Source organism: Protomyctophum bolini (genome assembly GCF_963924005.1).
Source record: "Protomyctophum bolini genome assembly, chromosome: 14".
Classification (NCBI taxonomy): domain Eukaryota; kingdom Metazoa; phylum Chordata; class Actinopteri; order Myctophiformes; family Myctophidae; genus Protomyctophum; species Protomyctophum bolini.
The window spans coordinates 17,306,390-17,418,224 of NC_137875.1; the positions used below are offsets into that span (position 1 = coordinate 17,306,390).

General features: G+C 43.4%; 2 protein-coding genes across 2 annotated transcripts; both read right to left on the minus strand.

Moving 5' to 3' along the window:
* Nucleotides 1–3,028: 3,028 nt before the first annotated feature.
* oit3 (oncoprotein induced transcript 3) lies at nucleotides 3,029–11,673 on the minus strand (the record flags this gene model as incomplete). The annotated part of the gene is made up of 8 exons (XM_080781537.1): nucleotides 11,415–11,673; nucleotides 10,198–10,308; nucleotides 7,907–8,029; nucleotides 7,660–7,782; nucleotides 6,997–7,157; nucleotides 5,950–6,362; nucleotides 3,764–3,863; nucleotides 3,029–3,187 (listed from the first exon to the last, which is right to left on the minus strand). Exons 1-8 carry the CDS (start codon nucleotides 11,656–11,658, stop codon nucleotides 3,029–3,031), a joined length of 1,434 nt encoding a protein of 477 aa, XP_080637663.1. The 5' UTR covers nucleotides 11,659–11,673.
* A 14,841-nt stretch (nucleotides 11,674–26,514) lies between these two features.
* Nucleotides 26,515–110,945, minus strand: mcu (mitochondrial calcium uniporter). Its single transcript, XM_080782510.1, has 9 exons — nucleotides 110,740–110,945; nucleotides 69,133–69,243; nucleotides 41,373–41,436; nucleotides 35,734–35,904; nucleotides 34,698–34,802; nucleotides 33,747–33,907; nucleotides 32,914–33,117; nucleotides 32,459–32,575; nucleotides 26,515–31,212 (listed from the first exon to the last, which is right to left on the minus strand). Exons 1-9 carry the CDS (start codon nucleotides 110,863–110,865, stop codon nucleotides 31,132–31,134), a joined length of 1,140 nt encoding a protein of 379 aa, XP_080638636.1. The 5' UTR covers nucleotides 110,866–110,945; the 3' UTR covers nucleotides 26,515–31,131.
* Nucleotides 110,946–111,835: the final 890 nt, after the last annotated feature.

Below are 111,835 nucleotides of genomic sequence, written 5' to 3' on the forward strand. Positions count from 1 at the left end.
ATGTTTTTGGCGATTAATCTCCCATCACTTTACGTACATTGTCAGAGTTAACAGACTTGGAAGGAGCATTTCAGAACCCCAACCACGAGAATCCCTGCATCCCGCTTTGAGAACCAACCTTAAAGTTACTCATTCAACTCACACACAGAGAGACAAATTACAGAGTCTAAGTCATGTCCATGGAATACATATTTATAGACTGTTTGACAAAGAGAAAACACTGTGCATATTTAGACTGAGAACCAAGAAGCCTCTCTGAGTTCACATGCTTTAGAGCAGGGGTGCCCACACTTTCTTGACTTGAGAGCTATACTTAAAAAATGAGCTCAACAAGATCTACCCGCCAAAAAAAGAATCCATTGCTGAAAATAATTGAAATATGGAATAGCAGAGCTGGCGTTACATATAAGACAAATGCACTTGGAAATACGGTAGAGAGGGAGAAATGGAATAGCTAGGGTTTTTTGTATTTAATCTGTAATGCTACTGACGTTTGTGCACAGCAATGCTCTTGAAAACAAAATAGTGGGTTTGAGCTGACAGGCCCTTTTTTATGTCAATCAATCAAGTCGCCTTAATTCAAGTGGTAGATGCCAAAAATAGTTTTTTTAATACTTTTTAGGGGCATGTCATGTGATCTACCTGCACAGCCCTTGTGATCTATACTGGTAGATCGCAATCTAACTTTTGGGCACCGCCGCTTTAGAGAGTCATGGTTAGTGTGATATTTTCTGGTTAAAACTAAAACCATTAATCATTGCTATAGAGTGTTCATTATTCAGTAACAGATGTCTCCTTGACTCTCTGGTTCTTTAATAAACAGAAAATACATTTTTAGGTTGGTTGCCAATTTCATCCAATCAGGAATGAGTACTCATTTATCATCTTCAATGTGATAGTGTTCCAGTTCCAATTCTGTCTGCTCATTCATTTGTGTCTTCAATATCACTATCCTGTTTGCTATCCCAACCTGAAAATGTATTTTATTTGTTTTACTAAAGAGCTGGCAAGGCCCCCTGTTACCTATAGCATGACTATTACTATATCCATTTTACACATTTCTAACACAAAACTGTCACTTACTGCAGATCTCATATGGTAAATGCAAATGAGGGTGACTTTGGGTTTTGTGAGTTTCATTTCATTTTGAATGTATGCAGTATTAGAATATATTAAGTATTCAGTATCTGAATATGGCTAGGCTACTCCTTTTTCAGAGTATTGGTGCAATGCTCATAGATGCAATATTCTTCAAACATATGTCTGTTCTATGTAATTTTAGCACAAGGCTATATGACCTCATTAGCATATTGTTTTGATAACCCCACTGGCTATGACCTCATTAAAATAAATTATTTTTGATAAAGATGTACGTGATAGTACATGCCTCTGTTTTCTTCTAACAGGTGATATGGATTCATTAGAGTGAGGCTCAGTGTTGCTAGTTTGTATTCAAATTAATCAACTGAGCCAATAGTTTCATGTAAATCGTCAGTGTCAGGTGGAAACCTCGTATATCCAAACCCTTTATTATTTAAAAATATATTTCATTAGCATAATTAACTACCGGTACATCGCTTTTAGGCCCAAGTAATTTTGCCTAACTCCACTCTCCTAACACTGCTGGCTATGTCCTCCTAAGCCAATCAGAATGCTTGTTCACATTCCAAAACTTGGGGCAATAAGCCAGGGTGGATCAGCACAGCAGATATAAGGCAGATAAAATATGACTTAGGACATTACGAAAAAGCACTTCTTGCCTAAGTCATCTCTTTGACATAGGATAGTGTTTTCTTTTGTTCTGTTTTTTTGTCTTTTCCGAGAATCTTTAAATAGATAACATTGGCAATTATGCTAAGAGGATAACAATTAGTCATATTTGTAGATCTTCTATTTTCACCATTTCTAAATTTTAGAAATGGTGAAAACAGAAGATAAGACAACTATGACTTACTCTAGGCAATTATGCTATTAGTCAAACGATAAATAAATAGCGACAAGCTTTTAGATCTGCTGTCTTCACTTCTTATGACACGACGAAGTAGGACATTAACTTACACATATATATGACCTTTGCTGTGTGTCACTCACTCTCATAGAGCTATAATATAATCGTCACTCTTCTCTCTCTCTCCCTATTTACTGTCAGCGAAATATGGAGACAAGAGGTTTCTGCCCGAGAGCAACAAAACGTACAGTATTGTCTATTACTGCTGTTTCCATTTGTAAATGTAAATCTATTAGTAGCCTTGTTATTCTTCTGTGAATAAATGCATTACTAATTGTAATTTGCGTGGAATGATTTAGTGCGCAATGCACATTAGTTGCTTGCGTGCAGAAGTCCAAGCATATTGTTATGCCTGATTAAATACAGATGTTTGAGCTTGTACATCAGGTATTTTAGGTTGCATACCTCTGTCATATAACAAAGTTTGAATCAGGCTTTAGTCACACTGCTATTTCTTTTCCATGTCACATGAACGTTCTCTATAAACAATAGGCTACAATTTGGAAATGAGACGTTCTAGAAGCCGGTAAATTGCTGTAAAATATAAACACATTTCTTGACCATGCCAAATCTGAACGGAGGCCACAGTAATCAAGCTTGAGACATGCATCCGACTGTGACCAACTGTGACCTAGAAAACGATGTTGACCGGTTGTAGTTATAAATGAACTGCAGCACTGCTCTCCTCCAAATGATTTCTAATCGAAATGTCAGTCACTTTATTGCAACCAAATTGTGCAGCCAGGCAAAGTGGCAAAGATAGCCTTAGCTTATAATGTATGATTAACCAGAAATGCCTCAAACCACAGCAATATATAGCTTACATTGGGGATTGGAGTTTGTATACTGTTGCATGTTTATGGGGCAATGCAGTGGAGTGTGTGTGTGTGTGTGTGTGTGTGTGTGCGTGCGTGCGTGCGTGCGTGCGTGCGTGCGTGCGTGCGTGCGTCTAGCGGTGCTTCACTGTGGTTTGCCAATGGCCTGGAAGGGTGGCAGGCTGGCAGCAGGACGTTGTTGTTGTCAGGGCTCAGGCAGGATGAAGATGGGGCCGCCACTGAGCACACGTTGGTCCTGGGGCCCGTTGGCCCTCAGCCCCCGGCGCACGCGCCCCGTGCAGTGTTGAGTACAGCGGGAGTCTCCTTCCACGCACACCAACACATGACAGTGCAAGAACACCTCCTGTGTCACACACACACACACACACACACACACACACACACACACACACACACACACGGATCATCAGAGTGCTTTGTGAGAGATGTAAAACATTGCATCTGGGACCGAAACTCTCAAGTACTTTCTTAGCGATTATTCTATTGATTACTCTTTCGATTAGTCGATTGATCAAGAAGTGCATTATTCATATCTTTGCTGTATATGTTCATGGTGGGTTTTGTGAGGCATACTTGTTTATACGTGTGTTTTCTTTTAGCCCGCCACCAATCTGTATGGTAATTAACCTGTGATGTAATATCCCATAAAAGCCATGTTTTATCTGCAATCTTGTTAGCCACCCTGATGAAGGCATTTGTGCCGCAACACGTAGGTGCATTAGCCACTTTAAATTAAAGTCGTTTTATTTTTCTACAAGAGTGCCTTGGTCCTTTTTGCATATACAACACTGGTTTGAAATATAATTCTGCATAAAAATAGTGAAGCCTCTACATTTCTACACAGATTAGATTATGCATTAATATGCAGCACAAAGAGTGAGACCGGCCAGTTGGCTCTCTGCATGCTTCTCTCACTCACACGGCTGTCCTTGCCGATGAACTTGAACACGGGGACCTGGTAGTGTTTGGAGAGTTGGTCCTTGGAGGTATACTGTCTCACGGTGTCATCTGAGATACAGCTGGGTGGGGAGAGGTTAATCAATACCTTAACACAGAGCTTCTCAAACATTTTAATGTCAACAACCTCCGGCTCCATATTGTATTATGTATTTGGCCGCAGAACCCCATCTGAAAACATGTTATGCATAACATCAGATTAATGTCATTAACTAATTTAGCTGGGGACCCCTGGGGACAACCAGTGTCTTAGCACAATACCTAGAGATCCTAAGTGTGTATTTTTTCCTAACAAGCTGTTATTTCATCACCATTAGCTGCCTTGGGGCTTTTGAGCCGTCGTGCTGCTGTCACAAACCTGGAAGTACATTGTTTGTCCTGTCTATAGAAAAGCAAAAGGAGAGCAGTCCCTGTGGATTCGGGCGGGGGATGACATTCAGCCAGCACTGAGTGTTTCCCATTTGCTTCTGATAAGGCAGCTCCGTGTTTTCGATTTCTCTACCTAAGCCCCATTCTTCTGCATCTATTCTGTTGTTTGCTCCCAACATTAATCAGAGTGAAAGAACAGTGGCATTTTTCACTAGGTTTTCCTCCGAGGGGAATGGAGAATTTCTGTCGTATAAGCATCAAGGTGCTTATTTGAAAGCCTGGTGCAGTAGTAGGACACATACAGCCGTTGCTTCTGGACGTGTTGGACATTATTGAATTGTTGGAGTCTGTACACATAGCAGGCCTGGAAGCTGCTGCTGGGATTAATAACCAATACTACTACTGCCATCGTGCAGCCAGTAGGGAAGCTGGAAGTACCCTCACTAAAAACGCCGGGACAACGCTCCACACATCCCAAACTCTTCTCCCTTCTGGCTCCAAAACTGTGGAATGCACTTCCCATTGCAGTCAGAACTGCAGCATCACTCCCAATCTTCCGCCGTAGTCTGAAAACCCACCTTTTCAGACTCCATCATGGCCCATAGCACTTACCCCCTTAGATAGCATTTCTGTAGACTTAGATAGCATTTGATACAGACATATAGCATGTTATGTAGACAGCACTATAATTGCATTGTATGTAGTCATAGCACGTCATAATACATATGTATAGCATAGTATAGTATATATGTATAGTTTATATGTATAGTTTCATTATACATTATATAGATATTCCACTGTTACTTTCTTAGCTTACGCATGTTTCATGATAAATGCTTTTTATGTGACGTATTCCCATGCTTTTTTGTTCTTGCTTAATGTAAATCGCTCTGGATTAAGAGCGTCTGCTAAATACCTAAATTGTAAATTGTGCCCCATGAGCAAGGCACTTGAGTTGCAGTGGCTCAGGAGGTAGGAGCGGCCGCTTGGGAAACACAAGGTTCCCGGTTCAATCTCCCAGCTCCCCCTGGGTTCGTGTCAAAGTGACCTTGAGCAAGAAACTGAACCCTAGGCTAATTGCTCCCGGTGAGCAGGTTGGTGCCTTGCATGGTTTCCGTCACCATCTGTGTGTGAATGTAATGCACATTGTGAAGTGCTTTGGATAAAGGCACTATATGAATGCACCCTTTACCATTATGCACGCTTTGAGAAACACTTTATTATAATGACCACATTGGGCGATATGGACACAATTAAATATCACGTTTATGACCAAATACCATGCAGCTAAATTCCATCATTTAGCTGCATGGGGACCACCTGGAACCTTCTCAAGGGTCTCAAGGACCACTGGTGGTTCCCAGACCACTGGTTGAAAACCACTGGCTTAAGTGATTAAAACCAGGAAAAGACAATACTTATATCATATACTTATACACTTACAATATCCAAAATCCCAGACGATAATATATAGTGTCATATCAATGTACTGTATGTCTATATCAATATAATATTGATGTATTGCCCAGCCCTCATGACCACACTATACGTATACATTGCCTGTTGTAATGCATCACATTCTGTGTACAGTCAATTGATAATACTCAACGTCGGGTCTAGGGACCAAATGTGTCGATATTACAGTGCAGATTGGGGTCCCAGAAATAAAAAGTGTATCAAATGGTGGCCTGTGGCCTCTAATGCATATAGCCTACAGTAAAACTGGGGGTCCATGAAATATATTAAAAAAGGTTAGAGACTCACTGCTCCATTACTCACCCGTCCTTGATGAGGTAATACTTCAGTGCCTGGTCGGCCTTGGGGCTGGGTGTAGCGAAGCAGCTCTCCACCAGCGCAGACAACCCCTCCACTCTCTCCCGGGGCTCCACTCCGAAGAACAGGGAGTCCTGTAGGCGGAGCTGCGGCGGGGCGCTGTAGGGCTCCGAGAACTCGGCACTCTTGAAGAGCTCCAGTGAGAAGGGGAAGACGCCCTCGCTGTGGCCGGCCAGCTCCAGGGCAGAGCTGCGCAGGGTGGCCTGGTAGCCGTCCGACACCTGGTACTCCCTGGGGAACTCGCAGGTGACGGGGAGCAGCAGCTTGCTGGTGCGGACTATCATGTCGCGGCTGCTGCCGGGGCTGGTCCTGGGGAGGCCCGTTACCAGGTTGGTGCCCACAATCTTGTCATCCGTTACCTGGGGGGGGGGGGGGGGGGGGGGGGAGACATTCAGTTCATATAGTTTTACTGACATTTCCAGGAGTTTGTGACCTTGAGCCACAAAAGGTAAAAGAAAAGCCTGGTGGAAGGTGATGCGGTCATGGGGTCAGCAGACTCTCTCTCTCTCTCTCTCTCTCTAGACAGACAGACTGTCGGCTCACAGTGCTGCGTGCGTCCCCCTCCCCACACAGAGCAGGGGGCTTACATATACCCCCAAGGCCAACATCCTGAGAGATAAATAGCACTTTATCTATATTTGTTCAAATTAGTTCAACGCAAAATGCTGCGTTCAAGTTCAGGTGACTTCGTGAAAAAAGCAATTCTTCTGAATGCTGCCTTCCGGTATTAGCCTCGCGTTGCGATACTAATATCCTCGGGGCATATGCATATGTAATAGGGGCGGGTGAAGTGTGGCTGGGCCAGGCTATTCCGGTATGGAAAGGAGTGGCATTTCTTTCATCATAATTTCATTTCATTCTTTCTCATGAAATAATTTCATTCCATCATCGTAAATGCTGCATTCGTGGTCTGGAAAGGGCAGTTGTTTTACAGACAGGTATAGGGCCTTTGGTGTCTATATGTGTGCACGATGCACGTGCCTGGGCACTGACCTCCACCACGGTGCCGCAGGTCTTGAGGCTGAAGCTGAGGTTGACGTGGGTTCCATTGGAGACCCCACGGCACGAGGAGTTGGACAGGAAGAGGTCCAGCCCTCCGACCAGGTCCTTGGGGACTGACACTCTGATGGAACTGGAATCACACTGCACCGGCACTGCAGCAGCAGAGGGAAGGAGACAGACAGACAGGCAGCAGAGGGAAGGAGACAGACAGGCAGCAGAGGGAAGGAGACAGACAGACAGGCAGCAGAGGGAAGGAGACAGGACAGGCACGCTGAGGCACGCACGGCATGATGGGAAACGGTCCAATTACCTGCTATCTAGTGCATGTCTTTCTTTCTGTCTACCCGCGGCCCGCCTGTCTAACTGTCTGCGAAAGTGCGAAGTCGCTTGTGTGCCGCTGACGTTTCTGTCAGTCTCTCTTTCATTCTGTACATAGTAGTATAAAATACACTCACACAGGTGAACTTTTTTTCTGAGACGCTTTGATAACAGAAAAAGTGGAGTCTAGAAAACAACAGTACAGTGCACACACACACATCGACAAACATGCAAACATTCAGGCATCTATTAACATATCACACACACACACACACACACACACACACACACACACACACACACACACACACACACACACAAAAATCTAAATCTCACCCTGACATTTGAGTTTATCCTCTCCCAGTTCCAGCCCGCGAGGACAATGGCACTGATAGGAGTCCCGCAGTGCTGAGCAGCCATGGCTGCAGCCTCCGTTGTTGGCATGACAGCCAGCTATCTCTGCACGGTGCAAGAAGAAAGAAAAAGACAACCCACAAGGATAATGCACGCCACGTGGTTACATTGCCAAGTCACCTCAGCACCACATGGTGAATAAGAACGCAGGAACATTGCCTTATAATACCTTTGCAGTTGCGTCTATCTTCAGCCAGCGCGCGGCCAGGCCCACACTCACAGCGCCTGGAGCCTTTGGTGTTGACACACACCTCCGCACACCCCCCGTTGTCCTTCTCACATTCATTCACATCTGAACACGCAACGCAACACAACACAACACAACACAACAGCATGAAATGTTAATGCTTGTAGTTTGGTTTCTACAGTATGTATACCTCCTTGGAGGTCCAGTTGAATGGAGTTTACCAGATCATGCTATCGTCAGTATGCTTAGTGTAAATGGCCAAGCTCATATGCCACACAGCAGCGACTAAAATACTTTCCTCTGACTGACGTAACCTTCTTTTACCAATGCCATTCATCTTTATCATCCATCCTTGTAAGATAAATACCATGTGGCTGCAACAGACACACAAGGGGGGCGAATGAATGGTCTGTAGCCAAAGAGCTGGCATTCATGATGAGAGTGAGGAGACATCATCGGCAGACAAAGTAAAAAAGAAGGCATCAGGCGTTTCTCACACTGACACATTTGGTCCATGAGTGAACGATGTGACGGAGGGACTGTCGCGCGGCCGGGGCTTCTCATAGTCTATTTGTCACCCCTCATTAGCTGTGCCGTGTGTCTCCATCTCTGTGAATCCTCCTTAATACACTTCTTTTTCTGACTGCTGGAGTCTTGGTCCCCCAACTGCCATCCTACAGCTATAGCTGCACCCCTACTGCTCAACAGCCTCCCTCCTCCACTGCCATCCTGCTACAGTTCCACCACCACTACAGTAGTGCCACTGTGCCAGTGGTGGAAAAAGTACTTAAAATACAAAATAGTATCAATAGAACAGAAGGTTGTAGATCTACTATTTTCAAATGGCGGCTGAAGTGATTAATGTAACTTGAAACTAGTAACCCTTCTGTTTTCTTCCAAATAATTGTAGTTGAGTAATAATAATATTTGCCTCTTAGATGCAATGGAGTAGAATAAATAAACTTACTGAAACGTACTTATTTCGATGTTATCAGCGTACTTCATCATACATCATCTCATTCCGGCCAATCAGAAGTGTTACGCAATGTTTGTGTTTACACGAACACTCAAAATTGTCTATTCATTGTCACTGGCATTTCATATTTGTGTAGGACAAAGTTTGTGTTAGCACATACACCAAAAGCTGGACATAAGAGGGGCTATCGCCCCAAATACCTAACATTTTTACTTATTATTAAGTACAGTACTTCAGTAAAATGTAATGTACTTAGTTAGTTACTGTACACCAGCGCACTCTGCTGCCACCTCCCGCCACGGCCACCCTGCACCTCTAGACCATGCACACCATGGCCACCCTGCACCTCTAGACCATGACAAAAACAAATACCAGTACCCAAAAGGAGTGGGTACCATAATTAATTTATATGGTTAATTAATGAAACCCCCTCCCCCGCTGGCATCCTGCTGCCACACTCTGCTCAACGTTGAGTCAGCAAATGCACACTCTAGCCTTTGTGTTAATTTAAGGGTACTGGGTACAGAGCATGCCAGCGTTGGCTCAGATACACTATGCCCAATAATATTAGTCTAGAGTACTGTAGAAAATAATCACATTATGCTGTGGACTGTTGGCTTGTCGGATGCTGCAAATGTGTTGTTTCCATGGTGATATTGGGAACATTCCATAGAGATAAGCTATCACCAGGCTTTGAAGCACGGAAATCTGTTCTTGTTGGCAAGCAGCGTACTAAACAGTATAAATAGATTGAAATGAAGATTCATCCTGAACATACATAACGGGATAAGTCACTAAAATCCATAACAAGTAAGCCAAACAAAACATTTAAATCATGTTTGTTTTGCCTTATTTCTCGCAAACTTTTTTTTTTTACTTTCCCACGCTGTTGATTCCCTTATCTCCCTGAGTCATGCTTAATTTATACTCTGTCATACAATGGCGTCTCTCACCCAAAATGTATACAGCAGTGGTTTGCAAACTGTTTAGCTCGAGACCCAAAAGATAAATTAGACGTTTTGCCGTGGACACAAACTATAGTGAAAATATCAGACCTGCTAATTTCACTACTTAATAAACGTAGTTTTTTTTGTTTGTTTTTTGTAAGGAAATTATTCGATTTTTTTATACTTTTGAAAAATGTTGGAATTGTTTTCAATTGATGAAAAGTTGTGACTTTCTTGATTGGTCCGTGACCCAAGCATGTGTCCCACTGTTTGGGAAATAATGGAATACAGTATCTGTTTACCCGTTTACCTGTCATCCATCTCTCTCTCTCTTCTCCTCTCAGACTCACCCAGACAAGTCTGTCCATCAGCTCCCAGCACAGTCCCAGGGGCACAGCGACACTCTGCTTCGGGACACTGTCGACCCCTGCACTCCACCTCATCACAGATGTCATAGAAATCTGCACAACACATACACAGACACTTAGAACCCCCCAAAGATACGGTATGTTCCGTGAAAATAAGAAGCACACATGATCGACCCACTGAGTGACAGCACTGAATGCACACACAGTGATATCACCAGTGTTTGTTGATTGAACCCCCAACACCAATCTTCATAAAATTGTCCTGTAATTGAGCTGTAATTATCCTCACTAAGGCTCATTATTATTATTTTTGTCTTCTCACTCTGTATCTCAGAGGAGGGCTGTGGAGTGTGGACAGTTAAAAAATCTGCCTACCAATGACATCATCGATGGGGATTCCAAGCTAATATGACGTACAGTAGACCTACAGCCTTTCTCTTCCTGGGAAGTTAGAGCATGCTGAAATAGAAGCCATTGTTCTAGCATCAATAGAAAATTAAATTAAAAAGTTTGAAATGACCACCGATGATGATACCAATGGTAACTGTCCATAGCTCACCTCATACCACATAGTTGGCACCATTAATGAGGACCTGGCAATTATATGAAATAAAGGTAGAAAATGCATGATGGGATACGTTACCCATTTCAACCTTCTATCCAGCTACACTAATCCAAGACGATGGCGATGAAGTTCGACTCGCGACAGCTTTGTTCTCATGTCTCACACGCAAGCTCAAATGACTCTGCATTTTACACAAAAATAGCTAAGTACCCTATTGGCCTGAATATAAGACTACGTTTTTTCCCAATAGAAATATCCCAAAAATGGGGCTGTATTAATCGGGGACTAGACTATTTGACATTCAATGTTCTTTTCCCACAAATTAATCTTCAAAAATGAGGGTCATCTTATTGGGCACAATACGGTATTATGCAGAGGACGATAGCTGCTTTCACTTTTTATTTATTTTATTGAAAATTATCACCTCACCATTCATGCACTTGTACCATCTACAGTTAATAAACACCATGACACTATGTTATTGAGCAACATTTTAACCGGAAGTACTGTGATGCACATTACATCACTTCTTTTACACTATACATATATATATTTTTGTAGCGAGTACAGCCAAAAATGACCTAACTGTGTACTCGGTTTCTGTTTTCTTGTTTATAATGTCCTCCTTACTCACGGCCACAGTAGACATGAAAGCAGACGGAGGGCCTAGGCAAACGGTAGACGTAGTAACCTCCGGGGCAGGCCTTCACGTCCACACTGGCGTTCCACTGGCAGCAGTTGTCATTGAAGCTGGCGCAGACGGGACGGGTGACGATGCCGTCGCGAGTGTCAGGGTGACTGCCGTTGAGCCAGATGGGTGCGTGGGTGCCGCAGTGGTTCTCGGAGATGCAGAAGGTCGGCATAGCGTCGCCCGCCATGCCCGTGAAGCGGTACCACTCTCCCGACACATGGCTGTCACACAGGGGCACGCCTTTGGACTGATTGACGTGGAATTCTGTGTTCCTCCAGGGCTCATTGAGGCTGATGTATGCGGAGCATGGGTCCAGGGCTGTGACATACAGATGGAGGAGAGAGAGATAAACATTTAATTAGAAATAAAAGGCTGGGGCAGTGCCGGTTAAAAACAGAGATGCACAATTAATTGGCCAAGTATACTGTATACAGTAGCCTGTATACTGTATACAGTAGCCTATATCTGTTTTAGCCGATATTTGGTTTTATTAGGCTATTTGGGTACAAAGCAGATCCTCCAATTCATGAGCATGCACATTGTGGAGGAGATATTTGTAATGGAGAAACTAACTCACAACTTGAGATTGCAAGAGACTGTATTCTTTGAAAAATGGGAGAAATGGTCTGAATATAGGACCCAACAAGATAACTAACAATAGATATATTTATGAATGGAGTATGATGCTTGATAATGATACATTATAATGTATAATGATACAGTATGAACAACACTGTAACTGAATGAAAATCTGCAAAATAATTATAAATAATAAAAACTAGAACTGCACTCAAGTAGGCACTCTGTCGAGTGCCTACTTGCTTGTTGCACACAAGTATAGGCCATAAATGGCCTACTAGTGCGCAAGCAGAGCGTGCAAGTACTGTCGACCGCTACAAACTGTCAAATCTCAGCTTCTCTGTGAAAGAACGTTTGAACTTTGAAATATTGAATTATTAGGTTTAGCTATTTGCTACGTACCTAGTTTTTGGAGGTAAAAAAGTAGTATTAAGTAAGAGACAGTTTTCGATGGTGACATACCGGTATGTCGATCAGTGTCGGGTGGATTAAAGGAAATGCCTCTATGTAATGTATATGTCATTTGTAAATTGATTAGCGGTATACTGTGGTTACTTTGCGTATGCGTATGTATCGTAGCAGCATATGACGTCAGGTATAACTGGTATAACTAGCTCTCAATGATGACGTAATAAAAATGGGGATTAATCGGCTTTCGATGGTGACGTATATGTCGATCAGTGTCGGGTGGATTAAAGGAAAGGTGAAAGGTGGAAAGGAAATGCCTCTATGTATATGTCATTTGTAAGTTGATTAGCGGTATACTGTGGTTACTTTGCGTATGCCCTGTTTGATGCGTAGGCTATGTATCATAGCAGCATATGACGTCAGGGTATAACTGGTATAACTAGCTCTCAATGATGACGTAATAAAGATGTGGATTAAAGGACCCAATGCCAGGGCCCAGGGTGTAATTGGTTTTCGATGGTGACGTAATGACGATATGTTTTAGTGTTGGGAGGATTAAAGGTAATGCCCCTATGTATACATGTATGTATACATGTATGTATACATGTATGTAATCTGACACCACTGCCATAGTAGTCATTATCATGTCATACGCTGGCACGGCGCATACACATCAAACCGCGACATGGACGAAAACTATTACTTGCACGCTCTGCTTGCGCAAGTAATAATAAGATGAAGTAATAAGTAGTACTGTAAGTGTGTGTGTGTGTGTGTGTGTGTGTGTGTGTGTGTGTGTCACTCAATGTAGGTCTACTGTACACACTTGGTTATTGTCAACCGATTCTTGTGATGACAGCCCATACTGAAGCTGTCAGAAATGTACCCTGTGCTCTTTAGATAGGCCTACCTCATTAAAATGATATATAATGTGCATACAAAGTGTGATATCTTCTTTTATTTTCCTGAAGAGGTTATAAGGCAAAGGTTGCAATCAAAACAATGTTTATTCATAAGATAATGCACCCAGTTCTCGTTTATTTTCTTCTTTACATACCCTTTATTAAGTGGCATTGGTCGTGTCGTGGCCGACATGACACGACCAAATCAAGTGGAGGAGTCTATTTTCTTCAGAAATGTTATATTATACATTCTGTACGGTTTTAGGCATGAGTCAGCATTTGTAGTCTTTCAGTCATGGGCGTGAAGAATGTTAAATGATTTCCTCCTACCGGTATTAAGGTTATTTGTAAGGTCACTCTTTTGTTAGGGTACAGGCAGCAGTCTATCATGTAAATTGAGCTGTCTACAGTTAATTTGCTCCAGGAGAGAGGAGGGAGCATGCTCACACAAACATGTGCCTTTTTTTTTGTATTGTGCCGATTCTGCCGAAGACGACTCTAATTATAAGATGACCCCCATATTTCAAGACACATTTGTGGAAAAAGAACATTGAATGTCAAATAGTCTAGTCCGCGATTATAATACGACCTTGTTTTTAAGGATATTTCCATTGGGAAAATAACTTATATTCAGGTCAATAGGATAAGTTATTTTCCTTGTATCCATCCACAGAACACCATACTACCATTACATATTACAGTTCTATACCCTACTGTATGTTTCTATAGCCTACGGCTACTGTAAATACCATGACAATGTAAAGCAAGCATACACTTGGTCATAGGCCTACATTAGAACCATGGCTGACAATAGAAAAAGTGAAAAAAGTTAAAAACATCACGTCCATTTTTAGCGGTGACTTTGAAGCTACAGTAGTATAAATCATTCTGTACGTCCAAACATTTTTCAAGCACAAACCGAGAGCTGGTTGCAGTTTATCACGGATTGTGTCTGGTTTTGGTGATTATTAAGTAGTTCCAGTCATTTGGCGGGGAGCACTGGGGGCCACGCATTAAAAATAAATTAATCCGAATCTGAATCTGAATCTGAATGTGAATCTGGGTTCGATCGCAACGACCTTTTCTGCGTATCATTCCCAGTCTCTCTCTCCCTGTTTCCTGTCTCTATACACAATATATATTATCAATAAAGGCAGAAAAGCCCCCAAAATATCTTTAAAACTATATATAAAAATAATAAATAACCTTTGCAGCCACTATATATTAATGGCAAGTATTTCCTACATCTTTAAGTCTAAAGATCTGAACTAACCCTTTAAAGTACAAAAATATACTTCCGGTACTCATGCAGAATGGCTCATTTTACATTCATATTGGATTGTAATTAGTAAGGCATTAATCTCTCCAGACAGATGTTCAATTTATAATGAATTTATTTTTAACTAAATGGGTTCCGACATTAGTAATGCATTATGTGTTCATCACTTTAATGTTACAGCTGGTAAACGTGGGGCTGATTTCCATAACTATTTTTGCTGCTGCATGGGTAACAAATGAACAATGAATGTTTTTAGTTTAGTTTGTTTGTATCTGCAAAGTAGCCTAACTAGTAGCCTAACTATAGCTGTCAAGTAATTGCAGTGGACAAAGAATATTATTTGCCTCAAGATGTATTGTAGAGTAATGGTAATAGACAAGTACAATAGGCGCCATTTGAGTAAATGTACTTATGTCCTTATTTTCCTCCACTGCCTGTATAGTGCAGGTAGGCTAAGCCACTGTCCATCATGTTCGTCTGCCCAGACATTTCAAGGGCAAAAACAGAGCTCACCCATTCTCTTGGGAATTGGGACATAATGTCCCAAAACATGTACATTTATATTTTTATTTATTCGTTTTTGTGGCTTTCGCCTTTATTTTATATTTTTGTATGGAAAAAGTATTCATTATTAACACCACTTATTTAAAAACAAATGAACATATATTATTAAAGGATTTATATATCTCTGCTGTCTGGAAGAAACCACCTAACTCCAAAATGTTCATTTTTCAGAAAATGAAAAATATATTTTTTCCGGAAATGAAGAAAACCTTATAATTTGAAAACAAAACAATACTACCTCATCAAAGTTGTAGTTGTGACTTCATGTATTGTCAATTACTTGCATGAGAGGGGGAGAGGTGATGGAGTTGGCTGTTTTAGCAAACAGTTTGAGGGTCCAATGGAGTTAAGAGATTTTGTCCAAATTAAGCACTTTTTAATACTTTCCATTGGTTCAATACTTCCGAAACAACATACAGACTGTGGGTGCGACAATCAATAGCACTGATTTATGGAGAATTCTTTTTCTAAAACCTCAAAAATTGAGTTAGGTGGTTTCCTCCCGAACTACGATATCTGAATCACATATGATTTATACAATGTTTTGGTCTGGTTTCCTTTTTCCTTTTCTGTTAAATGAAATGAAAGGTGCTATAGTCACAGACAGTATATCACAAATTATTTTCAGCGAGTGACACCATCATATACATACAGTATTATGAAAAGCTTATTCCTGGCCAATATGTTTTTCAAGCTTTATGATTTGAAACACTTGTCTCGACCATTCTAATCTAAGCAACAGCTGTCTCCAACAAAGACGGGTCTTTATCTACCCAGAATGCCAATAGAATCTTGGCTATTTGTGGCGCATCTGGAGAACTAAATGAGACAGTTAAAGAAAGTGCTGCAAAGCAATTGATGTCATCCTTTTTCTCCATGCTCTCCATGCCCTCCCAACGATCTAATTAAGATATAATTAAGCCAGAGGAAGGCGGCCTTAGTTGCTAGCCAAGAATTATGGGATTGTGTGTGAGGGCATGAGTGAGTGTTAATCACTGGACATCAGTAGAGGAAGTGGAACAAACAAATAGGAGAGTGATCTCCCAAGCAGTAAAGATCCTCTGACAGGACAGAATCCCAAGAATACAGCCATCATTCACTCCGATAGCCTCTTACCCTTCACTCTCTGGCCCTCCAACCACTATAAGAGACAATCCATCTAGATCACAGTGATCAATCCATGGCCAAAAAATGGCTGGTTTTGGAGACACACCTCTGACCAGTGCTTTGGCAGAGGACGCCGCTGACTCAAGTGGATGCATGCTAATTGAGGCTCTAAATCTTCTATAGGGGAGAAAGAGAGAGCTGCAACATAATATCATCATTAACGGAACACAGAAGCTTTCGGCATGTGAAGGCTAGCAATACTATGGATCACTTCACTTCATTGTCTTCGGAAGGGATCCATTGTTTGTCATGCCGTAGTAATCTATCGTGAACTAGTGTTGTGGTGGAGATAACAGTACTGTGCTAATGATGGGTTTTGTCACTAGGTTCATCTCGGTGTGAACAACACTTAAGGCCAGATTCCATAATTAAAACAACAAAAGACTCTCTCTGCTGTTTCCGTCTCCTTTACTGATCTCTCCTTTGCAGCAACACACAAAGCAACACAGCTCAACGGTAGTGTTACTTTGTGTGTTTACCCTTTCATTTTGATTCACGCACACATCGCACAAAACTGCACATCAATTAAAAAATGATGTAACCGCAATTTTATTGCTCTTCCCCTTTTTAATTGCATTTTTATATTCTTAGACCTACTGAAGTTTTATGTCAACACCTGCACCAAGCGAAACTTGGTGAATAAAGTCTGAAGTAATTTAACTAGAGTAGATCTAATGAATGGATCTTCATGTGATTTGATGCAGAGACGGACAGATTGACATGGTGACTACGTACTACAGACATGTGCGACAGCACATACTATAGCACATAGGTACACAAACAGACCTACTAGTTACAGTATTACAATCTGTAAGGGCCATAGAGGAAACATCCTTAGTGACAACTTAACATTATATTATGCATCATAAGACCACAGGTGAATGAATGGTACGGTACAACGGTAGTATCGTTTGTTTGCGCTGAGCCGATAAACCACTCACCTATATAGCATAGTATAACTCACCTGTTTGTCGAACGGAAATGTTACACTCACCTATAGCTGGAACAGAAGGCGTTTCCTGTACCAGAATGGTCAGCAGCAACATTAGCATGATGGTCCTTCTCAGTTTAGAATTGTAATTGTAATCCAAGCGTCTACTCTGTACAGCATGCATGAAGACCTTGTGATCCTTTCAGTTTGGGAAACAGGTCTTTATTCTGGGCCTCTTATCAGCTGGAAGAACATCCCTGACCTGTTTGTGTGTCACTGAATGTCTGTCCCACCTTGACCTCCTTGAAGTTCAGCGATAGGACCATCCATCCTCCCATTGTTCCCACGTCTCCTCTCTCTCCATCCCAAACCCACACTGTAGTCTCCAGGGCCTGAGGTTTGCCATCCATAGCTGGATTTTCTCAGCTAGTGCAAAGAAGTGACCAATTATGAATGCATTAACTCAGTAATAACATCACATATCTGTGTAAACTTATAGTATTTTATATAATTTTGTATTTCAATATAGATGTACTGTTCTCAGGGTGTCGTCCGTGACACAAATCAACAGCCAGCCAAACTCAGTCCAATAAAAGTCAGGATTCATCTCAGTTTGCCTTTATTGAGATGCCAGTGGTCAACTTTCATAAACAACGAGTGAAACTGTAAAAATAGAAAACATAAAATACACAATCAGCTCAATAACATAAGATAACCTAAGCACATGCTAGGCTAAGCATTCAGTAGTTTGTAATTAAAACATTAACACTCTACCTCACATAATTTAAGGCAAGCAATCAATCATTAAACATATTAAGCATCCCATGTAATAAAACAAAACAACTCTCAGATTAAGCTTACAAAACATGAGTCAAGGCAATTGTACACAAACAAACTTACAAGAGATGTTTTCAAGCCAAAAACAAAGAATGACAGTAGCAGCTTCTGTGTGTGTGTTTGCTCCTAGGCTGCTGGAGAACAACTGACTTCTGCTGTCCTGCACACCTGAAATTACTGAACCTCAATTGGCTGCACAATTGGCTCCTGATTACACATCAAAGCTAGGCTAAATGCACACACATTAGGGGGGTATCAAACCTATCTAATATACTGAATAACTGGGACAGCACAATAGAGTATAGCTTATTTTGTAATCCACCACCTAAACTTTACCACATATCATATTTCTATGAAGGAAAATCAATCGCTTGTAAGTTCAACAGTAGCCTACTCTAGGGGCTTTGGACAATCAGTAAGAACTGTAAAACTAAATATTTAGCCTTTTGTGAGCAGAGCCAATTCATGACACCTGGACAGAAAATGCCAATGGGGCCATTCTGACCATCTTGAACGAGCCATGAGGTAGTTGCATGTGTCTTAACTGGCAGCGCATATCGGAGCCACGGGTGAGTCTTAACCGGCCACGCATGTGTCTTAACCGGCCATGCATGTCAGACCACTGGTATGTCGGACCAATGTATGCAAGATCATGGCTCTGGAACAGTGGATCCCAGTTGGCCACATTTTCTAGAGCCCCCCCCCCCCCCCCTGCCCTGTCCTTTGGGCTCCCGTGATGAACATGATGTATATTTTGATAGATTATGCCTCTCAACATATCCCATAATTGTACACAGAACACTTATAGGAGTTCACATGCAGCAAAGCCTAAGTGAAGAGGTCATTTAGAATAGCAAGTCACTAAGATAGCCTATAGGGACACTTTAAGATAGTCAGTTCGTAACAGCTGTGAGATCCTGCATAGTGGACATTGTGAGGTTTTACCACACTGAAGAATGCTTCGAAAATAAGACCACCTGTGGTAACTTGTTGACAAGAGGCAATAGAGCCTAAGGGTCAACACACACACACACACACACACACACACACACACACACACAGGGACAAGGTGACACCCACAGATTGGGGATGTATAAGATGGAACGGAGAATCAGTTAGAACTGTGAGTGAGGGACAGCAGAGAGAGAGAAGGGGAACCTAGGGGCTCTGCCTGGGACGAAGGCCTCAATATGCTGTAACCATGGAACGAATGCTTGTAACCTGTAACTGATTGCTGATCAATAAATGGAAAGAAGGAAATATGCCTGCTTGGACCTCCTATTCATTTCAACAGCAACTCCAACAAAGGAATTAGATAAATGAATCCACGGAGCCCTGTAAGAAAGACACATCATAAATGGCGCCCCGATGTTGGAGAAATGTTGGTGAAGATTTTCTACGCCACGCAAAACGGACCTGCGTATCTGTGGATTTTTTTTGTTGTTGCCTTTGACGTGAGTTTGGATGGAACCCGAGGACTGAAGTGAAGTTGGAGTGATGGAATAGGCTTATCATTCTTGTGTTAAGCGTACGTGTTAGGACCATAGTGTACATCTGGACGCTGTGTTAGGCAAGTTATTGGTTAGGTTAGTGATTAGGTTATTGGAGTCTGCTTCTGTTGGGAGTGGACAGAGTTTAGGAGTTAAATGGTAGTGTAGCCTATGCATGGTATGGTTGTGTGTGTAGGTGCTACATTCATTTGTTTGTTTGAGTGTAAGTCTGTCTATGAGTCTGTGCTGGTATAGAGCATCTTTGTGAGTTATGGTTGAATGCCAAATAATTATTGATTAAGTGTTTTGTTGCTATTTTGATTGTGCGGTCCAGTGACTTACACGTTTTTGGGAGTGATTTGGCATTTAATTCGTTTATTCGCTCTTGCTATATGGTATAGAGAGACAGGGTGCGTCTGTGTGTTTCTCTTCTGGGAGACTCACACATTCACACGCAGGGGAGACCTTTTTTTTTTGTCTATGCGACAAGGTGTGCTAGAGCGGGGGAGGATTTATGCTTTAGGCTTGGGTATTATTATTTGGGCTGGCCTATTGTATTATTTTTTCTTTTAGGTATAACATGTGGAACATGTTTCAGAGGAGGGAGTAATATTGATATTAAATTGGGGGTTTAATTCAGGTCTAAAATTAAATTGGCTTTAATTTGGGATCCAAGCTAAATTTAGGAGGTAAATGAGAATACATTTCTCATTGTAAAATTCTCCTTTGTAAAATTAGGTATAGGTTAATTTGGATTGTTAAGCCTACAGGTTTTTATTTTAGTCAAAAACAATATAGCCTGCATGGATAATTTGATTCTGGGACAAAACAGTTGCATACTGTAGATAAATGAGGGAGTGATTGAGTGCATTTGACGCCTGTGTGGAGTGCATGCAGGGGGGGGGTCAATCTCTTCCCTCAGTCAGTGACTTGACTTGCTAGTCTAAAAATAAAATAGAGGCATTTCTTTGTTTCTTTTATTTTAAGTTGCAGATTGTCACTGTCAGTGGTTTTCTAATTTCTTTATTTTACACTTTCCTGTGTGGATGGTGTGAGAGAGACAGTATTGAATGTTTTCCTTGAAGTGAGTTTCTACTCATTCTGTGGGGACAGTATGCAAATGAGCATGCATGTCTGTGACTGAGTGAGAGGAGACACAGCATGAGTGTGTCACAGTGTGACTGTGTGAAAGTTTAGTGTCTAGTGTCTAGATTATTTACTATTTAGTAGATATGATGGACACAGGGATAATCCCAGTGGACATTGTCCAAGAGAAAAATTCAGTTTCATGCAAGGATATTTTGAAGATTTCAAAGAAATTTAACGAGCGTTGGCCGGACATTGACAGACCATGGCCTCTGGAGGGTACTTTTGATGCAGAAGTCATCAATGCCATAAGGGTTCTTGTGCATGGATACAGAGCAGATCAGAAAACGAATGAGCGGAAACTCAAACGCAAGACTGAATTATCAGTATTAGATATGTTCTGTAAGGAAGGCCCCAATGTCAGTGAGTCAGTACCGGACAAGAAGCGACAGTGCATTGACATTGTGGACCACAGCAATGTGCTCTCAGCAAAGGCTGAGGTGAAAGTTCATGACAGCGGAGACATGAGGACATCAAAGCAACGGCCAGAGGACAGCGACACTCGATGCTCTGTTAAGAAAGAGCTGGAACGGGTACGTTGCCTGAAAGAGGACTTGACCAGTAAATTGAGGACACAGAGACAGTATATGCGTTCTATAGAAACACGGTTGAGTGAAATTCTGATGAAAGAGGCGCATCTGATCCTCGATTTGGGTGACCTCACTGACCTGCAGGATGAGGCTGGCCACAGCCACAGAGACAGTTTACATGGAGGTGACGACATCTACAGAAGCTACTCTCCGGTGGCTGCGCCAAGGGGCAAAAATACGTTGACTCTTGGGGGATATGACCCGCACAGTCGGGATATTATAGCTCAAGTGGAGGGACGTACAGTACATGCAGGGGATGGGGGAAGCCGTACCTCTGCCCGTGACAGACGGACAGCAGGCCCCGATCTGGCAGTGGGCACCCTTTCTGTTGGTGGCAGTGACAATAGCGACAGCCAGTCGCAGAAGGAAGAGAGGAGGGACGCTGTCGTGGTGCTGAACTCTCTGGGCAATAGTCTCAATGTTCTTTGCAGGCAGATTAATGAGACGATGGAGACTATGCAGGAGAATAGGGCGGATTCAGCCGCTACTACGTACTTTGAGGAGCGTTTGGCTGGATTGAAAGGTCAAGAAAGTGACCTGGTCCAGCTATACAATCACCGTTCTAAGAAGCTGAAAGAGCTGGAGCACAGACAGTGCAGTGACAGAGCTGCTGGACGCACGGAGAGACGTGTAGGATCAACTCAACAGGAGGAAGAGAAGGAGGACAGTGGAGCCCGTACACGGCAGGGCTACCATTCCGACACCTACAGGGGCCCTGCAGACTGGCAGGCGAGCTCTCCACGACACTCCAGGGGGGAGATCGAACGACAGGCGGACAACATGATGCTCCCAGTGTTGGTGAGGAGCAGGAATATGGAGTACTGCAAGAACGAGTTGCCAGAACTTGAGGAAGGAGCATATCAGTGGTGTCGGAAGTTTGATGCCTTGATGGTGGACACTCAGTTGACTATGGCAGAATTTAAGAAATTACTTTCAAGTAAGATTGGCACACTTGGCCTGGAAAACGTTCTGATCCATGCTGGCCTAGCTGCACAGCATGTGGATTCGACCCTGGGGGACTCAGACCTTTTTTCAGTCCACCGAAATGTTTTGTGGAGTACACTGAAATATATTTTTCCTTACAATATGCATCCGGATACTTTTACGATAGATTCGCTGGGAGACTCCGAAAATCCACGTGACTATTATGCCAGGGTTGCTCAAAAATGGATGGATGTCACAGGAAAAGATCCTGAGCGTAATCAGATGGAACGGGCTATTGTCCGCTCGAAGATTGAACTAGGACTTCCTGAAAAGGTCAGAGCTAACTTGGAGACGATTGTGGGCCTGGCGAAGATGCCTCTCAAAATGTACATCGATCACATTGTGCATTGGGTTGGGCTGTTCCGCAAAAGGGCAGAAGAGCAGAAGCAGAAGGACGTGGACGTGATTCGGCTGTTGGCGAAGACCCAGCTGAAAGAGTCACAACAAGCTATACAGGCAACAGTTGTGACCGCTATGATGGAAACTCCGCAAAACCAGTTTGGAGGTCAACAAAAGGGTCGGCGCTTTAATGCTGCACGTGGCTCCAATTACACAGGCTGTTTTCGATGTGGCGGGATGAATCACTCGCAGTGGTACTGCACTGTTGTCTTGACAGGGAACCGACAGCAGAACCAGCAGGGGGTCCCTCAACAACAGCAGAACCAGCAGCAGCCGATGCCACAGACTCAACAGGGGATGGGTCAGCAACAATCTACAGCACCTCAGCAACCACTTCTGCCATGGAGAGTACGAGCGACACCTGATTTCTTGGGGCCACCACAGAGGCCGCTGTGGGAAAACCCACCGTCACAGCAGGGATGGCAGCCACCTGTGCCACCCTGTCAGTGGGCTGCATCGCAGCAAGGATATATTCCACTGACACGTCACAGCCCAGAAAGCTGGAGAATGAGAGGAGTTTGTCATAAATGTGGTCAGTATGGTCATTTTTCTGGACAATGTGACCAGAAACCACAATGGGAAACTTTGAGGGAAGTCAAGTTGACCGGATCTCATGAACAATGAGTTGGACAGCTAAAGGAGACAGTTGACTTGACACGCCCCTCTCTGTGCTATTGAAAGCATGGTTTTAGATCTGTCACCTAGCTGTCATCCGACACTGACCTTTTCTAGATGTTGCTCTATCTAGGGGCACTGAGAAAATGTAGTGTCACCTCGTTTTGTTTTTTGATACTTGTTTAGTTTAGGGAAGGAAAGACTTTCTAATGAAAAGGGGTAGTTCAGTTTAGGAATGATGTCCTAAACGGTTTGATTTGCTTTATAAGTTATATTAATTGTCATACGAAGAAGATAGGTTAATAGTGATCAGATGAATATTTTAGACTTTCCTTAAATATCACAGTGAAATCCAAAAATAAGAATTATATTCTAATTAGTAATACAAATATTGTTTTAGCTCTTGGTTTGTGTGTGCCTTTCCAAATCATGGGTTAGATGACAATTCTCAAATGAGAACTTTTATGTCAAGGACAGTATGTGAGTCTAAAACAGTCGCAGGGCAAGATAAGACTGATAGGGTCATTGTCTAACAGATGTCAAATAACATAGCTTTTGATTTTGTTCGTTTTGTTTTGAGTTTTGTGTCAACCTGACTGTGTTTTACCTTCTCAGTATCCAGGGGGGAAGAGGGTTATTACCTATGAAGGGAGACAGTTGGGGAATTTGAACATTTTGGAGTTTTTTGAGAAAAGTAAAAAAAAAAGTGAACATTGTTTTTTTTTTGAAAAATAATTTTGGTCATTTATGAAATATGAATTATGTCTGGGGAATATGTAATTCCCCAGAAGGGGGGATATGATGTATATTTTGATAGATTATGCCTCTCAACATATCCCATAATTGTACACAGAACACTTATAGGAGTTCACATGCAGCAAAGCCTAAGTGAAGAGGTCATTTAGAATAGCAAGTCACTAAGATAGCCTATAGGGACACTTTAAGATAGTCAGTTCGTAACAGCTGTGAGATCCTGCATAGTGGACATTGTGAGGTTTTACCACACTGAAGAATGCTTCGAAAATAAGACCACCTGTGGTAACTTGTTGACAAGAGGCAATAGAGCCTAAGGGTCAACACACACACACACACACACACACACACACACACACACACACACACACACACACACAGGGACAAGGTGACACCCACAGATTGGGGATGTATAAGATGGAACGGAGAATCAGTTAGAACTGTGAGTGAGGGACAGCAGAGAGAGAGAAGGGGAACCTAGGGGCTCTGCCTGGGACGAAGGCCTCAATATGCTGTAACCATGGAACGAATGCTTGTAACCTGTAACTGATTGCTGATCAATAAATGGAAAGAAGGAAATATGCCTGCTTGGACCTCCTATTCATTTCAACAGCAACTCCAACAAAGGAATTAGATAAATGAATCCACGGAGCCCTGTAAGAAAGACACATCAAACACACGCCCGTTTTAGAGATCGATCTCCTGCAATCTTCATCTGCCATCCTCCATCTATCCACCTTCCCTTGCTACCCTGGATTCTCTCCGTCCCTGTGGTTTTTAAGCTGTCATTAACGCTTCATTTTAGACAAGACAGAAACAAATTACACTTCATTAAAGTAATTTGACTTATCTGCTAACTGTCATGCTGATGCATCTATCACTTCCTCCAAGACAACAGGCTCGACATTGACTGTGCGGTAAACAAAGACCATCAGTGTGGACATTGAGCGAGCAATAAGGGTGAATAAGTTGCCATTGACTTATTACTTGATCACCGGTCAATCCCAAACAAACGCACAATAGATGTGGCCATTAATAGCTACAATATTTTCAAATGGACCATACATTTGCAGTTTCTTCTTCTCCTGCGTCCTTTAAATCAATAGTTCACTCTAATCAACAAGGCCATTAGCAGAAATGAGTTGGAACATGGGTAGCTTCTTCTGTGATTACTTTTCTTTTCAACCCACAGTACTGTAGATCTGCTGGCCTCATGTGTCTTTATGCTCCCTGGCAGGATTCAGTTTATAGTCCCACCCTGAGACCTGAGGCCCATTCTGAAAGAAATGTGTTCTAAATCCCAACAGTTTTCTGAAAAACGTTATGTTGCTACATCAGCGGTGCTCAAGCTTTTTCCCTTTCAAGGAGCCCAACAACGATATGCATTTGGTCGATCTGCGTGGCAGGGGGACCACCAGAAGCAAGTATTTCAGTTAAAAATGTTCAAATTATTCAGACAGTAGGACACATTTACTATGAAAACCTGCATCTTCCGTCCGTTAGTGACCCACACCTCCATATATGGTCACGCCTCGTGGCATCACGCTCCCATATATGGTCACACCTTGTGACATCACGCCTTGTGACACGTCACACCACCATATATGGCCATCTCAATTTATGAAGATTATGACACTGACCTCATCTAACCCTGGATAACCATACATGGAGAAGACTGGATCATCACCTAGATCTGCATATATGGAGCCAGCCAGAAACTCTACATCTGACCTCTCCATATATGGAGCTGACCTGTCATTCCATATGTTGATCTGACCTCATCAAACCCTGTACACTCAAGACACGCTCCATATGACACAAATGCTTTCCCAGTTTTAATGGGTTAATACAACACTGCAATGGATAACAAGGGATCTGTATTTTTTTTTATGAATTGTTCAAATTTAATTTAATTGAAGTTAAAAACATACACTGCAAAGGAGTGGATATATGTGTATTACTTTTAGTTATCTCTAATATGAGGATTATATCATTGTAATGTTTTGATGCTGCAAATGCAGAGGAGCTGAAAGTGATTTGATCTCTATAACGGGATGTTTTGTTTTATGCATCCTAATGCCATTTTAAAGCACATTGCGTTGCCTTGTTGTTGAAATGTTTACAAATTAAAGTGCCTTGCCTCACCTCAGCAGCTATCTTCAGTGTATCTTCATAAAATAGGACATCCGGCTAGAACGGGAAGACCTGCAGGCCAAGGACACCCAACACAGACTGTCTGCGCATCTGATATGTCACATTAATCTCACACACACACACACACACACACACACACACACACACACACACACACACCTCAGAATAACAAATGGATAAATACTGTGAATTTTACTGTGTGCCGACAAAAGAAAAGGAAAAAAAAATAGAAGCTGGACCACCAGTTCCAAAAACTGGATAAGGATTTTATTGATAACTGAATTACATTTCTCTTTTATACATATTTCATAAATGATACAGGATTTTACTTTTTTTTTTGTATTTTTTTGCCAACATTACAGCTTCAGATGTCAACAGAAGAAACCAACAAAAACAAAACAAAAAAGAAAGCGGTCCGAATGAAAACACTAATTTCAACCCAACATTTTTGCTCCACTCTATTAGGCATTTTCAACATACTTGTATTGCAAGTGCACACGAACAAACAAGATGAAACGTCAAAACAAAAAACACGCGTTCCAAATTAAAATTAAAAATACGTTATTAAATGCAATCAGAGCGGAAAAGAGGATCTGGGATGGATACAGATGAAAGGACAAAAGGGATGAAACGGTGAGGTAAAGTGACAGTCCGACACGCCGTCATACGGCGGAGTCCGGCACGCGACACCGTCGCACGACGAAGTAGGCTATAAATGGGTTTTTTTTAAGTGCGCCCTGGCCTATGCTTCCCTTTGGACTAGATTCTGTGACAGGAGTTAATTGGGGGGGGGGGGGGGGGTCCGAGAGATCACAGAGAGTTCCCAAAACAACACCCAGGACCGAAGGTGTCTTTCCATCTACTGGGGACTATTGCAGGTAGATGACACGCTGAGGGGTAGGGGCAACTAACTATAGACATGGGCAGAACTAGGGTGGAGGATGGGTTGCAGACTTGCGGTTGGGTTGGCTGGGATTGTGTCGGATTTGTTTTTGGCAGGACAGGACGTTCTGAGGACATGGCGTAAAGATGTAGTAGCCCTGTTCATTCATTCCCCCTTTACACTCAGAGTTCTCTACAAACCATGTTCTTTAAACAATTTTTCTTTTCTTGATAAATCGTATCGATTTTTTCCCCCCTTTTTTATTTTACATAATTCCCCGTGTAAACATACATTCATGCAACACCCTCTTGATAATAAAGTTTCCTATATTTGATATACTTTGTTGTTTTCTTTTTTTTTTTTTTTCAAGGAAAGAAAAACCAAGGCAATAAAAGGTGGATGTGTGGGCGTGATGTAAAGGAGGAGGTGGCGAAGCGCAGAAGAAGTCCGCGGTGTGGAGGATTGGACTTCAGACAGAGTGATCTCACACCTTTAGGTTTCATTTACACTTGGGTCTGCGGACCCGGCCTTGGCATTTTCAAATGAAGTAAAAAATTAAATTAAAAAAACTGTTGACGCTCAATTTCTGTTGAGCAACAGTGTAAAATTAGCCCAAAAGGAAAGCACATCTCCAAGGAAACAGTATCACATCATGTGTCTGCGTGTGTGTGTGTGTGTAAGTAACTTGGCATAGTGTGTACAAGAAGTAGAATTTAAAGCTATTGATTCCTATGAGGTGGGAGTGCTCAATTGATTTATACGCTTACTGAGCAGCAGCGATTAGGGGGAAGGATTCATGGACGTGGTTATCAGTGCCCAGGACGGCAGTACGCTCACACCGATAAGCACGTGGATACACACAGACAGACACATACACCTGCTAAGATTCACTTATTTTAATCCCCTCTTGCCAGCGCACGCAAGTGCCCTCCCTTCTGCAGTGGAGGCTGGTTTCGGAAGTGCAATAGAGATTGAAGTTTCAACTCGGGCTCAACGATCTTCACATTAGAAATTACTGTATAAACATCCTCTATCTATAGCATTATCGTATTTGTTATACCATCCAAAAAGGCACCATTTTCCTTGGAGATCACACGCATCATGTCAACACACGCAAGGACAAATCCTAACTCAAGATCGACATGGATAACCTTTGATTTGACGTGAAGTCATGCATTTCAGCTTTGGAAAAACCGGCAGTTGCGCACTAGGATCGGAAGCAGGAGATGACAAATGAATGGGAGATAAACACGGACTAGCGTCTCTGCCCCAGGGCCTCAGGATATTTGGGATGTCAGGTCATTGTGCTTCCCACACCATTACAACGGTGACCTTCTGTTCAAATGTGGACCAAACCTATTTAGAGCTTAGCAATAAGTAGACAGTTAAACATATATATATATATATATATATATATATATATATATATATATATATATATATATATAATGGCTTTAACAGTCTGTGAAAAAAAACCTACCATGACTAAAGCATGAGTTATGCTCAGTCGTGTGCAGGTGTTATACATCCAAAACATCCAATCTACAAGCTGCAAGTGAGCTTGTGGTGTGGCTTATTTCCATGCACAACACCAGCGTAAAACCATGTACAAATCAGGCATTGGCCATGAGGTGGCAAAGAAAAATGACCCAATGAAATCTACGCTCCTACACACTCACAAGTTTCTACTGAGGGCATACCATAGCATGCAGTCTAACCCTGCCTTACCAAGGGGCAGGGAGCATTCACAGCAGTGGGAGGAGAACACTCTGAATTTAGCTCACGATGAGAACCACCTGTGAATGAATGCCGTAGTGATGTACCGTATACAATGTGAACCGCCTTTAACGGCCATTTTCTGAGATCGGTTTGCCAAGCTTGGCGAGGCGAGGGAGCATTCTGAACTCGCCACTACGTTACACATTTTGTGCATTCAGTCAAATGTGACCTCACAGGCATTGTGGTTTCATCAGTCACAAGGATGGACCAAATCCCATGTTGAGAAATGGTTTAGGAGCCTGGAAATATGGTGCGGTAATGCTTTCCAATGGGGAGAATCACGATTGATTGCAGATGTCACCCAAGTCATCCATCCAATCTCTCTATTCCTCCATATCTTGGCTTCATATAAAGCCCTCATATACACAAAAACACATCAAAAGTCAATCTACGGCATGCCTCAGTGGATGTCTGGGAAACACTCACAACAAGTAGGTTTAATTCATATATTCATACTTTAGCATATTCCACTATAGTCTCAGTATTCACAAAATGAGATTAATATAAAGATGACTTTATCATATGGCCTTTGATGGCTTTTCTGCTCCAAAGCATGTACATCAAAGCCATATTAACCCTGTTTCCATCCATCACCATCCATTTGCTTTGCTTTGGTGGCCATGCACTGTTGCTGCATGTTAGCGCGTGCTGTTTTGGAGCGGTCTGCAGGCTATCTAGTTGGATGCCTCACAGGCAACTGTGGAATACATTATTGTGTTTATTATTTGACAGATAGTTTAGGTCAAGGTGGTAAATGTATAGAATGGTGAGAGACAGAGAGAGAGAGAGAGAGAGAGAGAGAGAGAGAGTGCACACTGGACAGTTGAGGGGTGTTCTTGATGATGAGAGAGATCTGGAGGAAATGCGAATTTGTTTTACTGAAAAAGATGTCTGTAAGAGAGAGCTCCTCCCCCCACTGGGAAAAAAACTAGCCTCTGTTCACTTTGATTGTATATGTACTGTATATATCTATATATATATATATTTCTATATATTTTCTCATAACAAATATACTATGGCTTTCAAAATAAAAAGTGCCAAAATATTTTTTGGAATAAAAGAACACACAGTGATGTTTTTGTCGGTAGTATACTCTCAACCTCGCGCAGACTGACTGGGCCCCCACCCCCCCACCCCCCCGGTACACAGGACACCTTCCCCCAACATCCTGCCTGAAGACAACAGGCTCCCGATAAAGGTCACACACTGGGCAGGACAACTGTCCGTCACCCAGAGGGGGCGGGGCGTGGTCAAAGGGAAGGAGGCAGGGGCAGCAGATTTTTGGCCACGGGATGTTGTTGAAGGTCAACCCGGTGGTCCGTCTGGCCACCACCCATGAGCTTCCTACCACCCCCCCCCCCCCCCCACAGGGTGGCAGGGTGGGTGCAGCGGGCTGGAGGAGGGCATCCTTGTAAACTTTGATTTGTGGGACAACGCCCCCCTCTGTAGCCCGCCCACCCTGACGGCAGGCAGGGGCGCGCTCATGCATGCAGCATGAGCACATAGTAGTGCGACAGCTGTAAAAAGCACGACGACCCTTCAATGGCACCTCGCTGGCCCCATCGGATGAGTCGGGGGGAACAGTGTCCCAGTGTGTCCCCAGAGTGTCGGAACATACACACACTGCAAGTCCTCTCAGGTGGAGTGCCTCCTGGCCCGATACGTCCTGTCCGTCCCCCCCCCCCCCCCTGCCCTGCCTCCCAGGGTTCTGCGGGCTGTCCCTCTGGAGTCTTGAGGCATAATTCCATATTGCCCGATTTTCATTCCAACATCTTCTTCATCATCATCATCATCATCATCTCCACTCAGGACGTTGATAAAAAGGGGTTCAGTGTTGCTCTTGGGCCTTTTTTTCCACCATCCTCCTCCTCCTCCTCCTCCTTTCGATGGGGGGGGGGGGGGGGGGGGGGGGGTTGCTCGCAATTATATTCACGAGAAGTAAAAATAAAAATAAAATAAAGGAGAAAAAAAGAACAGAAAACAAACTCCCACGGTCAAGAGAGCGACGGAGCCTTGTTGGGACATGTGGGGGAGGGAGGAAAGAGGAATAAAGGTGTGGACAGAGGGAGGGGGGGGGGGGTTGGTATAGTTGGGGGGCTGGAGGGGTTAAGGGGTGAGGTGGGATATAGGAGCTCAGAGAGGGTGGGTCGGGGGGGTGGTGGTGGTGGTTGGTGGTGTCGGGGGGATTTCAGTCCTTCCATCAATCTTTACTGGAGGTGAGCTGCTGAACTGGGAGCTGGAGCTGGAGGGGGTCCCGAAGACGCCTGAGATCCAACTCCACCTGCACAGGAGGAGGGGAGATGTTAATGCTTCATTCATTAAAGATGCAGTGGCATGACCCCCCCCCCCCCCCCCCCCTTTATACTAGGAGGAAGATTTTTGTTAAAATTATGTTTTTATGTGGCTACACCCATCAGTTCATTCATAATTTTACTCCCATGTCCGTATACGTATTGTACCCCCCAGCTAGGGGACGTTATTTGCTAGGTCCGTATATACGGACGCCAACGTATACTCCGTGTACTATATATAAAATAATGGTTGAGTCCCCCATGGCAGCTTTTAACATTGATCCGGTTGCTATGCAAAGCCTCCATCACCAGCAGCTATGGGACGTTAAATCTGATCTCTGTTTTCCTCCATAAGTCGGAATCCAGGAGAGCTGCCCATGTTTTTTTTGCGGCTTCATAGAGGGACAGACAGACAGACAGGAAATTGGGGGAGTGACATGCAGTAAAGGCCGTCGGGATCGGGAGTCGAACCCGCGGCACACTGCCAGACTCGGACTACCGGCCAAGGTGCCTGGACCGCTGAGCCACGGCCCAGTCCGGATCTTCTGCCATCCAAATTTCGGATGTCATTTGTGACTTTTAACTGCGTCGCTCCCGACGTAAACGTTTCTGGCGAGAGGTAAATAGTGTGTGCATATGCAGGGCAAATGATACTAAAGTGTGTGTTGAGTGTGTGTATGGGGCTGGCAAACCCCTTCTCTTAAAGTGAACGCGGCTGGCATAAGTTAACTTAATTTATGCTAACGGCAGAAGAGAAATAATTAAGTATATACCTGGTTTTCACCTTAGCACCATACCCACCTGAACTTAAGCCTCGCCCACAGCTGTTGTTGTATAATAATAAGGGAGGGGTTAGGGTTATGATGTCACTAACGTGGTGTATTTCGATTGGCCTTTTGACTCAAAGGCTTTTAGCTTTCAGGAAGAAAATTATAACCACACCTGGGGGTCTATTAAAGTAACATGAAATCCATAGACGCATACAAATCAGGAAAAGTACAAAAATCACAGCACTACTACAGTATTACAAGTATTCAATCAATCAATCAAAAACACATTAAAAAAACGCAATCAGAGGTATATATAGGGAGGTGAAGGACAGGTACAGTACAGACAGACAAGGAGCAGGGTTCGTTGGGGGGAGTGAATGGTATCAACAGCAGCTACTGGTGGCGTCACCACATGCTCTATTTCAGTGACAGCATACAGCTGCTACCAGCTCCCCAGTGACTGTACCTCTGCGATGTCATCCTTCAGTTTATTGTACTTCTCAATGTCAAAGCGTGTCCTCTTCACCCCCTTGTGGAGGGTCAGCAGATACTGTCTGTCCCGGGCATCAGGATAGAGATATTCCTAGGCGAGGGACGGGGGGAGAGAGACACAGACACAGACACAGACACAGACACAGACACAGACACACACAGTTCAAACTATGTGTGAATGTTCAAACTACACGTGAATGTTCAAACTGTGTTCAAATTACATTTTCATACGCATAACACGTATGCTCCCTGGGCAGTGTGGGCACACGGTGAAATTCAAAATGTACACATCCTACCTGGGTCACGGTCCAAACCGGCACTCTATACAATGGAAACAATCTTATCCTTATCATTTTTAGCATAACCTTTGACTGTGCTACCTGTAGAGTTAACAAACTTGTCAATAAAGTATTCAATCAATCAACTTACCTGGCGTGTGAGCACGTAGTATGCGTACATGGCCATGGCCGTGCCGTAGGTGATAAAGTAGGTGACAGGTTCCATGATGTCCCAGGAGTACTCCCACCAGGTGAGCCGGGCCAGGATGCCAAACTGAGTAGCCATGTAGGCCATACCCCCCCAAATGAACAAGGAGGTACGCCTCTCAGCCTTCTTACTTAAGTCCTCCCTCACCTGTGTACACAGACACACACACACACACACACACAGACACACACAGACACACACACACACACACACACACACACACACACACACACACACACACACACACACATAAATGTATTTCACCCCTCCGTGATGTCACTGCTGTTGTATCCTACTGACTCACCTGCCCACCGGGAGGACATAGGGCCTATCGCAAACAGTAATAAATGATTTGATTTGTACAGTAGACTATTATGATATCATGACTACATGATATGCTACAACTAGAACTAGCCAACAGCACGGATAACAGGTTTGTGAACTTTGTACATTTCCTTTTCTTTTCATTATGGAAATGAATCAATTATTCCAGAATTTGCTCGTCGGGATTTTCTGTGCTTAAAATAATGCAAAAGTTCCAAATGATGTGAATGGAAAATTTAAAGGGCAAAAGGGGTTTAAGAAATATCAGACGTTTCGGTATGCAAATGAACATTATCTATGCAAATGTGAATGTGAATTTAAAATGTTCTGCACATGGCAGCATTCACCAATTATATGAGTCCAGACTAGAATTGCTAATGGGCTTTAATGGCAGACAGAGGCCATGTGGTGGTGTGTTTTGGGTGAGCAGACACAGAGAAAGGATTCGGGACCTTCTCTAGGGGAAGGAGCTGAGAGTTGAGGTCCTCCAGGCGAACCACTAGATCTCGCTCCTTGCAGAGCTGGTGCTCCTCGATGCGCAGCGTCGTGTACAGCTGCTGCACCAACAGCTTCACGTCGTTCAGCCTCTCTGCCTCCTCGTGCGCCAGCAGCTCTGAGGTTTACACACACACACACACGCGCGTGCGCGCACGCACACACACACACACACACACACACACACACGCAGGCGAGCACACACACACGCACGCACACACACACGCACGCACACACACACACACACACACACACACACACACACACACACACTTTATTTGTGTTACTAAAGATGTGCGCTTGTCCTCGTGTAACGCTTAACCTGCGGCCAATTCTTCAAAATGCCTTCTACTACAGCAGTAGTTCTCAAACTTGTTCATGCCAAGGAAGGACAAACATTTCAGACTTTTATAATTTTACTGCATCCTAACATTGCAGGAACAGAAAGGCCGTAGTTTCTAATAGCTTGGATAATGGCGAGCAGGTTGCAGGTTACTACGTGGCTTATTTCTAACCTATAATGTTTTCAGATACATATTTTAGCGTGCTGATTAAGTTTAAAATGAGTAATACACTGTCTGGATGTCACCTTGAATGAGATTAAAAACCGAGTAGTTCTGTTATCAAAATCATCTCTGTTTGGAGGAACGTGCAGCAATGGATTGCACGTGCAGCAATTCATGTGGGCCTTGTTATGTCATCACGCAGCACGTTTTCGTTCAAAGGAGGTAATTAAAATTGGCTTTTTATGGACTTTTGATATACAAATACACAAACATTTACATTTTCCCATTGTTTTGGCATCTATTGTTGGGTGTGCCCATATGCTGACCACGGATATGCTCTAAAAGTGTGAAAAACGTATTTGCCATTTCACTACATGTGTAAGCTGTGCAGTTGGCCCTCACCTCTACGTGGTGGTCGCACCAGATGTGTGGTGTCATTGATGACGAGCTTGAAGTCATCGAGAAGCAGGATGTCTATCCCTGTGGATGAGGCAACCCTCGCTCCATCTGGAGAGAAGACAGGAGCCAGAGAACAGTGACAGGAGGCGAGGTTGGAGAGAGAGAAAGAGAAAGAAAGAAAGAAAGAAAGAAAGAAAGAAAGAAAGAAAGAAAGAAAGAAATGTGGGAGAGAGATAGAGTCAGAGAGAGAGAGAGAGTGAGTGAGAGAGACAGAGAAAGAATGCTAATGGTTAGCTGTATTATGAGGCCGCCGTTATCTCTCTCTTCATCTGACCCATTTCTGTCAGCATTTAAATGAGTCCTGAGGCAAAGCAGATGTACTGGTACCACACTGACCGAGGGGGATTCAAGCAGCACACTTTCCTGGACAGTAACACCTTGGGGTGGAATGAGGATTAGAGTGTAACAACATCCCACACCGACGCACCAGGACGCTTAACGTGAGCCGACACCAAAGCGGTTGAATACCTGCTCCAGTGAAAAGTGTGTGCCAACAACATGCATACTGTACGCACAATTACCCCCCAATTACCTCCATCATAGGGTGTGATGTGTGTGGATGGGGGTGTGGGATGTCATGTCATGATTATTGTGGCCAAACTATTACTAATTATCGTAATAAAAAAAACTCTTAAAATGACAATTACCCTTGTGTTGCATCTCAGCATTCATATTCAGGGGGGATCACTGGCCAAAAATGGCAGATCTACAAGCTCACAATGCGTCGTGTTGCAAGTTGGAACACATTGTGAGCTTATAGGTCTGCGAAAGATCTGCAAAGATCTGCCAAAAAGGAAACTGTTGGAGGACGAAAAACACTAGCGGGGGTTCCTGTGTTGTGTTACACTGAAATCGGTGACCTATGAATACGCTTTTGAGTCTCGACGGAAGCAACAGCTGTACCTATTTGCACAAGGTCCTGCAAGCTGCAGGTCGCCACTAAGTTCCATTGTTAATCCGGGCCTGGCGACGAACATACCTGTGGAGTAGATGGCGACCCGGTCGATGCCTCTGTCTTCTTCTTTGAGCTGTTCCAGAAACACTCCCACGCAGTCGCTGAGCGGCTTGAGGGTGAACTGGCAGCGCTCTCGCCGGGACGGCAAACTGACGGAGATCACCGGCAGCCCGTTCTGATACAGCACCGTCACCTCTGTCACAAGAAAACACAACAACGTTCTGATACAGCACCGTCACCTCTGTCACATGAAAACACAACAACGTTCTGATACAGCACCGTCACCTCTGTCACATGAAAACACAACAACGTTCTGATACAGCACCGTCACCTCTGTCACATGAAAACACAACAACGTTCTGATACAGCACCGTCACCTCTGTCACAAGAAAACACAACAACGTTCTGATACAGCACCGTCACCTCTGTCACATGAAAACACAACAACGTTCTGATACAGCACCGTCACCTCTGTCACATGAAAACACAACAACGTTCTGATACAGCACCGTCACCTCTGTCACATGAAAACACAACAACGTTCTGATACAGCACCGTCACCTCTGTCACAAGAAAACACAACAACGTTCTGATACAGCACCGTCACCTCTGTCACATGAAAACACAACAACGTTCTGATACAGCACCGTCACAAGAAAACACAAGAGGATGTTTCACACGCTGCCCATGAATTTGGACAATAGAGAGATGTCATGTCCCCTGTGCTAGAATGTCTATATCGATTATCATCACTGTTGGGGAGAAACCTCGATATTCAAACTTTGTGTGTGTTTTTGTTTTTTAACGCCCTACTTGAGCAAACAAACTAAATAATCAAAAGTAGCTGAACCACAAGCTTGAAACAGCAGCACGTTTCAAGCTTGTAGATCTGATACTTTTGTTACTTTTGAATTTGCATCCTGAAAAGTAACCGTTTTGGACATATGAGGTTTCAAACCCGACAGAGACGATATATGTCTATGTGCGTGTAGCGAAAACATTTGATAGAAACAAGGATTTAAACTGGAAGAGCAGGTCTCTCTGGATGAGGTTAAAATGACTTAAGGCTGTAAACAAAACCAGTCTGGCCTTTGTTGACCTACTGTAGGCGTGTCTGACTCGCACCTTTTGAGTACGCTTTAACAATATTCTTCTTAGATTTATAATTAACGCCTAGCAGCGCTGTGTACGGAAGGCACTAGACAAAGAACCATGTATCATTATAATCCATTATTTTCTTACTAGAACAGCAGCATTAACAGGTAATAAATATTCCAAATGCACCAGCCTCTATCATCGCATAATTTCTTTTTACTAGTGCCTTGTTCAGATAGGATACTTTAGAGCAGTAGTTCTCACAATGTGTGTGTGTGTGTGTGTGTGTGTGTGTGTGTGTGTGTGTGTGTGTGTGTGTGTGTGTGTGTGTGTGTGTGGCTGTGGTAAGTTAGTGCACCAACTGCCACCACCAGGCAGGCAGTGGCACACCGATAAGAAGCCAGAGAATGTGCTACCATCCCTGGAAGCTAAGTCATGCAGTGTGGCCCAGGCCCAGCAGGGGGCAGCGCAGCAATAGCAGCACCAGGGGTGACTCAGTGGTCAAACTGACGACTTCCATATGAATAAAAACTTTAAAAGCCTTCACTTCACACCAGATTAGAACTGGTAAATTATTCACTGCTGGTTGTTTGAACTATACTCTCCTTGGGGTATCGCCTGGGAGGTGTTTGCTAGGACAACAAGAAAAGTGTTTAGGCAGTTGCTAAGTCATTGGCATTGGCAGTTTCTAAATACTTTCCTGATATCTAAACTGTCTCGCTGCAGTGCAATACACTGGTGTGATTTTGCTAAAAAAATATATATATAAATATAAATCCCTATATTCTGATAGTAATCATTGCTATTAAGAGTTTGTTTCATAGCAGGGGTCTACCTCTCTCCAGCTCCACAATAAACAGAAATTAATTTTCAGGTGGGTCACCAAATTCATTCAATCAGAAGAGTGTACCCATTTATCAGACTTTTTCATATATTCCAATTTTCTCTGCTGAATTTTAAGCTGACAAATTAACTCTGTCCTGATATGAAACTGGTATCCCAATATGCATATTTACTTTCTGTTTACTAAAGAGTTGGAGAGACTGTGAGACTGTGAGTAAGCAACTCAACGCTTGCTTACTATGGGAATATAGAGCTATTTGATACGTACGTTAACAAACCTTTAATCAAAGTATAATACATTACTGCACATACATAGTTATACTATCTAGCTGCAGAGAGTACATGCGCACACACAAAATAAACCAGATGTAGCCAGACTAAACAAGAGAACTGCCCTTTTGCCTAAATGTGCATGCTCTACAGTCTACACTGGGGCATTGGGAAGATCAATATAGTATCATTTTCTTAATGTTTCCCCAAGACACCATGGGGCAAATATATACTAATGCCAGCTGTCAATAATTCTATTCACAATTGGAAAGAAATCACACTCGTGTGAAGTGAGGGGCGCCTGGTAATGTTTAGTTTAAAGTGCTCTAAAACAAACATTAAAAGTCAATAGACTTGGCTGCCACATGATGTCACGTTTAGTGCTCTGAACTGAACAAACATTAAAAGTCCAAAGACTTGGCTTCCACTGTGTTTGTTTAAAGTGATACAAACATTAAAAAAAGTCCATGGCTGCCATGTGACGTAATTCCGAAAGCCAGACTAGCGCCCCTCAAAAAGTACACTTGGAAATGGAACACATGATGAAGTCCTAGGTAATAATGATGTCCTGGAAATCGGCTTAAAATTCGACAAGACCTTGAGGGCACATTATGATGCTATGATACGACTCAGACAATGTGATAAAACAAATGGCACGAGAACAATTTTTACAGCGCTGTTGTCCAAAAGGGCCTATTATTCTTTGTTATTATTCTGCACTGGGCCATTTTGGGGAGTCTAGGCATAGTAATTGCCTTCCGATTAAAGCTGCCCTGTTGGTCTTCAGCCAAGCTTGTGCTGATAATGAGCTGCAAACAGCTTATACCGTTGCCTTGTTGAGTGGTCCCTAATGACAAGAGCAGTGGTCAACAGTAAAGATGGAGAGGCGTGGCGGAAACCCAGGCTGGCCTCTGTTGTACCCAATAACCCCCCCAGTCGCCTCCGCATCCTCAGGACCCCGAGGATGCCAAGATTACAACTTTGAAGTTTACCATTCATTGTCTAAGTAGTGATCACTGCACCGACTGCAGTGAATCAGCAAATCTTTGCAGCCACAGCCCGCCCCGCGTCCATGGATTTTAGGGAACATGGCTGGCACAAGAAACAGGTCTGCAAGCCAGGATCCCTCAACCGCGTTTTACAAGAAGATGTATGGACACGTCTGCCCGGGAAGATGTTCTCGGGCACGTCTGCACGTCCACACACACGCACGTCCACACACACACGGTTCTCCTCTCAGCACCCCTCTCTCTCCCGGGCTCGCTTTCTTCTAAAAAAGCCAGATTTGTACTTGGTTGCGTGCCAGTGTCGTGCACCGAAAATAGCAACGTATGTGAGAACGAGAAGTCCAAATGAAACATTAGAATGTTTGAATATATGTATTTTTAAAGCTAACATTTTTAACTGCTTCTGTGGGTCCCTGGAACAATGGGGCAACGGTGGCCTAAGAAGGGTTAGAGGAGCGCCCTTGTTGCCGGAAGGTTGCCGGTTTGATTCCTCGGACGGGCAGGAAAAATCTGGGTTGGGAAGTGATTGGTCATCACTCACCCAAAACCGCCTTTGAGCAAGGCACTGAACCCCCAACTTCTCCAGTGGAGCTGCTTAGTATAGCCAACAGTATAAGACTGTGGTTGTACTGGTCAGCAGGGTGTTGCTGAAAATGAGCACTTGTGCTCAGCTACTACCCTGGGTAAATAAATAATAAATAATAATAATAATTTGTGGGTTCTTGACATGAAAACCTTTGTACCACTGATAAAGCAACATAACTGCTAGGATTTAGGATACATTTGTAGAATCTGCCTCAGGTCTCAATGTATTAATTTAACTCAGTCGTACGACCGTGTCCCATGGCGAAAATAGCAGATCTACAAGCTCACAATGCGTCATGCTGCGACATGTAGCTCGTAGCTATTCTGCCTGCGTGACACCACGCTCAACTGATACGTCAAGCCCTGTATTCTCTCCCGTCTCCTCCCTGAGAGAGGAACAGATGTGGACGTCAAAATCATCCAAAATTAATGACTGCTATCTGTTAAACACCAAACCTTCCCGTCTGATCAACCAGCTCAGCACATTATTAGTCTCGGTAATTAAAGTACACAGATTGTGATCTGACAAGCGAGGACCCCAGGCTTTTCGCCACGGGGCTGACTCAGCTCATATGGCCATTAAGACATGTTTCCCTCTCGCATCAAAACAACACTTGTTTTGTAGGTTACAAGTTGCACTACTCCTGTCGGGCTGTGGAGTATGCCTGGGATTACGCGGGAGGTGGACGAACCAGGAACCAGGGATTGAAGCAAAATTAAATCTCACAGCTGGAATAATGTCGTTATTGCTATTTGTTGAAACAGCGTGAAAGAAGGTCCGCCCCACATTCTAGAGCTGTGTTTAATAAACAATGAGCTCTATGCACACAGAATAACTCTTCCTACTTCCGGGCCGCATCCCTAGATGATAGGCCTACTAATGAATGCTCTGTTCCATTTAGTGTGCAGTGGTTCTCATTCTCAAACCTTTTCATTTCAAGGACCCCCCATAACTATGAGAGTATGCAAATGGGAAAAATTGACCCGTTCCATTTGTACACGCTCAGCATTACACACCCAGACAAGCGCTGAAATGGAACCCCCAAGGAAAAAGGAAACGAGGTTGCCCCAAGAACAGCTGGAGAAGAAGTATCGAGGCAGAAATGGCAGAGAGTGGGCTCAACTGGAGAGATCTCGAAAGAACGGCTAAAAACGAGTGAAATGGAGGACATTTGTCAACGGCCTATGCACCCTAGAGGAGCAAAGGGCTTAAGTCAAGTAAGTAAGTCAAGAGTTACACACCCACACTGGGCCATTTGGAACCCACTCAAGGTCAAGGACACTTAAAGACCCACAGTGAACCAACACACACAATAGCAGCACCCTGACTTGACCAGAATGGAACAACAGAGCCTTCATTATAGTATCAGCAGTAACACCTGTGAAGGAAGTAGGGAAGGGGCTCATGTTCTTTCCAAAATGGCGTGTGTGCATAGAGCCCATTTGGTACAATTATATAAAGTTAGGATGTTTTTGTAGCCATACAAGCCAACCAGTTGAAGAAATTGGTCAGAATCTATTCAGAGGATAGCCCCTGTGAGACGCAGCATCTCATTTTAGAGTGGGTCCTATACACAGATAAAACATTACATACAACACACAAAGGGGGCTCCCAAATGTAAGCTCCACCACTATGCAACTTATTTCCAGTATGTTATTTTGAACAGTACAGTAGTACTACTAGTAATATAACTAACAACCCCACACACACACACACACACACACACACACACACACACACACACACACACACACACACACACACACACAAATGGAGCTTTGTAGTGGAATGGCCTGCATCCAACTTCAGAAGAAAATTTAACAAAGCAGATTGAGGCCTTTGCTTTTATGACATAGATGTACCTTCTAGAGCAGCGGACGAACACAACAGTCTCTGGCCCTGCCACGAGGGGGCACCCTTCCAAACCTGCAGACAGAGAGAGAGAGAGAGCGGGAGAGGGAGAGGGAGAAAGAGAGAGAGAGAGAGAGAGAAAGGGGGAGTTGATTCATTTTGAAACTCAATCTGGCATTTCAAATATAAATACTCAAGTAAAGTACAAACTCAACTCAAAATTGTTCTGTAAATGTACTAAATTACTTTCCACTATTGTTCATCTTAAAATTCAATCTGACATCTTGTCTGTCAACAATCGTGAAACCGCTCTCCGCCATTTCTAGGCGGAGATCTCTCATGTAATGATATAGCCCCAATGTGTTTTAGGCTTACGCTGCTAAGCAACAACAAATGAAACAGACAGATAAAGGTGTCGAGTTACAACATGGCACGCACACTTCTCATGCCATACGAAGAGCAGAGCCACACCCAAGGAATATACACGTGCACAGATTTATAACTGAAAGCTGGGACACTGACACTCCCTTTTACACACACACACACACACACACACACACACAAGGATGATGACACATTGGGGAAACACGCAACTTATATACTTTGTCCCATTTTTTATCACAACAGCAGTGTAGGTTCAGCACTAGTAGGCATCCTTGTGGGGGGAGGGGGGGGTATCTAACACACTGTGTGCTTTAATATGTCAGACACTGAGAGGAGAGAGACAGAGGGGGGTTGGGAGTTCTGGGGAAAGCCCTTTTCTCTTCTCGTCTACGAGCCCTGCATTCCTTTTGGGCGATGCGATGCGGCCACACATGTTTTGAATCAGAGAGCTCGTCACGTTTTCCTACCGCACTGAGCTCAAGGCCGTTCCTTTCTGTGTGTGGAGAGAGATATAGAGACCTCATGTCTCTGTGTGGAGAGAGAGAGAGAGACCTCCTCTCTGTGTGGAGAGAGAGAGATAGAAAGACCTCCTCTCTCTGTATGTAGAGAGAGACCTCCCCTCTATGTGTAGAGAGAGAGGGACCTCCTCTCTGTGGAGAGAGAGAGAGAGAAAGGAGGGAGAGACCTCCTCTCACTGTATAAAGAGACAGGGTGGCTGATGAACAGGGGGAAGGAAGTAGGACGCCCACGCATACATGCATGCATACACAGCTCTATTGCACCATCAAATGTTTGTTTCCACTGCTGACACCGTTTCACAACGCATGGAGTCATACTGTACACAGAGTGTGTGTGTGTGTGTGTGTGTGTGCGTGCGCGCGCACGCGTGAGTGCGTGTGTGCGTGCGTGCACTCCTGAGCCATGCAGTTTTACAGATACGTATAGATAACCTAGATACTAGCTACTGTACAGTACGTTCTGCAGCTGTGATGCGTACTACAGAAACCCCCGCGCAGGTGTGTGCTTGCACGTGTACGTTTTGTCACCGTCACTTCATGGTTGACAACTGGGTTCAGGATACAGAGCCCTGAGCTTAACACTGTGTCTTCCGGATGAAAGCTTGTACTGTACTTCTGCGTCGACGTTGTACATTTTTGTCATAAATGAATGCCCAGCACTTCAAGTAATGAAAATAGCTGATGTACAAGCTTTTTAAAATAATAATAAAATTAGTTTTGGGATATCGTCTCTATCGGGTGGAAACCTCATAATGTCCAAAATGGTTACTTTTATTGGCCTTCGCCATCGTCAAAGTTGCCCACCCCCGATCTAGGGCAAAAGAAAATTATTTTATTTCTACGGATGCTGCACAAGACCCAGAAGAAAGCATTGTTTCATTTGTGTTTATAAAGTCGTATTTTTCTGGCCGTTACAATGCTAAAAATGTGAATTAGAAAAGGTGTCTTATCTTCCTCCTTGAGGAAATGCAGGTGGCTAAGAAAAGGTGTCTTATCTTCCTCCTTGAGGAAATGCAGGTGGCTAAAACACCATCTCATCTATTTCACTGCGTACCTTGTCTGAGGAACCCACGGCTGATGCCAAAGGATGTTGGCACCGGGCCATGCCAACATCAGAACAGGGTAACACAAACACAGGCTACTGTACTGTATAGGTAAACACTTTCTAGAGGTTAGAGTGAGAGTCCAGAGGTACAAGCTCTATCTTGTAGTCCAAAAGTTTCGGCAGAGTCTGTGTCTGCCAGTCAGTCAGTCAGTCAGTGAGTGCTGATTAGATGTCCAACACAGTCAGTCAGAGAATCGCACTGCTTCAAGCATTCACACACAGTGACATCCTCAGAGTTGATTTAACTCAGAAGAGTGTAAAAATGGAACCAAATGGACTCAGAGTTGAATTACCAAGTGAGGATTTTACTTGTGCTGTGCAGAGAAATCTTTCAGAAGTCTCAACATGGGCTGATGAACAGGGGGAAGGAAGTAGGACGCCCACGCCCACGCATACATGCATGCATACACAGCTCTATTGCACCATCAAATGTTTGTTTCCACCGCTGACACTGTTTCACAACGCATGGAGTCATACTGTACACAGAGAGTGTGTGTGTGTGTGTGTGTGTGTGTGTGTGCGTTCCTGAGCCATGCAGTTTTACAGATACGTATAGATAACCTAGCTACTAGCTACTGTACAGTACGTTCTGCAGCTGCTGTGATATACAGAAACCCCCGCGCAGGTGTGTGCTTGCACGTGTACGTTTTGTCACCGTCAATTCAGCCCCAACACTGTCAGATTGCATTTAAACGTGTCGATGAGATGGATAAAACGTTTGAAAAAACACATATAATATCATAGCAGTGGAGGCTAAAATACCTGAGGTCAAATTGGTGTTGACATTATTTAATGATTTTCTGCATTTAAACGTGTCGATGAAATGGATCTGTGGAGGGTAAAATACTGACAGTATCAAATTGGTGTTGATGACATTAACGATGGCTTTCTGGACCTCTGTATCTCTCTCTGTCTGTACCCCTCTCTGATGGCTACTTAACAGAATAGGGAAAAGTAGCACAGAGACCCGGAGTGCCAGCCACCTGCTGCAATGCAACACTCCCCTCCCATCCACACCCCACTGAGACAGGGAGGGTAGTACACAGTGGTGCAGCCACTGTTGTACGCTCACTCAAACACTGCACTGTTTGTTCCAGAGCAAATTTAGCCCCATTTCCATTCCATTTATAAGAAGACACAATGAATAGTCAGTCATACACAGGTCTGGGGTATCACCATCCAAAAGAGAAATATTCAGCACCTTTCCTCCCATTTTAGTTCTCTCAATTCACCCTTGTCGCTGCTGACGCCTACTTGTTGGTTTGTTATGGAGGGTGTAGGCGAGCACAATTTTGGACCACAATGGAAAACAATGCAAACAATCCCCCGGGACTTTTTTGCGTTATCCTTTATTTAGCATAACCTTTTACTGTACTTTTATTATTGTACTGTTGCATCTTGTTAATATAATATCAGTCAATCAAAACGCCTCCGATACACTTGATGCCACCAGTGACCAGTCTTCTGCATCTTTTTATCTGACAATGAGGAGTTTCACCGAAGTACCTACACAGTAACCCATTTCAGCTCCACACTAAACAGACTTGCACAAGTCGAGGGATTGGCTTTCCCCACCGGGATTCCCAACCTTGAACTCGGCCAATAGGCTCTATGCACAGGCTGCAGCCATATCGGAAAGAAAATTGGGCCTCTTCCTTACTTCTTTCACTGGTGTTACCAATGATGCTATTAATGAAGGCTCTGCTCCATTCTGGTAAGAGTTAGGGGTGCTGATTTCTCAATACTGATATTGGGCTCACTGGAAACACACTGCTATAACAGCAGATCTTAAAGTGGGATCCAGGGACCCTCATAGTTCCTTGAGGGGGGTTACAAATGGCCCCTTATGGGTGTGTAACTGAGAGAGTACAAATGTACACACTCAGAGTTATGGTGGTCCTTTCAATTAAAAAGTTTGAGGACCACTGTTTTCTCTTCGGAGATGAGTAAAAAGGCTGGGAACGAGGCTGGTGGTCATTGGTAAAACCTGTGAAGGAACGAAAGTAGAGGCCCAATTTCTTTCCAATATGGCTGCTGTGCATAGAGCATATTGTGTTTGTTGGGACCTCCAGACAAGCCAAATGCACGGCGGAGGATTCGAAACCCCAGTCACCATAGTAGCTGAGAGAACTTTATCCAGTGGGAGAACTATAAAAGGCTTCAACTGTATGCCACTATTACTGTCTGTTTATAAGTGTGCGTGCATGTGTGTGTGTGTGTGTGTGTGTGTGTGTGTGTGTGTGTGTGTGTGTTGTTGTACTGCGCGTGCATGCGTGCGTGTGTGAGAGAGAGAGTTTATGTCCAGTACAGAAGAACACTTCACAGTGCATTCTTCTCTTTTTGACAAGACCCGGCTGCATATGTAGTGGGACTCCAAGAATGTCGAACTGTTCTCCCGACGGGGGAAGCACATATCCCCGAACCCAAATAAGGACATAATGATTAGCCCCCCCGCTGCTGGTGGAATAAGCACAGCCCCAACAGTGATGAAGCTACAGCTCAGATAGTGCGGACAAGAGGCGTGGAATAACAGCGCAGCACAGCAATTCATAAAAGGAGCACTTCATCCATTTTCAAACTTACCTTCATATAATTGGTCCTCACTCCTCACCAGCGCTCATTATACAATGTAAATATTTTCCATCTTCTCACTCTGCATCTCATTGGACATATATATGGACAGTTCATAAACCTGCCTGCCAATGACACCATCGATGGGGAAGTTAAGTCAAACTTGCCATTGTTCTCGCATTACAAAAGCATTTTTGGTCATTACGAAACCTACCTACCAATGTTGTTACTGGTAGGGCAGGTTTGTGAACTATCCACAGCCGAGACACAGAGTGAGTAGACAGAAATGGTGCCATCTTATGTTGAGCATTAGGTTGAGAGATGGGGCGAACTGCTGCTTTAACGTCAGCATCTTAAAGCCAGGAGGAACCCTTTCACCGATATACACTGTATCCCAGTGACCAACAGCGCCCCTTCATGGAATTAGCCAGGGGAAAGCTCAGCATTTCAAAATGTGTGCATATGCATATCATAGACTCCTTCTTGTGCACGCATGTAAACACGCATGAACATGCACATATACAGTACTGTATCATGTGTGTGTGGCAGTGTCTGTACGCATGCATGTCTTGCATATTATGCATGTGCGAATGAGTGCGTTTGTGTGCTTGACTGCCTGTCACTGGAGATTGCAGGGTTATAGGTCCTGACAGAAGCACCCCCCACCGCACCCACCCCCCCGCCCTCTCCCACGACACACAGCCACTGAAACGCTGCCTGAAATATTTAACAGTGGAGCAGCAGTCAATAGCACAGCAACCTTGGAATCAATGTCATACGACTGGGGGGAAGAGAGAGAGAGAGAGAGAGAGAGAGAGAGAGAGAGAGAGAGAGAGATATTAATTACATAAATGGAGACAAAGGCATGAGAGAACAGGAGAATGGCATGGATGCGGAAATATGAATGGATGGACAATGAACTGAGCAAAGGAGGATGAGAGAGAGAGAGAGAGAGAGAGAGAGAGATAGAAGGGGGTTGGAACGATGGATGGATCGCAACACTGGAAAGAAAATGAAGCCTGGAGTAAAACGGCATGAATCACCGGCGAGCGCAAGTGTGTGTGTGTGTGTGTGTGTCTGTGTGTGCATGTGTGCGCGTGCGTGCAAGTGCAAGTGCAGACATGCGTGGACATGCATCGATCACCATGTGCTGCTGCATATACTGTACTGTACCCTGCAGCAAGCAGGCTGAAACGTGACTATATACGCTGTGTGTGTGACTGGTAGACAGAGAGAGAGAGAAAGGGGGGTGAGGGGGGGAACCCAGAGGAAGGGAGGGCAGTGGAGGGTAGACTCACTGGAGGAACTGATGATTACTGCAGTAAAGGAATCCCTCGTCTAGAAAGGGGGGTTACCCCTCATTCTCTCTCTCTCTCTCTCTCTCCCCTTCAATCGCTCCCATCCTCCTCCCTCTAAATCCAGATGGGCTGCTTTTATCTGCCAAGACCCCCACTCCTCTGCACTGCGCTTAAAAGTTCCCCCTGCATTTCATCCACCCCCCCCCCCCCCCCCCCCCCCCCCTCAAGTGGGCGGGGGTACCCTCCCTCTGGACTGTAGCATAAACGCCTTCCTTTCATCTCGTACACTCGCGGGTCGCCAAAACCTCTCGCTCGATGTTTCCGACACACATGGACCTGGTAATGGTTATACAAGGTAGTGTTGATGACAGTGGGAAGGACACGGCTACATACTACTGTATGCTATAACACGACACACACACCACACACCCCACACACACACACACACACACACACACACCCTTTTCATGAAGGAAAAGAATGAACACCACCCAGGAGGAACTCACAACTCCTGATTTTCACAACTCATCTCCATTCATGTCTAATATTGCACATTAATTTAACTCTGGATAAATTAACACAGATGACAACTCCTACTTTCTAACTGCACAAGATTTAGGGCTAATTTCGGTCCAAATTATGCATATAATTCTGAGATTTATTACATTTTGTCATTCCCCTGGGGATAATATTGCATATACAGACGATCCCTAGAGCTGATCTGAGGGTGCAATATGTCACTGCAATATGTCTATAGCCAGAAGAAATAAACAAAATGCTCTGCGAAAAGAAATATGTGAGGGATAATTCACTACAACACTAAGCAACAGCTGTAGAGAGCCATAAAAAAATTCATTCATTTTTATTTTTAGATGAAAACACCCCCTGTGACAAATCACTGACATCTACTGTAGCTCCGATTACACACACACACACACACACACACACACACACACACACACACACACACAATGTAATATATATTCATTCACGAATGCTCTAATAACTCTCTCCAACACATAGAAAGAGCACGTAAACATCGACATACTTGACGGGCGGTTTGAAATGCAAAGAGACAAGCTCGCACAACAACACACGCCCTCTTGCAGGCAGCTGTGTTTATACAGTATGTATATGTACACACCAAAAAAGGCAGAGGAATTAATTGTCAGGGACTTAATTTCATGCTATCCTGGTGTCCTTCTGGGGGCATGGAACAGCTCAGCCATTTATCTATCCAATAACCACAACAAACATCCCCCTCTGACAGATCCAAGCGGTACCCTCCTCGGCTCTAGCTATTGCATGCGAGCCTGGAAGATAAGTATAGCTACATGCCGGCACACTTTCATCACAGTTAAAGCCTCAAGTGTTGTTGAAATTGCATCAGTGTGGAATATACACATGTCATACAGAAGGAAAGAAACATTGAATGGACCCAGGTTACTTAGGCAGACCATATGGAACGCGTAGGTGGTTAAGAGAAGCGATTTCAGATCTTTCTTGAATTAACTCCAGCAGATGTAATGATGGCAGAGAATTCCAGCATATATTAATTAAAACAGAGTCTGGCACATACAGGGCATTGGCGGTCTGAGGAGACGTGAGTTACGTGTTGAGTAATTATTAGTAGGATCAGGATTTTACAGTGTATATACGTGCCGATACAGTCCACAGCGAGAACCATGGTGACACCTAACATGCGCAGGAGGAGGACCGACACAATATTGGCCATCACTGCCATCATATCTCAAACATTTTTATATTTTACGACGCATCCTAAAAGAGTAATGCTCAAAATATTTTATTTTCCAATTTCACTTTGCTTCGATCGTGACGCCGAGATGGATTTTTTACAACCTGAAGAGCCGTGGGAAATCAATTTCCCAGCGGCCCAATCGTTGTGATGATGGCCAGGGTCAAGGAGAGACTCGGTGCTCCATCACCCTCGCCATGACAGCCCCTCCTCCGAGCCCGGCAGCCAGGGAGCAGCACACGGTCAAGGTAGGGTGAGCTCACACTCACCGTGCAGAGAGGGCCAACAGACAGGCTGCAGCCATCCAGACGCTACCAACAACATTAGCCCAAAACAGTGGTTCCCAAACTTTTTTCCTCTTTTTTTTTTAATGGAAATTATTTGAATTTCTGATTTCATTTATGAAATGCTTTTGAATGTAGGAAATGTAGGAAACAAAAAAAGGGGATCTTTCTTTACTCGCAAACCATAAATATTGGTCCGCGGCCCACACTGCACTGTTTGGGGAAGCGAAACTGTGAAAGCGAAACAGAAGCGAAATACAATCTCGACTCAAATCCTGCATCTGATGATTTAGCTTGTTATCAGTTTATTATTTATTCATCAGCATTCATACACATACGTTGTGGCCCGGATATCCACTGCATGGGTACAATGGAAGGCCAGAAACATTGCAGATGCAACAACGCTGTGAGCTTGCAGATCGTCTAGTTTTTATTTTCACAATATTGCAGGGGGGGGGACCTGCATAGTGCAGGGGGGGGGACTGTGCACTGTGTAACTATCCACTGTGGCGGTTCAGTGGTTCCCAGGTGAGATGCCCTGCCCTCCACACTGCACTGTGTATCCACTCTCCAACCTTGTTGTTTCATACCGTGTGCTCCGGAGGAAAACTCCTGATTATCCAGCTTCTGACAGCCTGCGGTAAGGATTGAATTTGAAAAACAACCACCACGCCGCTCACTCACTCGAATGCACTCAGGGATCCTCCACGCACGCACGCACACACACACACACGCGCACGCGCACACGCGCACGCGCACACGCACAGACACACACACACACACACACACGCGCACACGCACACGCACGCAGTTGAGAGTTGGCTCAGTAACTGTATTTCACTCCCGCCTCGGCGGTGACAAAGGTTACATAATAAAGAAAATGCTGTCTCTTCTCACTGCTGTTGTCCTTAGCCGGGCAAAAAAAGGCTAATACATCTAATACTGACAGCAGCCTACATATACATATTTAGGCTGCTGTCACAATCCTTAACAGCACATCATTAAGCAATCTTAAGGAGATGTTGAGCAGAGGACAGGAAGTGTGACAGACTACAAGAGTACAAATCTGATCCTCTCCGCTGCATTGCAGCGTCGATAATGAAAACCCAACCTCGCTCTGAACGTCACAAACCGTTCGCTTCACAGCGAGCTTCAGCATAAAGAATTACCACCTAATCTTAAATTATTTCACTACATTGCTTTTCAGACCGTGGACAGTCTTCAAACAATTAATGCCGGATTAAGACCTCTACTATGGACAAACCCATTTCTGAGACATAGGTGGCTCTCTGTATTGCCTGTTGAAGAAAATACAGAGAGGACCCCCCCCCCCCCTTTAACAACATCACCCACCCTCTGCCCCAAACCAGGATCGACAGTGTAGGAATCTGCTGCATTATTGATCAGCAGTCAGGGTTTCTAAACCTCACCTTAGGAGTCAGCAAAAGAAAGGCTAAGCTGTTGTTAACCGCATGCATTTCCCTGATTTTCTATAAAATCAGGGGTCTTCAACAGGGAATCCTCAGAGTACTACAAGGGGGCAGACAAAAATTGTTGCGACAGGATTTTTTACATTAACCACTTGAACACTAGCATCCATATTCTGAGAACATTAGCCAAAAAAGCAGATCTACAAGGTCACAACGCCTCACAGTAGATTTATTTATTTTTGGCAAAGAGGTTTGGCATAGAAGGAAAAGTACAGAGTGAACGGTCAAGGTTACTAAGTATTGACAGTTTGTGCTGGCTAAATGTCTGAAAATACACATTTAACAATGAATCCAACATACACTGATGATAAAGCTGTCAAACAAATCCATGATCTATGACATCTATGAAAAAGTTACACCTGCAAGACACTTTTATACAATATGTACATTAGGGGGTTCCCACTTCCCAGCTTCATCTCTCTCTCACAGCTAGGGGGTCCTTGGGCTGAAAAACGTTGGAAGACCCCTGTATTATGACAGCATTGGACCAGCTGGGAACAACAAGGTACTGAAGAGCAACGCACTTCAGGGTGCAATGCAAGCTCACACTTAACAATGTTGCATCCTGACAGCTTCTCCCTGCTTGTCATCGGGAAGAGGCACAGCCGAGTGGAAAAGCTTCAGATGATGATCGCTCAGTGTGTATATATGCATGACATATGTTGTGCACGTGCAGCTGGGTGTGTGTGTGTGGTCGGTCTGCCGTCAGCACAATGTGTCTTTCGGTAGTCATTTGTGTCTATGTGCATTTTAGTGGGAATCAAGCCGAGTGCGAGTAGACACACAGGCCCTCATTTATCAATTGAGTGTAAAATCTGCCCCAAATTTGAGTGTAGGTTTTGTAGTAGACTCACGTCGCCACGGCATTTATAAAGTGATCGCAAACAGCTGATCCTACCTTAATTTCATTCCTAGCAGTGATAAATGTGACGGCTGAAATCAATCTGGCACGCCCTATGAAATCAAGCCTCGCCCTCGTTTTTGCGACATGCACAACTGCAATACGACCAAACAACGCATGAAAACCATAGTTACACGATGCAAAAAGCCAATGAAAAAGTTTCCCCCGCTTGCCTTGCTGTCCGCCTCTGATGTCACGCTCATGCGCTCCCAAATCATCTCACAAGTGTGCTCGCATATAAATATATATATAGGCCAGTAAAGCACGGTTTGATTAAGCACAAACTAGTACATTGTAAACATGTTATATTGTTTTTAATTGCTTGTAAAGTTGGAAATCTCTCCTTTTCTTTTTCTTACATATATATACATACAGTTTTATATTAACATTTTAGGAGTGAATACATTATGCTTAGATGCCTGTGACAGCATGTCAGCAGTTCAGACAATGCTGCTCCGCTTTTCTATGAGAGGAAAAACAGCTGAGGACAAAGCCTACGACAACTCCCGACCTGACATGATTGTTGTCCTGGCTCACGTTCAAGTTCAAGGTTTTGCGGAAATGGTAAATGCTGATGGCGTGCACCCATATTTTGGTGTACGCCGAGTTGATAAATGAGGGCCACACTCTGTTACAAGTCAAATATCTGTAGTAAAAAATGTACTTGGTAAAGTGTTACCATCAAAATATACATGCAGGACCAAACATAAAAGGTAAACCGTAATCGTCATGAAGAATGACGTATTGTAGGATGTTTTATTGGTAAAGCATTAATGTGCAGCATTAATCACTATAATGTTGCAGCTGGTAAGGATGGGGATGTTTTGAACGGTTTAGCATAGACCTACAGTATACATAATAATGTATCTGTTTTGACAAGCAGGCTGAAATCTGTCCTTCTCCCTCCGCCCTTCCTTCTGATTGGTCCTTTCCCCCTGTGCAGTGACGGCAGCAGTTAGCCGTCAGTCGCTAACAAGGTCAGTTATTGTCCTCGTTAGTACGCCACAGCCTCAAATGTTTCACATTGCTCTTGGATACCTTTTTGTCACCGTCGGGTTGAAACCTGAACGCAAACCCGAAAAATCCTTAAAAAATGAATGAATAAATATATATATTTACATTATTTTTTGATGGAACCCGAGGCTCGGCCCAGCCTGACTAATGAGGGTTCGGCAAGAATTAATTTGGCTATAATAATTAGGCTTCACGGACATCTATCCAGCCTCCACGCTCATTAGTATTTCTCGGCAGTCACTACATTTGAAGGACATTTTTTGAAGGAAAGTGAATGTCATTGATGAACCTGGTATGCTATTCATCAATATTTTAAAAATTAAAATAAAGTAGCTGTAAACTAGTAGTTGTAAACTTCATAACAAGGCCACTGAACAAAATACGTTTTTTTCCCCCAGTGGCCTTGTTTTGAAGTTTACAGAGTGGCTAATTAATTCTACGTCAAAACAAGACGGCAGCTTGCTGATGAAAATACTGTACCAGTTTAACGATGTCAGGTACCAACTTGAAGCAGATTGCAATATCTTTTATTTTTTCCTTATTTTTAGTACTGAGAGAGTAGAAGTGGGTGCAGTAGTGGATTAATAGGATGCACCCACGCTGTCACTTAGCAGATTTATAACCCTGCAAGCACACAGCCCATCCATTATAGTCACACTACTCCAGACTGGTTGGAAGTGAAGTATATGAGCAGTCTCACAAAACCAAAGTATACACATGCATGCTGCTCTCAAGTAGGAATAAAACCTTGTAATGGAATAGTCGATGAATCAATCGAGGGCTGAAACCTTTTAGTGGAATAATCGATTAATAAATCGGACGGAAATGAATCTATACACATTCTTATGATCAAAGAATGGGCTTAACAACAGCATGGGAGCATTATTAATCTCTCTGTTTTTGTAAGATTTGTTTTCAGGCTTTTTCGCTTTCTTGATAGGATAATACAGAGACAGATACTGTAGGAAACAAGGAGCGAGTCTGACTCAGCTCAGTGGTCTTGTGCCTAAAGTGTCCGGCCCGAGACTGGGAGGTTTGCAGGCCGGGTTCATACCAAAAGACTAATAAATGGAACCCAATGCCTCCCTGCTTGGCACTCTGCAAGGGTGGGACTGGGAGTAAGTCCGGCTTGGCAAGGCTTACCTACATGCTGTCAGGCATCAAAGGCTATGTACGTATTCAGGGATTTACGTCCTTCACCTATAAATGGCAACATGTATAGGTTGATCGGTCCAGTGGTCTGCGAAATTGGCCGCCGACAGACACGGACGGATACAGAAATACATACTGTGCACATACGTACAGTATGTACGAATGCTCTTCTAGACAGCTTGCCGCCACGCCAAAGCAAGTCTAGTGACAACACATTTAATAACATATGCACACACCTCTGTTCTTACCGAAGAGGATGTCGTAAGGTAACATTCAGAGGAGCGTCGTGGCACGTAGGGCGCTTGTAAGATCTGTACGTTATCTGTAAGTTCCTACAATTACATGCCCCCCAAAAATAGAGACATCAGGTTGAAGGTAGTCAGGATCAGGACACTAATGCAGTGCTTCTCAAACATTTTCATGTCAAGGAGGACCCCTAAAACTGATATGATATATGTCTCCCCAGGGGGGAATATATTATATTCAAAGATATATTCAAAGTGACGTGCTATGGCCTGGGCCGGCCGAGCGGCTGGTAATCCAGACTGACAGCGTGTCGCGGGTTCGAGTCCCAATCCTGACGACCTTTGCTTCCGCCCCATTTCTCTCCCCCTTTCCTGTCTAACTACTGTAAAATCTATCAATAACGGCAAAAACTAAAAGCCCCCAAAAAGTGATGTGCTATGAGCTGTGATATCTGCTATTTTTGAATAGCCAAAGTATATCAAGTGGTTAAAATGATGTTTAATCACCCCCCCTCTCCCTCCTCCTCCTCCTCCCCCTCATGGACGGTGTCCGTGTTTACGCTTGGACTGTGAATGCATGGACATCCATCAAAATACTGTATTATGCAGAGGAAATGCCAAACGCTACAACATAGACACATCTTTTTAACTTGACTTGCAGTACGAATACCCAAAGTCTTGTCCTAGGCCTGGCCCACTCCAAGGACATACTGTAGCTAGCATGTCTGATGAGCCAAATCCACCCAACTGAATGCCTCATGGTCGACCGTGCCAGACTTTTACTTTAAATGGTCTACAACTCTACATGGACATATCGTATCATATAACTAGGCTAACGAACGCGACTCAAAAATACACCATACTACTGCAGATGCTCTATTAGGGTAGCAGCAAGAGTGTAAAAGGAGTCCGCCCTATTGACGCGTAGCTACAGGGAAATTTTTGTTTAGCAATGCATATTCTCTGCTCCCCAGACCTGTAAACCTTCAATAGTCTGACAGTCTGCTTAAACTTTATGTCAGTAAAGAAAGAGACATTCTTGCACGACAAAGCAGGGCATTCGTTTTCAGATGAAACGCAAAGAGTTGAAACGCAGGAATACGACGTGGCAACATTATCTCAACCCGGGCCCATCCTCGCAGAGCATCAAATATTCACAGGCATTTTGGGGCGTGGATGAGGAGCTGCGCCTCTCACCCGTGCAGTCTACGAGCAGTCGCTTGGAAACTGGGCCAGAGTCTGGGAGCTGTCTAACCTACAGTACCTGGCTCCCTCCCTGCGGGCCCGAGGCAACAGCAGTCAGAGCCAGCCAGGCTCTACGCTCCAGTGGTGGAAGAAGTACAAGTAAAAGTAGCAATACCACAGTGCAGAAATACTGTTGCAAGTATAACAGAGTACTATATGGCAGTGAATGCAGGACCCTGAAGCCAACCCTGCAGAAGTCTCTAGACAGGTGCTACACCAGAACTTTACGTGCAGTACTTAACATCAGCCAGAGTGTACAATATTCTGTCTGAGGGAATACAAGGGTGAGCCAGAAAGTAGCAGCCAGGAGAAAGAGACTTGCAGGACACTGCTAAAGACATCAAGAACTGCCAGCCAGCAAATTGGTGCTGTGAGAACCAACACATGGGCATCAACCAAGAGGACGCCCCACATTAACATACGCAGATGTACTCAAGAAAGACGCACAAAGCACCAACGAACTGGCCAGATGTATGGAGAGCCGGGAAGACTGGAAGCGACGATGGAGGGCTCAGAGGACGACCTAGAGAAGGCCTGTGTTCAAAATGTTACTAAAATGTTAACAGTATCAAAAGTAAAAGTACTAAAATGTTTGAAAACAGCAGATCTATCTTTTTGGTCAAAGACACTGACCTCATCTAACCCTGGATAACCATACATGGAGAAGACTGGATCATCACCTAGATCTGCAGATATGGAACCGGCCAACAACTCAGTCTACATTTGACCTCTCCATATATGGAGCAGACCTGTTCTGACACCCATATGTTGATCCATCCCCACCTGTCCTTCCCGTTCTGATATTATATATGTTGATCTGACCTCATCAAACCCTGTACACTCAAGACACACTCCATATATGGCCAGTACATAATTAATTCCATATGTTGATCTGACCCCCATGCCAAAGCACCAGCAGCTTGAGAACCCCTGGCCTAAAGTACTGCCTCTGCGTTCATTCATTCACCTCGCCTTTCAGTCATTTCCTGCTCTGCCCCGTCACCTCCAGCAAATGACATCACGGCCCAGAAATCAAATCCTTCTTTATCAGCTGGCGATGGCGTGTCATTCTCTCTTAATGCATGCCTTTGCCTCCGCTGAACAACCTCCACTCAGCAGCACAGCCATTCACATTGGCCCTGATCTTCATCATTAGTATTCCTCTCATTTCCTTTCGTCATTCAAATCATCTTTTTCATATCACCTCCTCAATCCATTCCAATTTGAATTCTTGGCTTTCCTTAATCAGTCACCATCTGCAACAATCATTCCTCCGTCTCTTTCTCTCTGTGTCTGTCTCACCATATATCTCTTAGTGTGTGTGTGTGTGTGTGTGTGTGTGTGTGTGTGTGTGTAGGGAGGGGGGGGGGTCTACTACTATGGCTATAGCTGAATAAGGCGAAGCCCGGATATGGCACAATGCAATTTCAACGGATTTGTAACCCAACCTAGGCTTCCTTCAATGCATGAGGAGTGAGCAGGCTCCTTCTCATCACCTGACAGGTGGAGTTTCCCTGGTATAGGCCGTAGCACGTGGAAGGAACATGCTATTCCAACCAGTTCCTTACTTCCTTTCCCCTCCATCAGGCGCCCTGGCTTACCAGGGGGAGGCAGTATAGACTAGACCAGGATTACTGCATTTCTTTTGTGAGGGTACCTCCTAGGCGACACGGGGAGAACATGCAAACTCCACACAGAAAGGTCCTTTTGTCAACCCCACCTAAGGCGTGTTCCCTCCTCCGCTGATGACGCAGAGGATGGAACACGCCCCAGCACGGGAATCGAACCCGGGACCTTTTAACTGTGAGGTGACAGCGGTACCGACTGTGCAACATTAGCAGACACTGCTACACAACTGCACCTACAGTAGTTTTGATGAGCCAGGCCTGCTTACAGCACTGAAACTCAGATAATGTATTGAAGTGATCACATTAGAATAGTCAGAAAATAGGCATATCCATAAATCACAACATGATGACATAAAAAATGGCATAATGCATTTTGATTGCATGTCACAGTTATTGAACAATGACACTCATCTTTCGCTTACTGGCTCAAACACTCTTTGATCAGCCCGTCTACACTATAGGGACCCGTTTCTGAGCAGTTGTTATTCTCCTAACCTCATTTAGATGTCCTTGTCAGTTGTGAGCGCAGTTTGAATTTGTTAATATTTAATTACAGAGATGGGTTGTCCTAAACATGCAGGAGTTTTGAGACAGCCTGTCATCTTGGGGTACATCAGTCCAGGTATTAATAGAGCCCAGACCCCCAGTCTCAAATTCATTTTTCAAAGTTACACTTCAAATAGTGCCAATGGGAGATTGCTGTGCACCATGCACATCATATGCACTGATGGCAATCAGCAAGCAGAAGAGAGACAAATTTCCTCCTTGAGACGAGGGACAATAGGAAACAATTCTGAAACTCGCTTTTCAGTGGCGATATTCTGTCTTTTTTTTCTTCTGTTGTAATTATTCCATGTACAGACTGCAATGATTAGAAATGAGCCCTGTTGCGGCACAGACACAGCGGTATGGGAGAGAGAGCGACGAGAGGCTGCTGTGCACAAATAAATGATTGAGCTATTGTCGCTGTCTGCCAGAAACCTCATATCTCCATCATTTAACGTTATCGTAAATAAATTCCTTAATTGATCGTACTTACAGCTGAGCGTCACACAAAAGCATCAAAAGCAGCAGATCAACATGCTTGAAATGTGGCGTGAAGTGACACGCTTTGAGCTTCTGAATTTGAACCCTGAAAAGTTACAGTTGTGGACATTATGAGGTTTACACCCGACAGAGACAATATACTTAATGTCTCTGTCGGGTGTATTGCTGTCTCTGATCGAAAGCCCCCTACAGTGTCACATGATGGCATACCAGCACAGAAAGGTAATGTCATTTAAAACCACTCAAACCCTATACTTTGGTTGACTGGAGTCCCACAGGGCTCTATAATAGGGTTGAAGAAGATATAGTTGCATGCACTTACGAGTCGTGGCGCATTTTGAGTTGTAGAATAGGGACGCGCTAGCGTTCAAGAGGTTAATTGTTGGAATGGTGATATGCTGAAGTAGCAGAGTAGCCTTTCTGCAGCCCAGGGGATTAAGAGTAAAATATGGCCTGGGCCGTGGCTCAGCGATCCAGTCACCTTGACTGCTAGTCCAGCGTTACAGTGTGTCGCGGGTACGAGTCCCGAACCCAACGACCTTTACTGCGTGTCTTCCCCCCATCTCTCTCCCCCTTTCCTGTCTACCTACTATCATCTATCAATAAAGGCAAAAAAGCCAAACAAAAATCTTTAAAAGTTAAATGAAGATCAATAGGACCAGCGATCAACTGGGCAGAAAATGTCATGGGTAATGTCATCCAAAAGGAAAGTTCCATCTATAACTTTAACATTGATTTTCTGTCGGAAAGGAAAATAATATGTCTACAAATCTGTGTCTAGTATACACGTACACGTACAATATCTAAGATCAATGTTATGGCAATCTGGGAAGTGGGAACCCATTCGTTTTTGGGGCACCACCTCTTTTTATGTGTACAGAAATTGGTTTGGCTCCTCCATTTCTTAGTCCACTTCCTCCCAGGTGCTTCTGTGTTTATTACTACTGACAACACCACTACATGTTTAGGGCAGTCAGTGGTGTTTATTACTACTGACATGTTTAGGGCAGTCAGTGGTGTTTATTACTACTGACATGTTTAGGGCAGTCAGTGGTGCCGACAGATTTAGCTGTTAGCAGAAACTGCCTTGAGAGATGAATGTTTTGGTAATGACATTGAAAAACTAATAAAATATGCACATCACTTAGTAGAGGTGCTGGGTTCAGAAAAGGAGAAAAGAACCTGCACACTCATCTGCTCCAAAAGTTACACTTTATTGACAACGTTTCGAGCCAAGGCTCTTCAAGTTTGACCAGATGAAGAGCCTTGGCTCCAAACGTCGTCAATAAAGTATAACTTTTGGAGCAGAGGAGTGTGCGGGTTCTTTTCTCCTTTTTTGGTAATGACATAGAACTTTGGTTTTGGTAAATTTTGAAATAGTATAATTCTCTCTTTCACAGTCACAACTATTGCAACTCAAACTCACATAGAGTGCCTGGATCAAACAAATAAATAAAAAACGATTCTGAAGCAGAAGCACTCAATTCATTCTTCTATGCAATATTCATAGTCAGACCCAGACCCACTACTATTTGGGGCTATTAGTAATTCACAAAGAGTCAAAACCAGCTTCTTTTAAATCCCATCCATCACATGCCACGGCTTCGTCAAGCGTTAATCTCTAGGTGGATAAGGAAGAATTGAATTAGCTTGTGCAACCTTCAACACTTGAACCTTTGCCGCCATCGTTCGGCCCACTAGTAGCCCTCTGCTGGATTGATAGCTTGAACACGTACACATTTCATTGCACGTCCGAGTTTCACGTCCTTATACTTTCTGTGACCCGCCATGTTTTTAGGCTTTGATGTGATTCTGGGGGAGGGGGGGTTCCCCTTCTAGTTTGGGTAGAACAAACTTCCCTTTCAATTTGCGTAGATCAAACTTCAAAGGTTCACATCACATACGTTTTGATATGAAATGTGGCAGAAGCTGTGCAAGAGTGTCCTTGTTTTTCCAAGCGAATGTGGTCCGTGCAACGAGCATGGACCTCAGCAGCACCACGTCCCTCATTAATTACATCTGAAGTGATGACTTTCAAGATGCCGTCCTTACCTTGGGCATGTAGTTTATAGGGAAATAAAATAGCAGAAATTGCCTTTCTCTTTATTCAAAAGTAGCAGATCTACAATGCTCAATGTGACACGTTGTGAGTTTCTGTATTCTATTCCTAATCCCCATGCATTATTACCTGCTCACTCTTTCAGTAGTAGTAGTAGTAGTAGTAGTAGTGGTAGTGGTAGTAGTAGTAATTACTCCTGGGAAATAGGAAACAATTTGTAACAGTTTAGACCCTCTTCTGTCAGTGGCTTAGGGAGAGAATAAAGAGCAGAGGGATCAAGCAGGGACGATGTTCAGCCCATCATCCACCCACCCTGCCCCAGTGGCCCAAACGGGCTGAGCAAGGGCACCTCTCTACGAATAATTAGAAAAGAGACCTTCAGCGCTGCGCGCTCACACCATTCTGCTGTTCAAATAGGAGGCCAGAGGGCACCTTTATCAGCTCGCATTAGCCCCTGCTCCGCCTTTTGATGCACAATCTGAACACACATGCGTGCGTGCAGAGTACACTACCACACACTGTGAAAATGCAGCTAAAGAGATTTTTTTATGTTATTTCCCATTCCCTCTGGGCTTTGTATCAAGCATGAGATAATGGATAGTCTTTTAACTTCAATGCGTGTGACTTAAGGAGTGCGTGTGCGTATACGTGTGTGTGTGTGTGTGTGTGTGTGTGTGTGTGTGTGTGTGTGTGTGTGTGTGTGTGTGTCCTAGAGGTTGATGTGGATTATTCTAATGAGCAGTCTCCTTGAGGAATATTGTGGAGAATGGAGACAACACACAAACAGCAAAAAACAACAACAAACTACCGGTAATGCTTTATATATTCCCAAGAAAAGAAAAGTTACTGTCAGGTTATTTTTCTTCCCACAGTGGATATAAGCAACATGACAAGTTGAATACTCTGCCAAACAATATCGGGCAAACATATTTTTTGATAGTACGCAACTATAAATAAGGCAAGTTTGAAATTGCCTGTAAACAGGCAATAGGGTTTGACAACAGTGAAACAGGACACCGTTTGTTTTGACCCAAAATGAGTTGGACGTAAGAGGTCAGCGAGGAGCCGAGACCAGCTTCTCTCCACAATTTATTTTTGGATGACACGGCACAATACTGGAGCCATAAAAGGCGTTGGAGGAGACAGCGAAATGGAAACGGAGAGAGTGGGAGTGACAGGACAGAGAGAATGTACTCAAGAAGACAGAAAAGATATGTTCCACCAGGAGGAAAATATTATGTGTTGGCTACTCCTGTTTCACCGTTTGACAATGTAATGTGGTGCGGAATGCTTTTGTGAAAATGATTTGTTTTATTTTTTTGGGGGGACTTTGGGAATTCTTCTGCCATGGGGGAATACAATAGAGATTGTTTACAATGAGAGGCCATGTTCATATACCTCCCATTCCCTTCTGGACCAGCCAATCCCTCTTGATGGTTGGAACATTCTTTACATTTTTCTGTTGGCCGTTTTAAGTTTTTGTAGACACAAAAGGGACAAAGAGGGTAGTGACATGGCATTTCATCATATAGGCCATAATGAGCAGGATTGACAATACACTACTGTGGTCTGTGGCTCGACAGTATGTGCCACCTGGTTGAGACACCAGTGTGGAACGTTCCTTACAGTCAGTCAGAAACCTTGTATCTCCACATTTCATTTTCTAATGCCGTTTCTAAGGTTTAATGGCCTATTTTATACTTGCTGTTCTTGTCGGCTAGTGAAAACTACTGCACTAGAAGCTTGGTTTTGGACAATGTTCACCTATAAAATGATATTAAAGTGATTAAGTCTGCCAGGGTTTTTTTTAATAAATATTTCACCAAAGGAAAGTATTAACAAAAGCTTGTGACTACATAATAATTACAACAACAACTTATTTGAAGTGAACAGGTTTGGAAATGGTCTTGGACATACAAGGTTTCTTCTGCCCAACAGAAACGATGTGTGAGGCACACAAATTCACCACACAGACACAACAACAAGGGTATAAACACCTGAACCAAGTAACTAACTCATTTCACTTCCATTTGTGACTTCTCTGGTGCAGTGTGGAGGACCTGCTTTTAAGGGTGACCCCATAGAAAACGGGGCAGCGTTCCAATATATCTCAATGAAATAAGATGTCCTTATAAAGGTCTTTTCACACAGAGAGCGATGGAACTTTACGTGCCTAGAAATTCATTCAGCAAAAGAAGATCATCTTCAAGATGGAAGCACGTTGCTTCGTGCCGTGTTCGAGCAGCTCACGGATCTGCTACTTTTGATGCTTTTTGTGTGACACTGTAGTACGAAGCATAGTGGTGTATAAATGCATTGCGACACTTCAATCTTAAGGTGGCAATTCAACAGCATCAATTTTGAACTAAATTATAATTATTTTCTTTTGTAACCCATTTGTCACCCGGTGCCAATTGGCACTCTCTCCCTCTGCCAACCTGGGGAGAGCCCCGAACTGAGCTCATGCTAACTTCAATGCATGAGGAGTGAGCAGGCCGCTTCTTATCGCCTGACAGGGGGGAGATTCCCCAGTATAGGACATAGTGTGTGGTGGAAGGAACACATTATTTCAACCAGTTCCTTTCCCCTCCATCAGGCGCCCCGGCTGACAAGGGGAGGCAGTATAGAGGCCCTATCACCAACCCCACCTATAGGGTATGGGCGCTGATGACGCAGAGGGAAGAACATGCCCCCAGAGACCACAGTGTCCCCGGCGAGAATCGAACCCGGGACACTTTGATCAAGTACAACATTAAATTACGAAAATACAGACTACAGCGTCACACAGAAGTATCAAAAGTAGCAGATCTGCAAGCTCGAAACGACGTGTTTTGAGCTTGTAGATCTGTTACTTTTGCCATTTTCTAAAAAGTGAGATGTTTGGACAAATTTTTAATATTTAGTTTTTTTTAACTTTAGCCACCCTGTAGTTTATTCCCAAACTCCATCCATGCCTCTGGCGACAACGGCTACCGTTTTGTCAAACGAGCGACACTGGATGCGTCAGCCCACCACACACACGCTGGCTCCCTTCAAAGAACTAACAGCAACTATGACACCATAAAACATCCATATCTCTATTCTCTTTGGTGCCGTTTTATTCCTCAGCCAGGTAACAGTGCTACCAGGAGGTCTGTGTGTGACTCATGATTCAGAATGTGATTGAGGATGGTCTGTGCGAGCGTGTGTGTGTGTGTGTGCGTGAAACAGACAGACTAGAATAGACGGATGGCAACGAAAGGAAGAAAGACCATAACGAGGCTGAGGATTACGAGCTCCTTAACATTTGCACACCACCACCACTAACCCTTTCATTAACACGTCCGCCATCCGCCCTTCAGTCCAACGCGGTCATGCCATTAGTATCTGGAGAAAGCCATTCTCTGCAGGGTCTCTCCTCCTTTCCTCGACTGCCCTCTCAACAGCCCTCTCCCCGGAGAGGCCACGGGGCAGGGAGGGAGGATGGGGGCAGAGGGAGAAGGATGTTTAGGAGGAGCTTCTGGCCAACTCTGCTGGTTCACCCCATGGAGAAAGACAACAACCCTGGGAGGACATGTTGAAGAAAAAATAATACACGCTGTGTGGACAACGCATCGTCGGGACGCCCCGAGACTGATCTGTGTACTTCCCGACAACAGCCGACTCGCTCTCTCTATATTATAGCTCCCCCGCCCCTCCAACAGTAAATAGACATTCTCCTGACGTAGCCAGTCCCGCCCGCTGCAGTATAGAATGTAAACACTCCTAGGGAAGCCTCTATGCTCGTTTTTCACTTCTGTATGCACCGTACTACCAACCTCCCCCCACCCCTTTCCCCCTCATCGCTGTACGATACCCGGCCTGAGCTTCTCCATTTCATTCAGCCTAATGACACACAAGTGCACACACACACACACACACACACACACACACACACAAGACCAGGGGCTAATGCACCACTGTCCACAGCAGTAGTAGGATTGCAGGCACTCAGGGAACAAATATCCTGTTCATAAAATTTTCATTCTGTGTATGCCTGTTGGCCGAGCGCATTTCCCAGTGAAAAATATACACACTTAACCTTGAGACGATCTTTTTAACATAATGTGTCTGCTTTGCCCCAGCTGGCCCGAATAAAGGGATAAAATGGCCCAGGAAATGGGATGCACACTGAGGTTTTTTTCGGGGCCATTCATCTGGAAGTACACGTTCTGTGATGTCCTACGTCTCTATGTGACAAGAACATTCTGGCCCTGTTATGCGCATCAATGCATAAGTCTTCTTGTCTTGCACATCTCACACACACACACACACACACACACACACACACACACACACACACACACACACACACACACACACACTTCTGTAATATTTTAGGTTATGTCCAACCTCGCAACAGAACCAGTTTGTTGGAAAATCAATTTTAATATTGTGGTTTAATATACTGTCCGTGTTCCCCGGTGCTCTTCATTGAACAATCTCAGATGTATCTATTCTACAGTAATTGCCTTTCACAGAATGCTTTGCTTTGAAGAAGCAGCATTTGCTGTGGTCAAAACAACAACAGCTACAGTATGCGTTGTTTCATGTACAGTATACGGCATGTCAGTGTACATTTATTATATCGTCTCTTTGGGGTGGCAACCCCATTATGTTCAAAACTGGTCCAAATACTTTTACAGGATTTAAATTCAAAAGTAGCAGATCAACACACGTGACTTTGCGCCACGTTTCGAGCTTGCAGATCAGCCACTTTGTAAATTTAATTTGATTGTGACTTCCTGTAATTTCACCTGTTCTGTATTCCGAGTGCTTTTCGTCACCATTTTTGCTTCCCTATTCTAACTCTAGCTCTAACTGTAATGTTGAGAACCTGCACTTTCATACCTGAAAAATGTGACGATAAAGTTGTTCAGATTCTGAATTAACGATTGAATTGCGTTTGTCGAACATTGGAACATTATGCATAACAAAAATAACAAACAAACTTTCCACGCTATTAGATTAGAGACCATTTATGCTCGCTGAAGTCAATTAACTATATTTTTCTCTCAACTTATAGTGGTAAACATGCTGTGGGTTTTGTGTCCGTGTTTTAAGTTTATGCATGGTGCATAGCAGTGTTGAGGTTATTGACTCAATTATTTCACAGATTTCCTGTCATTTTAGATTTTATATAGCGACATACATTTTTCAGAAAATCATTTAGAATGGTGATTTACAACATTGGTTCTCCCAAATAGCATGTCTTTTTTGAAAAATCTTTGAAATATCAAAGATCATAATACAAGAATTTGTACATCTGCTATTTTTGAACATTTTTGAAATATCTTGAAAGTGTGAGAAGTGATTTAGAAGACATTTGCAAAGTGGGCCTGGGGTTGTTCTCTGCAGGGTCCACAGTGGATCCTCAGTGTTAATGTGTCCATCTGTAACACAGAGTGTGTACACTCTGAGTTACATTTGTACATTCTCATGCAGAGTTAAATTGACGCTGAGGACTTCACTGGGTACAATTTGATGTGGAACCAGCAGCATAACATAATTATAGCAGGCACTGTCAGCTTCTAATATCATCATTATTGAACCAAGCCAAGTTGGAACAGTGGGGATTTGTTTTTAATGAGGTCAAATAAATTTTTCTGCAGGAAATTGATTCATTTAGCACCCTATCACAGAATTAACCCGTTGAAACCGGGAAAGCATCTGTGTCATTTTAGATGTTAGTGTCAGCTATTCAAAAATAGAAGATATACGAGCTCACAACGTGTCACTTTGTTCCGCACTGCAAGCTTGTATATCTACTATTTCTATTTAATGTTTGTTTAGAGCACTTTTAACTAAAAACATTTAGTCTATGGACTTTTAATGTTTGTTTAGTTTAGGGGACTAAATTACGACGCGAGACTGGTTTTTGAGGGGCGCTAGCCCCTCCCACCTATGTCCAGGTGTCCGGGTGTGATTTAGATTTATACAATAACATACTGCATTCATCTCTCGTAATAGTGGCATTGAATCTGCAATTGTGTGGCAGCGACAGTGGGCTCCCTTCACTTCAGTGTGATGTTTTACATTATGGAATCACCTTGAAAGTGTACTGATTTAGAAGACAATTGTAGAATCGGCCTCAGGTCTTAATGGGTTAAAACAAAATAAAGAATCCCCATTTTTCTCTCAATTTAATCATTATGGCAATCCGTCCCGTCCTGTGTACGTGCAGCCCCCATCACTGCCAACCCCTACCGCCCGGTGTTGGGAGCATGTAGACATTAACCACATGTCTCCTCTGATTCACATGAAATCGCCAGATGCTTGTTTTCACCCGACAGTGAGTTTCAACGTGACAAATGCGTAAGAGCCTGCTTCTCCCAGTTCTGCTCCGCTGAAGAGGCACAGGCCAACCTGTCGCTACCGCAGTGACAAAGATCACCCTCCCCGCCCAGCTTCCCTCAGACAAATTGTGTTTGTTGGAGCCGGAGGCACCGTTTCCCATATACCGTAGAGATGATTACTTTTAACCTGTAAAGCTCAATGCTGGGACAATTAATCTGAACGCCCTCACTTTCTCCCTCCATGTTGAAATCAGAATTTTGCAGCACCCATTTTCAATTATAATTGGTCCTCACTCCTCACTAATGCTCATAACTTAAGATGGTGCTATTTTTGTCTACTCTGTCTGTCTCTGAGAGTTGAGTTATTAATGCGAGAACAATGGCTTCTATTAGAGCATGCTGACTTTCCAAGAATAGAACAGCTTGCAGTTTCTATTATTATCTTGGATTCCCTGTAGTTTCTGAACGGTCCAATGAGACAGAGGCATTGTAATAAAAATTGTGCCATATTATAAAGAGCACGAGTGAGGATCACTTATATGAAGATACAGTAGGTGAGAGAGAGAGAAAGAGAGAGAGATAGAGAGATAGAGAGAGAGAGATGGCTTTGTTAAAACACTTTTAGTGCCGGAAGTGCATCAAAATAGGAGCTCTGGGGTGCCGGAGTTGTCTGATCGCTTTTACTCTGAAATCCATGAACCGGAAACACTTTCCTAAAAAAGTTAACTTGACAAAGTTGACCTAACATCCTGATCATTTTAATTTATACGATATATGATCCAAAAAGCGTTCATATTTTGCGGGAGAGACGGATGAGGAGCAGAAATGAAGCGCCAGCATATCGATCCATTCATCACCATGGAGAGCGCCCTGGATTATACGAGTCATTCTTTCCGCCGCGCTAACATGTGAGTCAACGGCAAGCTAATAATTGCACAGAGCGTTAGCATACGGCAAGCGAAAAGCGAACGGACCAAAAAAAATTATAGGAAAAATTCTGAATATTCTTATCTCGCCCTGTATCTTTGAGGGTGCGCTATGACGTACAGAGACGTTCAAGGCACCTCTCGGTTCGAATCCTTATGACGGCCTGAGGCGTCGTATGTAAAAATTTTGTTAAGATGCAATAGAACTAAGTTCTTCTCAGTATCTCAAAATCGGTTTCTTTCATATTGTTCATTACATTATATCCCTCCTATTGGATAAACCGCACCCCCCATCTTGACTGCGAGGAGCAGTGGGGATGAGAAGATGGATCCTGTTCAAAGGACCGTAGAAATGTTCAGGCTGGCGATGCCATCTCTACGGTAATAGAACCTCATGACCGTTTTGGAAGAAATAATTGGAGAGAGAGAGAACCCAAAGGACAGATCTGGCCATCTGCCCTAACACAAATCCTGAGTGTCAATGCAACTCTGAGAGCGTACAAAATGGCAGTGGTGGAACATTTGGCAGTGGTGTTACATTTACTTAAGTACTGTACTTAACTACAATTTTTAGGTATTTGTACTTTACTCGAGTACGTCAGATTTGCTGTACTTTTACTTCTACTCTACATTTCAGACGAGGCAAATAATGTACTTTTACACTACAATTATTTGACAACTTTAGTTACTGGTTACTTTGTAGATCCTACAGTACATTTCAGCCATCTAGCCGATCTACAAGCTCACAATGCATCGCAACACATTGCACAATGAGTACTTTTACTTTTAGTACTTTAAATACATTTTGAAGCCAATACTTTTGTACTTTTACTCAAGTACATGATACATATTGAATTCCACACTTTTACTTGTAACGGAGTATTTCTACATTGCAGTATTGATATTTTTACTTAAGTAATAATAATAATAATAATAAAACTTTATTTGTATAGCACCTTTCATGACATGAAATGCAGCTCAAAGTGCTTTACAGCAAGACATTTGAGTACTTTTACCACCACTGCTAAATGGTACAAAGTAGCAGACCCGTCTGTGTGTGTGTGTGCTCTCAGAGCCCTGAGGATTATACAGGGTATAGGATTTCTGAGCTGTGCCGTAGTCGATATAATAATAACAATAATAATATATATGAATACGCCCTCTCCATCCACCTCCCGTCACACACAAACACACACACACACACACACACACACACACACACACACACACACACACACACCAGAGCCTAATAAAGCAGCAGTCTGCGCTCGAGGCTTTAAAGGCCTCAAATCAATGATGTCTGGAACAAGGCAGCCTGGTATTCTGAACTCAAAATCCACAGATAAGTGTGTGATACGCAGTGTGCACGACCACGTGCATACACACACACACACACACACACACACACACACACACACACACACACACACACACACACTGAGGCTGAATGATAAATGTACAAAAAAACAAAAGAAATCTAATTGCATACAGAATGCGACCGGCATCATCACAAGTTCAGCAACTACAACATTTCCATACTGTAAGTGTGTGACACACACACACACACACACACACACACACACACACACACACACAGTGTTGAAAGTGCTAGGCGAAAATCACTTTTTACTGATATTGACATCATCACAAGTTAGTCAACAAAAATAAAATATTCTATTTGATGATTCATGGATCAAAGATTACTCTGGATCGCTGGAGTAATTGTCTAGTAGTCAAAAGTGCTGCAATTTGGAAATTGCAGTAATTCAGGCTGTGATTGCGATAAACACACACACACACACACACACACACACACACACACACACACACAAACCTGTGGGGACAGGGCAGTGGGCGGCTGGGTGAACAGTGAGGAGTGGGCTGCTGACCGTAGACCATGTGTTCTCCTCACAGTCTGGTGGGGGAGAGAAGTAGACAGCGCCTCCTGTTGCGGGGGGTAGAGACAAGACAGTCAGATGTGGCCAGCTGGCTACAACTTATGATGTATAGGTTGGATGATTGCAATTATTGAATGGGAAAACAACAGGCCAATTTAGTACATGTATCTGCGAGCTTAAACAAAAGGCTATTTAACAGATATCAAAGTGCTGCATTTTCCACTTTGGAAATTCTTTCAAATCCAATCGAAAGCATGTTGTGGACGAGGCGAATGTCTGTTTACAACACAGGGAATCATATCCCAACATTAACTTCCAGTGTACACTTTGAGGCTCTTTTAGACCAGTAGGTACTTATTTATCTATTCAATAATGTGCGTGTGTAGGTGGATGATAGAGGGCCATTATGCATGGGAATGACTGAAATACATTCACCTCTAAAATGTATTCCACAATCCACGCATGCACGCATGCACGCACGCACGCACGCACGCACAAGAGGACAAAGAAAGAGATAGAGATATGGGCTTGTCTACCCTTCTTGCCACCCCACTCACTGAGAGGCTAACACACACAGCTACTGGAGGTTAGTTCTGTTATGTGGAGTGGTTTATTATTATAACTCTCAACAGTGGCTTGTCAACACAGGCCCTATTTCAACAGGGCCCTTCTCGACACTCTGCCTCTCCTCCTCGCAGCCGTTTGGCTTTGATAACAGCCAGCATGGGCGCAATCTCAATCAAGCAGGAGTGCTCAGAAAGGTCAGACCCTAATGATTAGATTTGTCCTTGCATTGACAACAGCACCCTAAACCCCAGATCCATAGTAAGACAGAGTTACGACATTGAGGGGGCTGAAAACTGAGCGCTGTTCATGCAGCCTGAACTGGGACGAACTGAAGTTGGAAAAGCATTGTTTTCAACAAGGGCGGCGCAAATAAGAGCAATTTTAGGCATGTGTGCAACATGACTGTTTTAAAGTATTGTACAGTAACAACTAAAGTCTCTGTAATGTTTTTGTTGTACTATTACTAAAAAACAATCTAAAATAAAGGGATTTAAGATCATTAAAGCTGGCTGTTGCCTGAGTCTAATGCATTTCTGTCAACTTCCGGTCCAGGACTGCCCCATGAAGTGAACAGAGTTGTCGTAACTCTGTCTTACTCTATGGCTCTGCCACCCCCAATCCCCTGCACCAACCACATTGTTTTTGTTTTTTTACAAACTTGTGAAAATGTCACCAAATAGACATTACTGTAAATGTCGAAAATGTCGCAAAAGTAGCAGACCTGCTACTTTTGACACACTCAGAGTAAGAGTCTCTACTGACTGACGAGCGGTCTTGCTTTGGTTTGGAGGCAAAAGCCAAATAAGGGCCAGCGCAGTTTGTTCATAGTGAGACTGCAGTCAATGGGTGTCACATAAAAAAACACCCACAAACATGCTTGAAAGTCTTTGTCACAGCAAATAAGCAGCCACCAGCCACACATTGATTAACTGATTGATTTACTGATACAAAAGAGTTACTTTTCACTCAGGATTCAGCGTGCAGATCTGCTACTTTTAATATGTGTGTGAGACGCTATAGTACAATGATCAAGTAGGGTGTTAATTCATACAAAAATAAGTTCCAATATGGAGATATTGTACTAGGAGGCAACGCTATAGATAATAAAGTCTTTCCTGCAGATGGCCCTGAGTGCAAATCCCACACGAAGATCTTTGCGGCAGGTCTTCCCTTTTCCCTCCTGAATCTCTGTCTCATGCATTATGCAAAAAGTGAACGTGGAAAAACGTCACTTTGAGTGGGTTTTTGCATTGGTTTTAAATGCAATATCCTCTGCATTCATCACACTACTAGACCTGTATGTGACCGTCGGCCACCGGCCTTCTTGAGACCGATGCAACTTGGGAAACTAATAATACCCATTGTCAACTTGTGATAGCACTGTCTGTCTGTGTCCCATTTGTGCTCGTACTATATATTATGGATTTCTCTGTAGTATTGTCATAGCACCAATTTTAACTGTCTGTTTGTGTCCCACATGGATATCTCTGTATCTGTCTGTCTGCCTGTGTCTAAAGAGTGCAAACTGACTGTGGACTGGTTAAGGCCCAGGACACACGTACTATATATGGATCTTTTGCTAAACGCACATTATTTTGTGTGTTTGGGCCTTTCAGCCAACGCAAACGGCGTTTTCGGCCACTCAAACGGCCACTTGGAAACGGATAAATAAGTGAAGATTTTCGAAAATATCCGGATCAGTGGAGCTGTGTAGTCATGTGAAACGGAGCTTTTGAGAAACGATGATGTCACCGCTTATTAGCGCATATAATTTTTACTATAATTAGGTGAGAAATGCAGCTTGTGCCTGGATGGAAACTACACGGATATCTATCCAATTGTTCATGTTAATCCAATTGTTCATGTTTATATATCACTGTTAAGAACTTTAAAACTTATCGTATGTTGCATCAACTGCAGCGAGCAAAGGCTCTGCTCTGCTGCATGCAATAATAAATATATCAGCCTACTAGTCCAGTGCGGACTGGTTATTAAATTTGTATTGGTGCCGAGTGCGAAGCTTGAACAATATGTTAATTGCGGACCGCTACAGATAAACTGTAGTCTGGAGAGAGAGAGAGAGAGGTATAGTGGGTCACCGTGCACTGCTGCACATATGGATCTCTCCTGTTTAGGTAATAAAGGGCGCACCCTTTACTGCATTTGTCACTGTGCCTGCATGCAGACAATGCACGCGTGTGAACTTTTATTAGCCTACATTATAATGTGACATTTATTATACACCTCGAAAATATAGCCACTCTACTTCTATAGATCTGTCTGACTCTGCTATTATTTTCTGTGCAGGACTTGCCAAGTCGCCAGAGCAATGGTGAAGTGTCTATCATTTTTTAATTATATGGAGAAAATGCGGGATTCGGAGATTTACGCACAGACAATGAAAGAATGTTCCACTTCCACTCACAATTTAGGTGTCTTTTAAAATGCGGTACTTATTCCTTCATTAAAAAATATGATTTGCACCTCATAAGTGTAAATATAAAATCAAATATAATATAGCCCACAATTGAAACCTGCTACTGCAGTGATTTTATCTTGTGTTCAATGCGTTTCTGCGTTTGTGTGTGTACTTAGATATCTCTGTCGTATGGGCAGGGATTTTTTTCTAAAACGGAGGACGGAAATATCCGTTTTGCAAAAGATCCAGAGTAGTGTGGCCTGGGCCTAAGTAATCAATAGGTGTGGGGTTACTTGCCATGGCAATCAATTGGCTGAGGCAGAGGCTGGAAATTGCACAGGTGAGAGCACTTGGGCTAATTAGGCCCACTGGCAGAGCCTGACCAGAGCCTTTTGTGGCGTTTGTGGACAACCGTGGGTCCGACCGACTCGATGCCGGGAACTGCACTCCCTGTGGGGGTGTGGAACGTGTGTGTCGAATTTGAAGTCGGTTCTCGAGTTGCGTGGATTACAACCGTACACACACACACGCACGCACACAGACAGAGACGTGACGCATTTATAGTTTGATGCCCAATCAATTGACCTTAGTTAGAACATGGAGCGGGAATGCAGGATCATTGCTATTCCTTTTTATCAGAGCAGTCAGAGAACACCAAACCTGCCTCGGATATGCACAGGATTCTGCTTAAGTGGGGTTCAAGGTCTGATGAAACAGTGCCTTGCTGCCGTTGCCAACACTTCTCCTAGTACTGCTAAGGCAGAATCCACTTTGATGCATTTCTTAAATGTACCAAAGTACCAAAGCCATCAGGTTTCCAACCAAGGGCATATTGTCGCTGTCGGGCAGAAACCTCCCATCTCTCCATATCCTAATGTTTTGTGTATTTTCGTAAATTAACGACGTACTTGATCATACTACAGTAGTGGTTCACAAAGTGGGGTCCGGGGACCCCCAGGGGGACCTGAGAGAATTCCAGGGGGACCTGAGACCCCCAGGGGGACCTCCAGGGGGTCTCCAGCTAAAAGACAGTTTGGAACCAAATAGACGATTATGGGTCTGTAACTCAGTGTACAAATGGAACCTTTTGTACACTTTCTGAGTTAAATGAACATTGATTTTACAATATAAATTGTGGGTCCCATGCAGAGATAGAAATGCCATTAAATGGGGTTCTATAGCCTAATGCATGTCAAACTGGGGGTCCTTGGAATTAAACGGGTTGAGAGTCACTGCTAGAGCCGTAACAATCTTCTCTTATGGGGTCCCTGGCATATCCTTTTAAATGGGGGTCCACGGACTAATGGCGCTAGGATAATTAGTGTCAATTTGGGGGTCCTTGACATGAAAAAGTTTGGGAACCACTGTACTACAGTACAGTACAGCATCAAAGGAGGAGATCCACACCACAAGCTCCTTTTGAGATTGTTGATCAGCTAGCCTACTTTGAATCCTGAAAAGTAAGAGGTTTGGACATAATGAGGTTTCCAGACTCCACACGACATTCACCTGATTCATTCTGGCATGGGATTCTAATTGACCATAATATTCACAATGGCAGCCAATTCAGAAAACAGAACATTTACCTAATACCTACCTAGCCCCACAACAAAGCTAATCTAAGCCGATATAAGCCATTAAATATCAAAGACAAGCAATTGAGGAAACGTATACCATGAAACAGCAAGGGTCTAAAAGTAGGCAATTAACTTTACACATTTGCATGGGCATCATTAGCATCTTGGTTTGGTGAAAAAGCATGACTGAGAATCCTCAGCGTTCCATTTATCCAAACGGAGTGTGTTTTGAAGAGCAGTTGCTCTGAACTACTCTGTGCCAGTGAGAGACACAAGGCAATCTATTTCTGTTGATTAGTCTCTACAGAGGACATCAACAGATCAACTTGCACAGCAGCTCAAATCATAGTTACATACACAGACACATACGTTGGTATTACTATATTACTATATTACTACATCAGCATGTTTAATCCTAACCCAAAGCCTGAGTTATACTCACTCAGTTGCATTCAGAAAAGTCCAGATTCACAAGCTCACAATAATCAGTGAGTTGTGAGCTTGTAGATCAGACATTTTCAGCCTATCTCTCCAAATCAATTTGAACCATAATCACAATAATTTATCTTGTGAGGACCAGGGATATTGTCCTCAGAATGTCTATTTGTCCAATTCTACTCATGATTCTACTATTTTGACATTTGGCACAATGAGACTGCAGTCAATGGTGTCACATTAAAAAGGCACACCCACAAACATGCTCGAAACTCTTTGTCACAGCAAATAAGCCGCCACCGGCTTGCCACATATTGATTTACTGATCGACATAACACGGCACGTAATTGAGCAATGGCTAACTGCTGCGGCAGGCCAGGGGCAATCTCATTTGATCACACGCGCGTTGCTGCTTAAGCGCGGGTGACGCCTCGGCCAGTGGGCCCTCTCAGGTTTCCCTCAATTGCGCCAACACTTTAGCCCTCGTCTCTTCACATGTTGTCCACCGATTTGCTGCGCTTGACACCTGGGTATAACGTGATCCGCCGCAATGAGGTTCCAGCGTGTTCTTGAGCCGTGGCCAGGTGCTCTAGCATTCTGCCGTCTCTGCACATGTCACCGTCACGTTATGAACTCACACGGCCTTCACCAGCCACTCGTTATTGGAACACCATCATCAGCAAGCAACCAGAGAACGCACATGAGCCCCCCGTGTAAGATCTGTGTCATTCTGTAGCTCGTACTGGCCAGTAGTGGTTGACTACATATTTCATAGGAATTAGGAACCACGTTTAAGGATAAGGCTAGGGTCATATTTTTTCTTATTGTTGACATTAGTATGAAAGGTCCATGACCGAAAAGTTAGTAGAGTTAGAAGAAGTAGATATTTCTTGTCAAAACAAATACAGTTTTTATCAGGAAAGTCAATGATAGGACAGGATAAGTTGTACTGTACTGTGGTTTTGGTTCTATGGTGTCATTCTTTTATTTTGTTTCTCGGACAGCAGTGGTGTTATATAACTTCCAGGATAAAGTTACACCAATTGAATACGTTTATAAGTTGTCCTTATAGCACGTGATAGTCATTCAATAGCCGTTGCTGTGAAAAAGGTGCTGTCAGTCACAGACCATTGAGCCAAAGCCTGAAACAATGTCCAATGGGTTGCTCTTTTTTTCAGAATCGATGTCTGCAAGGGACAGGTTGTGTGATGTCTCCTGTTACTCTGAGAGTGTGCATGTAACCAAATGGACCCTTACAGGTCCATTTAACTCTGAGAGTTTTGAGACGATTGTTGTATCATGGACTGGTGTGCATCCCGGCAGCATTAATTAATCCCTCGATAGTGTATTGCCAAGGTTGTATCGCGCGTAACACTTACTTTGAAGTCAAATATCCGTAACCGCATGTTACTATGACAAAATGCTGTGTGCGTTGACCAGTTGTTGTAGTCTCGGTTCGGTGGTGAAAAATCCAGACCGCGAGTATTACAGCGCCTGCTACAGGCCGTTGAAAAACCTTGTATTCCCCAGAAACGGCGCAATGAATGTCGTTTGAGATACAGGGCTTTGAATGCAGCCCATACAATGCAATGCCCATACAAGTGGATACACGCGCATCTTCAAAATGGCCGCGGCCACTTCGACTGTTGTGCTAACGAACGGTAGCTAACGATTCGATCGGATAAATACATGGATTAAAGAATATAAACCCTGGAAAACGTAGGTTCCGGGTCTGGCAGGCTAGGGTACTAATTTAACCCTACGGTTTCTAGGGTTCTGGTGGGTCTCGGATCTTAAGGGGTTACAAACTAAATGTAACTGCACAGAACTTATACCATTACTACTGGAAGATGCTGACATGTGATTTTATGTTTACAACAAATGCTCTTCTTCGGCACCTTAGGGCTAAGAAACGGAGATCAAACACATGCCTATAAATAACAAGAGACAGCCACAGCAGATTTGTCACTGCTAAGTAAACCCCAGAGGACTTCCTGGATCCATTATCTTCAGAGAAAGTGAGCATCAGATGAGTGCTGGGTCAGCAGCGTGCTACTGGTGACCCGTGACATCAGAATGACTCCATAATAGGTTCATCTTCCCAGGGCGAGTGTGACAATTAACAAGGACTACAACAGTGCACCACACTGTAGCTTCCCCACACAGTCAACTACACCCAACACAGGGGTATAGAGGGTATGCGCATGCACAAATCGAGTAGCAAAGTGAGTTTAACATTGTTTAACGTTGTTTAATGCAATCAGATAGGACTTTTCTGTTTGTATGCATGGGCTGTCAAAGCCAGAAAGTATTATTTTTCCACTCAGTAGCATTTCCTGCATAACTTCCGGGTTTGATGATGATGTCACGCGCATACAGTACCCTCTATTGTTGGCCCTCAACGCAGGCTTATTCCAGTGGCTTTTCAAGTTCACTGGCCCCACCATTGTAACCACAGTCCCAGGGACATTTTGTCAGGAATCGACCCCTATGATGAATAATGTGAATGAATTTGATGCAATAAAACGGTGTTATAATTCAATGGATGAACTCATCCTCCTCGGTTGGTTGGTTTTGACGTCCTCCTGATGCTCAGGCTGTAAATCTTGGAGGCAATGGGGTATAAATTACACTTGACATGTCATTATCCTATACTGCTGTGACTTAACCAGAGCGAGTGTACCTTAAACTTTTCTCCACTTCACTTACTTGTCCGCACTGTTCGCATCAAGGTTATTATAGGTTATTTAATTCATTTTTGATTTTATTTCATTTTGACTTTTTTGTATTCAAATGTAGCGTAGTTTTAATTTGTTGGGTTTGCTAGTTTAGTTTTTTATGTTTTGAAAGGGCATAGATTTAGTTTAGTTTGTATTAGTTTTATTGTTAGTTTTGAGGTTATTTGTCACCCATAGGTTAATTGCACCCCCGTGGGGTTAGTTTTGTAAATAAAATACACTATACAGTTTCGGTAGTTATATCGTCTTAAAGCCTAGTCTTTATTTTTATTTCAGATAAGGAAAATGTTTTTCCAGTTTTAGAGTGAACTATAATAATAACTCTGCATATGTTGGCACTGATCTGAAGATCAAAGACTTCAATTCAAGCAAACTCCAGCTGGTGGCTGAAATTACAACCTGTCACTCTCCCTCTTATCTTAAACCTCCAGTTACTTTATTTTCTTTGTAACCCGTTTTTTTTTCCCAGCGTTTGCATGCAGGTTACTGGTGTTTTAAAAACATCTTCAATGAATATGAAAGGAACACTGCCGCTGCGAGACTGCAGTGAATGCGTAAGTGAACTGCAGGTGCACTCTGCTTTGTAGCAGACAGCAGACGGTCGTACAAAATTATGTTGTGGCAGTAATATTTAACGAGACAATTTCACAAAAATATTCACAAAACACCAGTACCAGAGGAAAATATGATGGAATTAAGTGGTAATATTTTTAGGCATGATTTGACAGGGCGAGTCAGGCAAGTGGAAGGTACAGTATATAATATGCCGCTGGCCAGGAGTGTTTTAGTTAAATAGTAGCCTACTTCCAGGAGAGCGGGCAATTTATAATCCTATACCCTCACACTATCCAACTCCATGACAAATTAGGGCAGTAACACTCACTGGTAAACACTCACTATGAAATACAACCTGACAAAGGGTTGCAGCATATGTCAAAAGAACTGGGCAGTGTTTGGGTGGCGCAGGGTTAGAGTTCCTGCCCACCACAGTGCAAACACTAGGGGTTTGAACCCTCCAATGGTGCATTTATATTGCATAGATTGTGCATTACATTCACCCAGTCACACACACCATGCAAGGCACCAACCAGCACATCAGGAGCAATTAGGTGATCAGTGTCTTGCTCAAGGACACTTTGACACTATCTCTGGCCGGGCCCTGAGCCACCACCGCCCCGTGTTGGTACGGGGAAGCTGGGTGAGAAGGGAGGGTGATCTCTGTCACTGCACTAGCTACTGCTACAGTGTTCCTTCACATGCATTACATCCACCTGGCGAAACTCCTCACCGTTAAAGGAAGCGGCCTTAGTGTCATGTGTATCGGACAAGCACATACAAGTACTTAGTAAATGTACTTAGTTACTGTCCACCAGTGTGTATGACGATGACGCACCACCAACTTGGGAGAGTTGGGGGATGGATGGCGTTACTGCAACCTTTTATTTAGATGAAGCCTACACTGTTTGCCCAGGAACAGTACTATAGTTCTGTGCAGTTACTTAGTTTGAAATAGAACCTGTCAGGTTACCCGACAAAAGGTTCCATCATAGAACGTGTGTGTGTGTGTGTGTGTGTGTGTGTGTGTGTGTGTGTGTGCTTATCTTAGGCTTCATACAGACAGTCTCATATGCTCTGTGCTGTCCGTGTTTCATGGCCGCCTCAATGCTTTTCCAATGGAAGTCACGTGGTTTGACCAAACAGTTGTGTGTGATGGGGGGAGGGGGGCAATCAAACACAAGTGTTTGGTCAAACCACGTGACTTCCATTGGAAAAGCATTGGGGCGGCCATGAAACACAGGCAGAGCACAGCACAGTTCTTCTTTATGTGTGTACGAAGCGAAGTGAATTAAAGGGGCAGTCCACCCCAAAACGTATTTTTCTATGACTCAACCCATGAAGCATTGAATTCAAAGTGCTTGATGAATTGAAGTAAGTAGGCCAAGGCAAAACTATAATAAAATAGTTTATAAACTCCAGCACAACTCTCAGTGTAATCCAAGGAGGACTACTACTTTAATGCAGAGGTTATAAACTAATGTTTTAAATATAGTTATACTCTCGTTAAGCTTGGCCTCCTATTTACTTCAAGGGGGCAGCATATTACTGATCGCTCCCACTAAGTTGAAAGAAAATCTACATGTGATAATCCTATTGGGTCCTGTGGCCTAATGCATAATATGAAACTGGGGGTCCTTAATTAAAATGGTTTAGAATCACGGTTTCAGAGTGCTGTGGGGCTTCACCTATGATTTATTTTCTCCGCTCATTCCTTTCGATGCCAGGGCATTAATTGAAAAGACAGAGATTTGTGGAGTGAGAAGAGACCCCAGACATGGTGTAATGGAGCCAGGTGAAATGGAGCGTTACCGGCAAGCTCATTTCACTGTCAATGAGCGCCGGCAGGACCTTGTCTTTTAGGAATCATCATTACACATCCCCTCTGCCCCTCCATGCTGGCTGGAGCATTGCTGCTGTGCATACCAGGTGTGCTTTCAGTTTCAGCTCAGATAAAAAGCATGTTGAAATTGTGGATTCCATTCTATTTCTGCAAAGTGCAGCCAAACATTTTCATTTACTCAAGTCGAACCTCTGTGAACGACCAGTTACTGTACTGTATAGTATTAAATCATTGTTATCAGATGGACTGTTTTTCTTCCAGATTAGCCATGAAAAACATGAACCTTGCTAGTTTTCCATTTCTATCAAGAAGCAAGTGTTTTTAGTACAATGGGACTGTGACTGGCCCTATTTGCCTTAGCTATCCGCTGCATCACTATCACTATTTCACTATGTGTACATTGCAATGGTAAAGCTGAAACAATATATTCAGCAGCCCTAAAGCAGAAGCAGACTTACAGAATGTATGCAAATTATGATGAAATCTGATGGCCCACCCTAATTGTACATCCAACACATCTCCATATTCCTTTGATTTGACCGATAGGGTAAATATGACCTTGAAGGCCCCCTTTTATCTCAAACATTTTTTGACCCTAAAGTGAATTATCTCCTCATGGCATCCTATATACTAATTCATGAGTTATTTGGTACACAGTCACACAGATAGGGGTGATAATACCATGCCACACATCTCTGTGGGCAGGTTAACAACTATGGCAGACGGTAAAATGTCAGACAGGATGACCGTGTCCTCCCTCCAATAGCACAACTCTCTCCAGTGCTATTAGCGTACATTGAAATGAGGTAATATGCATACTTTTTCACAGAATCGTCCCTTTTCTATGCAAATGAGCCTCATTGCAAAAAGGAAAGTCAATTCACAAACACCAGTGCTAATAGCCTCAGGCAGTTAGAGTAAAGGTCATTAAGCATCTTCGGAGATTTGGTGGGTAACTCAAATGCATTTATAAGCGGCGTCATGTCACACCCATCCCAGACATTCCAGAAGGCAGCAGTTATTGTAATCAGGCAAAGGTGTTTTCATGCCTGGTGTGCTAATGACATTTTTGACATACGGGACGGTTTTTTTTTTGTCTGTGGCCCAGGCTGTGTGCATTCACGTGTGCAAGGAAAGCTCCCATCACTGAAAATCACAAATGCTGTCATAGTATTTGGTCACAACATGCTAAACTGGGTACATATTTACTAGGTTATTGATTTCAACATCCTTTAAGTTCAGGAATGATTTGCACAAACTTAACCTCATCTCCCACAACTTGCAAGAAATCCCAGTGTTATTACATTTGCTGATTGGAGTGATCTAAACTCTTAATCCATCTATCCCATTCACTTTTGCCATGTCCCTCCCCTCCCTTCATCTCAGTGTATCATTCTCTTTACATTTACCTCACCAGTCAGACAGAGGCAATGAGCCCCAGGGAGATGGATTGGGGGGGTGGTTTGCAATGCAATCACCCTCTCCCAAGAGGCCACAGAGAAGAGAGATGAGAGAGGAGAGAGACCAGGATGGAGACAAGGGGAGGGGAGTTAAACGAAATTTCCACCACATTAAGCAGACCATGTCACCCAGTGCCTGCACGTGTGTGGGTGGAGGAGGAGGTGGTGGTGGTGGTGAGTGACTGAATGACCGCTGGCCAGCCGAGGGCTTTTCCTGCCATGTCGCAGGGCTCCCTGGATGTCTATCTAGGACGGTGATTCTCAACAGTCTTCATTTCAAGGACCCCCAGTTTGATATGCATTGGTCTTCACGGACCCCTACTGGGTACAAATGTTTCGGTCTCTACGGTCAAATCCTCAGTGTAGTTTAACTCTCTTAACAGCGTACACATGGAACCAAATGGGACGCTTACACGTGTCCATTTATTTGGTTCCATTTTCTTACAGACCCATAACACGTCCATTTGGACCCCAGGTGGTCCCCGGACCCGACATTGAGAAAAAGTAGTCTACACAACAGCATACGGACGGATGGAGAGAGAATGTTGGGAGGTGGACACGGCACGCGCCACGGTAAAAGCCAAAAGCAAATGTGATGGACGCTGCTGCTGCTACACTCACACAATTCACAGCCATGCATGTTCCCCATTTCCACACCCTTTTTTCTATGGGCTCTCAACTCGCCGTGACCTTCTCCCAAGGACACAAGGGATGTATTGTGCATTTGTGTTGTGTGACTGAGTGGTGGGCTTTGCGTGCTGCAGGGCTGGCGAGAGACGAGAGAGAGAGCCGCGCTGGAGGTTCCTGCCAAGTAACACAGCAGAGAGAAGTGGGTACAGGCTGGAGGAAGGCGGTGCACTCTTCAATCGCTCGTCTTCTCTGCTCATGGCGCACACACGCACGCACGCACGCACGCACACACACACACACACACACACGCTGCAAACTGCATGTACGATTCCCTCTGTCACTTAGCATTGTTCCATGTGAGACACACAGACGCACATAAAAACGGGGTCATGGAGATGGAGGCATTGTGTGCAGACAGCTCGTGTGTGGCAGAGATGAATGAGTGGGCTGAAAAACTGCCTTCATTCATAATGGTACACAGTACCAGAACAGTTCGCCACTAACAGCGCCTGCATGACAGAAGGTGAGGGCCGACGAATTTGCAGAGCATGGGACAAACGCTGCAAAAGCAACACACACACACACACACACACACACACACACACACACACACACACTCCAAAAATGACCTGCAGTATATAAATGAATACCCTCATATTCCTAAATTACTGTCCCAGGGCGGAAAGAACAACCATGCACAAGCATGCTGCCTCGGTATCCCGATAAACTTTGCCAGGGTTTTAGCAGCCTTTTATGAGATTACGGTTACGGGATTGTGTATACAGGTGTTTAGATGAATTCAAAGTGAAGAGGAGCTGTACTGTAAAATCCTGCAGTATTGATTTAACTCTGAGAGGATACAAAAATGGAACCCAATGGACCCGTACAGGTCCATTTGAGTTACAGACCCGCAATGGGCCCGTTTGGTTGCATTTTGAGCACTCTAAAATGAACACTCAGAATTTTACTGCGCACAAAAGGCCCACGGTCATAACAGGCAGCAAAGCTGGTTAAAAGGAGGGGAAAACAGGGAAAGTGATCTCTGGGAATTACCGTTTTTACACATAAACACAACATATACTGTATCTGTCTAAGCATAGAGGTACACATTGATGATTAACAGCACAGGGACGTGTGGGCGAGAGGGGGAGGAAGCATGAGGGAAAACAGAGAAAGAGAGCGCTCCAGCGGAATAGCTGATGGGACGAGGAAACTCTTACTGTCTGTGCGTGCAGATTTTAATACACTATTCCACTAGTTTTTCCCTGTATCAGCAGGCCCAGACTCCCAGTACAGTAGCCCCATATAGCACACACAAATTAAATGACACCTACTACGTGCTTGTTTTTGCATTTGCTGAATTGCATTAACAGAATCAGATCATGTAATATCACATTTGATTCGATTCACCCCAAGTTAGAGCCTAGGTGTGCATAATTGCACGAGTCCCATGACAGGTCCCGGGATAGGCTTTAACCAGGTATTTTTTTTGCAGCAGCAGCCGCATGATAAAATGCCATGCCGTTTAATGCATACTAATTAAACGGTCATTTAAATGCTGTTGTGTGCTGTGTGCAATCAATGGCCACTCAAGTAAACTGGAACATCACTCATGCTCTCCAGCCAATACATCCAATTCCATCCTGACTAGTGACTGACCTGACCACACTACCATGCATGGATACTGTATTTAATTTTACCAGCACTCACACACATCTAGGGGTGCAACAGTTAAACAAACTAATCCATTACTTTGTGATTGTCAGTGTAGTGCTATATCTGCGTGAAGTCATTGTACGACAAAGTATAAAATACCTAGGCCCCTCTCCTTTTGTGAGAGGGGCCTAGCAGTAAACAGGTCGTGTGTGTCACACGTGTGGCGTTGCGTTACAACTTATGACGATGATCTTGTAGATCTGCTATTTTTGTTGTGAATGTTCATGCATTGTGAATTCATTCATTCATGATTTAGTGGTTAATCAGACTAACTGATTTTAGCCGATTATTAAAAAAAATCTATTAGAATGTTTCGTGTTGATTCGTTGTTGTATAAAAAAAATACAAAATAAGCTTCTCCATTATTTGATTAATCGAAAAAGCAATCAATTGAATAATCACTAAGAATATAATCGATACTAGCAGCGATAAAAACATCCCCTAATATAAACTGTTTGAGAATGTGGCCATTGGATGTTGTAAAAAAACGGACTGCGTTGCTAGACCCAGGCTGAACATACTGTAGCAACAAGCCAGTACAAATCACACAAAACAGGCGGCATAGGTCCTAGTAGCTCAGCATTATACAGCTATTGTCTGACCTGAAACCAACTAGTCTGAAGAACCATAAAATATCAGCGAAAAGGTCTGAATAGCTTTTACTTTGAGGGCACAGGTTTGTGCATCAAGCGTATAGTCTCACAATAGTCCTTTTGCACAGCTCAGTGATCTGATGTTTGTCACTCATGTTCATTCATGCAATAAAACATCCTACAAGCCGTCTAATGTGCATCCTTTTTACAGGACAGAAGCCAATGAAAGTGAGTGCTAAAGAGTGAAAAGTTGACACTGAATGTTTAAATAGTAATGGAATTCCAACTATTTATTCTCTCCCTGGTGGAATTTGACTTTGTCTTAGCCCACTCATAGGCAGGTAAGCTGGGTATCCACGGTCAAGGGGTGCCAAAATAGTTGGGACGGAGGCACATTTTGTTCCCACACTTTTAGGCGGTATAACATAAATATTGTGGACAGTGTGTGCCTGCTACGTGTACAATCTCTACTTTGTCCCTGCCAGCCCTGGGCCTGCGGCATATAATGCATATTGGTGTATACTTAGATAATAGATGGCAACCACCCACCCACTTTGCATAACAATTACAAGTTTGGCATTTAGCAAATGCTCTGAGTAATACAAACAAACAACAGGGTCATGGAAAACGTTCAAGAGGTGCTACAAAGTAACAAGAAATAGCAGGGAAATCCCTGCATCAGCTGGGATTTGCGTACTATCAACACCATACTGTATATATACAGTGCAGAATGCTAGAAAACCAGAGAGAGAGCAACATCCATAAACTATCCACTTTCCACACATCATGCCAGCCTGCACAAAATCCTGACCTGCATAATTATATTCTGTCCCTCAAACAATAAACTTCTCAGGATCACCCAACAAGATGGCATGCACGGCAATGAATCAATAGACGCAGGTGGACCTGGATTGGCCATGTCCTCAGAATGGACATCAACGGTATCCCATAACACTGGACCTCAGAAGGCAGAAGAAAGAAAACAAGGCCTAAAATGACATGGGTGTAGGACTGTAGGTGTAGGACCATAGAGAAGGTCCTCCAGCAACACCATCAGAGGTGGGGGACCATAGAGAGAAGATGGCCAAAAAGACAGACGGAAGGGGACAGACTTTGTTGCTGCCATACAGGCCAACCAGCATAATGGGCATAAGTAAGTAAGTTCAAGAAGCTGCATGACTGTTGGATGAATAGATCGTCGTCTTACATGTTCCTAGCTACACAAAGTCTTTAGAAGGTAACTGAATACGTAGGTAGTGACTTTGCCATGGCATTTTATTCTTTATTTAACTAGGCAGAAGACATTTGTATAATTTACTATTTACAGTAACAAGCGGCACCGACCTTTAGGGGTGGGGGATTATGGTTAAGAGCACCATAACAGACCGGACATAAACAGATTGGCTGACAATCAACAAGCAGGAGCCATTGACAGACACACAGTTCAAACTTCAAAGGTTTGGCAGCATCCAGCTTTTCCGGTTTGGAGTTCCTGAAACGTTTCAAAACTCAACCAAGGACAGCAAAAGTAAGCTCGTTGGCTGCTGCATACTGGAATGAGGACTGTCCTATGAATAATGTGCCGTATACAATGAGCTCTATAACGATAAGATAACTATAACTATTGTTCACCATTGTATTTGTTTTATAGTCTGTGTGAACTCTCAACTCTGCCATACACTTGACTTAGAACATTGTTTTTAACTATATTTGTATAGTTATAGTGCCCAGTGGGAATGTTAACATTTTTAAATGTTAAATTAAAAGACAGGGAAACAGATCATTTTAAATGCTGGAAATTCCATTAACGTGAAAATATAACAAGAAATATGTTTGAGCAGTTCCCCCCCCCCCCACACACACTTCAAGGCTCTGATGACAGGAGTGGAAGAAGATCCACCCTGATAAAGTTCTGTACAACAAATACAAGGATACTTTATATCATCAATAAATGTTGGATATTGTCAATAAATATTGAATTTCATATTATATATCATCAATAAATGTTGGATATTGTCAATAAATATTGAATTTCATATTATATATCATCAATAAATGTTGGATATTGTCAATAAATATTGAATTTCATATTATTTAGCAATAGAATGGCTTCCAGATCATTGTAAATAGAGCTGGATTTCAATGCTGGTCACTAGACAGTTACAATGTGCATGTACATACATTTATAGGCCAATATTTTACAGTCAATAAAGTGCAATTTTCTCCACTTGTGATTGTCGTGATTATTAAATCAATACCATCAAACTACCTGTACAGCAGCCCTTTCAGAACCTTTCATATTAAGTAATTTCCTATCATCATTATATAAAAAGCAACGTATGTTGTCTATATAATGAACTAGTATGTAAATATCTGAAGTTGTTGCTTACAGTATATTCTGCTGCCCTAGCTTTAACAATATACTGTAAATAGAACAGACAGATCAAGTGTTATATAGGTAAGTAATGTAGAAAGGCCCACTGTGGAGTCTGGACTAGAGAAAGGTGCTTTCGTGTGCACCCTTTGTGTGTGTGTGTGTGTGTGTGTGTGTGTGTGTGTGTGTGTGTGTGTGTGTGTGTGTGCATATGCAGTGCCAGTGCACACGTGCGCGACTGCGCGTGTGTGTGTGTATGGTCTGCTTAAAACAGCCAGCTGCCCCATGAGGGAGTAGAATGACAGGCGGCACAGTGTCAGCACAGTCTCTCCCTGCAGGTGTTTGCATAACTGGAGCATAGAGAAGCTTTATTCTAATCATGTTGAAAAGGGCCTTTTTCCTGCTCCTGTGACACCAGAGTTTAACACCATCTATGTATAGTATATATATATATATATGTGTGTGTGTGTGTGTGTGTGTGTGTGTGTGTGTGTGTGTGTGTGTGTTTGTGTATGTATATACAGTATATGTGTGTGTGTGTGTGTGTGTGTGTGTGTGTGTGTGTGTGTGTGTGTGTGTGTGTATTTAACCCATTCAGACCTGACGTCGAAATGGAAAAAAAGTCTTCTGAAAGAATATGTATTCAAAGATTTGTGCCGATCTATCAAAAATAGCAGACCTACAAGCTCGTAGTGCACCACTCTGTGGCGCGCTATGAGCTTGTAGATCTGCTATTTTTCAATAGCTAAAGCATAACATAACCAGTCCAGCCCTGAAGCTATGAGCACTATAGAGCTGGTCAATACATACAATCGTGATATAAGACTAGATGTCGTCTGGAATTTGGGATATCGTAATATCGTGATACGATTTAAGTTGTCTTTTCCTGGTTTCATCACTTAAGCTGTATTTTGTTTGAGCATTATAAAACGCTCAAACATTTAGTGAAAATAGCAGATCTACAAGCTCACAACATAGATCTGCACTTCTTTCGCAATTTGTGAAAGTATTTTAATATACTTTATACTTTAATATACTCTGTCCTGTCTAAATAAACCAATAAAGTAAAGTAAAGTAAATTGAAGTAGACAAACAGACCAAGCTGGGCATAAGGAGGGGCTAGCTCCCCTAAAAAAAAAAGGATATTATTGTCATAATACGATAGTATCGTCGCAATATCAATATTGCGATATTCTGTGAAATATATTGTGATATTTCATGTACAAGTCTATATATCCCAGCCTGCCCTAATGAGCACACATCCTTTCTCCATTAGCACCTCCCAACTTACCCTCTTCTTGCTGAAGACTCTTGGGCCTGGCATCATAACATGGCGGCTCACATTACACTAACATGTCGAGCCTGCACTGTAAACTTAGTCGAGGCATACCGTCTGGAACTCGCTTTTATGGAGCGGTCCTTGTAACTGCTGGCGTCAGTTTTCTCTCAGGTGACTCTGATGACCTAGTGTGCCTAGGATAGAGCTGGCTGGGTTCACTCAGGTCAGCAGCCTTCTTTCTATACAACATTACCAGAACCAGAGTCTCAGTCTTCTGATGGGTCTATAGCTAGCAAACACATATGGTGAGTGGGCATGATAGAGACACTGGAAATCTCCATTTAACCTGAACTTGTCATTTTTAAATAGTGACGTTTTTATTTTGTTTGAATTTGCACCAATAGAGTGGCACTACTCATGTTGTTGTATGCAGACTCAGAGCTGACAAAATAAATCACACCTGTGTGAAGTGAGCTGTGCAACTATACATTTATTGTGATAGTTACTGTACTGTACTGTGGTCTGTAACTAAAAATACATCGCATGGATGCACCTGGGACGTATCCTTAGTGATGTATCCTGAGGTCAACGGGGTTTCGTTGGAACTACTCCAGAACTACTCTGCCAGGGCTGGGAGGTACACTTCTGGTGCATGGAAGGACTAGGCTCTGTGGGTTGTCTCCTGTCCGGGCCTCTCCTACGTCTCACCAGGTCCACTCCTGCTCTCACCAGGCCCAGGACCTGTGAGTTGCACCAGAGTCCCAGCACCAGACAGTTCATTCAGGAGTGGTGGGCAATGGTTCCGCAGGGCACTGTATTGTAGTTTACTGTGCTCTCTGTTGTAGTATACAACATGCTGTGTACTTGTACAATGTACTTGTATGTGAATATACAATGCACTTGATATGTATTGTGTACTGCCTGGAGAGTAACAGACTGACTTTCTTGTTAGCCACTGGAGACATCTTAGAGAGCAAGGTCATCTTGCTGCTAGCCGATTGTTATTGTTATGTCTCAGTGGCACGTCATGAGGACATGTGGATCCAGAGCTATATATGGGCTGTATTAATGTAATAAACTTTGTGAGCGTCTTAGCCTGTCTGGTGTCATGTTATTGTTCTCCCGGACTGGGCCCGTCCGTCTGTCCGCCGCCGAACCAAGGAAATATTCAACCGGGTCCTCACACACCAACCTCAGCCTACACACACAAGACCGGTCTGTCAGAACCAGACGAGGGTCCAGTACTTAGTATAGTATCATAACACTCTCTACTGTACTTTTTGCGGCACCGCTCAAAAAAACTTTTTACATTTTGGGGGAATAAAATTGATTTCTCGTCATGTTTTGCCTGTAATGATACCCAGTCTTAAGCAGTAGGCTTAGGCTATACAAACTGTTTTTATTACCCCTAAAGAACTGGAGAGCTCATTTGAGTCATTTATTTCATTCCGTCTCCTCTGGTCCCTCTCCTCGCTTCTGTAAACATGGCCTTGCTATAGCAGCATCAGCATAGGCTGAATTTGGTAAACAGAGTAGCCATTGTTCTGAACAATCAATACTGCTCTGTTTGCATAAGGCTATGTGAGCTGTGTCTTGCCTACTGCGACACACACACACACACACACACACACACACACACAGGTGGACACGCTTGGCCTAGCTGCAGCAAAGACACACCGATTCAAAAAAATCTATTAAATCTTACATTGCCCATGTATGACATTATACCACATATACAGCCACAATTTGTAGAAGAGAATCGTGGACATAACACATTATGGACACTCATTCCTAAGGTCTCAGAACAACATATTGAATTGGAGAATAGGCCTAATAATAATAGACCCACTCATGCACATCCAAACTCCAGAGTACAGGTGGTGCTAGTCAAGGCAAGAATGTATGCAAAAATATAAAAGAGTAAAACCATCCTTGACTTAATCCATTTTGGGCGGGAACCCCTTTTGGTGTTTGAGCATTATGTTGTTATGCTTTAGCTATTGAAAAATAGCAGATCTACAAGCTCATAGGTCTGCTATTTTTGAAAAATCGTGAAAATGTGGCACAAATCTTTGAATATATATTCTTTCAGAATTAACGTTTTTAACTCAAAACTTTGCGTTTGGAGTGTCCGTGGAACTAAATATTTTCAGATGGGGTTCGGCGGCCAAATACATAATAATTCTGGCGGTCCTTGATGAAATAGTTTGAGAACCACTGACATAGAAACATGTGGTTTTTCAGAAAACTGTCATGATTTAGAAGACAAAGGTCAAAATGGGTTAATGTGCAGGAGCCGCACACTCCTTTGTCAGAACGTACACAATGGATGACGTAAGACCGTCCTGTAATGTTTGACAAAGGAGCGAGCAGCCCCTTCCTATGAAGTCAAGGAAGGTTTTACTCTTTATATTTTCGACCTCAGAAGACATGCTCATAATGTACGGTACCGTAATATCACAGTGACATCATTATAAGGAAAGACAACTTCATATTATGGAAACTTGAGCTACCATAAAAATCATAGCCAGGGTCCTCTTCTCTAGACTGCAATGCAATGCTGGCCTATTAGCCCAGCGGGCTACAAACAAAGAATAGAATTTATTTTTCATTATGCTTTATGTACTCATTCTGAGTAAATACTTCGATTCAACTCATTTATACTTTGTACTAAGAGAGAATATGAGGCAAAGCCTGAGGGATGGGGGTTTATGGTTAACTAAGGTGTTAGGATCACCTGTACAGTATGGCGAGTATGCCATCATATTTTGAGGGGCGCTAGCCCCTCCTATGCCCAGCCTTCCGGGTTTGTGACGTGTAAACAAAACATTGGCTTGTGATTGGCTGATCACCCCATAGCGATGGTTTGGTGGTTCCAGCCTGATGACTGACCAGTACAAACATGACGTAAGTTATTTTCCGCTCCAGAACGGATCAGAAACTCACAAATCACACACGTGTGAACTGTGAAGTGAGGGGCACTCTTGTCATCGTACATCATTATGACGTAAACTATGACATCATCAGACACTATTACTATTACTACTAATTGTCCATTCATTATCAATGGGTATGTAATGTTTGTGTAGGACAAAGTTTGTGGACATATACCAGAAGCTGGATGTAGGAGGGGCTAGTGCCCGTCAAACAGCACACTTGTGTAAAGTGTCGTACATCATCACATTCCGGGCCAATCATCCGGCGTCCTCACTTTTTACCCTCACATTCCGTGTCTATTGCTATGGGGTACACACTACACAGTACACACTGGGCATAGGAGGGGCTGGCACCCCTATAGGTACACCCAGGCTAGTCCAAACTAGGAGGATGCCCAATGAGAACGAATTGGGTTATGCAATACCCACTGCACCCGTTGTGAGAGAACTTAGTGCAGTACCCGTTAATCCCTTCTTAAGGTATTTGGAGGCCAGTGTCATACTAATCATCATGGCATTATGGATTTACATATGGGCATAATGTTTAGTACTACCTACCAGTAAAACGCCCTGAGGGCAAGAAGTGTGTGTGTGTGTGTGTGTGTGTGTGTGTGTGTGTGTGTGTGTGTGTGTGTGTGTGTGTGTGTGTGTGTGTGGAGCATGGAATGTGATGATTTGATTGGCTGAGCACGGAATGTGATGAATGATGATGTATGATGAATGATGATGTATGATAAGAGCGCCCCTCACTTCACACGATGTGTGATTTTAATTAAAAAGGTCTTCAACTGTGTCAACATACAGTATATGGATGGAGCCTGCACTTATGGAGCCAAATATGAACAAAAAGTGGTCCCTTTATGTAGGTTGGAGAAAGCTGATGCTATAGTATGATAAGAAGATGGATTACTTTCAAGTCTCTATTGATAGAAAATAATATTTCCCACATGCAGCAGCAGGCTGCGTTACCCGGGCAACACCACGACCCGTTCAGCTCTTGAGAGTACGTGAAAATGGTCGGGGTAAGTGTCCCTCCATTTTATGCGCCCCTGCTGCCAAACAGCACAACACACAACATCTGTGATTCTTCACATCTAGCTACAGTGATGTGCTGCCAACCACAACTTAAGTCCCACCATCATATTAACATCAGAAATGTTGCCCAACGGCCAGACAACACCAAAGAGGGCCAGTACAAAGGGCTTTAAAGATTACCGTATGTTTGCCATTTTGTTGTTTACCCATTTCACCGTATGCTCCCACACTTCCGCTGCCTGTCATCACTCCAGCCATCCCTCTCTTCCCTCCACAGCATCCAGCAATGCACTCATCATTGGGTCCGATGCCGATTTTGGAGAGACCTACACCACCGATGCCGATACAATGCCGATGTTTTGGACCGATGTTTAGTAATCAATTAAAATAATAGAAAATACAAAACTTCTAAACTTCAAAATAAGTTAACAATGGAATACATTGAATACATTTAAATAAAATGTTTTGGCACATAAGTCATTTCTTTCAAAATGAAATGCACCCCTATATATGCCCTCCAATATTCAGCTATTAGTGTAGATTTCCATTCTCCAAAAATCTCATTGACAATTTTGTCATAGTGTCTGAGCAGACATGTTACATCATAATCACCATTACATCACCTAATCAACATGAGTTAGACTTTAATATATTAGCGCCCCTCACTTCACACAGGTGTGAGTTTTTAGTTGTATGTAGTGTAGAGGTGTGTCGTGTGTGTGTCTGGGGAAGGACCGAGAGAGTGATATGTGCAGGATGGACTTCACTGTAGTAAACATTAAATACTTTTCCCCCTCCTGTATAAACATTCAAGACATCGGATTAAATAAACCGATGTCCGAAGTCGGGCATCGGCGCCCAAAATGACAGATACATCGGTGCGACCGACGGATCGGTCAGGCTCTACTCATCATCCCCTTCAGGTCAGGCCAAGCAGGGATCATCCTGCGGTTACCCCTAGTTCCTGTCTGACAGTTAAAAACATCTGCCCGAGTTACATCACTGACCCCCCTCCCTGATCCTTAACTTTTTCTGCGCCATGTACAAATATACTCGCACCCCCCAGCTATGGGACATTATCTGCCAGCTACGTACATGTACATGTTCGTACCCCCTCTGTATACTCCGTGTATGTAATGGTTGAGCCCCACAGCAGCTTTTGGCATTGATCCGGTTGCTATGGCAACGCCCATCACTTCCAGCTATGGGACGTAAAAATCTGACCAGCGTTTACCTCGGTAAACAGGATTTTCAAACCTCCATAAATCGGAATCTAGGAGAGCTGTCCTTGGTGGATCTTCTGACATCCAAAGTTTGGATCTAATTTGTACCGTGTTAAGTGTGTGTGTGGGCTGTCCGCGTTCAACTTATCTTCATAATGTTAGCTGGCACAGAAAGTCATGTGATTTATTTTCCACACCCTTTTCTCAAGAAACGCCTGCCTGGCTGCCTGTTTACATGGCTGACTGGCTGGCTGGCAAGCTAGCTGACTGGCTAGCTGTTTGGTTGGTTGGTTGGCTGACTGGGTCAGTGGTTTGCTGGCTGGCTGACTAGCTGGCTGACTGTAAGTGCAAGGACGTGCACTTGTATTCCATGCTGAGGGTTGCATCATGGATCTGGTGAACTGCTCTGACAACCAAATAATTACATGGTCCCCTCCTCCTGCTGCATTCAACAGACACCATGGAGTCTCACTCCAGACAGGCTATGCAGGCTATGCAGCTAAACAGAGAACTCAAACAGGGGGGCCAGAGAGCAGGGCAGAGTTATTCCATAGGTGGGAGAGGGTCTCTGTAACAGGGGAAAACACAGCACTCTTTCATTCTGATGCGGGACAACCCCACCCCCAGACTCAAATCAATACCCCAGAGATGGAGGGCACACTCAAAGGAGAGCAGTGCCTGCCTGAAACTAAAGTCAAGCATTCAAATAACTTTAAAACGTCCAGACATGTGATCCCAGTTCAGTCCAGAAGAGAGCAACTTCATGGTGGCCGGTTGGCTTACAGTACATGAACTCGTCAACACTGCAGGCTGCCAAGGTGTCACAAGCTTCCAGTTTCAGAAAATGGCTTCAGAGAGTCATGCATCTCTGGCCCCTTGCTGTCAAGCTTCTCTCATGAAAATAAGAGTCAAATATGTCTCTGTGTTCAAAGGTTTTTGCATACATGCAGATTGTTTGGCTTGTATGTACTGCGCATGCATGTCTGTGTGTTTGTGTGGAGGATGGGTGAAATCTACAAAATCTACAAGGTTTGTGTGGTCGACTGTGGTCATGTTTTTTCCACAGTGATTTGAGACGTGCCAACGTTAAATATGGCCGAATCAGATTTCACAGGATTGTAAAATCCTTTGACAGCTTCGCCTGACAATACAAAGCGTGCTCCAATTTTGAATTTCCAGATTGTAGGGATACGTTGCCCAGAAAGCTCAATTTGCATCATAGCACACAGGCAGGTACATCACTAAACCAACCAACGCCTTAGCTTTCACCTCAACTACCTCAGAATCTCTGATCTCTCTCAGTTACAGCCGGAAAGACCTAAACACCAAACAGTCTCTAAGGAGATGCGTGTTCTGTTCTGACGAAGACTCCACTATCAATGCCATACTATTTTTAGCCTTGTCGGAGTGTTAGCTACAGAAGCTGGCGATGGAGGAGCAACACTATATTCAGAGAATGGTACGTCAAACTTCTCAGACATTTCTATACATACAGACACACTGCCCAGTGCCCACCCCCACCCACCCACCCACAAACACTGAAGCACGGACCTGCATATCTGTACCACGCACCCCCAGTGGCTATCCAGGCCTCAGCATGTTAAGTGAGCGAGAATAACGACCTCCACCTCAGTGCCTCTGCTGCCACAACACGTGCAGTCTGAATAGATACCAGAGCTCAGAGGAGCAGTCCTCCTAATCACGCGTCCATGGATGTGATAGCGCTAATTAGCATCAGACCTACATGAATAATACCACAGAGGCATCACATCAGCGTCCATAAAGATAAGTTCCTATACAAAACGGTGCATGGCCCCTAGCCCGACTACTCATTGACCGGGAACAACAATTATGGCTGTCGGGTTTCATTAAGAAATACACCTCCTCCTAACAACCACTAACGAGACCACAGGTCCTCGTCGTTTTAATTGAACACGTCGGCCATACTGTATATGTGTGCGTGGTGCTCTTGAGAGCTGCCTGCCATATACTCTCCAAGGAACAAAACTAAAAACACAAAGTCCAAAATGTTCTGAGCCTGGCCTTCATGTCTATATCAGGGATATTTACATAAAAAAATTGCATAGCCAATAATCTTCCCAGAGGTGCCTTTGAGAATGACACAAGATTGTATCTCTGATAGTCTAGATTGCATCTATTGCACATCAATCCCCTTCAGCCCTTTTTGACTCTCAAATAGAGGAATGTACAGTACAGTACAGTACAGTGTAATGTGTGATTTATACTGGATCGTATGACTGTGTCCCACACCAAATATAGCTGATCTACAACTTAATAACGCATTGCGTTGTGAGCGTGTAAATCGGCTATTTTCAGCTAGCTTTAAAAAACAGACCCGTCTGAACTGAGTGGTGCTGTACTGAATGGTGATAGGCGGCCAGCTCACTTCTCTGCATTGAAGGAAGCATGAGCTCAGTTCGTGGCTCTCCCCAGGTTGGCAGAGGGAGAGTAGCACCCAGGAGGTTTAGGCAATTGGCACCGGGTAAAAAATGGGTTACAAAATTGTGTCATCACTATCAATTTCACTTGTTTATCCTGTATCCTGTATGAGTTCTCTAGCCTGGTTGGGCAAAATTGGTATCTCTGCCTGAACATTTTCTGTTTATTTATTTAAGAGCTGAAGAGACAGGGAGCCCTATCTTACTGAACAAACACTCTATAGCAATGATTACTATCAGAAGGTATATAAAAAGCTAGTGCGCTTTCTAAATGGTTTTTTTTGTGGCTTTCGCCTTCATTTTATATATTTGATGGAGGGACAGACAGTAGGCTGACAGGAAATGGGGAGAAAGATGGGGGGGAAGACATGCAGTAAAGGCCGTCGGGATCGGGAGTCGAACCCGTGGCACACTGCCAGACTGGATCACCAGCCAAGGTGCCTAGACCACTGAGCCACGGCCCATAGTGCGCTTTCTAATGTTGTGTTCACATGGGCAGATGCAAAGATACAGTCTACCATTCATTCATTGTCAATGGAAGCCAGCGACATGAAGATAGAAAGATGCATCCGACGTTTGTAGCTGGCAGCTGCTGCAAAAGCTACAAATTGAAGCTGAGCTGGGTTCAACTTCCAGCTGCAATGACACACGTCACTATGGAGTAGACGCATGCTTGATGACATCACGACCGTGTGAGCAACAGATTCTACAACGCAACAAAAACGCAACAAATAATGGCATAATGCTGTGATCTTTGCATCTGCCCATGTGAACGCAGCATAAGCAGTACAAGTGTTTTTATACCCTATGAATAATTGAATATAAAAAACATTCTAAAAATGGACGACAACAGATCACTGAAAGATGAACAGAAATTTCAATACAATAACCTCCTTATAGGACAGGGGGTTAAATCCACTGAACAGTCCATGCAGGAATTCTGCTAGCATATCATTAAAATGACTTTACACTGTGAAGGTTGGATTGGTGCTCAAAAACTGCTGAGGTAAGCTACGGCTGGTTGAGCATTAACCCCCACCTTCCCTCCCCACCTCCCCCCCACACACACACACACACACACACACACACACACACACACACACACACACACACACACACACAAGCCTTATTCCATGTGTGCCACTGCTCATTGATCTGTGCTGCCTGCTGATATATAGAAGTTAATTAAAAGACCTCAAAGCAAAGCCCCCCCCCCCCCCCCCCCCCCTTGGCCTTGCTTCATTTAAGACCAGTACTTAAAACCAGTCAGAGAAGAGATTTCTTACACACCAGGGTTTTTTTTCTTTCGTTTAGTTCCGAAAAAATATATTTTTTCAAACTGCTGCCGTTTTTCTGAGATTCAGCATCGTGAATGAAGGCATCAACCTCTACGAATGAGCTATTTTGGATATGAAATATTCACCGGCAAGTATTTCACATGTTGGTATTGTTTATTCATGACACCCTTGGTGTGTAAAGGATGAACACCTAAAAATCCATGTTCGCGCATGTGCACATGCGCACACACACACACGCATGCACACGCGCACACAGGGTTTGTGTTCCACAAGCCCACAATTAATAAAACTCTTGATTGTGTCCATCTGCTGGTCCAAGCAGTCATTACAATAGAGGGTTGGGTAGGTAAGGGTAGAACATTGTCACAAGCTGGGTTCAAGGGTTGTTTCCCTGCTGCATTGGTGAATCCCCTGTGTGAGTGTCTTTAGCATGGCAATCCTTGAGTCTGTGCAATTACGGTGCAAACAGACCAGGTGCTGCTGTGCCAGGCTGAACACAGAGTTGCACTCTGGGATTCCCTCTGGGTCAACCCTGGATGTGCTGCCGTCTGATAAAACTCTGTTTAACCCATTAAGACCTGAGGCCGATTCTCTGCAAGGCAAGGACGCCCAAAATAATATTGTATTTGGCCCATCGGAAAATGTTTTGTGAAGATTTGTGTTAGAAATTCAAAAATGATTCAACGTTTTACAAAAAACATTCAAGATTTTTCAAAGATGTTCAAAAATAGCAGATGTACCAAGCTTGCAGCGTGGCACAAAGTGATGTGCTGTGAGCTTGTACTGTACATCTGCTGGTCAAACAATTTCCAATAATTGTTGTAAATTGTGACAATGCCAGATCTACAACCTCACCTAATTTCTCATGTTATTCAACCTGCAAATTTTCGTCAATGCAGGGAGATCATATCAATCTCAATTGAATAGGCAGGATGGATGGCAATATTTGTCCAAAGTTCCAAACACTTTGGTTCCAACCACAACATATCTAGAAAACCCTCATGTGAAAACATGACCTTCTCTAGCCTCTACCGCTATCCTTAGGCCAGATTTTCCACTTGCACACAAGATATCTCAATTCTCAACATCGAATGGATGCATTGCCATGAAACCTGGAGACAATGTGTGTGTGTGTGTGTGTGTGTGTGTGTGTGTGTGTGTGTGTGTGTGTGTGTGTGTGTGTGTGTGTGTGTGTGTGTGTGTGTGTGTGTGTGTTAATACCATTTGGGAGCTCAAGAATGGCGCGCACACACACTGCTGCTATGTTATTATCACAACATAAAGTTATATCATGATGTCGACCTAAATGGCGTTATATATGAATGATGGGTTGTTGCTTGCTGCAATGCTGTCCCATTGGCTTAGAGGTAGGCTAGAGCCAGAGTGTATGGTAGCCTAGCGACAAGGCAGCCAATCAGGACTAGGTCGCTAGTACTACGGCAGCCATTCAGGACTAGGTCGTCCAAGCCAACCACATAGAAAATATACCAGCTACGCAGCTGGTAACAATGTTGCACATTAAGATAATAATCTGGAATCATTGTGGAACCCCAGTTAGGGAACGAACCACTGCTTTAGAGGACGATAGAACAGCTTTTGGACTTTTATTTCTCTGTTGTTTCCAAAGTTCTGAGCACCCAAACACTATTTCACAGCATAATTTAACTGCATTTTCAGGGGAGAGTATTACTGGCATCTGTCAAAACATATATTTGTAATTCTAGGTTCTTAAAATACATTATGGAAAAATTACTGCCCGTTACATTTTCTTCCAGCCATTACTGAATGGAACGGCAATTGGACGTCATTGGAGTTGTCTCAATCCACAAAAGACACATCACTATTCTAGGTCTTACATCTCTTTCAACAGAATTCCCCTTCCTATAGTTCCCCCAGGCTGTACCGGCTGCATTTCAGTCATGCTGCTCTGTAGAAACCCCATCCCCGGCCTTCTGTTCAGGACCCAATTCCATTGGGAATAAATATGTTTTATGTTGAAGGCTGTAACTAAAGCTAGTCAGCCACAAGGCTAAAAAGGAGTGATTGGAGTGGATGCTTCGAATGTACAACAAACGGCACCAAGAACCTTGGCTTCACACACTAGACTAAGCCACCGTGGAAAGATAAATCCGCCTAAATGCAACACGCTCCCTTTGGCCACCATGACCTCAACGAGAAAGTGATGTCAAATACATCCTGTTTTAACCGTGACCATCAACAAAGCCCTCATCTCCCTGGAAACCGACGCCGTACACTCATGTCTCTCTTGCACACAGCCACACACAGACCTGCAGTGTAATCAGTCCTCAAAGATCACAGCCTTCCCGAGGTTTTATCCGAGGTGACAGTGCGCTGGACAAAACTGGTGTAACAAGCTTGAAAATGTCAAGACCTCCTGCCATTAACCCCGGGCCGTGCATCGATCCCACACTGACGGAGATACTACTTATAGGAAGGGCAGGAGGCATCTTGAGTCATTACTAGGGTTCAACTGTAGCCGCAGTAGATGCTGTAGGTCTGTCTAACTTGTGTGCTAGCAAGCAGTGTTACGTCTGGTTAATCATCTGTAGCCCTTTCCATCAGTTTGTGATGATGAAGGCCTTAGTAATACATTATCTATTCTTTCAAACACCTTTCAAAGTGTATTGTAACAAAGAAAACACTGTTTAACGCTGTTCCAAAGCAATTAGCAGCTAAATTAGTTAACTTGTAAGAGGTCTAAAGTTCCACTATCGTGGTGGTGTCCACTGGGTGTCCATTAGCTAGCCTATTATGTTAATTAAAAAAGATCATAGTATTCCTTAAAAGTTATATTTTCCTCAATAATAATAGCACTCGTAATGCATTGATATTGAAGCACCAGTTCCACAAAAGGAAAGATTAATTTTAAATCCCTCTTGGGCAGTTCGCTGCTACCGTAGCTCATTTAAATAGCAGCCTCATCACAAGAGTAAAATCCCGCTCTTGAAGCAATAGACGTGCTGTCTAGCAGCCATAGCAATAACTCTCTCCATTCTGCCGTCTGGGGGGGAGGGAGGACAATAACAAGCGGAAAACTCTCCTCTCCTGTTTTCCTTTTCAAAGACAGAGGTTAGGGCCAAGGCCGCGGGAATCCTATCCCCCACCGTTATTTCACAGAACGCCAATATCCCTCAGCCTCAGATTTGACACCATAGCCCTGACCCCTAAAATGGGATTCCTCCAAGGAAGTGATGCATCAATTAAAGCCAGATTTGTGCTTAGTTGCACACCGCCGATGTACACCGAAAATGGCCGATCTACAAGCTCACAACGTGTCTCTCTGTGCAACACTACACGCAACTAAGTATATCGAGGCCTAGAGAGCAGGCAACCTCCTCGCTGCTCAAAACCAATTTTGTCTTCTCCTTCAGCGTCTATCTTCATACTCTCCTCTGACATGCGCCTCTATTTTGCTAGAAATCTAGTTGTCGAAACAATTGCATATCCAACGCTGCCAGCTTTGATATACTGTGTTGTTTCCAATTAGATATGGCAAAGCAATGACGATAAGCCGGAGCGCAGCGGGAGGAAAGGTAGCGAGGAAGAAGATTGCAATTTATTGCCTTACTATGGAGGACACAGTGGCATGGTTAATAGGTTATATATACATATACTGTATATTCATATCATTATGAGACGATATGCATAGTAATAACAATGAATTTGTCTATATTCAAATTTTAATACCAACCCTGCATACGGTATTTATTTATTGAATACATCTCCTATAATCTGTAAGAGAGATCAGTCATTTCTCACCGTTCACAAACTACCAACTACGGTGTGCAGTCCCATTACTCCCAGTCTTATCCCCTGTGATGTTCTTGCTGCAGTTTATTTATATGGCTTGACTTAAGATTTATGTAACTAAAGATAGCAGCTATTATATAGGCTATACATGTTGAGCAAGTGTCAAAGGCAACACAAGAAACCTCAATAAAATCCAGTATGCAAATACACTAAATTATAATCTTGTTAATGATCATATTATCATACGACTGATAAATGAAGCGCAGTATGTTCACCTAATGTATCAGCGATTCTCACCTCATTGCCATGCAAACGTTTACAACTGGTTGGGGCCTACAGAGCGACACCGATATCACACTCTTGATAACCACACATTAGGGACAGCATTTACATAATATCACACAGAGTGTGTGTCAGATTTGGGCACGGGTGACCTTCATGTAAACTGTAAAGCAAAACCACCTTGCCTAATTTACAGTGCTGATAGGGACCCGTCCCCAGCGCTGCCAGATTCGTTTTGCTGTCATAACAACGAGCTCATTCCCATATGTAATTGCATTAAAGGTGGCATCACTGATGACCTTCAGGGGGGGGGTCTCACCTGGCCTCCTGGCAGAGCACGCCACCAACCAGCCGTCCTGCAGATGAAGAGGGGGGTAGCCAAGCATCACCCCATCCATCATCCCATTAATACACGTTGGACCGGCTCAGCGTCCTTTACAGAGGTGAGTGGAGAGAAACACCCGGCCACACGGCATCAACATGGGAAGCGGCTAATTAATCTGTGCTGACGGGAAGAGGATCACATCCATTCGCCGTTTCAAGCGTGAAATCCCCTACACTGTACTACTCACCATGGCTTAACTCACAGCGTTGTAAAGTGGGGACCGTCATGGCCCAGAGTATGGCCACTATTTTGGGCAGTTGCTGAGCTCGCAAAGCACCCTTTTGTGAGCTTGTAGATCGACTACTTTCATGGTTTTTGATTATTTCTTCTATTTTTAAGCACTTTTGCAATAGGTGTCCACAGACAGCCATGGGGGGGGGTCCTTAGAATGGAAAGGTTTGGTAAACCGGGAGGCGGACTTTTTTCCGACAGCATTCTAGCAGACGGGGCAACGATCCGATCCGCAGCGGGGGGACATTCGCTGCGATGCGAAAAAGCGATGGTCCGACATGCGCTGCTCCCGTGCTTGCGGTTAGGGTTAGGTTAGGATTGAGGTTTCGGATCAATATGCTGTCGGAAAAAAGACCTGCACCCGGTAAACCCTGGTCTGGTCCAACTCACCATCCCATCGTGATACAGCATCTATGTCATCTAATTAATGCTAGAAAACAGCATGTGGCCCTGTGCTGACAATGCCTCTGTTTGGCTTGCCTTCCACTAACTTCAGAAGCAGAGAAGCGTTAAGATAACAGCCGTAAGCGGAACACAAGGAAGCAGATGAGATGAGAGAGGGTGTATTGGCAGCAGCCATGCATACTAAATACATAACACTTGCTCCAGTAAAGCCCGAATTTACACGTCGTCAGGCGACTCCATCACTTGCTGAAGAACAACTGGTTTTCAACCGCAAAAACATGATGTAATATGTCTTCTATGAAGCCTCATTTATACTTGGTTGCACGGCGGAAGTGGAACCTGCAAAAATAGCAAATCTACAAGCTGACAACGCATCGCTCTGCGACGTCGTGCTGTCAGCTTGTCAATCAGCTATTTTCGGTGCACGACAGCCGCGTGACTCATACTGTAACTGTCCCGAGACTGCAAAAGCCTTTGACCTTCCAGGATGTTTTGTTCTACCCATGGAGAAAACAGCTGGTGAGCGTGAGAAGGAAAGTAGGCTTGCGTTGTGCACAAAGCACAGGTGCCAATGGTGCGATGGCCTCAGTGGGTACTAAGTGCCAGTGGATGGGGCAGAGAGAGGCACAGGAGGCATATGGCTGGAGGAAATAGGCATAGCAGAGGCTGGAAGAGTTTATTAAAATAATGAGCTTTTGACACACGCCATGTGAATTAGGTCAAAAACATGTCTAACAAACTGAACACGCTCTAAGGCATATGTAAGAAGAACGGCACGCATCTGTGCTCTCAGAGAAATCGCCCTGTATTTTTACTATTGTACAGTATGTTGTCGTAACGGTATTACACTGCTTGCAAATTAGGGTTATACAGCAAAGAATTTAACAGCCAACAAGGAAACCATCTGATATTGTGGGGCTTCTTGGGGCGGTGGCTCTGCCGCCTGAGGGGGGGGCGGTTGCCGCCTTTGAGTGGAGCATGCATGGGTCTGCTCTCGTTGTAATTACTTTGTGCCTATGATAACTGTTGTCTGCCTTTTTAATATATGTACTGTATTTCCTGATTGGGAGTCTATCAAAATTCAAAAGCCACTTGTCATTATGGTTCATTGTCCTTGTCATGTCTTTGTATATTCAATCTTTTTATTTATAATAGTGTTGTGCCTGAGCTGTTTTTGTTTTTGTTTAGTTTTGTTTTCTTTTATTTGTTATTATGTTCTTGTTGTATAATGTCTGTTTGTCTTTAAAAAAAAAACCCAATAAATATACTTTATAAAAAAATATATATATATGTTCCCATCTACTGCACAACTGCTAGTTTAAAAAAATTACTTTTTACTTTTATACAGCAACGGAAGTTGCGGGATTTTCGGGAGTATCGCCCATGGAAATGACGTTGATGCTTTACAAATCAGTTTACATTCTCCGCGAATGAAACAAGTGTTGTGATTAGTCGGGAAAATATTGTATCCGGGGGAAATACATCTGCCGGATGTTCCGGAGTATACATCCGCCGATAGCTTCTCTGCCTTACGTTGTGACCAGGCTTTTCTTTTCGCAGATGAGCATCATGAGCCTGGGACCGAGGCTAAGTCCATGCACTATTCACAGCAAAGTGCGCTTCTGGTTGGCTGCTGCTCTGTCCATCTATGACTGCAGTGGCAAAGTTAAACTTCTCTACATTTGAGGCTCAACATTGTCTGTTCATATGTCTGTTCTTTAAATATAATGTCTAACTGCAATTTTGGCACAGTCAAACTCTAATATTTACCCGTTAACAAATTAAAAGAACTGAACCAACACTTTTGGTAGTGAGACGTGATAAACCTCTGTCCTTTTGGTAGTGAGACGTGATAAACCTCTGTCATTTTCAAAACAACAAATTGAACTCCAAAAATGTCAGCATGTTCCCCTTTTCTGGCTTTAGTCTGAGAATGGGGCGCCGGTGGCTCAGGGGTAGAGTTGCCTGATGGGAACCGCAAGGTTGCCAGTTCGAACCCGGGCTCCCCCAAAGTTGGTGTCCTTGAGCAAGACGCTGAACCCCTAATTGATCCGGTTGATAGTTTTCTCGGTTGAAAACTATCCAACCGAGATTATCCTATTATCCAATTATCGCCATTGAGGTATGGTATAGTAACTAACTATTAGCCAATCAGCACCATGGGTTGCTGTGAAGCATTGTCATTGTCAAGCTGTGCACCTGAACCAATAATAACAACAGTGGCAACCACTACAGGCAAGATAGATAATGCTACTGTATATCAAGGCTGTTCTAAAATCGATGAAAAGTACCACTTTCCAAACATATGTTCAATGGCATTTAGCGTCAACTAAAATAACAATGAAATCCCCATCCCCACGTATATCTGTTACAATGTCAGAATGGAGATGGAAGTGACAATTTTGTCATCAGGCAAGGACATCGTACAACCAATTTCCCCATCTATCAGACTAACAGTAAATTCAGAGGCCATTACATATACCCTTTGGCCAAACTAGCACAATAGCACAATGTACAACAGTTCATTAGTTCCCACCAAAAATAATTATCAACAAGAGATTATTACACTATTAAGTACAATAATCAGGATGATCCTTGTGCACCATCATTGTGCAGCCATTGTGCCTCTTGAAAGCACCAGTTTTCCCTCGCTATTCTCGGTGTATGCCAAACTTGCCAAGGTCAAATGTGAAAAGAAAGAATGACATGGAAGACATACATTGTATTTATTCTAAATGTTCAATGCTTTATGAAGACATTTTACCTGATGTACAGAAATAACAATGATAAATTTGCTCTTGGGCAACTCGGTTTTTCACTGTCATCACTTTAGAGGCACATTTTTCACAAAGAAATTATATTTCTCAGCGTCCACTGTGGATTGACTATTCATATTTACCCACACTACAGGAGACAGATTAAATATGTACACTCTGACTATACTTACACCTTTTAACCACTGTTACTACTCTATTACCAGTAAGACGCGCAAACGCGGGAAGCGAACGCAGCTCGTACATATTTGGGGTTTTTTAAGATTTATTTTTAAGTTATTCTTTTTTTAAGTTAAGTTATTTTTAAGTTAAGTTTTTAACTTAGCCATAACCATATAAGGAGTCCCCAAAGCAGCTATACGTCCAAATATGGAGTGTGTTGCATCAATCACAAACAAATCACCATATATGGGCACAAAGGGGACAAACACAGACACACAGACAAACAGACAGACATGATCTGCTAGGTCTCATAGTAAGTGTTCACTGCGTTCGCAAATATACTGTACACTTTGGACTGCATTTATATTTATACCTGTTAATAGCTCACACAACATGCAAGTCCCAGGCAGTCCAAGTGCAGAAGGCCAAGCAAGGGTACTACTGTAGTATAGTTAAATCTCTTTATTTGTCTCTGATACTTCATCCATAAGTGCCCAGGTATTATTATTTGTCTCTGATACTTTATCCATAAGTGCCCAGGCAGGTATTATTATTTTCTCTGATGCAAATTGTCCCTGTTGAGCATCGACGAGCCCTTCTACTGGCTGAAGCGTGCAGGACTTCCCTTTACTTTATCCCTAATCCCTGTGCATACTTCTGTTACTACTACTGTACCTATTTACTCTTTTTTTTCTCCTGGCTGTGTCTCTGTATCTCTGCTGTGTTTCCTATCTGCTATGACAATCGAATTTCTCCAGTGGGATCAACAAAAAGGTCTAAGTAGCTATCTAATAGTTTCAGGGGAAACATACCGTTACACTACAGAGAAGAACAATGGACCTCAAACTACCGTAACATGGCGTCACTCTTCCTAGGCAACCAAATGGAATGCACACCGTCGCCCTGTGACAAATTCCACAGTTCACTAGCCATTGTAGTGCATCAGCGGAGCAAGCGCGTCAATGAAATTGTAGAAATTTACTGTCCAATATAAAAGGAAAACTACTCTGCAGTGCATTGTATTGTACACAATTACACATCCTACGAAGGTGCTGGCTCCCACACACTCCATTGCAGATGCTGTGATTTTGGTAATAGACCTTCTTCAGAGCATGAAAGCTGTGTAGTGTGTACTCCCTTTCCCTTTAGGAGAGAGGACAAATAATTCCAAAGAACAGTGTGCACACCTGTGCCATGCTGACTTAACAGACCTTGGTAGTAATACCAATACAGGACACAGAAGAAATGTACATGAATTCACATGGGAAATACCACTGCCATTTCCAGGATTGACATTTTAGAGGAGGCAAAATGTGTCCTGTCACCGCAGACCCCCACCCCCCTGTGGGCAAAAACAACTACACTACAAAACGTTAATAAAGAGTATAATCAATGAATTTTATCAAATTAGTGACCCATTTCAACATTGCGATTACAACAGCAACATCAAACAACAAAATGGCAATGTCTTACACCCCCGCCACCAACTCCAACTACAGTAGCTTGTATAATATGCGATATTTTCTTCCCCATTCCCTTAAAACGGCAAACAGGCTTGGACTAAAACACAGTACCAGACACTGCAAATGAAAGGCAATGAGCCATGCAGCTCAACTACCACCTCAAGGTTGCCTTGTTTGTTAAATGATAGTGTGACATACATTACTACATGCCATCTGCTTCTCTAAATAGGTGCTTATCGGCTGATGTTCTCAATAAAAATGTATAGTGAAATACTCATCAGAAGAATCCAATATTCAGATCAATTTTCTCACACACACTGAATAAATGCCTTCCTAGTACCTAATTCATACCCATTAGTGATTAGTTAGTGCTTCTGTGAAGAATCCTACAGAAATTAAACAAGACTGAACAACCAGGCTGAATTGATCAGATTATCATGCTTCATCAATCAGGTACTACTAGATTTTGTATACCGTAATTGGAGTGTAGACTACTGTATAGCCTGTCCCTGGCATAAAAAGCTGATGCCATGAACAAATAAAATGCCAATGAAATTACAATGAAATGCCATAAATCATCTATGTTGTCAACTAATACGAAAGGGAGGTCCACAGCTGTCAATCAGCAGACTCTAAAGTAAACAGCCCTTTGTAGCTTTAATGACCATTAATGTGCCATTCCATACATCATGTAACGTCAAAAACATTTTGTCCTGGATACAATTTTCCCTTCTCAGTCAGATTTGTCAATCAGGCAAGATTTGTCAATAAATCCAGCAGCTCCCATCAATTGAACGATAGTAACAGTAGTTTAGCACGGTAGCAGTTTAGGCCATCATGATACAAAACTGAATGGAGGAGCTTCTGTGGACAGGATTATCCATCACTGTACCATCTTATCACCTATCTAAGGGGTGACATGAGTCACACTGTCTGACAACCTTGCAGACAGTGACTCTTTTATCACACTAATCCGGACTAAACTTCACGATGATGATGGCAGCAGGGGCAAATTAGTTTACACTTACACACGCTGACTGGATTAAAAGCAGAGATGGAGTCTCCATCCCTACAATAGACTGTAGAAACTACGTACGCATCTACTGTAGTGCTACATTTCAATGTATATTTATTTATATATATATATATATATATATATATATATATATATATATATATATAAAATGTATATTTATATTTATATAATGTCACTGGAGATAAAGTATATCCATACTTTATCTAAAGTATGGACTAAAACCTTGTCTAAAACCATGCTAGCAGCCCCTAGAGGACATGCTGCTTCTTACACCCAGCTGGAGATTTGGCCGAAGGGTGGCGTTAGACTAGAGGAAATGGAGTCGATGGAGTCAACAAAATCAATAGGGGCCATCCTCCGGTTAACATGAATGCACAAGTTTCATGGCAATCGATCCATTTGATGTCCCCGGCCCTGAGGTAGCGCAGATTGGGATTTGGGGTGTTAAGATATTAACAAACCTATCATAATGACATAATTCTATGATCACAAATTGGATAACAAAGTGATCCAAATCCTGTTTTCTTTTGTTTTGAACAAACAATTTGCTTATTGCCCAGCCCAGAGAGAAACTCTCTTCAATCTGTGATTTATAGCTGCTTTCACATGGGCTGTTTATTCGCAATGACTCTTCTCTCCCCACCACACTTCAAGAGGGGAGCCTTTTATAGGACAGCTGGGTCAATAGTAAGCCAGTGCAGGTTAAGTGTGTGCCCCTCTAGAGTACACAATCCCTGCATCCCTAGAGGGTTGACCCATCATAACCATGCTCAGCCAGTAAGACCTATACAGACTGTGTGCTCCTGTCCTGGTCCTGGCTGTACCTATTCATACAATCCAGACATTACACTATGGTATACAATATTCAATAGACATGTGACCACCCCTCCACGATTATGGGATCTATTCTAGACTATCAACGAGCCAATTGGTGTAACCATCTCGCTATCGGCTCATCATATTGATCATGGATGGCATCTCAGGAAATACAGTACACTTAATATCTGCCCATGCGGAAATTCACTGGGGAAATCCCTAATAACCTCAAACTGCTGCTTACTTGGCCAGTCACATTAATTTACTACTTAACCAATTAAACCGCAGCATCAGAATTGTGGGGAAAGCTATCGCTGAAAATAGCTGACCGACAAGCTCACAACACGTTGCAAGCTTGTCAGTCACCACAATAACTGAAAATACACTAGTACAGGGGTCTGCAACCTTTTTTTATCAAAGTGCCATGTTTTTAGTTTCTGGATAGTTAGTGTGTCACTTTAATGACACGACAATTCCAACATGTCTTGTTAAATATTCTTTCACATTGTTATATTGATCATTAGACTCAAAGCATAGGCCTCCTATATCTCCCTCCCCCAGTCAGAGTTCAGAGTTTTAATTAATGTAGAATGATGTGCAGGATGTAATTTACATACAAATATGAGTGAATTCATTTATTTTACTACATTTGTTTAATTGTTTATTTACCGGTAATTGGTTTTTTTTCAGTGTGCCAGTGTACCCTCCTTTCCTTAGTTTGTGCCAAGGTTGGCACCAGTGCCAAAGGTTGGCACTAGTATACAGCCCTGAGGGACTCAACCATGTGGGTTTTAAGTGTTTATTAAGACACTGTAGTGAAAATTATACCGCCGGGATTTCAAAATACTGGGGTAGGATATATTACCTATTTTACCTAATATTAACCACCTATTTTATACTTTGTTGTACAATGGAGTCACCCAGCAACAATAGCCAATCTACAGACTCACAAAGCATCGCATCGTGAAGCATTTTCAGAAAACAATTGCCTATTTAAAAAGTGGTTAAGGAAATACCGGCTAAACCTATTACGCTAGACAGTTCAATAATCACAATACAGGTTAAAAAGCATTTGTCCACTGCAGATTTATAGATATGAGGTTGAAGGAGAACGTGTCCAATGTCCATTGTGCAGTGTGGCACAAATGAACACACACGTGGCAGTCACAGGCCTGTCAGAAAGCTGTCAAACACTGACAGGTTTAATAATGTTGGGCGTTACGGCAGTTGACTTGGAAAAGACACCGTTTATGCCAGTCAAATGAAAGACAGAAAAGAGAAATACAATCTGCAGAAATTAAAAATGGAAACTTATTAAAGGACACTTATTAAGGGCAGTTCGGCCATAAAAAAGAAAACACTGAGCAGTCACCTCATTAAATCAGATACCGTTTTTGGATAGGCCTACCGGTACTTGTTTTAGAAGAGGGGAGAACATTATCTCTCCACGGGAGGTAAAGACACAACTCCGATGGAATGGTACAGGCAGCAGGGGGGCAGAGCCATGGGCTAGTGGACCTATAGAGCACATCCCAGAAAGTCTGTTCTGACAGCCACTTAACCTGCAGGGCCACCCTGGCAGTAAGGGGGTCCTCATTTAATTTCACAAAGGTACTGACACTTGGCAGGTGTGTGTGTGTGTGTGTGTGTGTGTGTGTGTGTGTGTGTGTGTGTGTGTGTGTGTGTATTAAATACAGTAATGTGTCAGCAGGACAGTATCACAGACTGTTACAGGCCTGCTTGAGCTGCTTCACTTCCCCATTCTTTCATATGCCACCACTGTGTATACTGTATAATCTGCCTTCACCACCATCATCAGGCAGTTTGGTGAAATGGCTCATCATAGTTCTCAGACAAGCCGGTCGCTGAGGCGGGGTATAATTATTGTGCTAGCTGTGGAGAAGAACAATACACAGCAAATCACAATTACACAGACCAGGTAGCATATGGGTCTCTGCAACTGCATCAGCTTGCAGGAAACCCAGGACCTCCCAACTGTACAGACGGGGAAACACCCGCAGGGAGGGAGGAAGGGAGAGAGAAATAGCAGGCTGGCTGGAGAGTCTGACATCATCAAAGTGCGGGGTTCCATTCCATGTTTATGCGAGTCTGTCTGTCTGTCTGTCAGTGTCTGAATACAACGCGTCTCCCACGAGTACCACCATCTAACAATTCCACTTTCTATATCTTTAGGAAGACATGTAAAATCTGAGCTCATAAACCACACTCACAGCACAGACACACACACACTGCGGTTTACACACGATCCAAGCGGACAAGAGAACAATCCATCAGAGATAGTCAACAAAAAAACAAGAGCTATACTATACAGTGGAAACAAGAAGGGAAAAAAGGAACTGCTGCCTAAGAAACATTAAAATCAGCGGAAACGTGAATACTGACGTATGACGACCCGCTCGCGAATACCATTCCTCCCTATGTGCCTCCTACGTCCTACCCATTCCATTCCCGTCCGGGACCAACCCCAACACAATGTACTGCAGCTGTAGATTCACAGACAACGCTGCTGGAAACTGTTTAACACTGAAGGTGTAAGATCTTCAAGGTGAGACCATTCTTTCACGCACACAACACAAGTCTAAACAACAAGCGGTGACTGAAAAACACGGCTTCGTTCAAAGTTGAAGGACTCATACACAATATAGTCAGAGTATAGACACTTAACATTACGCATAATGTGAAAGAAGAGGGGTGGCACCGTGGCAGACTGGAGGAGTTGTACAGTAAACGGCGGGGCAGCAGTGAGCTGTGGTGGGACTGCCTGGGGCTTCCTTCCAGCAAGGCGCTCCTAAAAAGCTGCATTGCCTCTGTCACATATTTAGCTAATCTCTAGAGACGGTGACGTTAAATAAAGACAAACGTGAATAAATAATACTACGCATATAGCGGGACAGAAAGCGCAACCCCTGCATGACGGGAATTGGAAATCTTCAGGCTAGTTAGCCACACTTCCTTAGCCAGCCAGCCAGCCCAACACCGACGCCTCTTGCTGCCGCCCGTCCTGCTCGCTCCTACTACAGCCGCAGTGGTGGTCCCCCGGCTGAACGACGCGGGACTTACCGGTCTTATGTGCTGACGGTGTCGCTGTGAAGAGACAACAAGTGCGGGGAGGCTACACGCCACCGCCCCGCAACTGCTGCTGCTCCGGGACAACAGGAGCACCGATCTACACACTTTCGCAGCCATCTCTCTCTGTACAGTGAAAGCTCGCAGTGAAGCAGAATGCTGCGGGCGGACCCCGTCCTCCAAGACACACACATACACACACTCACACAAACACGCGGAAAACGCACACGCGCGCGCACACACACAGGCGGAGAGGAGAGCAGAACGGAGAGGAGAGGGAGGGCGGTGGGCGGGTTGCGGGGTTGGACTACTGGCTTCTCACACGCCCAGTCACTGTTGCACCAATATTCAATATCAAGACGCTCCATACCATACAAGGCGCATTGCCAAATTTGCCATTGAGTTTATAGTGTAAAATGAAATTACATTTTAAATGTACACTTTACTGTGTGCAAAATTATACACACACACACACACGTGCATTTCGTTTGTGGCAATTATAAGGCTTTTATTCATTCATTCATCCATTCATCCATTCATCCATTCATCCATTCATCCATTCATCCATTCATCCATTATATCAACATATTGTTTAAACAATTAACAGGGGTCATCGCCATGTTGGCTTGCGGTGGACATTTTTGTCAACATCCCATTTTTGCCACGAACATTCAAAATGAGTCAGTGGACAATAATACCAGAAACACATAAATATCCCTGAATGACCATAACAGGTCTGTTTGATTGATTGATTGATTGATTGATTGATTGATTGATTGAAGTATTTATTAACAGTACACTTCAAGCACAACTCAATACATCCATCCATCCATCTTCAACCACTTATCCGTAGTCGAGTCGCGGGGGCAACAGCTCCTCCAGAGTGTTAATCCAGACGTCCCTCTCCAGAGAAACATTAGGTCACATTCTCACCTAATACTTCTGTAGACTCGATGCGAATGGGCGGAGAAGTTACGATTCTTGCATATTTCATTTGGAAACGAAGCAGGGAATTTTATCAATGTGTTCAATTCATAAAATACACAGTGGAAGCTATGGTGTTAAAAAATATACTTCGATTAATAGGACT

Excerpts from the sequence above, each read along its gene's own strand:
- mcu (XM_080782510.1), bottom strand. The coding sequence starts at position 110,865 with ATGGCTGCGAAAGTGTGTAGATCGGTGCTCCTGTTGTCCCGGAGCAGC. Across the intron at positions 69,244-110,739 it reads ACCGTCAGCACATAAGACCG|GAGGCGCTGTCTACTTCTCT; the intron begins GTAAGTCCCGCG and ends CCCCCGCAACAG. Across the intron at positions 34,803-35,733 it reads GGTCGCCATCTACTCCACAG|ATGGAGCGAGGGTTGCCTCA; the intron begins GTATGTTCGTCG and ends TCTTCTCTCCAG.